The sequence below is a fragment of the Ornithorhynchus anatinus genome, chromosome 15, assembly GCF_004115215.2.
Source record: "Ornithorhynchus anatinus isolate Pmale09 chromosome 15, mOrnAna1.pri.v4, whole genome shotgun sequence".
NCBI lineage: Eukaryota > Metazoa > Chordata > Mammalia > Monotremata > Ornithorhynchidae > Ornithorhynchus > Ornithorhynchus anatinus.
Window position 1 is genome coordinate 25,496,046 of NC_041742.1, and position 144,179 is coordinate 25,640,224.

General features: G+C 47.0%; 3 protein-coding genes across 4 annotated transcripts; 1 reads left to right on the plus strand and 2 right to left on the minus strand.

The window, feature by feature from the left end:
- Positions 1–1,682: 1,682 nt before the first annotated feature.
- On the minus strand, positions 1,683–11,641 carry LOC103171402 (granulocyte-macrophage colony-stimulating factor receptor subunit alpha-like). The gene is made up of 12 exons (XM_039914244.1): positions 11,613–11,641; positions 11,256–11,351; positions 9,497–9,630; positions 9,157–9,286; positions 7,974–8,103; positions 6,967–7,145; positions 6,607–6,740; positions 5,552–5,572; positions 4,503–4,647; positions 3,472–3,568; positions 2,861–2,942; positions 1,683–1,883 (listed from the first exon to the last, which is right to left on the minus strand). The coding sequence occupies exons 2-12, from the start codon at positions 11,320–11,322 to the stop codon at positions 1,806–1,808; spliced, it is 1,197 nt and encodes a 398-aa protein (XP_039770178.1). The 5' UTR covers positions 11,323–11,351; positions 11,613–11,641; the 3' UTR covers positions 1,683–1,805.
- Positions 11,642–18,752: 7,111 nt separating this feature from the next.
- Positions 18,753–31,256, minus strand: LOC103171406 (granulocyte-macrophage colony-stimulating factor receptor subunit alpha-like). 2 transcript variants are annotated; one of them, XM_029080134.2, is made up of 10 exons: positions 31,147–31,256; positions 26,711–26,806; positions 24,777–24,900; positions 24,039–24,199; positions 23,526–23,659; positions 22,448–22,468; positions 21,500–21,650; positions 20,336–20,432; positions 19,954–20,035; positions 18,753–18,906 (listed from the first exon to the last, which is right to left on the minus strand). In XM_029080134.2, the coding sequence occupies exons 1-10, from the start codon at positions 31,154–31,156 to the stop codon at positions 18,829–18,831; spliced, it is 954 nt and encodes a 317-aa protein (XP_028935967.1). In that variant the 5' UTR covers positions 31,157–31,256; the 3' UTR covers positions 18,753–18,828. The 2 variants fall into 2 exon arrangements, with proteins under 2 accessions (XP_028935967.1, XP_028935966.1); XM_029080133.2 differs by having other exon boundaries at positions 23,526–23,671.
- Positions 31,257–41,256: 10,000 nt separating this feature from the next.
- CRLF2 (cytokine receptor like factor 2) lies at positions 41,257–76,846 on the plus strand. Its single transcript, XM_029079650.2, has 9 exons — positions 41,257–41,488; positions 57,301–57,377; positions 64,433–64,538; positions 66,372–66,532; positions 69,037–69,170; positions 69,939–70,101; positions 71,211–71,322; positions 74,112–74,196; positions 75,860–76,846. Exons 1-9 carry the CDS (start codon positions 41,436–41,438, stop codon positions 76,115–76,117), a joined length of 1,149 nt encoding a protein of 382 aa, XP_028935483.1. The 5' UTR covers positions 41,257–41,435; the 3' UTR covers positions 76,118–76,846.
- Positions 76,847–144,179: the final 67,333 nt, after the last annotated feature.

Genomic DNA, 144,179 nt, shown 5'->3' on the forward strand with positions numbered 1-144,179 from the left:
ATTCGCCGTTTAACGTGTGAGGAACCCAGCGCTAAGCACTTGGGAGAGTAGGATAGAGTGGCAGGGCCGGAATTAGAACCCAAGATAGAGAAGCATTGTGGCCTGGTGGCAAGAGAAACGTGCCTGGGAGTCAGAGGTCCTGGGTTCTAATCCACTTGTCTGCTGGGCGACTCAGGGCAAGTCACTTCACTTCTCTGGGCCTCAGTTCCCTCATCTGTAAAATAAGGATTAAAGATTGTGAGCCCGTGCGGAAAGGCAAGTATCCAACCCGTTTTGCCTGTATCCACCGCAGTGGTCGATACGGTGGCTGGCACACAGGCGGCGCCCGACGCGGATCATTTGACAAAAAAACAGGTCGTCTGACTCCTAGGCCCCGGGCGCTATCCACTAAGCCATTCTGCTTCCCCGCTTGTGGGGGCTTGTCGGTCGGGAAGGTTTGTTGGGAAACTGACTCCCAAAGGCCGTGTTTGATTTTCTGTCAGTTTCCACGTGGAGCGTCTAAGGCAGAGTCCGAAGGGCGCGGAGGTGACCTGGTTTCCCCCGCCCCCGTCACCGTCCCCCCTCCGGCCTCGTGTCCATCCCACTCCCACGCCGAGACTCGCTCCATCTGTGACCTCTTATCAGCTGCGGCTAAGTGATGGACAACTGCCCAAGTGCTCTGCACACAGTAAGAGCCTAATAAATACGACTGAATGAATAAATGTGCCTGGCACTGTACTAGGCACTGGGGTAGATCCAAGCTAATCAGGTTGGACACGGTCCCTGTCCCATGTGAGGCTTCCAGTCTTACTCCCCATTTTACAGATGACAGAACTGAGGCCCAGAGAAGTGAAGTGACTTGGCCAAGGTCAAGTGACTTCACACTGTTGTTGATTCTGGAAAGAGCCCGGGGCCTGAGAGTCAGAGTCAGTCGGTCGTCTTTTTGAGCGCTTACTGTGTGTAGAGCACTGTATTAAGCACTTGGGAGAGGCCAATAGAGGAGTAAACAGACACATTCCATACCCACAACGAGTTTACGGTCAGAAGATCTGAGTTCTAATCCCGGCTCCGCCCCATGTCTGCTGTGTGACCTTGGCCAGGTCACTTGGCTTCTCTGGGCCTCCGTTCCTGCACCTGCGACCTGGGGATGGAACCCCTGTCCTCCCTCCTCCTGAGCCCGCGAGCCCCCTGTGGGACAGATGGGCTGGGATCCGCCCCAGCGCTCAGTGCAGTGCTTGGCACATAAGAGGCGCTTAATAAATAGCATCAGAAGGCAAGTTAAAGGCTGCAGAGTGGAGTGGGAGCTCTGAACGCCGCCCCCAGGCCCCGCGCCCAGTCCAAAGCCCCTCCCCCAGCAGTCTGATCATAGGCTATGTCCCCATCCCAGGTTCCACCCCCTTCCCCGCCCCCCAGCCCTCCCCTCACCCAGCCAGTAGAAAACCCCCCACAAGACTGGGAATCAGGCCACCTGGGTTCCAGTCCCGCTGCGTCATCCTCAGCGGGGGCATTTATTGAGCGCCTTAAGCTCTTGGGAGAGTACAATACAACAGAATACCTTGTTTAGGTGTTAGAACAACATTATCGAGGACGACGGTATTTGTTAAGCGCTTACTACGTGCCACGCACTGTTCTAAGCGCCGGGGTGGACGCGAGGTCATCAGGTTGTCCCACGCTCCCGGTCTTCACCCCCATTTTACGCATGAGGGAACTGAGGCACAGAGGAGTGAAGCGACTCGCCCAAGGTCACACAGCAGACGAGGGGAGGAGCCAAGATGAGAACCCGGCGGGGTCGGGTGGGGGGGTCCGAATCCCAGGCTCGCTTCTCGTTAAGTCTTTTCCCCTACAGACCGGATCACTTCGATCTCACACTGTTCCGGAGGCTGTCTGAATTCCTCCCAGATGATCTGCAGGGAAGAAGGCGGGCAGGAAACGGAAGGGAGCACTGTCTTGAGCACTTGGGAGAGAACAATAGAGTCAGTAGACAATCTAGTGGGGGAAACAGGTTCTAAAATGAGTTACAGGGAGGGGGAAGCAACAGCATGTGAAGGCGGTCAGTCAATTGTATTTAATGAGCGCTTAACTGTGTGCAGAACACTCAGCACTTGGGAGAGGCCAATAGAATATGACACATTCCCTGCCCACAGCGAGGTTACTGTCTAGAGGGGGAGTCGGGCATTAATATAAAGAAACAGAATGACAGATAGGGACATAAATGCAGGGAGCGGGGATGGATAAAGGGAGCAAGCCGGGGTGACGCGGAAGGGAGTGGGAGACGAGGAGAGGAGGGCTTAGTCAGGGAAGCCCTCCTGGAGGAGGTGGGCCTTCGATACGGCTTTGAAACGGAGGAGAGTAACCGTCTGAGGGATCTGAGGAGGGAGGACGTTCCAGGCCAGAGGCAGGACGTGGGTAAGGGGTTAGCAGCCGGATAATAGTTGGACAAAACTGTAAGCTCGTCGTGGGCAGGGAATATGTCTGTTTATCGTGTTTTTGTCCTCTCCCAAGCGCTTAGTACAGTGCTCTGCACATAGAAAGCACTCAATAAATACCACTGACTGAAGGAATAGGAATAATAATAATAATAATAATGTTGGTATTTGTTTAGCGCTTACCAGGTGCAGAGCACTGTTCTAAGCACTGGGGTAGATACAGGGTAACCAGGTTGTCCCACGTGAGGGCTCCCAGTTAATCCCCATTTTACAGATGAGGTAAGTGAGGCACAGAGAAGTGAAATGACTTGCCCACAGTCACACAGCGGACAAGTGGCAGAGCCGGGATTCGAACCCATGACCTTTGACTCCCAAGCCCGGGTTCTTTCCACTGAGCCACGCTGGGAAATGTCCCTGGGAGAGCTAGCCAAGTGTTGGTGCCTGCTGACACTTACCTGGTTGCTTTGGAAAGGAAAGTCATTTAAACTGTCCTTAATCCTGGGAATCCGAGCGAAGAACTTTTGTGTCCCAAGGAACCTGGGGTGGGATCGGAGAGAAGAAACAGAAAAAAAAGAAAACCAGGAACAGAAATCTGACACGTTTATTCGTTCGTTCATTCGTTGCCCCCTTCTAGACTGTGAGCCCACTGTGGGCAGGGATTGTCTCTATTTGTTGCTGAACTCTACTTCCGAAGCGCTTGGTACAGTGCTGTGCACACAGTAAGCGCTCAGTAAATACGACTGAATGAAGGAATGAGTGTAGTATCGGGTAAACGGTAAGCCCATAACAAATACTCTGTCCCTCATGGGGCTCAAAGGTCTACTCCCCATTTTCCAGATGAGATCATTGAGGCCCAGAGAAGTGAAGTGACTCACCCAACATCGCACAGCAGACAAGTGGCGGGGCCGGGATTAGAACCCAGATCCCGTAACTCCCAGGCCCGGGCTCTATCCAGTAGGCCACGGTGCTTCCCACTAGACTACGAGCTCCTCGAGTCTACCAACTCCAGTGTATCGAACCCTCCTGGGCGCTTAGCCCGGTGCTCGGCGATTCTCGAATCCGTTACCTTTTCCAGAGGCAGAGGATGCCCAGGGCGAACACGAGGGTCCCGAAGACCACCAGCACCCAGACCAACCACGGGCTCCCGGCCTGCTCTCCGGACCCTGGTGGGCGACAAGTCGCGTGATGACCGTTTTGGGGGGAGGGGGCTGGGGGTGCCCTCCCTGCGGGGGTGGGGGATCAGCCCCTCTGGGGATGACACGCCTTCGTCTCCCCTCACCTCCCGCCATCACCCCCGCCGACGCCACCCTGAAACCCTTGAAGACATTTGGGCTCCAAGCACTGTCCCTGGGAGGTGGCGAGATCACATCAGTCGCTCAGTCAATAGTAATTACGGGCAGAGCACTGTACTTAGCGTGTGGGAGAGTATGATAAAACAATAAACAGACACATTCCCTGCCCACAAAGAGCTGACATCTATGGAGATTAACACAGTGAGCCCCATGTGGGACAGGGACTGTGTCCAACCCTATTTGCTGTATCCGGCCCAGTGCTTAGTACAGTGCTCTGCACGCAGTAAGCGCTCAATACATACGATCGAATGAAAGTGCCTCACAAATACCACAGTTATAATTAGAATCAAAATAATGATGGTATTTTTTAAGCGCTTACTATGTTCCAGGCTCTGTTCTAAGATAGAAGGGGATGGAGAATGAGATGGAGGTAGCAAATAGAGAGGAAAAAATTGGCGGGAGAGAAAGGAGAGGAAACAGAAAAAAAAAAAAGAGGGACAGAGAGGAGACAGAAAGAAAGAGACGAGAGAGAGAAAGAGAGATGTAGACGGTAAGCTCGTTGTAGGCAGGGAGTGTCACTGTTTATTGTTATACTGAACTTTTCCAAGCGCTTAGTACAGTGCTCTGCACACAGTAGGTGCTCAATAAATACGACTGAATGAATAAAAGGAAGAGAAAGAGCGATGGGAAGGAAAGAGAGCGACAAGGGAGAGAGACACAGGAGCCACAGACACGCACAAAGACAGATAGACCCTCCCGACACACAAACGCACACCAATCTGTGTGCTGGGGGCCTGAGACTCACCCAACCTTATGGGTTCGCTCCACGGGCCCCAGAGTACGCCCGGACGGCGGCGGTTTCCCACTCTTATTCTCACGGAGTACTCGGCTCGCTCGTCGTAGCTGGGGAAGTGGTAAAACGTCCCCTGGCTCTCCCCGTCCTGACAGATCTTCAAAAAGGAAACGGATTTAACCCCAGTCGACGCCGGAGGTTGCTGTTCCGGCCGAGCCAGCCGGGGCTCGCTGTGCAACCCCATCGGTTGCGTTCCCCATTCGTCAACTGCCTACCCCGACTGCTGCTACCCGGCATCCACAGATCAATCGGTCAATCACATTTATTGAGCGTTTACTGTGTGCAGAGCACTGCACCGAGGGCTTGGGAGACGACAGTAGAGTATTACAGTCACATTCCCTACCCACGATGGGCTTACGGTCGATTGGAGAAGCATATTCATAGCATTTTCCTGTGCATGACATCTAGTAAGCGCTCAATAAATAAATACCACTGATTGAAAGGAAAAGGGGGCCCCAGCTTCCAGCTCTATTTTCACTTTGAAATTTCGTCCTCAGGAATTTTCCCCAAGGGTCAGTTACTTGTGAGGCTTGGCTTTCTGAGTCTGGAAGGTCCACATGGGACAGTGACTGTGTCCAACCTGATAACCTTGATTCTACCCCAGCGCTTAGAACGATGTTTGACACGTAGTAAGCGCTTAACAAGCAAATACCAAAAAATCCTCCTCCTCCTCCTCTTCATCCTGTTTCTTCTTCTCCTTCTTTCTTCCTTCTTCTACCTTCTTCCTTCTTTCTTCTTCCTTCTTTGTCACTTCCCCAGAGGGCAGCTTGTTTCTAAATTTCTGAGAATCAACTGTGAATTTCTCCCCCGCTAGGCTGGTGAGCGTTTACTGTGTGCAGAGCACTGTACTAAGCTCTTGAGAGAGTACGACAGAGTGGGCAGACACGTTCCCTGCCCATCGTGAGCTTACAGTGTAGTGTGGGATACAGACATTAATAGAAATTAATGCTTTATAATATATAAAGGAAGGGAGGCTGGGAGAAAATGCAGTCAACACTCACCTGAGGGATGGTATCTCCACCCTAAGAAGAACAAAAAGATCAGATAAGTGGTTTTGCTTTTCTCTGCCTAAAAAACATTCTCCTTCGCTTAGTTACTTCATTCATTCAAGCGAGGAACCCTGGGAATTCTGGATCTTCACAGCATGGCCCCAAATCCTTTTATCAGTCTGTTCTTCCGTCCTTTAGGATTGTCCAGGCCTGAAAGAGCAACTTTGCTAGGCCCCGGACCTGTGTCACCTCAGTCCCACATCTAGCAGGACGAGGCAGAGCAGACTGGCTTCAGTGAGGGGAGAAGCAGTGTGGCCCGGTGACTAGCGCCCGGGGCCTGGGAGTCAGAAGGACCTGGGTTCCAATCCTGGCTCCGCCACTCATGTGCTGGGCGACCTGGGACAAGTCTCTCCAATTGTCCGTTCCTCGACTGTTAAATGGGGATTAGGTCTGTGAGCCCCATGTGGGACAGGGACTACGTCCTACTTGATTGTCTTGTTTCTACCCCAGTGCTTAGAACAGTGCCGGGTATGTTAGAAAGCACCAAACACCATGAAAAAGAAGAGGACCTGACTTCTAATCCCGGCTCTGCCACTTGTCTGCTGTTTGAATTTAATAATAATAATGTTGGTATTTGTTAAGCGCTTACTATGTGCAGAGCACCGTTCTAAGTGCTGGGGCAGACACAGGGTAATCAGGTTGTCTGTCCCACCTGAGGCTCACAGTCTTCATCCCCATTTTACAGATGAGGGAACTGAGGCACAGAGAAGTAAAGTGACTTGCCCACAGTCACACAGCTGACAGCTGGCAGAGCCGGGATTCGAACCCATGACCTCTGGCTCCCAAGCCCATGCTCTTTCCACTGAGCCACGCAGTCACTTCATTTCTCTGAGCCTCAGTTCCCTCCTCTGTAAAATGGGGATTAGGACTGTGAGCCCCATTTGGGACAGGGACTGTATCCAACCTGATTAGCTTCTATCTACCCCAGCGCTTAGAACAGTACCTGGCACATAGTAAGCGCTAAACAAATAACATAAAAAGGGATCAGGAAAATTCAGTCAGTTTACCTTTCTCTGAATGTCCAGTTGATACGTCACTTCATGACTTTGAGGGTTTAAGGCCGTAACAGTCTTTTCCCACTGAATTAGACAGTTTGACTTGCTGCAGTTCACCTTGATATTTCGTGGGGGGTTATACTGTTCTGGAGTTAAAACACAATCAGGTTGGATACAGTCCATGTCCCCCACGGGGCTCACGGTCTTCATCCCCATTTGACAGATGAGGTAACTGAGGCACAGAGAAGCAAAGAGACTTGCCTAAGGCCCCGGTTTTTCTTAATCCTCACCCAAGGATATTAAAACTACTTCGAACGGTGCAGCCATTTCGAAACGATGAAACCACGAAGAACTAGAAAACGAACTCCTCACCGATCCGATCGAGCAACGTGGACGTCGTGTCGTAAAACCGGATCTCCGCCTCACTGCTGGACCCATTGACGAAGAAGTAATTGTTTCTTTTAAACATAGACAGGTTACCGTAGTGGCATCCGACATGGATTCCGCAGGCATTGGCTCGATACTGCAGACATTCTCTCTCCTCATCCGTCCTGCAAGATCCAACTTCTGTCAGCGAAAGAACCAGGATGACATTTACCAACTAAGTACGTAGGCTAGCGGAAAGAGCGCGGGCCTGGGGGTCAACGGACCGTTCGATCGGTCGATCGTACTTATTGAGCGCTCACTATGCGCACAGCACCGTACCGAGCGCCTGGGAGAGGACAATATAACAACATAACAGACACCTTTCCTTCCCACGAGGAGTTTACAGTCTAGAGGGGGAGACAGACTTCAATATAAGTGAATAAACTACGGATACGAACCTAAACGCGTGGGGCCGAGGGAAGGGGGAATACAGGGAGCAAGTCAGGGAGTCGCAGAGGGAGTGGGAGAAGAAGAAAGGAGGGCTTAGTCAGGGAAGGCCTCTCGGAGGAGGGGGTCTTCGATAAGGCTTTGAACCGGGGGAGAACGACCGTCTGTTGGAGATGAAGAGGGGGAGCGTTCCAGGCCAGAGGCAGGATGTGGTCGAGAGGCTGACGGTGAGATACAGGAGATTGAGTTACAGTGAGTCAGAGGACCTGGGTTCTAACCCCGGCTCTGCCGCTTCGCTGCCGTGTGAATTTGGGCGAGTCACTTCACTTCTCTGAGCGTCAGTTTCCTCTTCTGTAAAATGGGGATTGAGACTGGGAGCTCCACGTGGGACAGGGATTGCGTCCAACCCAATTTGCTTATATCCACCCCAACGCTTAGTAGAGCGCCTGGCACATAGTAAACGTTTAACAAATACCATAAAAAACCCAAAAAACCCTCCTCTTTCTTGCACCTGTCAACACCAACTCCCACACCCCCCACCCGCTCTTTCCCTGCTCCATACCGACCTCGAGGCCTGGGAATACAGACGATATTGGACGTCCTTTGGGGCTTTCTTGCCCACGGTCCACGAGCAATTCAGGAATTTACTATCGTAGACGACGCAGGTGAAATTTTCTGCTGCCGACCCTTCCCTCCCTGGGGAGAACCCGAAAGGAAACCAGATCCATTTTGTTTTAGGATATTTGTTAAGTGCTTACTATGTGCCGGGCATTTTGCTAAGCACTGGAGTAGACATGAGCTAATCAGGTTGGACACAGTCCCTGGCCCACATGGGACTCACAGTCTTCATCCCCATTTGCAAAGCAGCGTAGCCGAGTGGAAAGAGCATGGGCTTGGGAGTCAGAAGGACCTGGGTTCTAGTCCCGGCTCCACCATTTGTCTGCTGTGTGATCCTGGGCAAGCCACTTCACTTCTCTGTGCCTCATTTACCGCATCTGCGAAATGGGGATTAAAACCGATAGCCCTATGAGGGACAGGAACTGAGTCCAAGCTGAGAACGGTGCCTCACGCATATTAACCAATACTATAATTTGACAGATGAGGAAACTGAGGCAGAGAGAAGTGAAGTGATTTGGCCAAGGTCACACAAGAGATAAGGGGCAGGGCTCAGATTAAAAACCAGGTCCTTCTGATTCCCGGGCCAGGATTTTCTCCACTAGGCAACACTGCTTCTTTAATTTTCCCTCTAACAAAATGTAGCCTTGTGCTTGAGGAGAAAAGCCACACAAATTGTGGCTTAGTGGATAGAGGCCGGGCCTGGGAGTCGGAGGACCTGGGTTCTAATCCCACCTCCGCCACTTGTCTTCTGGGTGGCCGGGGGCAAGGCACTTCACTTCTCTGTGCCTCAGTTACCTCACCTGTAAAACAGGGATCAAGACTGTGAGCCCCATGTGGGACAGGGATTGTGTCCAACCTGATTAGCCTGTATCTACCCCAGCGCTTAGTACAGTTGCTGGCACATAGTAAGCGCTTAACAAATACCATCATTATTATGGTACCCTCCCAAGCAGTTGGTCCAGTGCTCCGCACATGGTAAGCACTCAATAGATACCACTAACGGATTGACCGCTTATTCTGTCGTCCTCTCCCTCTCCGCAACCTGATAAGCGCTCAGTAAATACCACTAGGAAGCATTTAACAAACAGCATTAAAAAAAAAAAAGAAACCTCTTCCCCAATGTCTTACTACCTTTGTTAGTAAAGAAGAGTTGTTTTGTGAATGATCCTTGGGGAGTGGTAACATTAACTGTAAAATTGGCTCCTTTACACAAACGGTGATTTTCAAATACGCAATAGTAGAGGTTGGTGTCCTCCTCTGGCTGAAAAAAACCTAACAATTAACTGTTATATTTCAATACACATACACACATACACACACATAAGACAGGCAGGAGTAAACACTAAATCAACATGCTGAGGAGTTTGACACGTAACAAACGAGGAGATGGGCCTTCAATAAGGCTTTGAGGGAGGCTCACCCTCCTTCTGGTCAAGCCTAGCCACAGGCCAAGCGAATAAATCAGTTTTACCTCGTCTTCGGTGAAAAGGTTGCCCACCTGGCTGATGGCACAGGTAGCATCGGTGATGTTGACGGGGCTCTGCCAGGTGAGCTTTATTTTCCTGGGCTCCAGCGTCAGGTTTTGAATAACCTCTTCCTCTGCGTCTAAATCGGACAAATATTCGCTGGAGTCACAGAGGGTGGAAGCTCTTCTCCCTCCATCGGAAGATCCTCAAGGGCAGGTCATCGATCGGGTCTACTAACTCTATTGTGCTCTCCCAAGCGCTCAGTCCGGTGTTCTTCACATGGCGAATGCTCAATAGCGAGCTCCTTGTGGGCAGGGAACTTGTCAGTTTATTGTTGGATTGTACTCTCCAACTGTGGTGCTTTGCACATAGTAAGTGCTCGATAAATGCGATGGAAAGAATAAATGCTATTGATTAATCGAATGATTGATTCACTACCAACTCTAAAGGCCAGGGGTGTGGAGAGAGCCTGGGCCTGGGAGTTAGAAGGCCCTGCGTCCTAATCCGGGCTCTGCCACTTGTCTGCTCTGTGACCTTGGGCAAGTCACTCCACTTCTCTGAGCCTCAGGTTCCTCGTCTGTAAAATGGGGATTAAAAAACTGAGAGCCCCATGTGGCGCAGAGACTGTGTCCAACCTGGTTAGCTTGTCTACCTCAGCACTTAGAACAGTGCTTGACACATAGTAAGCACTTAACAAATCCCATCATTATTATCGTTACCCTCCCAAGCAGTTGGTCCAATGCTCCGCACACGGTAAGCCCTCAATAAATACCACTAACAGATAGGTCGCTTGTTCTGTCGTCTTCTCCCAAGAGCTCAGCCTAGTGCTCGGCCCACCTTAAGCACTCAATAACCGCCAATGATTGAGCTGGTCCTTCCAGGCTATGGGTGGGTGGGGGTTTCTGGCGTGGCTGGATCCCCATCGCTTTGGAATCGCTTGGAAGAGCCGTTTCTGGGGACGTTGAGCTCCTGGCGTCTCGCACTCTCTCTCTCCACCAGTCAGTCAGTCAATACTATTTATGGAGCGCTGTTCTCCTACTCGACGCCAACCCGCACACTTGGCTCCTCTAATGCTAACGAGGGCTTCTATCTCGTCTATCTCACCACCAACCTCTGGCCCAGAACGCCCTCCCTCCTCATATCTAACAGACGACTCTCCCCTCCTTCAAAGCTTTATTAAAAGCTCATCTCCCCCAAGAGGCCTTCCCTGTCTAAGCCCTCCTTTCCTCTTCTCCCTCTCCCTTCTGCTTGCTCCCTTTATTCACGCCCCTTCCCAGCCCCACACCACTTATGTCCATATCTGTCATTTCTTTATTTTTATTCATGTCTGTCACCTCCTCTAGACTGTAAGCTCGTTGTGGGCAGGGAATGTATCTGTTATATTGTTCTGTTGTACTCTCCCAGGCGCTCAGTACAGTGCGCTAGAGCAGACAAGCAACGGGACCAGGATTCGAACACTGATCCTTCTGAATCCCATCCCCGGGCTCTACCCACTAGGCCACGCTGCTTCCCTACTAACCCGAAGACATCTTTTGGAGGGGTTTTCCAGTGGCCTCATGGGGAGAAGCTGAGCCGGGTAAATGGAAAACCATTCCACCGGGCCTGGGGATTCTTCTACTATCCTCTTCCAAGCGCTTAGTATGGTGTTCTGCACACGGCAAGCGCTCGATAAATATGATTGGATGCACGAATGAATGCTCAGATTCCCGGGCATGAGGGAAGCCAACCGGCGGGGAGAAGGGAGCAGTACAAGGGCGATCTTACCAGGCTGAGCAGAGGTCAGTCCTCCCACGGCCCAGAGCAGCACGGCCCAGCAGAGTCCGCCCGGCATGGAGTCTCTCGGGGAGGACGGCCCGCCACCTGCCAAGGAGGCCAGAAAGAGCAGCAGTTGACAGTGACCACTGAGATCCGACGAGGCTGGGGGAAAGGGAGTTTCCAGCCCGGACACCCCCAGGAGCGACGTCTCGGGAATCCGATCCGGAGCCGGCCCCGCTCGCCAGCTCCGGGGTCCGCACTCACTCTCCCTCCTCGGCTCCCACCTCCTGTCACGGCATCCCCCTACCATCACCCTCTCTTCCTCCCAACCCCCTCCCGCCCTAGCTGGGAGTGCGGTGGCAATACCGGTCCCAAGGGGAATATCGCAGAGGCAGCCGCTCAGCTACCGATACTGGTCCCGAGGGGACTGTCCTAAAATCAGCCGGTCCCTCGGCACTTTAAACCAAGCACGTGGCCCTTTATCACTGTGAAGTTTGAGGAGACTCTTGGTTCACAGAGGGTGAGTCACCCTTCTCCCTCGTCATTCCCCCTCCCTTCTCTCTGCCGCCCTCCCGAACTTCCCCATTTTGGGGTTCTGGGGCTGGGATCCTTGGTCTCTAGAGGCTCAGGAAAGGTCGACCCCGGGGGGGGTGGGAACCAAGAGGGTTGGACAGTCGCATCCGGCCCGAGGATGAGGTCCTCCCTCCACGTCTGCCGATGGAGGAAGGGCAGAATAGCAGCATCTCTTAGCTCTAATAATAATAACTATGGTCCTTGTTAAGCACTTACTACGTGCCAGGCACTGCACTAAGCACTGGGGTGGATACGAACTAATCAGGTGGGATGCAGTCCCGGTCCCTGATGGGGCTCACGGTCTCCACCCCCATTTGACTGAGGCACTGAGAAGCGAAGTTCCTTGCCCAAGGTCACACAGCAATCAAGCGGTGGAGCCGGGATTAGAATTACGACCCTCTGACTTCCCTCTAACTCTCCCCCTCCTCCTGGAGTTATTATTGCCTCCCGAGCACCCCAATCAGGTCACAGTAAGAGCTCAAGGACTGCAATTTATCAATTCACTGATTACTTAGTAGCTGCTGAAATGACGGGAGGGGGGAGATCATAATCAGTCCAGACATTTACTGAGCTTTTACTGTGTGCTGAGTTCTGTATTAAGCTCTCCGGAGAGTCCAATACAACAGAGGCAGCAGACATGTACCCTTCCTACTCGAGCTTCCAGTGAAGCGAGTATAAGGCTATGTACATAATGGCTGTGGGGCTGGGGAGTGTATCAAAGAGAGAAGCAGTGTGGCCTAGTAGATAGAGCAGGGGCCTGGGGCTCAGAAGTCCCAGCTCTGCCACTTGTCTGCTGGGTGACCCTGGACAGGTCACTGAACTTCGCTGGGCCTCAGCTACCTCATCTGTAAAATGGAGATGAAGACCATGAGCTCCGTGTGGGACAGGGGCTGTGTCCAGCCTGATTAGCCCCTAACTAAGGTGCTTGGAATGTAGTAAGCGCTTAACAAATGCCATCAAAAAATAAGGGTTTAATCAGGGAAGGCCTCCTGGACAAATGGTGGACTGGTATCATTGGTACAGTGCCAAGCTCACTGTGGGCAGGGACCACGTCTACCAACTCTGTCCTTTCCCAAGCGCTTAGTACAGCGCTCTGCACACCGTAAGCGCTCAATAAATACTACCGATTGATATGTGAGGGCTTTCGTATTTTAACACGATAAGGCACAATTTCATGCAATAGCCATTACCCCATTTCCTGAGCTTCCGCTTTTTATTAAGCGGTACTGGTCAAGCCCTTACTACGTGCTCAGTGCTGCTGTGGGTAAACAAAATGGAGGAGGAAGAACAGGTCTTTAACCCCATTTCACAGATGAGGAAACTGAAGCACAAAGAAGTTAGAGAAGCACAGTGGCCCAGTGAATACAGCCAGGGCCTGGGAGTCAGAAGGCCCTGGGTTCTAATTCCGCTCTGCCACTTGTCTGCTGTGGGACTTGATTTCTCTGCGCCTCAGTTCCCTCATCTGTAAAATGGGGCTGAAGTCTGGGAGCCCTGTGTGGGTCAGGGACCGTGTCCAACCCAATTACCTTGAATCTACCCCAGTGCTTAAAACAGTGGCCCACAGTAAGCGCTTGACAAATACCACAACTGTCATTGACGACTCGCTCAAGGCGAAGCAGCAGACAAGTGGAGGGGCCAGGATTAGAACCCAGGTCCTCTGACTCCCAGGGCCGAGCTCTTTCCACTGGGCCCTGCTGTTTCTGTGCTTCAGTTGGTATCGTGCACTGTACTACTCATCCACACATTCAATCGTATTTATTGAGCGCTTACTGTGTGCACAGCCCTGTACTAAGCGTTTGGGCTTGACAATAGAACAATAAATGAGACATATTCCCCGCCCACAACGAGCTTACAGGGGGCTTGGAAAGCAAAGGACAAAGAAGTGAAATGCAATTAGAGTGTTCAGAAAAAATAAGAGTTCTTTTGCTTCCTCCCAGGGGTATCTAGGTCCTCTCTACTGCGAGCTCACAATACTGCTGTTTCCAATCAATCAATCGATCGAAATGATTGAGCACTGACTGTGTGCGAAGCTGTACTGAGCGCTGGGAAGACTCCAGGACAAAATAACGGAGCAGGTAGACGCATTCCCTGCCCCAAATGGCCGTGGAAAAGTATGGGGCAGGTGTGCGGTGGGGTGGACTTCCGCCTGACCTAAATTAACTTGCACCTACCCCAGAGCTTAGAACAGTGTTTGACACATAGTAACCGCTTAACAAGTACCGCCAGACAAACACACAGACCTCTATCCTTACCTCCACCAGTGCCGAGGGAGCGATAAGGGAGACGGACAGGGGTTCGTATGAATCAAAATGGGAAGTGGTTGTGGGTTTGCCTTAGTCGCTCAGGCTCAGGAGGAGATAAAGTCATTTCATAAACTCGGATGCTTTTGAGAGACCGATAGGCCCCGCTAAACCCCACCCAAGCGCCTGGTACAGTGCCCTGTAACAGTGAGCGCTCCATAAATACGACTGAATGAAAGCCCAGCTGGGCCCCAAGCGGAATCCACTCTTTCCTCTCCCTCTAAACTGCAAATGTTTAATCGCAGCAATTATCCTATCCCGCCTTGATTACCATAGCGACCTCCTTGCTGACTTCCCAACCTCCTGTCTCTCCCCACTCCAGTCCGTATTTCACTCCGCTGCCCGGGTCATTTAACATTCAGACCATATTTCCCCACTCCTCAGGAACCTCCGGTGGTTGCCCATCCACCTCCTCATCAAATGGAAACTCCTTGCCGTCGGCTTCAAAGCCCTCCATCACCTTTCTCCCTTCTACTTCACCTCGCTATTCTCCTACCACAACCCAGCCCACACACTTCACTCCTCTAATGCCAACTTTCTCACTGTACCTCCATCTCGTCTATCTCTCCACCGATCTCTGGCCCACGTCCCGCCTCTGGTCCGGAACGCCATCCCTCCTCAAATGCGACAGACGATGACTCTCCCCACTTTCAAAGCCTTTTTGAAGGCCCATTTCCTCCAAGAGGCCTTTCCCAACTAAGCCCTCCTTTCCTCTTCTCCCACTCCCTTCTGCATCACCCTGATTTGTTCCCTTTATTCAATCCCCCGGTCCCTGCCCCACACCACTTATGTCCATATCTGTCATTTTATTAATTTATATTATCTGTGTGTCCCCCCCACCCCTTTTACCGTAGGCTCCTTGTGGGCAGAGAATGTGCCTACCAACTCTGTTGTATTGGACTCTTCCAAGTGCTTAGTACAGTGCTCTAAACACAGTAAGTGCTCTATAAATGCCATTGATTGATGGACCGATTGGTGAGGGGGATTGGGGGCAACCGGACCAAAGTTCTTGATTTCCAGGATGTAAAGAAGATGTTGCTGCAAATAGAAAACGTGGCTTGATTTAGGGCTTTGGCAAGATGAAGCCAAGGCGGGCAGAGGCAGAAAGGGAAAATCTCCCAGCTCTCTCTGCTGATGGGGGGCATGTTGACGTGGGAGAAAGAGAGGCGGTTGACACACCTAGTTAAGGCCTTGCTGGAGAAAACCAGCAGTGACTCCTATCCACCACTTCCCTGTGATCCCGTCCTCAACCTTCAGAAAAAATCTTGTATTTGTTCAGCGCTTACTACGTGCCAGGCACAGTACTAAGCACCGGGATAGATGCGAGATAATTCGGTCCCACTTGGAGCTCATAGTGTAAGTAGGAGGGAGAACAGATATTGAATCCCCATTCTGCCGATGGGGAACTGCAAAATGATGTACATATCTTTTTTTTAATAGTATTTGTTACACGCTTCCTATGTGCCAGGCACTATACTAAGCGCTGGGGTGGGTGCAAGATCGGACACAGTCCCTGTCTCACATAGGGCTCACGATCTTTGTCCCCATTTGGCAGAGGTAGGAACTGAGACCCAGAGAAGTGAAGTGATTGGCCCAAGGTCACACAGCAGACAAGTGGAGGAGCTGAGATTAAAACCCAGGTCCTCTAATTTACAAGCCATTTCCAAAAATACACTTGGGATCCTGAACCGTAAGCCTGTTGTGGGCAGGGAACGTGTCTACTAACTCTGTTATTTGATACTCTCCCAAGCGCTGAATACAGTGTTCTGCACACAGTAAGCACTCAATAAAGACCATTGATCAATGGATTGATTGAACTGGAACTGCCAGGGATCCACGTATAAGCCCCAACTCCTCTGGTTTTATGGTAATGTGTGAAGCACTTACTATGTGCCAGGCACTGTACTAAGCGCTGGGGTAGACACAAGTTAGGTTAGATACAATCCCAGTCCCGCATGGAGCTAACACTCTCAATCCCCATTTTGGTGACGAGGTAACTGACGTCCAGAGAAGTGAAGGGACTCGCCCAAGGTCCCACAGCAGACAAGTGGCGGAACCGGGATTAGAACCCAGGTCCTTCTGACTCCCAGGCCCGGACTCTAGCCACTAGGCCATGCTGCTTTACAGATGTGTAAGTTCCTTGTGGGAGGGGAATGTGTCTGTTTATTACTCTATTGTCCTCTCCCAAGCGCTCAGCACAGTGCTCTGCACACAGTATAGGCGCTCGGTAAATACGATCGAACGAATCGATGGGGGAGTCGACGAGGAGGAACGGGGAAGGTAGAACTTTGTGAAGCCCTTTTAGGAGAAGAGCCCTTAACAGAGCGAGATCTGGGGAAACTTTTAAATTCTCAGTTCCGCCTAGCAGCAAGCGATAACGTCGCTCATCTGATAAGGATGGAGCTTGAGAAAGAGAGCGATGAAGCGATCCGCCCGAGGAGGAGAGGGGGTGTGGAAGGGTCACTACAGATCAGCCTGAAACACACTCAGTCAGTGGTATCTGTTGAGCGCTTCCTGTGTGCAGAGCACTGTACTAAGCGCTGGGGGGAGGACAATAGAACAGGCGCATTCCCCGCCGGATTTCTTCGGGCTTCGGCAGCTCCAGCGGCTCAGTGAAAGATTTCTTTATGTCTCTTGCAGAGGAATGGCGAGTTCCACCCAAATCGGAGAAACGGCGTGGCCTAGTGGGAGTCAAAAGGGCCTGGGTTCTAATCCCGTCTCCGCCGCGCGCCTGTTGTATGACCTTGGGCAAGTCCCTTCACGTCTCTGGGCCTCAATTACCTCTTAGCCGTTAGGCAACCCCGCTCTCTCCGATAGCATCACTTCCTGTATTAATGCTCATCCCACCCCCTTGTCTTTTCATGTTGTTTCTCCTTCCTTTGTTCGCCCGTCACCAATTAGACCGTGAACACGTGTCGAATTTCACCCCGTGTACTTTTTCCCTGGACTTAGTCCAGCGCCATGAACATCGTAGGCACTTCATATGAACTTGCTGTCCTGGAATGCCCTCTCTCCTCACCTTCGCCAAACTAATTCTCTTCCCCTTTTCAAAACCCTTAGAGCTCACCTCCTCCAAGAGGCCTTCCCAGACTGAGCTTCCCCTTTTCCCTCTGCTCCCTCTCTAACCCCCCTTCACCTCCCCTCAGCTAAGCCCTCTTTTCCCCCCTTTCCCTCTGCTCCTCCCCCTCTCCCTTCCCCTCCCCTCAGCACTGTGCTCGACTGCTCAATTGTACATATTTTCATTCCCCTATTTATTTTGTTAATGAGATGTACATCACCTTGATTCTATTTATTGCTATTGTTTTAATGAGATGTTCATCCCCTTGATTCTAATTATTGCTATTGTTTTTGTCTGTCTGTCTCCCCCGATTAGACTGTAAGCCCGTCGTCAATGTTCAGGGACTGTCTCTGTTGTCGATTTGTACATTCCAAGCACTTAGTATAGTGCTCTGCACATAGTAAGCACTCAATAAATACTACTGAATGAATAAGACTGTAAGCTCATTGTGGGCAGGGAATGTCTCTGTTTATTGTGATTTTTGTCCTCTCCCAAGCGCTTGATACAGTGCTCTGCACACAGTAAGCGCTCAATAAATAAGATCGAATGAGTAATTGAATGAAATAAATAGCGAAGTAGCATGGCCTAATGGAAAAAGCACGGGCCTGGAATTCAAAGGATGTGGGTTCTAATCCCAGCTCTGCAGCTTATCTGTGTGACCCTGGGCAGGTCACTTCACTTCTGTGAGCGTATGGAGCTCACAGTCTTTATCCTCATTTTAATGATATTTGTTAAGCACCTACTATGTGTCAGGCACCGTAATAAGAACAATTATGGAATTCGCTAAGCGCTTACGGTGTGCCAAGCACTGTTCTAAGCACTGGCGTGCTGTTTGTTAAGCGCTATGTGCCAGACACTGTACTAAGCTCTGGGGTAGATAGATATAAGCTAATCAGGAGGGACTCAGTCCCTGTCCCACATGAGGCTCAAAGAGGAGGTAAATGAAGCATTGAGAAAAATGACAATAATAATACTTGTGGGATAATGCTTATTACTAACACGTAGTAAATAGGCAGTGTATTAGACTAGACTACCAGATTAGACTACAGTCCTCTAGACTGTAAACTCGTTGTGAGCAGGGAATGTGTCTGCTTAGTGTTGTATGATACATTCCCAATCGCTTAGTGTAGTGCTCTGCATACAGTAAGCGCTCAGTAAATGCAATTGAACGAATCGAACAATAATTGATAATAATTATGGACTTTCGTTAAGCGCTTAGTATGTGCCAAGCACTGTCCCTTAGTACTGGGGTGGACGCAAGCAAATCAGGTTGGACACAATCCCTGTCCCACGTGGGGCTCACAGTCTCGATCCTCATTTTACAGACGAGGTGGGTGAGGCGCAGAGAAGTCAAGTGACTTGACCAAGGTCACACAGCTGACAAGTAGCAGAGCCAGGATTAGAACCCAAGACCTCTGACTCACTACGCCTTACTGCTTCTTATGAATACTGAGCGCTGGGCTAGATACAAGTTAGTCAGGTAGGACACAGTCCCTGTCCCACATGGGGCTCACAGTCTTCATCCCCATTTTGCCGATAAGGGAACCGAGGCACGGAGAAGTGAAGCGACTTGCCCAGGGTCACACAGCAGACGTGGGGAGGACTCGGGACGAGAACCCAGGTGGTCTGACTCCCGGGCCCGGGCTCCACGTTAAGCCTTTGGCCCTTGGGACCGGATCAACTCGACCTCGCACTGTTCCGGCGACTGTTTGAATTCCTCCCAGATGATCTGCAGGAAGGAAGATGGGCAGGAAGAGAGAGGTTATGTCAGGGAGGACTGAGTTCCGGGGTCGGGGAAGGGGGGCGGTCAGTCAATCGTCCCTCAGTTGTATTTATTGAGCACTTAGTATGTGCAAAGCCCTGTACTAAGCGCTTGGGGGAGTACGAGAATAATAAACAGATCTTTCCTGGGGGATATTTCTCTTTTCAGAGAAGCAGCATCGCCTAGTGGATGGAGCCCCATACTAGGAGTCAGAAGGACCCGGGTTCCAATCCCTGCTCTGCTCCTAATCTCTCTGTGTAACCTCGTGGCTACACGAGGCTGCTCTGAACCTCAGTTACGGCATCTGTGAAACGGAGATGAAGATCGGGAGCCCCATGTGGGACAGGGACTGTGAGCAGCCTGATTAACTTGTATCTCCCTCAGCGCTTAGTATGGGCCTGGCACACAGTAAGCGCTTAACAAATACCACAATTATTATTATTATAATTCCCTTCCTCGGAGTCTGGCAAAAAAGGGTGTGATGGAGAAGGGGGACAGGTCACCTACCTGGCAAATGCTTTCTGTCAGGGAGCAGAGGTAGGGCAAATCATAATAATTATGATATTCGTTATTGGTTTTACTCTGTGCCGAGAACTGCACTAAGCTCTGGGGAAGGTACAGGATAATCAGGTCCCACACGGGGTTCTCCGTCTAAGCAGGAGGGAGAACAGGTGTTGAATCCTCATTTTGCAGATGAGGGAACTGAGGCCCAGAGAGGAAACTCATCGGCGGCAGACCAGCGGTAGGGGCCGGAATTAGAACCCAGGACCTCTGGCTCCCGGATCCAGAGGCTCTGCACACAGTAAGTGCTCAAACGATACCATTGATTCAATGATTTCTCCCCCTTCACTCTCTAAGCTCTTACGGTTAGGAAATGTGTCTATCAACTCTGTTGAATTGGACTCTTCCAAGCGTTCAGTGCAGTGCTCTGCACAAAGTAAGTGCTCAATAAATCCCATCGATTCACAGTTCGATCTCCGCATCGATCAGGGCCCGGGCCCAGGCAGCACTTACGTGGCTGTTCTGTGGCTGGGCAAAGTCGCTGATCTTGTCCTTTATTTGTGGAACCCGAGGAAACAATCTTTTCAGCACAAGACTAGGGTGGGAGAAGAGAGGAAACAGGGAAAAGTGCTATGAGGTTAGGGAATCACCCCAAACCCTGGATGTGCACCCTTTCTTCCCCCCCTTTCCCTCAGCCCCACAGCACTGATGTCCATATGCGGAATTTATTTCAGCACCTGCATTCCCCCCTCTAGATTGTAAGCTCGTTGTGGGCAGGGGATGGGTCTCCCAACTCTGTTCTGTTGCCTCTGATTTTTACCCCAGTTTGGGTGTGGAATTTTGAAGCAGGGGAGGGAGGGAGGGAGGGAATAGCACGATTCCCAAATCCCATTACCTTTTCCAGAGGCAGATGATGCCCAGGGCGAACACAAGGCTCCCAAAGACCACCAGCACCCAGACCAACCACGGGCTCCCAGGCTGCTCTCCGGAACCTGGTGGGCGAGAAGTCACGTGATGACTGTTTCGGGGAAAGGGGTCCTGGGGGGTGCCCTCCATATGGAGGTGGAGGGCAGTCCCTCTGTCTCCCCTCATCCCCCCACCAACTCTGCCGACGCCACCCTGAAATGCTTAAAGATGTTGGTGCTCCGAGCACCGTCCCAACGAGGCAGAGTGCGCACATCCGAATCCCTTTAAAGCTGGAATTCACGGGGAGAGAGAGCGCTCAGAAGGGTGCTTGACACATAGTAAGTGCTCTACAAATATCATAATGAAAATCTTAATCAGAAAATGAGAACTCAATAACCGTCTGTGAGCCCCATGTGGGACAATCAATAGATCAATCCATTATATTTATTGAGTGCTTACTATGTGCAGAGCACTGGTTCAAACCCTGATCTCCCTCCTGCTTAGACTGTTAGACCCAGGACGACCAGGGACTGGGTCTGTCCTGATTAACTTGTATCTACACCAGTGCTTAGCACAGTGCTTTAAACACAGTAAGGGGCTAATACATATACTAAATAATGTTGACGATGATAACATCAATAATAATGATGACAAAATGTGGGTTCAGTATCTGTTCTCCCTCCTACTTGAGCTTTGTGTCTGTTAGGTTGTGGTGCTCTCCCAAGCGCTTAGTACAGTGCTCTGCAAATGGAAAGAGCTCAATAAATAGGACTGAAGGATGGATGGATTGATCCAGTACATATCGCCTCCCTCAGCCCCACAGCTCTTACCTCCCTATCCGTAATTTATTTATTTACGTGGGGCGGGGACTCAGTCCGAGCTGATTAACCTGTACTACAAATACCATTAAAAAAAAATGGAGCAGGAAGTGGGGAGCGGGAACCAGAGGGAAACAAAGAGAGGAAGCAACGGAGCCCCCGGAAATGCCGCAGACCAAGTTACTGACTCATTTGTGTTACGAATAGATGAGAAAAACGTGAACTGTAGTTGAGGTGGTGGGCAGCGGTGAGGAGAATCCAAGGAAGATCAGAAAGACCCAAGCCCCGGTTCAGATTGATTCGGCCTTTGTGGGCTGAAGAAGGCGGTGACTTACCAAACTCTATGGGATCGCTCCAAATGCCCTTAACTAGGGGACTCCGATCATAGACCGCACGCACTCGCAGAATATACTTGAATCGTCGATCGTAACTGTTGTAGTTGTAGAAGGTCTCCGTTTGATGACCTGACTCAGTTGACGTGACAACCTTGGAAAACGAAAGAAAATCCCTTTGCCACATCTGCACTGGCCTCTGACGATGCTTTCAATCGAATCATAGTATTTGTGGAGCGTCTCTTGTGTGCAGAGCACAGTACTAAATGTTCCCGAGAGCGCGATAGAGTTGGGAGATTCGATCCCTACCCTCCAGGCTTTCAGCCTTTTAATAAGCTCTTGGATTTTTTTTGTTTTGCTTATGATATTTGTTTAGATCCTCACAATGTACCCCGCAATGAAATAAGCCCTGGGGTAGATTCCAACTAATCGGGTGAGACTATTTCCCACACAGGGCTCTCAGTCTTAATCCCCATTTTACAGATGAGGGAACTGAGCCCCAGAGAAGTGAAGTGAACCAAGGCTTGGGAGTCCGAGGACGTGGGTTTTAATCCCGATTACGTCACTTGCCTGCTGGGTCACTTTGGGCGGGTCGGTTCATTTCTTTGGGCCTCAGTTCCCTCTGCTATAAAATAGGGATTCGATTCCTGTAGTTCCTCCTACTTATGTGAGCCCCACGTGGGACCTGATTATCTCCTGTCTCTCCCCACTCCAGTTCACTTTACTCTGCTTAACACATCATTTTTCCACACAATTCTTCAGTCCATGTTTCCCCACTCCTCGGAAACCTCCAGAGGTTGCCCATCCACCTCCACGTCCGACGGAAACTGGGGCTTGGGAGAGTACGGTACAAGAGTAAACAGACACACTGCCTGCCCACAATGAGTTTACAGTGAAGGTTAACTAGGCTTAACCTCTGAGCTGGGGGTAGAAAATGAAGAGCATACTCACTTTCTCTGAGGAATTGCCAACCTAAGAAAGACAGGGAAACCAAGTCATTTTTCCAGAATCTTAAACACATTCTCCTTGGATTGTTAATCAGACCTAATGAATCCCCCTGCCATCGGCTCATCTCTTTGCCCAACTAATTTCCCCAGTGCTGCACCCAGTGTCCTGAGTGAAGGGATCCATGAGGGGTCTGTGCTATGTAGTAGGCTCCCCCTTGGGCGAGCACAGTCAGTTCTCCGACGGGAGGGGGTCGGGGTAGGAAGGTGTCACATTCTGGACTAGAAAGATCCCGGGTCTGGGACTCACGGGGCTTGGGTTCTAATCCTGGCCCTACCACTTGCCTGCAGGCCAGTCAGTCGACTTCTCTGGGCCTCAATTTCCTGATCTGTAAGATGGGGTGACGGTGACAGGGAGGAGACCCAAGTGGTGGTCCCGAGGAGAGAGGGAGAGGATACAGGGAGGTCCCGGCCGAGAAACCTGCCGAGCAGAGGAATCAGTCACGCAATCGACGGTGCTTACCGAGCGCTTACTGTGTGCAGAGCACCGTTCCCAAGCGCTTGGGAGAGTCCAACCCCACAGAGCAGGCAGACACATTCCCTGCCCACAACTAGCTGACAGACTAGAGCAAGAAGGTGGTCCGGGAAGGGAGGGACTGTTTTTTGGTGGGGTTTTTTTGAGGAACCCATTAATAAATACAATTATTAGTACTACTATGGCCAGCCAGCTGGGACCATTAATAAATGTTGGTATTTGTTAAGCGCTTACTATGTGCCGAGCACTGTTCTAAGCGCTGGGTAGACATAGGGGAAGCAAGTTGTCCCACGTGGGGCTCACAGTCTTAATCCCCATTTTACAGATGAGGGAACTGAGGCACAGAGAAGTTAAGTGACTTGCCCACAGTCACACAGCCGACAAGTGGCAGAGCGGGGATTCGAACTCATGAGTCCTGATTCCAGGGCCCGTGCTCTTTCCACTGAGCCATGCTGCTTCTCTAATAAATGCAATTATTAGTACTACTATGGCCAGCCAGCTGGGACGGTGGATACATATTATCGGGAACTCCGGGAAAGAGAGCTCATACCTTTTTCAGGATACTGATTTCAAAGCCGAAGTAATACGCTTGTAGTGCTCTTCTGCTTTCTGGCTCGTGCCAGGATATGAGGCAATTGGATTCAGAGCAGTTCACAGTAATATTCCTCGGTGGATTGAAAATTTCTGAAAAGCGAACTGAAATCTAGTCATAGCAGTAATTATGGTATTTGCAAAGCGCTTACTAGGTGCCAAGCACTGTACTAAGCGGTGAGGTAGATATAAGGTAATCAGGTTGTCCCATGAGGGGCTTACCCTCTCAATCCCCATTTTACAGATGAAGTAACTGAGGCAATAAATACCACGGTGTGACTGACTGACTGACTGACTGACTGACTGAATTCGTGGACGAGAGATCCACAGTTGGAGGTTGCTTGAGGGATAAAGGTGTGGGTGTGAAATGATGCATTCCTAAGCAGTCAGGAGATCGATATAAATGAAAGCGCCAGCATTAGCAAGAGTCAGGCTTTTGGAATGCACGATGAGACTTCAATGGAAAGATTACCATATTCATCCATCATTTCTGTAAACGTTCTATTCATCCATTCTGCCGTTTCGTTCCTCACGCTTGCCATGAGAAAATAAATCTTCTGTTCTTTTGGTACGTTATCAAAGTGACATCCGACGTTCCGTCCTTGAATATCGGTGGTGTACGTCAAACATTCCCTGAAATAGCCAAAGGTCTATAATAAAGGCTCCATCCAAGCCGGAGGGGGACCATGTAGCTTAGTGGCTAGAGACCGGGCCCTGGAGTCAGAAGGTCTCGGGTTCTAATCCCGGCTCCGCCACTTGTCGGCTGTGCGGCCTTGGACAAGTCGCTTCACTTGTCCGTGCCTCAGTTCCCTCGTCTGTAAGATGCGGATTAAGACCGTGAGCCCCATGTGGGACAGGGACTGTGTCCAACCTGATTAGCTTGCATCTATCCCCCAGCGCTTATTAGATTACCTGACAGGCAGTAAGCGCTTTATTTCTTAATCGTATTTGTTAAGTGCTTACTACGTGTCAAACACCGTTCTAAGCTCTGGGCCAGATATAAGTTCGTTAGTTTAGGCACAGTCCCTGTCCCGCATGGGACTCCGGGTCTAAATTGTAGGGAGAATAGAAGTGAGGCACAGTTAAACGACTTGTCCAATGTCACGCAGCAAGCACTGGGCAGAGCTGGAATTAGAATCCAGGTCCTCTGACTCTCAGGCTTAACCAACGTCATTAAATAAAACCAAAAAGAGGTCTAGTTCGCACTCACTGGGAAGGTTCTATGTACAGGTAATGCTGTATGTCTTTGTCCTCAGCGATATCCCAAGTGCAATTCATGAAGGTGACGTTGTAAACCCGACAGGTGATAGGGATTTCACATCCTTCGTTGTTGTCTGGGAAGACACAGAAAGGAAAAAAAAGTAGGTACTGACGAAAACAGTTCTCATAATCTGTTAGCCGGGGACATTTGCACTGACCAAGGCAGAAGCAGTGTGGTCTGATGGAAAGAGCCCAGGCCCGGGAGTCGGAGGACGTGGGTTCCGATCCCGGCTCTGCCACCTGTCTGCCGTGGGATCTTGGGCGAGACCTCGGCTCTCCTCAGCTTTAAAGCCCTTCCGAAATCCCTCTTCCGCTGGTGAGCTTTCCTCCGTTCAGTCACCAGCTCCACTTTCCCTTCTTCCTGTCTGCACTATCCGATGTGTCCCGTCCGTCTCCCTCCCAAGATCGTAAGCTCCTTGTGGAGAGGGATCGCAGCCGTTGTACCATAACGAGAGCTCAGTACGGTGCTTTGCAGACGGTAGGGAAGCGGGGCGGCCTAATGGAAAGAGCTCGAGCTTGGGAGTCGGAGGCCGGGGGTTCTAATCGCGCCTCTGCCACCTGTCTGCTGGGTGACCTTGGGCAAGTCCCTTAATTCTCTGGGCTTCAGTGACCTCATCTATAAAATGAGGATTAAGAGTGTGAGCCCCATGTGTCCAACTTGATGCCCTTGTACCTACCCCAGAGCTTAGAACAGTGCTTGGCACTTAGTAAGCACTTAACAAATACCATTACTATTAACAGTACTCGTCTGCTCAACTGTATATATTTTCATTACCCTATTTATTTTGCTAATGAAATGTACATCGCCTCGATTCTATTTAGTTGCCATTGTTTTTACGAGATGTTCTTCCCCTTGACTCTATTTATTGCCGTCGTTCTCGTCTGTCCGTCTCCCCCGATTAGACCGCAAGCCCGTCAAACGGCAGGGACCGTCTCTATCTGTTGCCGACTTGTTCATTCCAAGCACTTAGTACAGTGCTCTGCGCATAGTAAGCGCTCAATAAATACTATTGAATGAATAATATTAATCCTGCCTCTGTGAGTTGCCTCCTGTGAAGGCTTGGGAAGCTACTTCACCCGTGACTCAGTTTCCTCATCTGTAAAATGGGGATGAAATACCAACTCGGAATCAATCAAGGAATCAGTGGTATTTATGGGGCTCTGAATCAATCAACTGTATGTATTGAGGGCTTACCGTGTAAAGAGCACCGTACGAAGCGCTTGGGAGAGTCCGATACAACAATATAACAGATACATTTCACACCCACAGTAAGCAGCATAGCTTAGGGGATAGAGTCCGAGCTTGAGAATCAGAGGATCTGGGTTCTAATCCCGGTTCCGCCACCTGTCTGCAGTATGACCATGGGAACGTCACCACTTCTCTGAGCCTCAATTTGCTCATCTGTAAAATGGGGATTAAGACTATGAACCCCATCTTCACAGCATTTTGGAGCATATTGGAGTCCTCTAGACTAGTAAGATGGTTGTGGGCAGGGATTGACTCTCTTTATTGCTGAATTATACTTTCCAAGCGCTTAGTAAGGTGCTCTACAAACAGCAAGCGCTCAATAAATATGACTGAATGAATGAATGTGGGCCAGGGTCTAGGTCCAACCGGATTCTGTCGTGTGAACTCTCCCAAGCGCCTAGTACAACGCTCTGCCCATAGTAAGTGCTCAATAAATATGACTGATCGATCAAAATGATTGAGTGATTAGCTTGCACCTACCCCAGCACTAAGTATAGTGTCTGGCACATAGTAAGCGCGTAGCAGATATTACTGTTTCTTCTTCTTCTTATTTTCATTATCATGATTCTTATCATTCCCGGGCATGAGGGAATCCAACCGGCTGGGAGAAGGGGGCAGTAGAAGGGTGATCTTACCAGACTGAGCGGAGGTCAGTCCTCCCACGGCCCAGAGCAGCACGGCCCAGCAGAGTCCGCTCAGCAAGGAATCCCTCGGGGAAGACGGCCCGCCACCTGCCAGGGAGGCCGGAAAGAGCAGCAGTTGGCAGTGACCACTGAGATCCGGCGAGGGTGAGGGAAAGGGGGTTTCCAGTCCGGACACCCCCCGGAGCGACGTCTCGGAAATCCGATCCAGAGCCAGCCTCGCCCTCCGGCTCCAGGGTCCGCACTCGCTCTCCCTCCTCAGCTCCCAGCTCCTGTCACGACGTCCACCTCCGTCCCCCCTTCCCTGAATCTCTCCTGTTCATTCATTCATCATTCAATCGTATTTATTGAGTGCTTACTGCGTGCACTGCCCTGTACTAAGCGCTTGGGAGAGTACGATATAACAACCAAGACACATTCCTGCCCACAACGAGCTCAGTGGGGATTGAGACTGTGAGCTTCATGTGGGACAGGGATCGGTTCCAACCCGATTAGCTTGTATCCACCCCAGTGCTTAGGACAGCAGCAAGGTGCAGTGGATAGAGCCCGGGCCTGGGAGTCAGAAAGACCGGGTTCTAATCCCGGCTCTCCCGCTTATCTGCTGTGTGTCCTTGGGCAAATCACTTCACCCCTCCGGGCCTCAGTTACCTCATCTGTAAAATGGGGATTGGGACTGTGAGCCCTGCAGGGGACATGGCTTTTGTCCAACCCGATCCGCTTCTATCCACCCCACGTTGAGTCTTCAGCTAGTGCTTAACAAACACCACAATTATTACAGTAAGCGCTTAACAAGTACGATGATTAGTTTTATTATTTTATTTTCATTTTTTTGTTGCCAACCCCGGGGGGAGGAGGGATTAACTGCAGTCGCAGCCCGTCACCACCGGGAGGAGCCACTTCCTAGAGTCTTATTCAAATCCCCAGCATCACCAAAACCGCATAACCCCAAACCGGCTAGAAATCAACCCTCGAAGGTTGATGGCCTTTCATATGGTTTAGCACCTTTCTTTTGTTTTTCTGGTGCTTGGTAAGCACTTACTATGTGCCGGGGGACTCTACTAAGCGCTGCAGTACGTACGAGTTAATCGGGTTGGACACAGCCCCTGCCATTCATTCATTCGATCGTAGTCATTACGCTCTTACCGTGTGCAGAGCGCTTGGGAAACACTAAACAGTGACAACCCCTGCCCCCAGTGAGATCACCGTCTAGAGGGCTGCCCCACGTGGGGCTCGCAGTCTCCATCCCCATTTCACAGACGAGGTAACTGAGGCCCGGGGCAGCGAAGTGACTTGGCCGGGGTCAAACACGGCAGGCAAGCGGAGAGAGAGAGAGAGCGCTTGGGAGAGCGCTCACTATACTGAGCACTCGGGAGAGCACCACATAATAGAATTAGCAGACACGTTTCCATCTCTGCCAGACCTCACGGTCTAAAGGGGAAGGGGAACATGCATTTAATTTCACTTTTACTGATGAGGAAAGTGACCTAAGAGGCCGGGAGGGTAGTCAGTCAGTCAGTGGTATTTAGTGAGCACTAACTGTGTGCACTGGCACTGTACTAAGCGCTTGGGAGGGTACGACTCTAGCTGGACTGTAACCTCGTCCTCTAAAGACTGTAAGCTCACCGGGGGCAGAGAATGTGACCGCTTATCGTTATACTGTACTCCCCCAAGCACTTGATACGGTCAGCACTCAGTAGATACGACTGAATGAACAAATGAACAAATAAATACAGTCTACTGGACACGATCCCTGCTCTACAGATGTTTCCAGTCTAGAGGAAGAGTTTTAGAGTTCAGGAAACGAGACAATCTAGTGGGGGAGGGATTCCTTTCGGGACTTTTCAGAGTTGGGAATATTCTTAGCTGACAGAAAGGAAGGGAAATTTTCTCATAACGAGAACAGGGAAGTGCTTTTGTGGTCCGCTGGCTTGGTTCTGTGCAGTTTTTGTAGCATGTGCTAACTTCAGTTAAGCGTTCTTTGGTAATGATCAATCAGCCGCTTGCCCTGTGTTTTTAGCATGTGAACCTGACCGCTTTGATTTCTCAGAAATACCCAAGTAAACAAATCGGCCTGGCCTTTGCTGGGGTAGGCGGGGGATTTTAACCAGTCTGAGTTGGCCCTGGACCCTCAGTCAATTAATCATTTGTTACTATAAATAAATTTAAATAAATCAGTTATGGGTATGTAAAATAAACGCTGTGGGGCTGCGGGGGGCAATTTGTACTTCAAGTCACGGTGACAAAGAAAGGGAGTGGGAGAGGAGGAAAGGACTTAGTGAGGGAAGGCCTCTTGGAGGAGATGGGTCTTCAATAAGGCTTGGAAAGGGGGAGAGGGTTATTATCTGTCAGATTTGAGGAGGGAGGGCGTTCCAGGCCAGAGACAGGACTTGGGCGAGAGGTCCGCGGAGAGAGAGACGAGACGGAGGCACAGTGAGAAGGTTGGTATTAGAGGAGTGAAGTGTGTGGGCTGGGTTGAAGTAGGAGAGAAATGAGGTGAGGTAGGAGGGGCCAAGGTGAAAGAGGGCTTTAAAGCCGATGGAAAGCGGTGCTGATCGCCTCTCAGCTTTCCCTGTCAAACTTTCTGCTGTTTTATTCGGGTCCTCTTTCCTCTTCTCCCCGCCTCTTCCTTGCTAATTTGATCTTACTCTTACTTACTCTCACCCAGTTTCCTTTCCTCTTTCATCAGCTTTCTGTTCCCTACACCGACACACCACAGCGTCTCGGGACAAGAGTCCCTGGGAAAGGAACCGAGAACCCGAGAAGCAGCGTGGCCTAGGGGGTGGAGCCCGGGGCCCGGGAGTCAGAGGACCTGGATTCTCATCCCGGCTCAGCCACGCATCTGGCTGGGTGACGTTGGACGAGTCACTCCACTTCTCTGGGCCTCAGTTTCCTCATCTGGAAAAAGGGGATGAAGACTGTGAGCCTCATGTGGGACATGGACTGTGTCCAACCTGATTAGCTTGGATCTACACCAGTGCCGAGCACCGTATTTAGCACTTAACAAATACCATTCAAAGTATTTGAGTTTCAAACCTCTCCCTCCTTCTTCCCTGCAGGACACTTTGCTCATTCATTCATTCAATCGTATTTGCACTTATTGTGTGCATAGCACTTTACTAAGCGCTTGGGAGAGTACAATTCACAGACCCATTCCCTGCCCACAACGAGCTTACAGTCTAGATGACTCCATACACTCCAATAATGACTCCTGCATTAGATGTAACGGAAACTCTCTTGATCTGCAGCCTAGCCTCCTTCCTCTCCTTAACCTCCGAATCATTCACAGGTGTACTTACTGAGCGCTTACCTTGTGCGCTAAGCACTTGGGAGAGTCTAAATCGACAGAATCGGCAGATATCTTTCCCTCCCATATCGAGCTGAAAGTCTAGAATCCTTTAATAATTAATCAGCTCCTTGTGAGCAGGGAACTTGTCAACCAACTCTGTTCTCTTGCACTCCCCCAGGGGCTTAGTACAGTGCTCTGCACACAGTAAGCGCTTAATAAATATGATTGAATGAATGACCACTTTTGTAGCATTCTTTAGGCTACCTGTAATTTATTTTATTGTCCATCTCCTCACTGTGGATTTTAACCTCCCAGGGGGCAGGGATTCATCCACTGACTCTACTGTATTCTCTCAAGCGCTCAGTAGAGTGCACACAGTAAGCGCTCAAAATATATGACTGATGGATGGATGGACCAGGAAGAGCGTGGCCTAGTGGAAAGAGCCCGGGCCTGGGAGTCAGAGGACCTGGGTTCTAATCTCAGCTCCGGGACTTGCCGCTGTGTGATCTTGGGCTGAGTCACTTCACTTCTCTGGGCCTCAGTTTCCTCATCGGTTACATGGGGATTCAATACTTGTTTTCCCTCCTACTTAGACTGTGAGCCTCATGTGGGACAGGGAATGTGTTCAACCTGATTCACTTGGGCTGAGAGGAGTGCTTGGCACATAGTAAGTGCTTAACGAGTACTATAATTATTTTAATATCTGTCTCTCCCCGTAGATTGAAAACTCCCTTAAAGCAAGCTTTTCTCCTTCACCAGACTCCTTGACCTTCCTCTCCCTCTCCTTCCTTCCCAACCATAAAATCAGGACAATGTCCAGGTAATAATAATAATAATTATGGCATTTGTTAAGCACAGGGATAGATACAAGTTTTTCAGGTAGGACACAGTTCCTGTCCCACTTGGGGCTCACAGATCTCCATCCCCATTTTACAGATGAGGGAACTGAGGCCCAGAGAAGGAAACTGACTTGTCCAAGCTCATACCACACACAAGTGGCCGAGTCAGGAACAGAACCCATGACCTTCTGACTCCCAGGCCCGTGCTCTAACCACTACACCACGCTGTTTCTCTGACTGCCAACCTTTGGAAATGGATGTTTTTCGGGGTTATCTGAGCTCCCGCTCCCAAAATCTCGACTTACCCCAGACCATCCTGCCCTGCCTTCAAGCCGCCTGTCCCCTGGTCACTGGTCAGTCAAAGATCGGCCGCTCAGCCTCTCCTCTGGCCCGGAGCTCTCCTGGACGGAAAACCGGCGGTATTTAAAGGGAAATTATGAGTCACTAGGTTTTTCTGTCTCCTCCCCCCCTCTCCCACTTCTGGCTTTCTTGCCCTCCAGCCATCACTCGACAGTCACCGTGGTCAGAGAGGAGAGTGGTTGAATTTGGGCCGGATGGAGGGGGGAGAAGGGGGACACCGGATGTTGTCATATCCCGTCCAAACTTTCACCGCTCGGGCCATCCCTCCAGGAATCCAAACATCCAGATGTCATATTCCTGAAGAGTGGGACCAATGGATAGGGGCTTCTGGAATCAGGAGGCAGAGAGATGCCCTACTTTAATTAATCGGGGTTGATCCGCTTTAGGGAAAGAGAGTGGGCTAGCGGAGGGAATACGGGTCTGGGAGTCAGAGGACCTGGGTTCTAATTCCGACTCTGCCACGTGCCTGCTGGGTGAACTTGGGTGACTTTTCTGGGTCTCACTTGAAAATGGGGGTTCAATATCGGTCCTCCCTCTTAGTACCCCAGGAGGGACTGTGTCCCACCTGATGATCTTACTTCTACCTTATTGCTTAGATTGGTGCTTGGCATACAGTGAGCACTTGATAGGAACCACCATTATTATCATATTATTCTCTGTGCCCCAATTTCCTCAACTCTAAAATGGGCCTTCAATCCCTGTGTCCAGCCCGATTTGCTTGTATCCTCCCCAGCACTCAGTAGAGTGCCTGGCACAGAGTAAATACTACAATTATTTTATTATTATTATTTATATGCCCTGAGGGGAGCTTTATGCCAGTGAGAACCTTACCTGCCTTTGTATTCCTATTAAGCTCTCTGTGAGCAGGGAATTTGCCTACCAACTCCGTTGTAATTTTTTTTTAAATGGTATTTGTTAAGCGATTACTATGTGCCAGGCACTGTACCGAGCGCTGGGGTAGATACAAGTTGATCAGGTGGGATACAGTCCCTGTCCCTTGTGAGGCTCATAGTCTTATTCCCCATTGCCCCCAGATGAGGAAACTGAAGCACAGAAGTGAAGTGATTAAGTTCGGTCAAGCGATTTGCCCAAGGTCAAACGACAGCCCAGCGGGAAGCAGCGTGGCCTAGTGGATAGAGTGCAGGCCTGGGAGGAGGAAGGATCTGGGTTCTAATCCCGGCTCCACCACTTGTCTGCTGTGAGACCTTGGGTAGGCCACTTCACTTTTCTGGGCTTCAGTTACCTCACCTGTAAAATGGGGATGAAGAACGTGAGCTCCGTGCGGGACAGGGATTGTCCACCCTTGTGCTCAATCCGCTGCTGATGCTTAATAAATGCCACAATTTCTTGTGGCCAACGAATGTGTCCGATAAATAGTCTTCTCCTAAGTGCTTAGTACAGTGTTCTGCAGATAGTAAGAGCTCAGTAAATACCACTGATGGATTGAGGGATCGATTTCTCGCCTGAATTGGGATTTCTGGCCCATCTGTGTGTGAGGAGAGTGAAGGGCGCTGGCCCTCTTGAACAGATGCGCTTATTACAGAGCTCTACACACAGGAATTGCTCAATAAATAACACTGATTGATTGATGGATGGATTAACTCATCCGAATAGGGATTTCTGGCCCTTCTGCTCGTGAGTGGAGTGAAGGGTACGGCAAGCAGATGGGAAGACCTCTGGCTCGGTTCGTGAGCAGGAATAAAAAAAATCCAGAAAGGTTGCGCAAACACTCTGGAAGAGAAGTAAGAGGGTTTTGTGGACACGTTCTCTTGGGGCCCCAACACTAAGGGTGGCGGAAATTGTGAAAGATTTCCCTTCTGTTGTGCTGCATGACACAAGATAAGCCCTTTCTTTCACAATCAGTTGATATCAACCCGACGTCTCAAAAATAGAAATCTACAATCCCTCTAGACAGTTCATTATGGGCAGGGAACGTGTCTGCTAATTCCATTATACTATACTCTCCCAACTGCTTAGTATAGTAAGTGGTCAATAAATACACTTAACTGATTGATTAATGTCTATCTCCCCCCTCTAGACTGTCATCTCCTTATGGGCAGGGACCTTGTCTGCTAATTCTGCTGGACTGTACTCTCCCGATCGCTTAGTATAGTGCTCTGCACATATTAAGTATCAATAAATACCACTGCTTGTTTGATTGATTTTGATAGAAAGGAAATGTTGGGATGGAAGTTTCTGAACAGCCGAGCGGATTTTTGTGGGTAGTACGAGAGAAATAAGGGGATGATGTCTTCCATTTGGTCCTTTTGCGAATGGACTCTTGCCAAAAATATATCCCAATTTTTTTTATGGCATTCGTTAAGTGCTTACTATTTTCCAGGCGCTGTACTAAGTGCTGAGGTGGATACAAGCTAATACAGTTGGACACAGTCCCTGTCTCGCATGGGGCTCAAAATCTTAATCCCCATTTTACAGATGACATAACCGAGGCACAGGAAAGTAAAGCGATTAAGTTCAGTTAAGTGATTTTCCCAAGGACACAAGACATCCAAGCAGTAAACAGCGTGGCCTAGTGAATAGAACCCAGGTCCATCTGATTCCCAGGCCCGCGCTCTATCTACTAGGCGATGCTCCTTCTCAGGAATTGGTTTACTCAGAAAGTCTAGGGGTGGCTGTTCTGCAGCAACATAACCGGATAGTTTTAGTAAAGGGTAGATAAATAAATGAATATTACGGCAGAAGGTTCCGTAGAAGTTGATCTTTCCTTCATTTAAAAACCACGGTAATGATAACTGCGGTGGTTGTTCATCGGGTGCTTACTACGTGCAGATCATTGTCCTAAGAGGACGATACAACGGAATTAGCAGAGACGTTCCCTGCCCATAATGAGCTTGCAAGTGCTTTCTGTGTGCCAAACACTGAAATAAGCACTGGGGAAGATACAAGATAGTCAGGTCTCACATGAAGCTCTCTAAGTAACAGGTATCGATTCCCCATTGTGTGGATGAAGGAACTGATAATTAATTATTACTGTTCCCCTACTCAGACCCATTTAGTCCTACTTAGACTGCGAGCCCTATGTGCGATCAGGTCGTCTTGTGTCTACCCCAGTACAGTGCCTGGCACATATCCACAATTTTTGTTATTATTATTATTATGTGCCTAGCAGTATACTCCCCCTCTCAGGGTCACACCTGGAGAGTTTCCAGGCAGTATTCTAACCATCTTGACTGTGGGAGGGAGAGTCAAGCTGAGGCCTGCCCATTCCTAGCATGGGCAGGGGCTAGTCAAAGCTCACCTGTGCCGGGCAGCAGCGGCACGGGAGAGTCGAGGGTGGAGATTCAAGTTTACTGCGCAGAAAGAGGCAATGGTAAACCACTTCCAGATTTTTCCCAAGGAAATTCTATGGATCCACTATTAGAATCACTGCAGATGGAGGTGGGGCATTCAGGGAGAGATGTGTCTATGGAGTCGCTACGGGGCGGACACGACTCGACGGCATAAGACAAGCAGTATACTAAACACTGGGGTAGATACAAGGTAATCAGCTTGGACACAATCCCTGCCCCACATAGGGCTCCCAGTCTAAGCAGGAGGGAGAAAGGAGATTGAGAAGCAGTGTGGCCTAGTGGAAAGAGCCTGGGCCTGGGAGCCCGAGGACCTGGGCTCTAATCCTTGCTCTGCCACTTACCCACTGTTTGATCTGGGGAAAGTTACTTCACTTCTCAGTGCCTCAGTTCCCTCATCTGCCAAATGGGGCTTAATGTTGGTATTTGTTAAGCGCTTACTATGTGCAGAGCACTGTTCTAAGCGCTGGGGTAGATACAGGTTAATCAGGTTGTCCCACGTGGGGCTCACAGTCTTCATCCCCATTTTACAGATGAGGGAACTGAGGCACCAAGAAGGTAGGTGACTTGCCCAAAGTCACACAGCTGACAGGTGGCGGAGCCGGGATTAGAACCCATGACCTCAACTGTATGTATTTTCGTTACCCTATTTATTTTGTTAATGAATTGTACATCGCCTTGATTCTATTTAGTTGCCATTGTTTTTATGAGATGTTCTTCCCCTTGACGCTGTTTAGTGCCATTGTTCTTGTCTGTCCGTCTCCCCCGATTAGACCGTAAGCCCGTCAAACGGCAGGGACTGTCTCTATCTGTTGCCGACTTGTTCATCCCAAGCGCTTAGTACAGTGCTCTGCACATAGTAAGCGCTCAATAAATACTATTGAATGAATGAATGAATGACCTCTGACTCCTAAGCCTATGCTCTTTTCACTGAGCCACGCTGCTTCTCTAGCTTCTGTGAGCAGGAGATCTGCCAGAAATCATGCAGCTTCTCACGCTGATTTAAAACCCGTCCCCTCTCCTGCTGAGATCAAGTTCCATGTGGGACAGGGATTCTGTCCAACCTGTCATGGGCAGGGAATGTGTCTACAGACTCTACGTTGTTTTATTGTACGTTGCCAAGGGCTCAGTACGGCGCTCTGCGCATGGTGAGCGCTCAATAAATCTGACTGATCGATTCTCTTGTATCTACCCCAGTGCTTACAACAGAGCTGGTCACTTAGTAAGTGCTTAGCAAATACCGCAATTACTATTATTAGATAGCGAATCCCCATTTGGCAGATGAGGCACGGAAAAGTTAGGCGACTTGCCTGAGGTCACACAGCAGATGAGTGGCGACATTTGAAGCCATGTCCTCTGACTCCCAGGCCGGCCGAGGCCGGGGTGGGGGTGCTAAAAGAGCGTATTCGTGGCCACTAACAGGACCTCTGTGGCTACCAGCAGGAAAGGAGTTTCTTGTCTCAAATACAGAATTTCCGGCTAAGAGTTCCTCACAATCTTGTAGCATCTGAGACGAAAATATGGTAAAACAACCGTCCCTCCTCTATTTTCACAAACAAGATTAGCATCCTTCATTACCAACGGTGCCCAGAGAAATGGCCAAACATACAACCATTTCGAAATCAGTCCACTGGGTCGCTGCTATGGGGAAACATCGACTTATCAGGTTTTAAACTGGGCCAACGTTTGTGCAAGTTGAGCTGAATGGAAAGACTTTGATTCTTGCCAGTAGATAACCACACTGGAGCAGCAGTGTGGCCCAGTGGATAGAGCCTGGGCCTTTTAATCCCAGCTCTGCCACTTGCCTGCTCTGGGACCTTTGGTGACTCACTTTGTTTCTCAATGCCTCGGTTTCCTCATCTGAAAAATGGGGATTCAATTTCCGTTCACTCCGTGAGCCCCGTGTGGGACCGGAACTGGGTCTGATCTGATTAGCTTGTATCTTCCTCAGCGCACAGTGCTTGGCACGCAGTAAGCGCTTAACATATACCATAGTCATTCTTACATGTGTGGTGAGAAAACTGCCAACAATGAGCCGGGTTAGGCCGCTCTGCGTTGTTGGGAAGAAATTACTGTCTCACTCTTGGATTGCAAAATAACATACAATGAATTTCAGTTAATCCCGGATTGCCAATTGCTCGCTTTGTGACTTTGGGCAAGTCACTTCACTTCTCTCCTATGTAAAATGGGGATTAAGACCGTGAGCTCTACGTGGGACAAAGACTGTGTCCACCTGATTAGCTTCTATCTACCCCAGAGCATTGGAACAGTGCTTGACACATAGTAAGCGCTTAACAAATACCATTATTAATTATTATAATATTAATAATAATGATCACTGGCCAGGAAAAAGAGGTCTTCAGAAGGAAAATCTATCCTTAAATATGAGAAAGTTCTTCCAAATGGAAAATCTACACAGAGTGACAGATCGGGGCAAAATAACAAATTTAGGAGGTCTGCAGAGAACCTTGCCTGAAACTCCACGATGTATAACAAAATATTTCTCAAGTTTTTGGTAAGAAAGAAGCTGGTTAACAAAGTATTTAACACAAGCCCCAGTGAGGGATGGAAAGGAGACGTCTATGGGGCTCAGTGGATTCTTCCATTTACTGAGGAGAATGTGGAAGACATTTCTACACTTTACTCACTTTTGTTGCAGACAAGTAGAGGCACTTTATTTTTTATTTTTTGGGTTTTTTTAATGGGCATTTATTAGGCACATACTATGTGTCGAGCACTCTTCTAACAGAGCTTGACACATAATAAGTGCTTAAGAAATACCATAAAAAGAGCAATCATTCACTAATATTTAATAAGCACTTAGTAGTCTGGGAGCAGAGCACTGTGGTAAGTGCTCGAAAGAGTACAGGAAATATTTTCTGGCAATCGAAGATGACATGACTAAAGGTTTGTGTGACTGAAAAAGCCAACACGTCACCGCAGTCTTGCCTATATCTTACGTTGGAAAAGTCTGTCCCTCGCTGTGTGGTTGCGTTGAACGTCTGCCTCAACCATTTTCTCTTTCCCATCCTCTTTTCTCATTTCTTACACAGTTTTTGCTTGAAAACATGATCTATTCTCTGCAGTCAAGTGCCTTCTATCTCTGTACTCAACAATAGCCACCCAGCTGAAAACTGGGACGTGCTTTCCCATGAGAATTGCGGTTTTGTGAGAGGCTTTGCTCTTTCCAAGTCCTTGAAATGTTTTGTCTGCCTTTCTGGCTTTTGGTTTTCTGATTCCGGATCTCTCCAGAACACCTCTTTGACTCTCCTGCTGTTTCTCTCCCTTAGCCCACCCAACGTGGCTCTATCCAAGTGACCAAGCAGGGCTCGGATGCTACGAGAATACTTATGGAAGCAGCGTGGCCTAGTAGAAAGAGTCCGGGCCCGGGAATCATAAAGACGTGGGTTCTCATTCTGGCTCCACCAATGGTTTGCAGGGTGCTCTTGGACAAGTCGCTTCACTTCTCTGGTCCTTGGTTTCCTCATCTGTAAATTGGGTATTCAATGCCTGTTATTAGTAATAATAACAGTACTTATTAAGCTTAAGTGTTACACTGATCTAAGTACCGGGGTAGATACAAGTTAATTGGGTTGGACACAGTTTCTGTCCCTCATGGGGCTCACCCGCTTAATCCCCATTTTACAGATGAGGTAACTAAGGCCCAGAAAAGTTATGTGACTTGCCCAAGGTCACACAGTCATGTGGCGGAGCTGAGATTAAAACCCAGGTCCTTCTGACTCCCAGGCCCGGGCTCTATCCACTAAGCCACGTGCCTCCTTAGAGTGAGAGACTGGAATTACGTCTGTTCCTACTATATTCTGATACTACTATATCGTGCTTAGCCCACAGTAAGCAGTGTGGCCTAGTGGAGAGAGCTCGGTTCTGGGAGTCAGAAAGACCTGGGTTCTAATCCCAGCTCCCCCACTTGTCTGCTGTGGGACTCTGGGGCCCGTGTCTGCTGTGAGCTCTTAGGCAAGTCACTTCACTTCTCTGTGCCTCACTTCCCTCATCTGTAAAATGGGATTAACACAGTGAGCCCCCCATGGGACCTAAACTGTGTCCAACCTGATTAGTTAGTATCCATTCCGGTACTTAGAACAGTTCCTGGCAACCAACAAGCAGTTCACCAAAAGCATTAAAAATAAAGTCACTGCACTTCCCTGGATCTCAGTTCCCTCATCTGTAAAATGGAGATAAAGACCTGGAGCCACATGAGGGACAGGGACCGTATCCAACCGGATGAGCTTGGGTCTCCCCTAGCACTTTGAACAGTGCCTGGCAAGTAGTAAGCACTTAACAAATGTCATGTAAAAAACAAACAGCCTTTGCTTGTCTGTGACAAAAGTAATTAAAGTGTAGAAATGTATCCCACATTCTCCTCATCAAATGGAAGAATCCACTATTATAGTGGTTGTAATAGCATTCATTCATTCATTCAATAGTATTTATTGAGCGCTTAATATGGGCAGAGCACTGTACTAAGCACTGGAAACAATAGTGTAGCATTTGGTGAAGTGCACTGTACTCAGCATTGGGGAAGTACAGAATAAAGAAGAGAAATGTTCCCTTTCCACAAGGAACTTGCACTCTTAATCACGGAGACAAAAATAAAAATTCTTCTATCAGTGGACACAATAAATAGAAGACTCACGTACCAGTGAGCCTGAGGGTGGGGACAAACAAGTTCCAGAGCATGCGAGTTGGCGGAAGGGATAAGGCCGCTGAGGCTGCTGAGAAATCAGTCAGGGGAGGCTTTGTCTTCCTCTCTCAGTGCTCCTGTGGAACTGGAGTCAGTATGAAAGAGATGGTGGGTGATTGTCTGAATGCTTCCTTCCTTCCTTCCTTCCTTCCCTTCCTCCCTCCCTCCCTCCACCCACCATTTCCCCTCCTCCCTCTCCCTCCTGCGTCATCTTTGGATCTGTGCCTTGTCCTCAACCCACCCTCATCCCCACAGCTTTCCCTATATAATAATACTAATTATGGAATTTTGTTAAGCGCTTCCTATGCGCCGGGTACTGTACTGAGCACTGGTGCGGGGATACAAGCAAATCGGGTTGGACGCAGTCCTCGTCCCAGGTGGGGTTCACGGTCTTCATCCCCATTTTATAGATGAGATAGCTGAGGCACAGAGAAGTGGAGTGAATTGCCCAAAGTCACACAGCAGACAAGCGGCGGAGCCGACATTAGAACCCAGGTCCTTCTGGCCCCCAGGCCCGGGCTCTATCCGCTAGGTTATGTTTCCCCCTCTGCCTCACCAGCCACGGCACTTATGTACACAGCTGTAATTTATTTATGTTTTTGACGTCTGTCTTCCCACACCAGATTGTAAGCTCACTGTGGGCAGGGAATGTGTCTATTTATTGTTGTATCGTCCTCTCCCAAACGCTTAGTACAGTACATGTACATAGTACACGTAGGACCCACTGTGTCCCACCTGCTAATCTGGTATTAATCCCAGTGCTTATTACAGGGCTTGGCACATGAAGTATTATTATCTGCAAGGTATTTTACCACTCAGAAGAACATAGTCCCAACTCATCACATTCTTCCTCTTTCAGTCATCAATGAAGATATTCAATAAAATTGGTTCTTTTCTGAAGAACCGTAATATTTTCATTCATGGATTTGGTCCTGTCTCTTTGAACCTTCTTCCTCCTCCTCATTCCCTCATCTTACATTCTCTCCGTCCCTCACCACATACCCCCGTCCATGTCTTGGGAAACAATCAGTCTGGTTGGGAGAGGCTGCTTATTTTTCAAGAGGTTAGAGCCCGGGCCTGGGAGATAGAAGGACCTGGGTTCTAATCGCGGTTCTACCACCTGTCTGCTGTGTGAACTTGGGAAAATCACTTCACTTCCTTGAGCCTCAGTGACCTCATCAATCAATCGATCAGTGGTATCTTATTGAGAGCTATGTGCAGAGTGCTGTATTAAGCGCTCGGAGAGTCCACTATAACAGAATTAGCAGATGCAGTCCCTGCCCCTAACTAGCTGACCATCTAGAGGATATTCCACCTCATCTGGAAAATGGGAATGAAGACAGAGCTCCACGTAGGATAGGGACTGTGTCCAACCTGATTAGCTTGTATCTACCTCAGCGCTTAGTACGGTGCCTGGCATCTAGTAAGTACTTAAAAAAAAAAAAGTTGCTGGTTTCTTTTAGTTCATTTGCTCATTTACATTCTTTCTTCTTCCCCCGTCATCTGTGCAGACAAGGTGAGTTGGGAAAGTCTTCTTCAAAAGCTTTTAAATAAACCAGACTTTTGTCTTTTCCTCTTTTTAAATGGTATTGGTTAAGCCCTTACTATGTGTCCAACATTGTTCTAAATGCTGTGGTAGATACAAGTGAATTAGGTCAGACAGAGTCCCTGTCCCATATGGAGCTCACAGTCTAAGTTGCAATTTAGGACACAGAGGCCCAGAGAAGTGAACCTTTTTTCTAGCTTGCCCAAGGTCACACAGCAGACAAGTAGAGGAGGCAGGATTAGAACCCAGGTCCTTTTGACTCTCAGGCCCGGGCTCGCTCCACTAGGCTACAAACAGCTTCGACCGGTTCGGCATAGGTTGTGACTCAATTCCTGGAAATGGGCCGCGGTCTTTTCTTGGGATTTCATTGTTTCACTCTAAGGTCAAAAAAAAAAAAAAAAGCCAAATCAGACTGGAGGACTGTGGATGCGGTGATAACCTTCGTGCTTTCCCTTAGGGGAGATTCCATTTCTGTTTTTGCCAGGGTAGTAGAACGGAGCCCATCTGAAATGTTGGTGTTTTTCAATACCCAGAAAGCCCAAGGGCAGATTTCCTCTTGTTTTCAGAGGTTCCGGGAAAGGTGAGGATTTATCTGCCAGACAATCACTGGAAAAGAGCAGGAAAACGGGATCGGTTTTCTTCAGTAAAGGAGAGGATGCTACACCTCAAGGAGAAGAAATGGGCAAAGAGAAACCCAGTTCTACGGAAGTTCTTACTCCACAGCTGCTGATGTGAGTTTCCTCACGTCTCGAAGGTTGTGAGGTTTGCTTTTACAAGAAAGCCTCCCTAATTTCTTTTGAAAGATTACATTTCCCTACCAGGATTTTGTCAGGGGAACGTGACTGCTGAGAAACTCTCCAAGTGAGACCGGCTTTTAGGTTGACCCACAGTGCACTTCTTGGAGAGGCTTTTGGAGGGGCGGCTCAAGTGAGGAAATCAAACTGGGCCGGGGAGGATGGGGGAGGGAAGGTTGTTTGGATTCTGGCTGGAGGCGAGATGTCTCCTAAAACTGTTGTATCGGGCTCTCCCAAGCGCTTAGTCCACTCTTCGGCACACAGGAAGCGCTCAATAAATGCCATTGATCAATTAATGCCTGTCTCCCCCTCTACACCGTAAGCTCGCTGTGGGCAAGGAACATTTCTACCAATCCTGTTGAATTATACTCTCCCAGGCGCTTAGTACGGTGCTCTGCACGCAGTCAGCGGTCAATAAATGCCACTCATTGGTGGATTGATTCTACGGCGCTGTCACTGGGACATCTATGGAAGTAGGTGGGCCTTCTCCTGTGGGCCACTGACTCGAAGCATTCCGATTGACTCAGGGACAGATCCCTGGCCGTGACTGGTTCAGACGTCTGAGCCTTGGGTGGAACGGGAAGAAGGCATAAACGAGAAGAGGAAGGGGGAGTCGGAGAGACATTGGGGCCAGGGTTTGTTCATTCAATGGCATTTATTAATAGCTTACTGTGTGCAGAGCACTGTACTAAGCGCTTGGGAGGGGACAATAGACAATACCTACCTGTTACCGATTTGTACATTCTGTTATCTGTTTTGTACATTTGTACATTCTGTTATCTGTTTTGTACATTTGTACATTCTGTTATCTGTTACCGATTTGTACGTTCCAAGCGCTTAGTACAGTGCTCTGCACATAGTAAGCGCTCAATAAATACTATTGAACAATACCCAGACACATTCCCTGTCCACGATGAGCTTACAGTCTAGAGTCTCAGAGAGAGCAGTGGGACAGAGAAGCAGCCTGTTAGCTTCCCCAAAGAAACAGTCCTGATAAAATAAAGTTCTGGCACCGGGTCTGGAACACCCTTCCTCCTCAAATCCGACAAATCCCCCTCCTTCGAAGCCCACTGAAGGCCCATCTCCTCCAAGATGCCTTCCCAGACTAAGCCCCACTTTCCCTCAACTCCCACTCATTTCTGTGTCACCCTTACTCCTTTTGCTCTTCCCCATCTCCCAGCCCGACAGCACTTATGTCCATATCTTTAATTTTATTTATTTAGATGGATGTCTGTTTCCCCTCCTCTAGACTGTGAGCTCGTTGCTGGCAGGGAATGTCTCTGTTTATTGTTGTGTTGTACTTTCCCAAAAGCTTAGTACAGTGCTCTGCACCCAGTAATTAAGTGCTTAATAAATACGACTGAATGAATGAGCGAAATGAGTCACAGAAGCTGAGACACTTGGGAGTAGACTGGACAGTTCTGCCACTCCTTAATAACTAAGAATTATTCTTTGTTTTTCCTCCTACTTAGACTGTGAGCCCCATGTGGGATAATAATAATAATTATGGTACTTATTAAGCCCCCTCCCGTCCTCTACCGGCCTCGGCTTACGGGAGGGAGAGCCGAGCAGAGGCATGCCCAGTCGGTTCCTAGCTCGGGAAGTGGCTAGCGGGCGGAAGGCCAACCGCTACGAGTCAAAACTCAGTCGTGCTGGACAGCAGCCGCATGGGAAAGAGTCGAGGGCGGAGACTCAAATTTACTTTGCAGAAGGAAGTCATGGTCAACCCCTTCGGATTTTTCCCAAGAAAATTCTATGGATAAGCTACCGGAACGCTTGCACCTGGAGATGGGGTGTTCTGGGAGAGATGCGTCCACGGAGTCCCTATGGATCAGAAAAGGCTCAACTGCTTAAAACAAGACAAGGCTTTTTAAGTACTTACTATGTGCCAAGCACTGTTCTAAGCACTGGGATGGGGACTGAGTCCGATCTGATTAACTCGTCTCTAACTCGGAGCTTAGAATGTTGTTAAACACAGTGTGCATTCAAGAAATACATTAAAAAAAAGCACTGTTCTAAGCACTGGGGGAGATATAAGATAATCAGGTCCCACATGGGGCTCACAGTCTATGCAGGAGAGAGAACAGGTATTAAATCCCCATTTTGCCAAAGGGAGAGCTGAGGCGCAGAGAAGGTAAGTCACTTTCCCAAAGTCACGTAGCGGGGGGTGGTGGAGCCAGGATTAGAACTCAGGTCCTTCTGACTCCCAGGCCTGGGCTCTTTCCACTAAGACCATGCTGCTTCTCAAATAACTGACCAAGAAATGTTTAGAGTTATAGATATGTTATCAAAATGCGGTCTATAATGGATAAGTAAAGAGAAATGACAGGGCTCAATCAATCAGTAATATTTACTGAGCTCTGACAGTGTGCAGAGCACTGTATTCAACACTTGGAGAAGTATCATAAAACAGAGTTGGTAGACACATTCCCTTGTACCAGTAAAAAAAAGATTTATAAAACGATTTTATAAATTTCATAAATAAAATTGGAATTAAGAACGTGAGATCCAAGTGGGCCAGGGACTGTTTCCAGCCTATCTTGTAATTACCCCAGTGTTTAGAACAGAGCCTGGCACATAGTAAGTGCTAGAAGTATCCTGATTTAGTAGACAGAGGCTGGGAGTCAGAAGGATCTGAATTCTAGTCCTGGCTCTGCCACTTGTCTTCTGTGTGACCTTGGGTAAATCGCTTCAGTTCTCTGTGCCTTTCTCTCATCTACAAAACGGGGATTAAGACCATGAGCCCCACATGGGGCAGGGACTGTGTCCAACCTGATTAGCGAGTATCTACCCTGGCGTTTAGTACGACGTCTGGCGCACAGTCAGGGTTAGACTGTGGGCAAGTCACTTAACCTCTCTGTGCCTCAGTTACCTCATCTGTAAAATAGGATTAATTGTGAGCCTCACGTGGGACGACTGGATTACCCTGTATCTACCCCAGCGCTTAGAACAGTGCTCTGCACATTAGTAAGCGCTTAACAAATACCAACATTATTATTAAACAAATACCACAATTATTATTAACGAGCTTTCAGTCTAGAGGGGGAGTCGGACATTAATATCGATAAATAACATAATGTAAAGGATAAATTTCCAAGGCTCGCTCTCCCTCTTCCCAAGTCCAAGGAGGAGGCAGATGGGAATTTCTTCTGAAGACAAGGGAGTTTCCAAGGCCACATCAGTGGACTGATGCCGTCCCCTGCTGGACACCCAAAAGCACTGTTCTTATTGTAATAATAATATTAATAATAATAATAATAATAATAATTACGGCATTTGTTAAGCTCTTACTGTGTTCCAGGCACTGTTCTAAGCACTGGGAAAGATACAAAGCAGTCAGGTTGGACACAGTCCATGTTCCCAGCGGGGCTCACGATCTTCACCCCTATTTTACAGATGAGGTAACTGAGCCTCAGGGAAGTGAAGCGACTTGCCCAAGGTCACACAGCCCACAAGTGGCGGAGCCGGGATTAGATCCCAGACGATGAATCCTTGGCCTATTATTTATTTTTTGGCTTAGGGGAGAGAGTTTGTGTTGTACTCTCCCGAGTGGTCAGTGCAGTGCTCTCCACATGGTAAACGCTCAATAAAAAACAGGCTTTTTAAGGGAATTTGTTAAGCACTCACTGTATTTGTTAAGCGCTTACTACATGCCAGGCATTGAACTAAGCACTAGGGTAGATACAAGGTACTCAGGTTGGATACAGTTCCCGTCCCACAGGGGGACCAGAGTCTTTATCCCCACTAACAGACGAGGAAACTGAGTCACAGAGGCCACAAGCCAGAAAGGCCACAAGAAGGCCTGCTAATCCATGAAGGTTTATCGTTATTTCTACTACTACGACTTCTAATAGCTTTTGTTAAGCTTTTACCATATGGCAAGTGTCCTAAGTGCTGGAGTAGGGGTCACTTGCCCAGGGTAACACCACTGGCGGAGTCAGGATTAGAACCGGGATCTCCTGGCTCCTAGGTCTGGATTCTTTTCACTTGGCCACACTGCAAGACTATGATATTTACCAGACTATTCCCTACTGTGCCGTCGTTGGCAGACAATAAGGTTTAGAATTATTCACCTCGGACTATTTTCCCTGTTTCTCCTCTGGCAGAGACACGACTGAATAGATAACGATGTGTGAGAAGGCGGATTTGGAAAGTCCTGCTAAAAGCTGTTCCTTCTCCCCTGCAGCTTAGACTTCATTCATTCCATCGTATTTATTGAGCACTTCCTGTGTGCAGAGCACTGTACTAAGCGCTCGGGAGAGTACAATGCAGCAATAGACATTCCCTGCCGACAACAAGCTTACGGTCTAGAGCCGGGGAGGCGGACATTAATAGAAATAAATTATAGCTGTAGACATAGGTGGTGAGGGGTTGAGGGTGGGTGATGGGGGGGGGGGATGAATAAAGGGAGCGAGTCAGGGCAACGGAGAAGGGAGTGGGAGATGAGGAAAGGAGGGATTAGTCAGGGAAGGCCTCTTGGAGGAGATGGGCCTTCAATAACGCTTTGAAAGGGGGAGAATCTGTGGGATTTGAGGAGGAAGGGCGCTCCAGACCTGAGGTAGGACGTGAACGAGGGGTCAGCGACTAAACAGACCCGGTGGAGACATGGGGACTGGACGCTGGTGTTATAAACACTAGTTGTCAGTAAGAATCCTCTTAAAGCAAGCTATCCCGTCAAGACCTGACTCATGCCTCGTTTTTAAAATAATATCTGTTAAGCGCTTACTGTGTGCTAAGCGCTGGGGTAGGTACAAGCTAATCGGTTTGGACACGGTCCCTGTCCCACATGGGCTTTACAGTCTTAATCCCTATGTTATAGATGAGGGAACTGAGGCCTAGAGAAGTGAAGTGACTTGCCCGAGGTCACGCAGCAGACATGTGGCAGAGCCCGCATTAGAACCAGACTGGAGGAAGGGCAGGAGCAAGAGTTTGACTGAGAAAGTCACAGCAGAGTGAGTAGTTTGGTATTAAAGCAACAAAGTATGTAGTCTGGGTTGTAGTGTTTTTTGTTAATGAATTGTACATCGCCTCGATTCTATTTAGTTGCCATTGTTTTTACGAGATGTTCTTCCCCTTGACTCTGTTTATTGCCATTGTTCTTGTCTCCCCCGATTAGACCGTAAGCCCGTCAAACGGCAGGGACTGTCTCTATCTGTTGCCGACTTGTTCATCCCAAGCGCTTAGTACAGTGCTCTGCACATAGTAAGCGCTCAATAAATACTATTGAATGAATGAATGAACCCATGACCTCCTGACTTGCAGGCTCGGGTTCTAATAATAATAATGTTGGTATTTGTTAAGCGCTTACTATGTGCCGAGCACTGTTCTAAGCGCTGGGGGAGATAAAGGGTCATCAGGTTGTCCCACGTGAGGCTCACAGTTAATCCCCATTTTACAGATGAGGTAACTGAGGCACAGAGAAGTTAAGTGACTTGCTCACAGTCACACAGCTGACAAGTGGCAGAGCTGGGACTCAAACTCATGACCTGTGACTCCCAAGCCCAAGCTCTTTCCACTAAGCCACGCCGCTTCTATCCACTACGCCACGCTGCTTCTCGGCATTAATCAATCGATGGCATTTTTGGAGCGCTGACTGTGTGCAAAGCATTGGACTAAGCGCTTGGGTGAGTACAATCCAACAGAGTTGGCAGACATATTCCCGGCGCGCAGCGAGCTGCCAGTCTAGATGCATTTTTCTGAGGTCCCCAGTGAACTATTTTCCCGCCCCTCTGTCTAAATGGGACATAGTCTACACAGTAAGTGCTTAATAAATATTATTGAATGAATGAATAATATACTTAATCTCCCACTCTAGACTGTAAACTCATTGTGGGAAGGGAGTGTGACTATTGATAATTATATTGTGCTCTCCCAAGCGTTTAATACAGTGCTCTGCAGAAAGCAAGCATTTGATAAATATGATTGAATAAATTGAATGAATCTCCCAAGTGCTTAGTTCAATGTTCTGCACACAGTAGGTGTTCAATAAATATGGTCTGACTGATATAGAAGGCATTTTACCCCGAGTTTCCTGAAGAAAGATCATCTTTCAGAGCAGGCCGCACATTTCATTCTGTCACATCTCAGCTCTTTATGGACAAGGACTGTGTCTATTGTTATACTGTCTCTCCCAAGCAATTGATACAGTGCTCTACACACAGTAAGCGCTCAATAAATATGATGGAATGAATAAATGAATGAATCTCCACTTCCCTGTGCCAAAGACAGGGAAGTTCAAAAGGGCATTTGAGGAAATTTCGGAATGCAGCGTCTAAGCTGGCCGAGTCACCTTAACATGTGCTTCTGAGAGGACAAGATCTGTTTCTGCAAATTGGCACCTTGGGTGAATCTTGAGAGAGAAATGTCAACGGTTCGAATTTTTCCAGGGAAAGAATGCAAGCGTCAGGAGGAATGACTCATAAAGGCCACTTACTTTTCAATTCCTGGATTTCAAATTGTAATTTCAAGATCACTTGGGATTTCAAATGTCAGTCAGTAGGTCAATTATATTTATTGAGCCCTCATTGGGGGTAGACTCTGGTACTCAGAAGTAGCACAGTCTAGTGGACAGAGCCCAGGCCTGGGAGTCAGACTCCTACCTCTTCCACTTCTCTGTTACGCTACCTTGGCCAAGTCACTTCACTTTTCTGGGCCTCAATTCCCTCATCTGTAACCTGGGGATGGAGGCTGTGAGCCCCATGTGGGACAAGGATTGGGTCCAATTTGATTTGCTTGCCCCAAACGTGCCCCATGATCTTTTGGAATAGTGACCACATGATTCTTTTTTTTTTTAAAGTCTGAATGTCAAGGGGATTGTGAGTCAGAGACATTTTTAGTCTCTGACAACAGGGTGGCCTCCTGGAAAGAGGGCAGGCCTGGGTGTCACAGGATCTGGGTTCTAAACCCAGCTCTGCCACTTACCGCTGGGTGACCTGGGGCAAGCCACTTCCCTTCTCTGGGCCTCGGTTCCCTCATCTGTAAAATGGGGATGAAGACCTGCTTTCAGCTAATATCATGGCCTCAGCCAGAGTCCATTTACGAAAGTCCAGTTTCAGAGAGCTGATATGGTCAGTCAAATTCATGGCGCGCTTACTGCGTGTAGAGCACTTTACCGAGCACTTAGGAGGGTACGACAGGACAATATAACAGACTCATTCCCTGCCCAAAGCGAGTTTATAGTCTAGAGGGGGAGATGAACATTAATAGAAATAAAAAAATTAACCTGGTAGTTGTCATCTGATTCAAACACAGAAAACCTGTGACCTGTGAGCTTGCCAGGATGTGTTATCATTCATGACATCAGAAACTGTCTTATATAACCCGAAAGAACAGATAAGTTGAGCTGGCTCTTATCTTACCTAGATCTTCTTCACAAGGCCCCCTAAGCCTATTTTCTTGAGCTTCACTTAGATGTAGATAGGGAAAAGCCTTTCAGCACCTTACATTTCAAAGCCCTTCAAAACCTTGACAACAGCTTTTAATGTTTCTCAACCTTCTTTTGTTTGGTTTTTATTATTATGGTAATTGTTCATTCATTCAGTTGGATTTAGTGAGTACTTATTGCGTGCGGAGCACTGTACTAAGATCTTGGAAAGTACATTTCAGCAACAAACAGCGACATTCCCTGCCCACAGTAGATCACAAGAGGGGGCGGAGGGGCCAGAGAGGGAAGGAGGAGACAGACATCAAAACAAATAAATAAAATTACAGCTCTGTACATAAATGCTCTGGGGCTTTTACCCTTTAAACACTTATTATGTGCCAGACACTGTTCTGAGCGCTGGGGTAGATTTGGATCCTTCTGATTCCTAGGTCTGTGCTATTTCCACTAGGCCACTCGGCTTCTTTTGTTTCTAGATAAACCTATTTTCCATCTATAGAATTATTTATGTTGCCCCCTGGCCACATTCATTTCTCCTAAAATGCAGAAACCCAAGAGGGTCCAATATCCCAGTGAATCCGTGTCCTGGGGTACTGGAATCACAGAATGACTTTCCGGTCTTGCATGACTCTCACACTTTAGGGTACCAAACCATCATATTGTCTACTGTGTGCCGAGCACTGTACTAAGTACTTGGGAGAGGATAATAAAACAGAGTTGGTAGACTCGTTCCCCGACCACAGTGAGCTTACAGTGTAGACGGCTCAAAATCTTTCAGAAAAGTGGAGGTGAGAGTCGGTGTCTGCTGATAGGAATTACAGTGAGTGGGAGGAATTGCAGTGGGCTTCCAAGGAAGAAAGAGACAGAGAGGGAGAGGGAGAAGAAGAGAGAGAGAGAGGAGGAGAGGGAGAAAGGAAGGGAGCGAAAGAGGGAGAGACAGAGACACAGAGATATGGAGAGAGTAGGATGGTGTGAAAGTGGAAATGGAGGCCGAGAAGGAATACTAACAATTATGTCGGTATTTGTTAAGCGCTTTCTATGTGCATAGCACTGTTCTAAGCGCTGGGGTAGATACAGGGTAATCAGGTTGTCCCATGTGAAACTCACAGTTGATCCCCAATTTACAGATGAGGGAACTGAGGCACAGAGAAGTGAAGTGACTTGCCCACAGTCACACAGCTGACAAGTGGCAGAGCCGGGATTGGAACTCATGACCTCTGACTCCCAAGCCCGAGCTCTTTCCACTGAGCCACGACTTCTCCCTTTCCCAGGAAGTTGAGGGCAATGGGAGAAGGTCACCCCTTCTCCCCTCCGCCTCTCCCCTCCCCCCCAACAACCCCCTCCCCTACTTTCCCATCCTTCCCTGCAGTATCCTCAGAGGAGATCTCCTCCCTCCTCGCAAGTGCCACCCCCTCCACCTGCACCTCGGACCCCATTCCCTCTCACCTTCTTAAAACCATCGCCTCTGCCCTCCTCCCTTCCTTAACTTCTATTTTTAACCACTCAATCTCCAAGGGCTCCTTCCCCTCTGCCTTCAAACATGCCCACGTCTCCCCCATCCTAAAAAAACCCACTCTTGACCCCACTTCCCCCTCCAGTTATCGTCCTATCTCCCTACTACCCTTCCTTTCCAAAATCCTAGAACGAGTCGTCTACAATCGATGCCTAGAATTCCTTAACTCCCATTCTCTCCTAGACCCCCTCCAATCTGGCTTCCGTCCCCTCCACTCTACCGAGACTGCTCTCTCTAAGGTCACCCGTGACCTCCTTCTTGCCAGATCCAATGGCTCCTACTCCATTCTGATCCTCCTTGACCTCTCTGCTGCCTTTGACACTGTCGACCATCCCCTCCTCCTTCGTACCTTATCTCACCTTGGCTTCACGGACTCTGTCCTCTCCTGGTTCTCCTCTTACCTCTCTGGCCGATCATTCTCGGTCTCCTACGCTGGAGCCTCCTCCCCCTCCCATCCTTTAACTGTCGGAGTTCCTCAAGGGTCAGTTCTTGGCCCTCTTCTGTTCTCCATTTACACTCACTCCCTCGGTGAACTCATCCACTCTCACGGCTTTGACTACCATCTCTACGCAGATGACACGCAGATCTACATCTCCGCCCCTGTCCTCTCCCCCTCCCTTCGGGCTCGCATCTCCTCCCGCCTCCGGGACGTCTCCACCTGGATGTCGGCCCGCCACCTAAAACTCAACATGAGCAAGACTGAGCTCCTCATCTTCCCTCCCAAACCCGGTCCTCTCCCAGACTTCTCTATCACCGTGGATGGCACGACCATCCTTCCCGTCCCACAGGCCCGCAATCTCGGTGTCATCCTTGACTCGTCCCTCTCGTTCACCCCACACATCCTATCCGTTACCGAGATCTGCCGGTTTCACCTCTACAATATCGCCAAGATCCGCCCTTTCCTCTCCACCCAAACGGCTACCTTACTATTACGGGCTCTCGTTATATCCCGGCTAGACTACCGTGTCAGCCTTCTCTCCGACCTCCCTTCCTCCTCTCTCGCCCCGCTCCGGTCTATTCTTCACTCCGCTGCCCGGCTCATCTTCCTGCAGAAACGATCTGGGCATGTCACTCCCCTTCTTAAACAACTCCAGTGGTTGCCTATCGACCTCCGCTCCAAACAAAAACTCCTCACTCTAGGCTTCAAGGCTCTCCATCACCTTGCCCCTTCCTACCTCTCCTCCCTTCTCTCTCTCTACCGCCCACCCCGCACGCTCCGCTCCTCCGCCGCCCACCTCCTCACCGTCCCTCGGTCTCGCCTATCCCGCCGTCGACCCCTGGGTCACGTCCTCCCGCGGTCCCGGAACGCCCTCCCTCCTCACCTCCGCCAAACTGATTCGCTTTCCCTCTTCAAAACCTTACTTAAAAATCACCTCCTCCAAGAGGCCTTCCCAGACTGAGCTCCTCTTCCCCCTCTACTCCCTCTGCCATCCCCCCTTCACCTCTCCGCAGCTAAAGCCTCATTTTCCCCTTTTCCCTCTGCTCCTCCACCTCTCCCTTCCCATCCCCACGGCACCGTACTCGTCCGCTCGACCGTATATATTTTCGTTACCCTATTTATTTTGTTAATGAATTGTACATCGCCTTGATTCTATTTAGTCGCCATCGGTTTTTACGAGATGTTCTTCCTCTCGACGCTGTTTAGTGCCATCGTTCTCATCTGTCCGTCTCCCCCGATTAGACCGTAAGCCCGTCAAACGGCAGGGACCGTCTCTATCTGTTGCCGACTTGTTCATCCCAAGCGCTTAGTACAGTGCTCTGCACATAGTAAGCGCTCAATAAATACTATTGAATGAATGAATGAATGAATGAAAGAAGGTGTAAAATACAGATTTAGCACCTGTTCTCCCTTCCCCTCAGACTGCGAACCCCTTATGGGCAGAGACTCTTCCCTTGCAGGCAGGATTTACAAATAATCAGACAATCCACCACCAAACAACCTAAAGGTCCCCAGCGCTTGTGAGAGGACAATACAACCCACTGAAATGCCACATTCCCTGCCCACAGAGAGCTCCCAGTCAAAAGGGGGACTTAGAGTCTACAAAGAGTTAATGACAGGTTGTTCCTTGTGTCAGCTGTTTTATTTCTTTTTATTAGCAATTCAGCAAACCTTTATCTTATCGTCCCCTTTCTGCTAATCTCCCTCGCAACCCCACACATCCTTAGAACAAAAGGATTCAGCTCAAGAGGAAGAGGAGGCTTCAAAGTCTACTTTCTGCCTAGGTGATAGGCATTCTGGGAAATCTCAGACAGGTTCAGGCCCTCGAGAGGATTTATCTCAGAGAGTGACACCCACAAAATAACAGGCAAAGTTCAACCCCTCAAACCTACCGGGTTGATGAGCTGATTCCTTCCATCCATCTATCGCATTGATCGATGGCTTACTGTGCTCTCCGTGGGCCATCCTACTCTCCCACGGGTTCAGTACAGTGCTCTGCACACAGTAAGCGCTCAGTAAATACCACCGATTGACTCCCATGACAGTCTCCTCTTTAGACTGTAAGCTCGCTGTGGGCAAACTCACCCGAACCCTATGGAATGTGTCCAACCTGACTAGTTGAGGGTCTAGTTCGGTACTTTGACACATAGTAAACGCTTAACGTATACCATAAAAGAGCAGTGCTAATGATTATAATACTAATGCCAATAATACCGTTTATTAAGTCTTTAATGTCTGCTGAGTCCTGGGATAATTTCGATCAGATCACAGAGAATCTGGATCTCATAGGAGACAGAGTAGCTATTTCACCCCCATTTTTCAGATGAGGAAACTGAGGCATGGGGAAGCTGAGTGACTCGTTCAGGGTCACACAGCCAACCGGTAATAATAATAATAATGTTGGTATTTGTTAAGCGCTTACTATGTGCCGAGCACTGTTCTAAGCGCTGGGGTAGACACAGGGGAATCAGGTTGTCCCACGTGGGGCTCACAGTCTTAATCCCCATTTTACAGATGAGGTAACTGAGGCACAGAGAAGTTAAGTGACTTGCCCACAGTCACACAGCTGACAAGTGGCAGAGCCGGGATTCGAACCCATGATCTCTGACTCCAAAGCCCGTGCTCTTTCCACTCAGCCACGCTGCTTTTCTCTAGAAGAGCTAGGATTGATAATAATAATAATAACTGTAATAATGGTCCTTGCTAAGCTCTTACTAGGTGCCGAGCCCTGTTCTAAGCACTGGGGTAGATACCAGCTAATTAGGTTGGACCCAGTCCCTGTCCCACATGGAGCTCACACTCTTAATCCCCATTTTACAAATGAGGTGAACGAGGCCCAGCGAAGTGAAGTTACTTACCCCAGGTCACCCAGCAGGCGGAGCCGAGATTAGAACCCAGGTCCTTCTGACTCCCAGCCCTGGGTTCTAGCCACTAGGCCATGTTAGAATCGGAAAACTCATGCTCTTCGTTCCATTCTCTGTCCCTCTTTCCTTCCATCCTAAATTGAGTCTTCGTTCGACTAAGAGATTCTCGCTTTGGTGTTTTTTAAAATTTATAAGTGAACCTCTGCCAGAAATCCTATTCCCAGAAAGGGAGATTATTTTTAATTTCTGTTTTTTGGGATGTGAAAAGAAACTATTTACTGAATACTGGCCTTTCAATCTGGCTTTGCCCTTTTCAGAAGACAGGGAAGTCATCAGAGCTTACTGTGTGACCCTGCGCAAATCACTTCATTTCTCTATGTGGAGGCCACGTGCGAATATTTTTTATTTGAATTATTTGGGGAATATCTGTTATGCTAATATCATCGGAGAAGCAGCGTGGCCTAGTGGAAAGAGCAGGGGTCTAAGAGTCAGAGGCCCTGGGTTCTAATCCTGACTCTGCCCACTTGTCTGCCGTGTGACCTTGAGCAAGCTGATTCACTTCTTTGTGCCTCAGTTACCTCATCTGCAAAACGGGGATTCAATATCTGTTCTCCCTCCTACCTAAGCTGTGAGACCCATTTGGTAATGGGACTGTGGCCGAATTGATCATCTTGTGCTAACCCCAGCACTCAGAACAGTGTTTGACTCATAGTAAGAACTTAACGAATACCATGAAACAAAATAGACAACAGTACTAAACCATGTAATATTCACATCTGAGCAAAAATGTATTAAAACTCCCTAACAAGGTTCTTCCAGAAAAGCAACATTATCTATTCATTCATTCAATAGTATTTATTGAGCGCTTACTATGTGCAGAGCACTGTACTAAGCGCTTGGAATGTACAAATCGGCAATAGAGACTGTCCCTGCCCTTTGACGGACTTACAGTCTAATCGGGGGAGACGGGCAGACAAGAACAGTGGCAATAAATAGAGTCAGGGGGAAGAACATCTCATAAAACAATGGCAAATAAATAGAATCAGGGTGATGTACATCTCATTAAACAAAATAAACAAAATAAATAGGGTGATGAAGATATATACAGTCGAGCAGACGAGTACGGTGCTGAGGGGGTGGGACGGGAGAGGGGGAGGAGCAGAGGGAAAGGGGGGAGAAGAGGGTTTAGCTGCGGAGAGGTGAAGGGGGGGTAGAGGGAGCGGAGGGAAAAAGGGGGGAGCTCAGTCTGGGAAGGCCTCTTGGAGGAGGGGAGCTTTAAGTAGGGATTTGAAGAGGGGAAGAGAATTAGATTGAAGGAGGTGAGGAGGGAGGGCATTCCGGGACCGCGGGAGGACGTGGTGGCCCGGGGGTCGACGGCGGGATAGGTGAGAACGGGGGACGGTGAGGAGGTGGGCGGCAGAGGAGCGGAGCGTGCGGGGTGGGCGGTGGAAAGAGAGAAGGGAGAAGAGGTATGAAGGGGCGAGGTGATGGAGAGCCTTGAAGCCTACAGTGAGGAGTTTTTGTTTTGAGCGGAGGTCGATAGGCAACCATTGGAGGTGTTTAAGAAGGGGAGTGACATGCCCAGAACGTTTTTGCAGGAAGACGAGCCGGGCAGCGGAGTGAAGAATAGACCGGAGCGGGGCGAGAGAGGAGGAAGGGAGATCAGCGAGAAGGCCGACACAGTAGTCTAGCCGGGATATAACGAGAGCCCGTAGCAGTAAGGTAGCCGTCTGGGGGGAGAGGAAAGGGCGGATCTTGGCGATATTGTAAAGGTGAGACCTCGGTAACGGATCGGATGTGTGGGGTGAACGAGAGAGACTAGTCAAAGATGACACCGAGGTAGGTGTCATCCATTCTAAACCTACATTCCAAATGTAGGTTCTTATTTGCCAGCTCTCTGTGGTTAGGGAACGTTGTCTACCAGCTCTGTGGTACTGTACTTTCCCCAGCTCTTAGTACAATGCTCTGCACACAGTACTCACTCAATAAATACCACTGATTGACTGAATTATTGATTATGATGTCTATTCAGATAGAGTTCTTCTGATTTCAAGATTTCCAAGCGGCAGCATGGCTCAGTGGAAACAACCCAGGGCTGGGATTCAGAGGACTTGGGCTCTAATCTCGGCTCTAATGTTGGTATTTGTTAAGCGCTTACTATGTGCCGAGCACTGTTCTAAGCGCTGGGGCAGACATAGGGGAATCAGGTTGTCCCATATGGGGCTCACAGTCTTAATCCGCATTTTACAGATGAGGGAATTGAGGCACAGAGAAGTTAAGTGACTTGCCCACAGTCACACAGCCGACAAGTGGCAGAGCTGGGATTCGAACTCATGAGCCCTGACTCCAAAGCCCGTGCTCTTTCCACTGAGCCACGCTGCTGCCACTTGTCAGCTGTGTGACCTCGGGCAAGTTGCTTCACTTCTCTGGGCCTCAGGTCCCCTGTTCTCGCTCCTATTTAGATTATGAATTTCCCTTTTCCCTCTGCTCCTCCACCTCTCCCTTCCCATCCCCACAGCACTGTACTCGTCCGCTCAACTGTATATATTTTCGTTACCCTATTTATTTTGTTAATGAATTGTACATCGCCTTGATTCTATTTAGTTGCCATTGTTTTTACGAGATGTTCTTCCCCTCGACTCTGTTTATTGCCATTGTTCTTGTCTGTCCGTCTCCCCCGATTAGACTGTAAGCCCGTCAAACGGCAGGGACTGTCTCTGTTGCCGACTTGTTCATCCCAAGCGCTTAGTACAGTGCTCTGCACATAGTAAGCGCTCAATAAATACTATTGAATGAATGAATGAATAATGAGGCTCATGCGGGGCAGGAGCTGTGTCCACCCTAATTAACTTGCACCTACCCCATGTTTAGAACAGTGTTTGACACATAGTGAGCGCTTAACAAATACCATAAAAAAGGAATGTGTCCAAACTGATTAACTTGTTCCTAACCCACACTGAGAATAGTGCTTGACACATAGTAAGCACTGCACAAATACCATAAAAAAGATGGGTCAAGATACAAGAGAAGCAAGTTAGACGCAGTCTCTCTCCCACAAGCGGCTCACGGTCTACTAGAAGGGAGAAAAGCTTGGAATTGCCATATTACAGAGGAGAAAAGTGAGGCACAGAGAAGTTAAGAGACTCGTCCAAGGACACACAGCAGGCAAGCGGCAGGGACGACATTCGAACCCAGGACCTCGGACTTCCCAGGCCCGAGGTCTCTCCACTAGACTTCAAGGTACCTCTTGACTTTCGGCCCAGGATTCTTTTCTCGAGGCTCTTCTGCTTTTTAGCAAATTCTGACTAAGTGCTCAAGTTCTAGAATCCAGATCTTGCCACTACTGGTTTGGTTTTTCAGACACTTTCAGCTTTCATATGCAAATATGTTCCTGGCTCTAAAATATGCAGAGATTTCCTTTTTTTTTAAATGAAAATTACTTTTAATTTCTTGATGTCATTTCCTTGGTTTCCTTTCTGGCCTCTTTATAATCTGGTGAGTATTAGTCATTAAGGTTTACACTCATGTTCATTCACACCCCTCTGGTTCCAGAATGAAGAGGCTTATCCTGACTCTATTCACACTCCTACTGCTCAGAGACTTGGTGATTTCAGGAGGAGCCGATTCAAGTAAGTTGAAATCCTGGGGATCAGGGCTGACGCCTGATTTTCTCGGCTCTTGAGCTGGGAAAGAAATTTCCAGACCTTGTTCTCGAAATAACAATGATATTAACTGTGGTATTTGTTAGGCGCTTACTATGTGCTAACCTCTATAGTAGGTAAAATGTAAGCAGGATGTGACACTGTCCCTGTCTCACATGGGGTTCACAGTCTATCAGGGTGGGAGAACATGTACTTTATCCCCATTTTACAGACGAGGGAACTGAGGCACTGAAATTCAGTTTTTATTTTGGAACTTGTTAAGTGATTACTATGGGCCGGGCGCTGAACTAAGCACTGGGGTACATACAAGATACAACGTTAGTGAACTCAGAGATCCCATTTTGAATACTACTACTGCTATTCCAAGCGCTTAGTATAGTGCTCTGCACCCCATAAGCGCTCAATAAATACCGCTGATCGACGGATTGATTGGTATTCCTGAGAAGCAGCATAGCCGAGTGGAAAGAACACGTGTCTGGGAGTCGGAGGATCTTGATTCTCATCCCAGCTCCGCCGCTTGTTCATTCATTCATTCATTCAATTCAATAGTATTTATTGAGCGCTTACTATGTGCAGAGCGCTGTACTAAGCGCTTGGAATGAACAAGTCGGCAACAGATAGAGATGGTCCCTGCCGTTTGACGGGCTTACGGTCTAATCGGGGGAGACGGACAGACAAGAACATGTGACTCAACTTCTCCGAGCCTCACTTTCCTCATCTGTAAAATGGGGATTAAATACCTCCTATTTAGTCTGTGAGCCACCGGTGGGACATGGACTGTGTCCCACCTGATAATCTTGTAACTATCTCAGCGCTTAGTATAGTGATTGGCGCATAGTAAGCGCTCAACATATTAGTATAATTATCATTTGGAAAGCTTGACGTGCCTTAATCTCTTTAAGGGCAGGGATCCTGTCTCCCGACTCTGTTGTATGGTTCTCTCCCAAGCGCTTAGTACAGTGCTCCGCCCAAGTAAGCGCTCAATAAATACCACTGATTGAATGATGACAGAATCAAGCTGCTACGCCTTCCACTAGTGTCTCTCCATAAAGACGTACCTCCGCCAACAATGACACCCAGGGAAGGATATTTGGAAGACTGAAGATGACAGGAAGCAAAGAAGCAGCATGGCTCAGTGAAAAGAGCACGGGCTTGGGAGTCAGAGGTCATGAGTTCGAATTCCGGCTCTGCCAGTTGTCAGCTGTGTGACTGTGGGCAAGTCACTTAACTTCTCTGTGCCTCAGTTACCTCATCTGTAAAATGGGGATTAACCGTGAGCCTCACGTGGGACAACCTGATTCCCCTGTATCTACCCCAGTGATTAGAACAGTGCTCGGCACATAGTAAGCGCTTAACAAATACCAACATTATTAAAGAAAATCGGGGTGCTTGTTTGGGGTGGGAAGCGTCGGGAAGGATGTGGTGCTAAGAAGGTGAAAGCGGGAAGGATGTGGTGCTAAGAAGCTCAAAGGAAATCGGCGGCAGGCACCAGTGGCTAACTAGCGAAGCAGCGTGGCTCAGTGGAAAGAGCACGGGCTTTGGAGTCAGAGTTCATGGGTTCGAATCCCGGCTCGGCCACTTGTCAGCTGTGTGACTTTGGGCAAGTTACTTAACTTCTCTGTGCCTCAGTTCCCTCATCTGTAAAATGGGGATGAAGACTGTGAGCCCCACGTGGGACAACCTGATTCCCCTGTGTCTACCCCAGCGCTTAGAACAGTGCTCTGCGCATAGTAAGCGCTTAACAAATACCAACATTATTATTATTAACGTGGCTCAGTGAAAAGAGCCCGGGCTTAGGAGTCAGAGGTCATGGGTTCGAATCCCGCCTCTGCCACTTGCCAGCTCTGTGACAAGTCACTTAAGTTCTCTGTGCCTCACTGACCTCATCTGTAAAATGGGGATTAACTGTGAGCCTCACGTGGGACAAGCCGATTACCCTGTATCTACCCCAGTGCTTAGAACAGTGCTATGCACATAGCAAGCGCTTAACAAATACCAACATTATTATTAATACACCACGCCTGTCTGTCAGTCACAGAATGGGTTGTAAAAACATTCATTCACTCGTTCAGTTGTATTTACTGAGCGCTTACTGTGTGGAAAGCACTTTACTAAGTGCTTGGGAGAGTCCATCTAACAATAAACAGGCACATTTCCTACCCACAAGGAGCTCACAGTCTAGAGACAAGCTTACAGCCTAGAGCTAATCGTAAAAAGAGTGTATTTATTAAGTGTTTACTATGTGCCAAGCACTGTACTCAGGCTGGGATAGATACGAGATAATTAGGTCCCACACTGGGCTTGCTAAGTGGGAAAGAGGACAGGTACTGAATCTCGGTTTTTCAAATATGGCACTGAGAAATTAAACGACTTGTCCAAGGTCACACAGCAGGTATGTGGCAGAGCCGGGATTAGAACCCAGGTCCTCTCCCTTCCCGGTCTACGCTCTTTCCACTAGGACACAATGCTTCCACCGGCCGCCCCACACACCAACCAACATCTCACAGTCGTAAACTCTTTACGGGCAGGGCAAGTGGTCATTATGGGCAGTGAAAGTGCTAATTCTGTTGGATGGTACTCTCCCAAGCGCTTAGTACGGTGCTCTGCACAGAGTAAGCGCTCAATAAATACCTTTGATTGACTGATTGGTGAAGTCATCACTGAACCATAAAGCATAGCACTTTCTCTCTATCTGTACCTGAATCTAAATTCGGCTTCCCCACCTCCTCATTGGACTTCAATCTCAGCTCTCTAAATAAATCTCTTTCACTTAGCAGTTCCACTCGCTGGTAACAAAAGTATTGGTTCAGCCCTAGATTTGTGCTAAGGACTTGGCTAAGTCCTGGGGTAGATACGAGACCATCAAATCAATGAATCAATCATATTTACGATAATAACGCTACGTGCCAAGCACCGTTCTAAATGCTGGGGTAGTTCCAAGTCATTCGGGTCGGACGCAGTCCCTGTCCCACATGGGGCTCACACTCTTAGTCCCCATTTTACAGATGAGGTCACTGAGTGCCAGAGAAGTGAAGTGACTTGCCCAAGTTCACAAAGCAGACGTGGGGCGGGCCTGGGATTCGAACTCAGGTCCTTCTGACTTCCAAGCCCGCATTTATTGAATGCTTATTGTGTGAACAGCACCGTATTAAGCGGTTGGGAGAGTACAATGCAACAGAGTTGGTAGACGTGTTCCCTGTCCACAAGGAATTCACAATCAGTCAATCAATCAGTGGTATTTACTGAATGCTTAGTGTGTGCAGAGTACTGTATTAAGCGCTCGGGGGAGTAAAATAAAATAGAATTGGTAGACATGATCCCTGGCAAAAAGGAGTTTACAGTTTAGAAAGGGATAATCAGATCCCAAATCAGGATTCTATCCCTACCTCACCAGAGCTTACAAAGAGAAGGCATTTTATCTCCATTTTACAGATGAGGAAATTGAGGCACTGAGAAATTAAGTGACTTGCCCAAGATCGCACAGCAGGCATGTGTGATGAAGCCAGGATTGGAAACTGAGTCTCCTCGGTTATTTTTTTTTTTTAATTTTAATTGCTAAATGCTTACTGTGTGCCAGGCACTGTACTAAGCCCTGGGTGGATACAAGGTGGTCAGATTGGACACAGTCCTTGTCCCACATGGGGCTCATAGTTTTCATCCCCACTGTACAGATGAAGTAACTGAGGCTCAGGGAAGTTAAGTGACGTGCCCAAGGTCACAGCAGATGCGTGGCTGAAAACTTGCTGTGGGCAGGGAATGTGCCTGTGTCATGTCGTACTCTCCCAAGTGCTTAGTTCGGAGCTCTACAAACAGCAAGCACTCAATCAACACGATCGATTGATTGAGTGGAAGAACCGGAATCAGAACCCAGGTCCTTTTGACTCCCAGGCCCATGCTCTATCCACTAGGCTGCTGCTACTGCTCGGTTTGGAGGAGGTAAGGGAGAAAACTCAGAGTTATGTGAATTATTATTAATTCCATCAGGATTTGGTGAAGAGGGAGTCAAATTTTGAGTCCATCTGAATCACGCTCATTTCTCCACACTGGTGAATTCATACTGACAAATGCATAGCAGAGGGGTTATGAATAATCTTGGTGACTGAAAAAAGCCGAATTGGCAGCAAAATGTGTGGTTCCTTATCAATTTAATCACAACTAGAGAAATAAAATATTGGGCGAGGTTTGGGGTTTTTTTTTGTTTTCTTTTTTTTGGCTAAAGTAAATCTGTTCCTAAGAATTGCACTCCTATCTTTGCTGAAGAGGATGTTCCATTACAGTAAACATTACGAAATTCCACCCTGAAGGGAAGTGTGGTGTGGGTTTTCTTTGTACACGCCTCTCCGTTTTGAACCCTAACCTCCTACCGTGTTTCAATTCCCCACTCCAGTTCAAACGTCGGTCTGCTGCCTGGATCATTTTTCTAAGAAAAAGAGTTGAGTCCATGTCTCCCCTCTCCTCGAGAAACTCCAGGGATTGCCCTTCCTCCTCCACATCAAAGAGAAACTCATCATCATCGGCTTTAAAGCGCTCAGTCTACTCGCCCCCTCCTACCTCACCTTGCCTCTCTCCTAAAACGGCCCCAGCCTCACACTCTGCTCCTTGAGCTCCAACTTAATCGCTGTGTCCCGATCTCTTCCATCTCGCCGCCGACCCCTTTCCCACATCCTCCCCCTATCCTGGAACTCCCTGAGCCTCATTAATTCTGTGACAGATAAACCCACTTTGCCTTTTTTTAAAAATGGTATTTATTAAGCCCTCACTATGCGCTCGGCACTGTACTAAGCACTGGAGTAGAGACAGGCAAATCAGGCTGGACACAGACTCTGTCCCCCATGGGGTTCACGGTCTTCACCCCCATTTTACAGATGAGGTGACTGAAGCCCAGGGAAGTGAAGTGATCGCCCAAGAGCACACAGCAGGCAAGCGGCGGAGCCGGGATTAGAACCCAGGTCTTTCTGACGCCCAGGCCTGGGTTCTATCCACTAAGCGATACTGGTCAGCAGCTAGCGAGAAGTACTTCTTCAGAATGGCCATTTGATTACTGAATCCGTCTCCATTATTGAATCCGTCTCGATTACTATATCAGCTTCCTTGCTGACTTCGCAGCCTCCTGGCTCTCCCCACTCCAGTCCATACTTGATGCTGCTGCCTGGATGGTTTTTCTGCAAAAACGCTGAGGCCATATCATGCCTCAAGAACCTCCAGTGGTTGCCCATCCACCTCCGCATCTAACAAAAATTCCTCATCATTGGCTTTAAAATCCTCAATCCTCTTGCCCCCTACCTCACCTCGCTGCTCCAACCCAGCCCACACACTTTGCTCTTCTGATGCCAACCTTCTCAATGTCCCTCCGTCTCGTCGATCTCGCTGCCGACCTCTCGCCCACATCCTGCCTCTCACCTGGAATGCCTTCCCTCTTCTATTATGACAGACGATCACTCTCCCCCCCGTTTAAAGTCTTATTGTAGGCACAACTCCTCCAAGCGGCCTTCTCTAAGCCCTCCTTTCCTCTTCTCACACTCCCTTCTGCCTCTCCCTTTCTTGTTCCCTTTATTCATTCCTCTTCTCAGCCCAGGAGCACTAATGTCCATAGCTGTCATTTACTTATTTCTATTCATGTCTGTCTCCTCTTCCAGACTGTAAGCTTGTTGTGGGCAGGAAACGTGTCCGTTTATTGTTGTAATGTACTCTCCCAAGTCTTAGTACAGTGCTCTGCACACAGAAAGCGCTCAGTAAATATTACCGAATGAATGACTGAAACATTTGGAAGAGGACGGAATGGTTAAAGCCAAGCTAAGTGCTTCCAAAACTGTGAGAAAATTTAGTGGGTAACCCAAGGGTAATCTGAATAGCTCCTTCCACATTGTTTGTGGGTAAAATTGTGGCATTTTTGATGGTGGTGATGACAGTGATGGGGATGATAATAATTACAATAATAATATCAGTCGCTATTTATCGAGTGCTTACTATATACAGAGCTCTGTACTAAGCGCTTGGGAGTGTACAATACAAGAGAATTACCAGATTATTTCCCTAAAAAAGATGACAGGTTAAATAATAATATTTTTAATGGCATTTGTTAAGCATTTAATATCCCGGCACTGTATTAAGCACTGAGAAGTAGCGTGGCTTAGTGGAAAGAGCTTAGGCTTGAGAGTCAGAGGTCGTCGGTTCTACTCCTAGCTCCTCCACTTGTCAGCTGTGTGACTTTGGGCAAGTTACTTGGCTTCTCTGTGTCCCAGTTACCTCATCTGTAAAATGGGGATGAAGACTGTGAGCCCCACATGGGGCAACCTGCTTACCTTGTATCTACCCCAGTGCTTAGAACAGTGCTTGGCACATAGTAAGCGCTTAACAAATACCATCATTATTATTTATTATTACTGGGGTAGAGACAAGCTAATCAGGTTGGACACCATTCCTGTCCCACATGCAGCTCACAGTCTTAATCCCCATTTTGCAGCTGAGGTAAGTGAGGCCCAGAGAAATGCAAAGACTTGCCCAAGTTCACAGAGCAGACAAGTGGCAGAGCCGGGTTTAGAACCCAGGCCCTCTGACTCCCAGGCCTGAGCTGTGGAGTCACACTTCACACCGGTCTTTTTGTCCCCAGACCCATTAAATACCATCGACTGATTTTGTTCTTTGCTATAATTTGAGTGGTTCGTGGAATTACAAAATCCAAAAGTGAGCCGGGAGGGTCGTTGTGTTTTAGGCCACGGGTTCCACATGGAAATGTAACTAAGATCCTACCTCTATTATACAACAGTATTTATTAAGTGCTTACTGCATGCACAGCACTGTACTATGCCCTGGGAGAAAATATCCAGGGGGTAATTTGACATGGGTCCTGTCTTTCGTGGACCTCAGGATCTAAATAAGAGAATCTCTAATTCTCCTCTGCTTCACTGAAAAGAGGAGCTACCAGACTAAAACCCCAAGCATTCCGCTTTCTCCATTTTGAAAATGCCAAACCAAGACTGGACACCTTTCACTTCGTTTTTTTGGTCTGTTCTTCTATTTAGGGAAAATCATCATCACCCAGATCATCAATTTCAACTTCGAAAAGACCCGGATTAATTGGACCGTGACAGATAACTCGGCTAGAGAGAACTTAACCTTCCAATACACGTAAGTACTGGATTATGGAAGCTGATCGCTCATTCTCACAGCTGTTTGAGGGGTGGCCTGAAACCTCGCCTCCAACCCCAAACTATCTGAAATTCCCCCAAAACACATGCTTGATTTTCACTTTGGAAATTACTATTACTGCTAGTATTACTTCTGCTTCAATTTTTACTATTAGTATTAAAATAATCATAATGGTATTTAAGCACTTACTATGTGCCAAGCACTGAGGTAGAGATTAAATCATCATGTCCGACACAGTTCCTGTTGCACATGGGGCTCACAATCAATGCAACCAACAGTGGTGTTTACTGAGCACTTTAGGGGTGCAGAGCACTGTACTAAAAACTGGGAGCGTACAATACAACTGAGGTGAGAGACACATTCCCTGCCCATAAGGAGGCTGAAGTCTAGATAGGGAGAGTGACCTCAGACTTTCCTGGATGCTTCTCCCTTTTCATCCACTTTCTTCCCATCTTTTAAGACTGTGAGCCCCGTGTGGGACAGGGATTGTGTCTACCTTGATGATCTTGAATCTACCCTAGTGCTTAGAACAGTGCTTGGCACAGGTAAGAGCTTAACAGGTATCACTATTATCACTATCACTGTGATGATTATCGTTATTCTCTCTTGCCCTTTTTCACATTCAGCCTCAAGACTGGCAAAGGGCCCTCGACGCTTCTGGCCACTTAGCTTGTGGCTAGAGCCCGGGACTGGGAGTCAGAATGACCTGGGTCCTCATCCCAGCTCCCCCACACTTCTGCCATGTGACATTGGTCAAGTCGCTTCATTTCTCTGGGCCTCAGTTCCCTCTGCTGTAAAACGGGGGTTAAGAATGTGAGCCACATGGGGGACAGGGATTGTGTCCGACCGGATTAGCTCGTATCTACCCCGGCGCTTAAACATCTTGGCACATAGTAGGTGCTTAACAAGTACTATAATTATTACTATTAGGAATCTCAACATAGGAGGGGGAAACAGGTATTTAATCCCCATTTTACAGATGAGGAAACTGAGCCTGAGACAATTTACATCTGTCTTGTCTGGAAACACACAGTTCTGAGGGTGAGCTATTTTAAGAGTGGAAAAGGCCCTGCTGTTTCTAAATCTGCTTCTTGAAAAAGTGCTTATCTCACTCCACACCCCAATCAGGCTTCCCCAATCTCCTGACCTACTGATCCATGAGTCACCTTCGACGCCCTCACATTGCTTGCCTACTTCTTCACCGATTTCTGTGTTAGCAATTGCGGTATTTGTTAAGCGCTTACTATGTGCCAGGCACTGTACCGAGCGCCGGGGTAGAGACAAGCAAATCGGGTGGGACGCAGTCGTGGTGACTGTAAAGTGCTGCGTGCCAGGCACTGTACTAAGCACTGGGATAAGTACAAGCTAATCGGGTTGATCACAGTCCCTGCGCTAAATGTTGAGGGCTGTGTGCCAGGCACCGAATCGCAGTCATTTGAGCTATCGATGGGTCTGGGGAAGACAGGTTTGAATCACGACTCCACAGCTCACTGTTCACATATACTAATGTCCATATCTGTCATTAATTGATTTCTCTCAACGTCTGTCTTCCCCTCTAGACTACAAGCTCGTTGTGGGCAGGGAATGTGACCTTGCAGAGTCACTTAACTTCTTTGTGTCTCAGTTCCCTCATCTGGAAAATGGGGATTAAGACTGTGTGCCCTCCGTGGGACTGGGACTATGTCCAACCCAATCACTTTGTACCTACCCCAGTGCTTAATATGGCGTCTGGCACAAAGTACATGCTTAAAAAACACCACAACTATTATTATTGACATGATTCCTCCACTAACCTCTCTTGTTTCTCCACAGGTTGGATGGAGGAAGCACATGGCATTTATGCCCCGACTATTTGTTTGAGCTTGGCTATAAGGTCGGATGTCTCTTTCAAGCCGAGGACGAAACCCTAGAATATTCCATCCACAGTGGAGACGAGTTACTTTATGAGCAAACTCTGATGACCAGCTCATACAGTATGTAACGACACAGGAGGGACAAGATGGTTTTTTATGGTATTTAAGCGCTTACTAAGTGCCAGGCACCGTTCTAAGGGTAGATATAAAGAAATCAGGTTGGATACAGTGCTCTTAATCCCCATTTTACAGATGAGGTAACCGAGGAACAGAGAATAATAATAACTGTGGTATTCGTTACGCGCTTACTATGTGCCAGGCACTGTACTAAGTGCCGGGATAAATACAAGGTAGTTGGGTTGAACAGAGTATTCCCTATCCCACGTGGGGGTCACGGTCTTGATCCCCATTTTCCAGGTGAGGTAACCGAGGCACAGAGAAACAAAGCGACTTTACAAGGTACTCTCCCATGGTCTTAGTACAGCGCCCTGCCAACAAGGAGCGCTCGATGAATGGGATTGATTGAATTCAGGAGGTGAGAAAGACAACGGCATTCGGAGTTTATCGCTAGAGACAGACGACATATTTTCCGTCCTCTGAAAAAACAATCCTGAAAAACTAGACTCAAGGGCCAGACTGTCTTGATGATACTGAATATGTAAATCAGGAGTGGTAATTGAAACCCCTCTCCCTGCACATCAGAAAACCACCTTTAATTCTGAGACTGACTGGAGAGATTAGCCTACGGTAAGAGGGGGGACAACTTCGATACCGGAAAAGAGAAAAAAATCTAGACAACGGAGAGAGAAGGGTTCTCTCCTCGACACGGGAGAGAAACGGCGTGAAATTGAGAAGGTTTGGAAGCTGCCTCTCAGAGAGTGGGTGTATGAAGCTGTCGGCAAGGGAACTATTTCTGACCTTTACTTGAACTTCCAGTAGCTGGTGTGCAGGGTAAGGTTGTGTTGTGTCCATTTATTCCTCATCCTGAGCTATAACATCTTTCCCAAGTGCTCAACAAGTACCTTTCTTTAAAAAAATTATGGTATTCGCTAAGTACTTACTACGTGCCAGACTCTCTATTAAGCGCTGGATTAGATCCATCAAAACAGGTTGGACACAGACCCTGTCCGACATGGGGCTCACACCTCTCGATCCCCATTTTACAGAGGAGGGAAATGAGGCACCGAGAGGTGAAGTGACTGGTCTAAGGTCACATAGCAGACAAGTGGCGGAGTTGGGATTAGAACCTCCTGTCTCCCAGGCCGGGGTTCTATGCACTGGGCCATGCCGATTCTCTGTTGATCGAGTGTTTTGGGAGAGCAGGGAATGTGTCTGCTTATTGTTCTATGATCCTCTCCCAAGCGCTTAGTAAAGTGTTTTGCACACAGTAAATGCTCAATAAATACGATTGAATGAATAACTGAATGAGAAGCGAGGATTGGCAGGGGGTTGGAGGGAGAGCTGATTGAGTGTCTTGAAGCTGATGGTGAGGAGTTTCTCCTTGATGATGATGGGATTTGTTAAACTTTTACTATATGTCAAGCACTGTTCTAAGTGCTGGGGTAGATACAAGCTGATCAGGTTGGATACAGTCCCTTTCCCATAAGGGGCTCACAGTCTTAACTCCCACTTTACAGATGAGAGAACTGGGCCAAAGAGAAGTGAAGTGACTTGCCCAAGGTCACACAGGCAGGCGGAAGACCCGCGATTTGAACCCAGCTCTTTCCACTGGGCCACACTGTCTATCCACTAGGCCACGCTGCTTATGGTGGTGATGATTGAGTAACCCTTGGAAGTATTTGAGGAGCAGAGAGATGTGCGTTCAAATCTGATCCAAAGAGCAAGGTATCGTAGAGAAAAACATCCCTCTTCTCCAGCCTAGAATCTGAGGCTGGGAGATTCGGGGGCATGCCCTGAGGTGAGTAAATGATAATAATAATAATGATATCTAGCACTGTAGTAAGCGCTGGGACAGATACAAGATAATTAGGTCCTACATTGGCCTCACAAGTAGGAGGGAGAACAGGTATTCAGACTGTGAGCCCCACGTAGGACAGGGACTATGTCCAATCTGATAAACTCCTAACTACCCCAGTGCTTAGAACAGTGCTAAGCACCTGGGAAGCACTTAAGAAATACCAGAAAAAAACAAATAGGTACAGGTGAGGGAACTGAGGTGCAAAGAAGTGACTCGCCCAAGGTCACTCTGCAGACAAGGGTAAGCTCGACCACTACATTGTAAACTCGTCCTCTAGCCTGTGAGCTAAGACTGTAAGCTCATTTTGGGCAGGGACTGTGTCTGTCGATTGTAGTTTTTTACCTTGAAAGCGTTTAGTACAGGACTCTGTACACAGTAAGCGCTCAAAAAATACGATTGAATGAATCGACTGAAGTTGTGGGCAGGGAATGTGTCTGCTTTATTGTTGTGTTGTACTCTTTCAGGCACTTAGAACAGCACTCTGCACAGGGTAAGCTCTCAATAAATGCGACATTGATTGACTGAAGTGACGGAGGCGGGATTAGAACCCAGGTCCAATCGGAAGGACAGAGGGCCGGACGGAAGGCAGCACGGGCTGACCGGGTGTTCCCAGGGACTCTTAGGTGGTTGTGCGTTGTCTCCTCAGTAAAGCCCGACTCTCCCAAGAACCTGACTTTCACGTGGAAGGAAAGTACCGTTCGAATAAAATGCCCCAACCTGAACCTCGGCGACCTCTCGTATGAGATTCAATACCGAAGCGTATTCGATGACGGATGGCAGGTGAGGAATCTACATCACCGGGGTCCGTCTACCGCCCAAACAGTAGCAATAATTGTAATTGAGCAAAGGCCTGGGAGCCAGAGGACCCGGGTTCTAATCCTCGCTCTGCCACTTTTCTGCTGTGGGATTTGGGGCCAGAGGCTTCACTTCTCTGGGCCTCAGTTCCCTCATCTATAAAATGGAGATTAAGATTGTGAGCCCCATGTGGGACAGGGACTGCGTCCAACCTGAATAGCTCGAATCTTCCGCAGTGCAGTGCCTGGCACATAATAAGCACTTCACAAATACCACTCTCTCTTTGTGCCTCAGTTCCCTGATTACCCAGAGCTCAGAACAGTGCCTGGCACATAGTAAGAGCTTAATCATCATGTTGGTATTTGTTAAGCGCTTCCTATGTGCAGAGCACTGTTCTAAGTGCTGGGGAAGATACAGGGTAATCAGGTTGTCTCACGTGAGGCTCACAGTTAATCCCATTTTACAGATGAGGGAACTGAGGCACAGAGAAGTTAAGTGACTTGCCCACACTCACACAGCTGACAAGTGGCAGAGCCGGGAATCGAACCCATGACCTCTGACTCCGAAGCCCAGGCTCTTTCCACTGAGCCACGCTGCTTCCCCGACCAGTACCACAATTATTATTATTATTATCTACCCCAGCATTTCGAACAGTGCTAAAACATAGTAATCTCCTAGCAAATACCAATACAAATAGGGTTTTTTTTTAAGATGATTTCAGAAAGCAGTGTTAACCACAGAATCTTTTTCCAGTCCCAAGAGGAGGAAGACTGTGATATTGAAGCGCAAGGACTGGATCTGGAAAAATGCTACACCTTCCGAGCCAGAGTGAGAGCCCAGGAGTTCGGCTATGGACCGGACACCTATCCTAGCGACTGGACCCCTGAGAGCCTGTGGCGGAACGGAAAGTCAGTAGGTAAAGACAGTAGGTGCTTGTGTGAGTTGATTGGCAGGCTGGTGTCAGGGGGAGGGGAGGTGTGGAGAAGGGGCATCTGCTGTGTGACCTTGAGCAAGTCATTTCACTTCTCTGGGCCTCAGTTCCCTCATCTGTAAAATGGGGAATGAGACTGTGAGCCCCACATGGGTAAGGGACTGTGTCCAACCTGATTTACTTGTATCACCCCAGTGCTTAGTATAGTGCTCGGCGCCCAGTAAGCGCTTCAACATGTACCACAGTTATCATTATTATTATTATAAGCCGCCCCTCCAGACACACTTTTGACATCCTTCCACAGGCGAGAGGAACAGTGTGGCCTAGTGGAAATAACTCTCCCCCGCTTCAAAACCTTATCGAAGGCCCATCTCCTCGGAGGTATTCCCTGATTAAGCCCTCCTTTCCTCCTCTCTCTCTCCCTTCTGCGTTGCCCTGACTTACTCCCTTTACTCAGCCCTCCCTCAGCCCCACAGTACTCATGTCCAGATCTGTCATTTATTTATATATTCATATATTTATTTGTATATCTCTAACCCTTTATTTGCTCTTTTATTTATATATGTCCATCTCCCCGCCCAGACTGGTAAGCTCGTTTTCAGACGGTAAGCTTGCTGTGGGCAGCAAATGTGTCTGTTGATTGCTTTATTATCCTCTCCCAAGCACTTAGTACAGTGCCTGGAACATAGCAAGAGCTTAACAAATACCATAATGATTATTATTTGTATGACACTGGACAAGTCATTTCTCAGAGCCTCAGTTTCCTCATCTGTAAAAGGGGGATTAAATACCTGTTCTCCCTCCCTCTTAGACTGTGAGCCCCATGTGGAACAGGGAGTGTATCCACCTCAATTATCTTGGCATATAGTAAGCACCTAACAAATCCCCCTCTAGAATGTAAGTTCACCATGGGCAGGGAATAAGTCGGCTAACTTGTTTTACCGCAAGCTCACTGTGGACAGGAGATATGTCGGTTTATTGTACTGTATCTCCCAAGCGTTTAGTACAGCGCTCTCTACACGGTAAGCGCTCAAGAAATCCAATCGACTGACAAATCCCGTTATTATTGCTATTATTGTCCTGTTTCCTTGTAGATTCCTGCTCAGTCAGTCCTCCGGCAAGAAAGATCCTCTATTTGATGTCCGGGCTGGTCACGCTTGTGGTAACCTTCCTCCTCCTGCTTCTGGCTTTGTGGAAGTCACCCAGGCAAGCGTTTTCTCTCTCACTCCAAGAGAATTGGACCAGGGAAACCTAAGAGTCGTGTGGCCTGGTGGAAAGGGTTGGAGGACCTGAGTTCTAATCCCAGTTCCGCCACTCACTCGCTGCGTGACTGTGGACAAGTCACTTAATTACTCTGTGCCTCAGTTTCCTCCTCAGTAAAATAGGGATTGAACACCTGTTCTCCCTTCCCTTTAGCATGGGGGCCTCTCCCTGTCTGAACTATTCTTTACACATAGTGCTATGCTCCTAGGAAGCGCTTAACAAATCCCATGATTATTATTATTAACCCAAAATGGCTATAAATATTAATCTTACGTTCCCTGTCCACAAGGAACGTCATGTAACTCCCTTATCAGCATATCACAAACAGACACACACACAAAACCATCACCTGAGCTGAGCAGCATGGTTTAGTGGACAGAACCGGGGCCTGGGATACAGAAGGTCATGGGTTCTAATCCCAACTCCGCCACAGGTCTGCTGTGTGACCAATCAAATCACTACACTTTTCTGGGCCTCAGTGACCTCATCTGTCAAATGGGGATTGAGACCGTGAACCCCACGTGGGACAGGGACTGTGTCCAACCCGAGTTGCTTCTATCTGCCCTAGTGCAAGCACTTAACAGAAGTCCTTGACCTCCTCTAGACTGTAATCTCCTCCCTCCAGCACTTCCCCTTTGTAGCCCTTTTTATGCTATTTGTGGAGTGTTTACTATGTGCTTGACACTGTGCTAAGCGCCGGGGTGGATACAAGCAAATCATGTTGGACAGAGTCCCCGTCCCACGTGGGGCTCACAGTCTCAATCTCCAATTTACAGATGAGATAACTGAGGCACAGAGGAAGAGAAGTGACTTACCCAAGGTCAAACAACAGACAAATGGCAGAGCCGGGATTAAAACTGGGGTAGATAGGCGTCTGTAAGCTTGTGGTGGGCAGGGAACGTGTCTATCAATTATTTTGTACTGTACTTTCCTTAGTGCTTCGAACAGCGCTCTGCACACGGTCAGCGCTCAGTAACTACCACTGAGGGACTGACGAATCAGGTCGGACACAGTCCCTGGTCCCACGGTGGGGCTCTCAGTCTCAGCGGGAGGAAGAACACATACTGAATCCTCATTCTCCAGCTGAGGAAACTGAGGCCCAGAGAAGCAAGGTGACTCGCCCGAGGTTACACAACAGGCACGTGGCGGAGACCGGATTTAGAAGCCACGTCCTCTGACGCCCGGGCACGGGCTCTTTCCACTAGGCCACGCGGCTTCTCTACTCTACCTACCCCTCTGCTCTCTCATGTTCTTCGCCACGTTCGCTATCTGACAAGATCAAACCCAAGGTCTGCAGTGCCCCTTGGTGAGGGAGGAAACAAAGTCATCTGATAAGGCCAGAAAAGCCAGTGGCAGTCGTGCCATTTAGAGAGGCCGGATGTTCTCTTTGATGATCAAACTCGGTGCCCCCTGAAGGAAACTCCAGACCAAATGTCTTGAAATGGGAAAATACTTTTCTCTCACCTAACAGGGAATCCCCAGTCTACCAACCTGAAAGGCCTAGAGGGAAAGGTCAGGGGCCTGGGAGTCAGAAGTTCTGGGTTCTAATCACAGTTCTTTTTTTACGTTATCTGTTAAGTGCTTATTCTGTGCCAGGCACTGAACTAAGTGCCGGGGAAGAGACAACATAATCCGGTTGGGCACAGTCCATGCCCCACGTGGAGCTCACAGTCTTCATCTCTATTTTACAGATGAGGTAACTGAGGCACAGAGAAATGATATGACTCTTTTATGGTGTTTGTTAAGCACTAACTATGTGCCAGGCACTGCTCTAAGTGCCAGGGTAGACACAAGGTAATCAGATTGGACACAGTTCATATCCCACATGGGACTCCCAGTCTTAATCCCCATTTTACAGATGAGGCAACCGAGACCCAGAGAAGTGAAGTGTCTTGCCCAAGGTCCCAGAGCAGACAAGTGGTGGAGCCAGGACTAGAACCCAGGTCCTTCTGACTTCCAGGCCCGAGCTCTACCCAGTAGGCCATGTTACTTATTGAGGCCCAGAGAAGTTAAGTGACTTGCCCAGACAAGCGGCCCAGTCAGGATTAGATTTTCTGCTTGCAGATAAATAATAATAATAATAATAATGTTGGTATTTGTTAAGTGCTTACTATGTGCAGAGCACTGTTCTAAGCGCTGGGGTAGATACAGGGTAATCAGGCTGTCCCACGTGAGGCTCACAGTTAATCCCCATTTTCCAGATGAGGTAACTGAGGCACAGAGAAGTTAAGTGACTTGCCCACAGTCACACAGCTGACAAGTGGCAGATGGGGATTCGAACCCACAACCTCTGACTCCCAAGCCCGGGTTCTTTCCACTGAGCCAAAAGCAAAGAGGATTTGGGTTCTAATCCCGGTTTCGCCACTTGCCTGCCGGGTGATCTCGGGCAAGTCGCTTTACTTCTCTGGGTCTCAATTTCCTCCTCTGCAAAATGGGAATTCAATACTTGTTCCTACTTAGACTGTGAGCCCTATGTGGGTCAGAGACTGTGTCCAACCAGATTAATGGGTAACTACCCCAGCGTTTAGTACAGTTCTTGACATAGAGTAAGCACTTACCAAATACCATTAAAAAAAAACCCGAAAACATTTTTAAAGGCGAGGAAACCAGTGCAGACAAAGCTTTGCATTTTTGCTTCCTGCTAATTCTATACAATTTGCTCAGGGATATGGGAGCTGAATAGCCTCCTGGAAAATTTCACTGTGGGTTTAATTTTTCTCCCTCTATTGCAGAGTAAAGGAACTAATCGTTCCTATCATTCCGGATCCAAAGTATATATTCCCCGGCCTGTTTGATGATCACAGAGGCAACTTTCAGGTAATGGATTAGATAACTTTAGATAATGGATTAGATAACAAATACCTCAGTAATCAAGATTCAATGAGCTCTTCCACCCTGACCTCAACCGGGACAATAAGCATGGCTTAGTGGATAAAGCCCAGGCCTGGAGTCAGAAGGTCCTGGGTTCTAATCCAGCTCTGCTTCTTGTCTGACGTGCCACCTCGGGCAAGTCTCTCCAGTTCTCTGTGCCTCAGTTATCTCATCCGTAGAATGGGGAGAAAGACTGTGAGCCCCTTGTGGACAGGGACTGTGTCCAACCTGATTATCTTGGCATCTACCCTAGTGGCTTAGAACAGTATCTGGTACAAAATCCAAACAAACCAAATTTAAAAAACCCTCCAGGGGTTGCCCTGCCATCTCCACATTCAACAGAACTCTCTCTGTTGGACTTTCAGGTGCCGGATTAGCTCTCCTCACCTCCCTACCCTCATTCTTTTCCCTTTAAAAATCCATCCAACTCACTTCACCCTCTGAATACTCTCCTACTTACTGTGCCTCAATCTCATCTCTCTCCTCATCTTCCTCTTGCTCAAGACCACCCTCCTGCCTGGAATTTCTTCCCCCTTCACATCCGACCCATCAGTCACGTAATCGGTAGTCTCTATTGAGCGCTCTCTGGGAGCAGAGCACTGAACTAAGCGGCTGGGAGAGTAAAATTTAACAGAGTTGGTAGGCCAGTTCCCTAAGAACAAGAGCTTCCAGTCTCTCCATCTTTGAAGCCCTCTTAAAATCACATCTCCTCCAGGAAGCCATTTTTTAATGGTATCGGATAATAATAATGATGACGATAATAATGACAACTGAGGTGACCGTTAAGTACTTACTATGTGCCAGACACTGTACTAGCACTGGGGAAGTTACAAGTTAAATCTGGTTGGACACGGTCCCTGTCCCCCATAGGGCTCACAGTCTCAATCCACATTTTACTGCTGAGGAAACTGAGGCCCAGAGATTTAAGTGACTTGCCCGAGGTCATGCGGCAGGACCGAGATTAGAACCCACTTCTTCTGACTCCTAGGCCTGTGCTCTTTCCAGTAGGCCATGCTGGCACAAAGAAGTTAAGTGACTTTTCCTGTCACAGTGCCTGGCACGTAATAATAATAATTATAATAATAATTGTGGTATTTCTTAAGCGCTTACTAGGAGCCAGGCACTATATTAAGCCCTGGGGTAGAGACGAGCCAATCATATTGGACACAGTCTATGTTCCACATGGATCTCACAATCTTAATCCCCATTTTACAGATGAGGAAACTGAAGCAAGGTAAGCGCCTAAAAGCCACAACGATTATTATTAGTAATAGTAGTAGTAAAAGAGAAGCAGCGTGGCTCAGTGGAAAGAGCACGGGCTTTGGAGTCAGGGTTCATGAGTTCGAATCCCAGCTCTGCCACTTGTCGGCTGTGTGACTGTGGGCAAGTCACTTAACTTCTCTGTGCCTCAGTTCCCTCATCTGTAAAATGGGGATTAAGACTGTGAGCCCCACGTGGGACAACCTGATTCCCCTGTGTCTACCCCAGCGCTTAGAACACTGCTCGGCACATAGTAAGCGCTTAACAAATACCAACATTATTATTATTATTAGTAGTAAGCACTCAATAAATACCATGGATAGACTGGTTGATTGATTCGTTTGGACAGGAGTGGATCAAAGAAACCGAGGATCTGATGAATCCCATCGACGCTGAATGCGTGGAGGAGCCGTGTGTCATCGAAGAGGAACTCACTGTACGGCCCCGCCGGAAGGAGAACATGGTTCGTGACGCTTCCAGATTTCAGGAGCTGCCGCCCAGCAGCGAACCGGCTAAAGACTCCCACCTCTCGCCTCCAGCCACCGATACTGTTACTTTTGGAAATCCCAAGTTCGTTATCAATGAAAACATGTATGTCGTGCTCTGACCCTCCGGCCCACATCAGGCCGATTTGGATCAGCCTGAGGCCCAGATCAGAGGAGATGGAAAGAGGTCCAGCCGTGGCTAAACCGGGTGAGGAATTAGCAAAGATGGAGTCGGGGAGATCTGAGATATTCCAGACGTGCTAGCAGGGAGATTTCCGAAAGCCACGAGGCCCATTCCCTCGTCCAGAGACAGAGGTCCCCCTCTCTGTCACCTCGGGTTGAAATTCCTGCTCGAGTCCATCAGACTGTTTCTCAGTCCCTCAGCAGGGCCTGGTACAAAAACCCCAGCATTCTTCCCCGCTGTACTTTATCGAACGTTCCGCAAAGCCAGGATTCCTCCCTCATGAACCTATCTCTTGGCATATTTGGCCAAGATCCCTCCACAGGGAACTCTGCCAATCATCGTGTGTGGTCCGCATTCCTCCCCTGAGATCTTCACCTCCTGTCGTGTCCTCATTGTGGGCAGGAGATGAGTCCATTTATTGTACTGTATTGTCCCAAATGCTTAATACAGTGCTCTGCACACAAGAGGTGCTCAATAAATACAATCGAATGAATGAGTGAATGAATGACTCCTCCTCGATGAACTTTATCTCTTCATATATGGCCAGGATTCCTCCCTGGGGGAACCCTATTGATCATCATGTGCGGTATAGGGGATGGTATTTGTTAGGCGCTTACTATGTGCAGAGCACTGTTCTAAGCGCTGGGGTAGATACAGGGTAATCAGGTTGTCCCATGTGAGGCTCACAGTTAATCCCCATTTTACAGATGAGGTAACTGCGGCACAGAGAAGTTAAGTGACTTGCCCACAGTCACACAGCTGACAAGTGGCAGATCCGGGAGTCGAACCCATGACCTCTGACTCCGAAGCCCAGGCTCTTTCCACTGAGCCACGCTGCTTCCCCAGAACTAAGAGTCAGGAGGCCCGGATTCTTGTCTCAGGTTGACCACTGGCTGGGTGACATTGGACAAGTCACCTCTCTTCTCTGGGACCTCAGTTCTCTCCTCTGTAAAATGGGAATTCGATTCCTCTTCTCCTTCCCCCTTTAGACTGCGAGCCCCATGTGGGACAGAGACTGTGTTGGTTATGATTTTCTTGTAACTACCTCAGTGCTTGTCATACAGAAAATGTTTACCAGATATTATTAATAGCAGCGGCCGCAATACCACTGACAGTAATCATAATAAAACAGCCATCTCTGAATCAGAACAATAAGCCAACGGATTGATTTGTACACCGTGCGCTTTATAGCCTGTCTATTTTTCCTTGTTTCCATTACTTCAGTTTGTGGTAATTTCTGGAACTGTTTAAAATAAAGTTTCAGGAAGGAAACATCACATTACCAGCAAATGAAGAAGCTGGCATTAATCAAGCATGCAACCCACCAGTAGTATTTATTTGTGTGCACAGCCCTGAATTTAGGCTGAGGAGAATACAATAGAGTTTGTGACCATGGTCCTTATCCTGAAGGAATTTACCATCATTCCTTCATTCAATCTCTACGATTGCGTGCTTACATAAAAGGAGGTAAATCCTATTGATTGCAAAGCACCCTACTAAGCCCTGTGAACAATACAGTGGAATTGAGAGACATATTCTCTGTCCACAAGGAGCTTACAGCCTAGTGAAGAAAACAGACAATAAAATAAATATTAGTATATTCACCACTATTATTATTATGGTTTTTGTGAAGGACTTATGTGTTCTAAGCACTGGGTATATACAAGTTAATCAAGTTGACCCAGTCCCTGACCCATATGGGGTTCACAGTACAAGTAGGCAGGAGAACAGTATTATCTTATTATTATTATGGTTACTACAACCTCAACAACAGGGACTCAAATGAGTGACTCAGAAACAATGTGGAAATGCTTCTAAGAAGCTGAAATAACCCCAAGCCAAAGCACTTCCCTTAGATATACACTCTGTCCTCTTAGCTAGAAATTGTTCTGAATTACGTCATTTTTTTTAAAATGGTATGTCTTAAGTGCATATTATGTGTCAGGCACTGTTCTAAGCACTGGGGTGGATACAAGCTAAACAGGATGGACACAGTCCATGTCCCACATGGCCTTGCAGTCTTCATCCCCATTTTACAGATGAAGGAACTGAGGCCCAGGGACCAATAACAATAATGGGATTTGTTAAGCACTTACTATGTGCCAAGCACTGTACTAAACTGGAGGGTGATACACGGTAATCAGGTTGTCCCTGTGGGGCTCACAGTCATAATCCCCATTTTACAGTTGAGGTAACTGAGGCACAGAGAAGTGACTTGTCCACCGTCACACAGCACACAAGCGGCAGAGGAGGAATTAGAACCCAGGTCCTCTGACTCAAAGGCTATGCTGCTTCTCTCTCATCTTTTGCTTACAAAAAAAAAAACCCCAAAAATCCCACCATCCGATTTCTCGAGAGTCTACCTGTCCCCGCAAAAGATGCACAGAATCTCAAGCAAGCGTGAAAGTTCGGGCAGATGTTTTCGATTATGGCCATTAGTCATAAGTACTATCTCCTTAATCTGGGTAGAAGCACACTTTTCAGAGAGGCCCCACACTTTCCATACTCGGGGTAATAGAAATAACTGTTACAAACCCAGCTGGTGTAGCAATCAACTCTGGAAGGGAAGCCTGGGTCTCTTAGATGCTACCCTGGGGCTGAAGCTGAATTTAACTCAGCCGTTATTACTCCAAGCTGAAGAAGGAGCAGGGTATATTGTACATGTACAAAGGCTCTATTTTACTCTTGCGCCAATGTTTCCAATCCATCAATCAATGGTATTTATTGAGCACTTAATTGGTGCAGAGCACTGTACTAAGTGTGTGGGAGACTACAGTACAATGGAATGAACAAACACGCTCATAACGAGCCCACAGTCTAGTTTCCGCTCACCCAAGTTGAAGGAAAAGGGAATAAAACACATTGGTGGGAGATTATCATAGTGTGTTTTTTTTATAGAATCCACGCAGTTCAGTTTCTTCCAAAGTTATTCTAGGTCATTTCATTGTTGATGAGACGATCAATGATTACTGATTGATTATCTTTCATAATAATAATAATGATGGTATTTGTTAAGAGCTTATTATGTGCCAACCACTCTTCTAAGCGCTGGGGAAGATACCAGGAGATCAGGTTGGACACAGTACCTGTCCCAAATGGGGCTCGCAGTACTGATCCCTCTTTTTTACAGATGAGGTAACTGATGCTCAGAGAAGTTAAATGACTAGGTCAAGGTCAAATGGCAGACAAGCTGCGGAGCTGGGATTAGAATCCCTGCATGTAGTACAGGGCTTGGCACAGTGAGTGCTTAACAAATGTTACTCTTCTTCCTCTTTCTCTTAATATTAATAATAAAGACTACAATTATTATTAGCAGTAGTAATAATAATGCTTCGATATACTTTGATTTAAATGAGGTTTTTTTCAAAATGCTTGAACAATACTACTATTATAATGATTATACTATTATCATTATTCATTCATTCAATCGTATTTATTGAGTGCTTACAGTGTGCAGAGCACTGTACTAATTCAGCAACAGATAGAAACCATCCCTACCCAACAAGGGGTTATTATTATTCCTAACCAACTAGAGAGATTGTAGAAATCCAAATCCTTTGGGAACAAGTGGTGATATTCTATTTTCAAACTAACGCATGAATGTCGGACAGGAACTACATCTCACATAAAACTCAACACGCCACAGATTTCATACCCAAATATTTCTTCGCTTATTACTCTGATAAAATTCTTCAGGTTCTTATGACACTTAAGATAATCAGAAGAGATTATTAACTAACTTTTCCAGCTTGCTGGTGCCATTTGTACGACTAAAGTTTAGAGCAGGTATGAATAATAATGATAAAAAAACCAAACAGGAAGTTAAAGCTGACTTTTAGGCCTCTCCCAAGGAGCAAAAAGCTTCAGTGTGACATTAATATCTTTTTTTATGATTAGTCATTTTCTGGACTAACATAGCGCTCTCTCCAACCTACTTTGGAGGAGCGGGGCCTTATTTGGCTCCGAGGGTCTGACTGCAGCTTTTGAAGAAAGGATTCCAGAAAACTGTGGGCGTCAATAGAGGCATTCAGCCTTCCAGTGTGGCATTCCACTATTTATTGCTGGCAATTAGAATTTAGCTTCTATTTACTCACAGTTGGTAAAATGAAGTCCTTCAAACCTAAAGTCAATTCTGAGGTATTCATGGGGTTCAGCCACCTCAGGAAACAGGCCCAGGTGGTAGTGATGAGGGAGGGAGTGCGGGGGGAGAAGCAGGGAGGAGACAGAGACAGAGAGACAAAAACAGAGGCAGAGACACAGAAAATCAGAGAAAGAGAAAGAACGGGGTGTGGGAGAGAAGCTGGGCGAGAGACAGAGACAGAGAGGCATGGAAAGAAAGTCAAAGATGGAGAAAGAGAGGGGCGTGGGAGAGAAGCTGGGAGGAGAGAGACAGAGAGATAGAAAGACAGAGAGATGGAGAGAGAGAAAGACAGAGTCATACACAGAGAGGCAGGGAAAGAGGAAAAAGTCAGAGAGAGAGAGAGGCAGAGTGAGAAAGTGAGAGAGACAGAGAAAGAGGGGGGTGGCAGAAAAGCTGGGTGGGGGAAGAGAGATAGTGAGGTGAGACAGACAGAAAGAGAGAGAGGGAGAGAGAGATTCGCAGAGATAGAGAGGCAGAGAGAGAAAACCTCTTCCACATCCTCCCTCTGGCCTGGAATTCCCTCTGTTTCATAGACGCTGTTCTCTTCGCTTTCAAATTTTTCTTCACAACCCAGAAATCTTCCCCCAACTTAGCCCTCAGTTCCCCTCCTCCCATTCCCTTTTGCATCACTTAAACTCTTGGACCTGCCCCCTATAAGCACTCATTCATTCAATCGCATTTATTGAGTGCTTACTGTGTGCAGAGCACTGTACTAAGCTCTTGGGAGGGTAAAACAATAAACAGATGCAGTGCCTGCTTACCACAAGCTGCCCATCCTCAGCCCCACAGCACACTTATGCAGAGAAGCAGCTTGGCCAAACGGATAGTGCCCGGGCCCGGTTTCCAATCCTTACTCCTTCACTTGCCTGCTGTTGGATCTTGCGCAAGTCAATTGACTTTTCTGGGCCTCAGTTCCCTCATCTCTAAAATGGAGATTAAGATGCCGAGCCCCATGTGGGATAGGGACGTGTCCAACTTCATTATCCTATAACTAGTCCAGCGCTAAGAACAGTGCTTGACAAATACCATCATTATTACGTACACATCCACAATTTATTTTAACACCCACCTCCATCTCTTTAAGTTCTTTATGGGCAGGGAATGTGTCTTCCAAGGTAACTGAGGCCCAGAGAAGTGAAATAACTTGCCCAAGGTCACACAGAAGCCATGTGGCAGAGCACTGACTGCTCGATAAATATGCTTGATTGATAAAACCCATATTTTGTTTTTTTGGGTTTGTCTTTTTTTGAGAACTTCAGAATGGATAGTCTTTTCATGGGCTTAATTCTGAACTACTTCTATAGGTGTATAGCTGTCTTGCATATTCAAAGACAACTTTTCAGATGGATCACTTCTTCCAAATACGTGGATCTGGCTTAGAAGGACCCATTTCACTGAGGCACAGAGAAGCAAAGCGATTTCTTTGAAGTCGCTTAGCGGTAAGTAGCAGAGCCAGGATTAGAATCTAGATCTTTTTGACTCCCAGGCCTGGGCTCTATCCAGGCTCTAGGCCATACTGCTTCCCAGGGCTTTTTGAAGTCAAGTCTTATTGGGTCCACTGAACAAAATAATGAATCATTCACGCAAACCATGCGGTTCCTACCTGTGTTTCTGGGAATTTCTTCCGGGCGATTTACGGAGAATTTGATAGCCTTAGACAAACAACAATAACAACAATAAAAAAAAACAAGAACAAAAGATAAGCTTTGCGGTTTTTCCACTCTTCTTTCCAGAGAAAAAGGGAAATAACTTCCAAGAAAAGAAGGCCAACAGAACTGCTGGCCTGCTCCGGAACTGTGGAATTGCCTCAGAGAAAGTGAGATTCAGCAATTCTTTCCCTCTGCTCGTTCATTCACTGTCATATTTATTTATCGCTTCTCATGCGCAGAACACTGTACTAAGCGCTTGAGAGAGTCCAGTAGAACAATGAGCAGACACATTTCCTGCCCACGACGAACTTACAGTCTAGAGGGGGAGACAGACATTAATAAGAATAAACGAACTGCAGATAGATCTTGTCGGCTCCAGCTTCCAAATGAACATTTCACTGAGTCCTATGGCTGCGTGACCTTGAGCAAGTCACTTAACTATCTACCCCAGTGGTTGGTACAGTACCTGTTATGTAGCAAGCGCTTAACGGATACAATTAAAAACAGTGCTGAGGTGCTGGGAGTTGGGAGAATATGAAGAGCCTCGGGTTATAGATCCTAGTGCCTAGGTGAGGAGAGGGAAGATAGGAGAAATAAAGGGCTTCGCTGGGAAAGGCCTCGTGGAGGAGATGTGATTTTAATAAGGCTCTGAAGGTGGGGAGAGTGATCGTCTGTCAGATTTGAGGAGGGAGGGCGTTCCAGGCCAGAGCACTGTCAAAATAAATACCTCGAGTGGACATATACATACACGAGGGCTAAGGAGAGTGTAAAGAAATGAATACGTTCCTCAGGCGACAGGCATCAAATGTCTAAATGGAAGAAAACCGTCCTTTCCCTTCAGCGAGTTCCATGGCTTCATTTTGGCCTTTATTTCTGAGTCCGGTTCCCAGGGGACCTCACAGGGGAGAGTGATCTCCGAGGGGGGTCATGCTCTGGGGCCTCTGCTCCTTCAGAGACCTGCCTCGTGAAGAGGGTTTTCCACGGCGCCGGAATCCATTTTCCCCTATAACACCCCCAGCCGCGGAGACGGGAGTCGAGGCTTTCCCCGGTGCATCGCGGGAGACCGACCTGGGCGTTTCATTAATGAAATGGGTGTTGTTTTTGGAAACGGGCCGCAGACGAGGCAGACGATGGGTGTGTGTTCTGAGGGAGGAGAAACGGCCTTTCATGTCCTCCTGTTTCGCCTAATTCATTGTACCCTGACATTTCCGTATCGGCAACAACATTCCTGTTATAGTTCACAGAGGCCCTCCAGTGAGTATATTAAAATGCCCTCCCTCTCAGAAGTTAAACTCTTGGCAGTAGCATCAGAACTTCGGCCAACAGGCGTAAGGAGCGTTAAGACTTTTTTATTGGCCACCACCTAATGGTGGTTTACATGTCACTCTTTTGTGTAATAGCCGGCCAGCGTTTGAAACCGCTTAAAACCCGGCCCATAAAAGAGTATAAAAAGTACTCAAGGAAGACTATTGACAGAGTCCCCAGCCAAGGAAAGAGGCATTTCCAAAACTGAAAGAAAATTCGCTCGTGTAGGTCTCAATGATTAGGCCCCACACAGACCCTCACGAAAGGTTAGTGGTGTCAGATGCATTTGGGGACTGAAATCACACCCAGAAAAACAAATCGTTTCTTAATGGAAAATTTTCCAGACGTCAGTCTCTGGTTATTTTGGAAAAATACGTCGTAAAAATGTCCAAGTTATTTTGTTTAGCGTCACCGTTTACTGCGTGTGCACGTAATTTTTTTTTTCAAATAAAAAATCCCATAAGATGAACATTTGGAAGGTAGATATTGGTCACCTATCCGCCTGCCAAAAACCCGTGGATTTAAGAGGTGTTGAGTTTAATGGTTTGGGAGGAGGCAAGACTCAAGTCAAAATCGCTTTTTATAAAGTCCCTGAAGGTGAAATGAAGTGTTTTTGCTTTTAATATACATATTGACATTCTAAGATCCCAAATCATTTTACATGTAGACTTACAAATGATAATTAAATTTTATAACAACACGTTAGCAAACTATTTCCTTCTTGACTCCATGCCACGGCCGGATTTCGCGGCTGTGTGTTTCTCTTCCCCAGTTGATGTTATCCATCGTTCCTTTTTCTCTAATGGTATTTGTTAAGTGCTTACTATGTGTCAGGCACTGTACTAAGCATTGGAGTAGGTACACAGTCCTTGTCCCACACAGGGCTCACAGCCTTCATGCCCATTTTACGGATGAGATACCTGAGCCTCAGGGAAGTGATATGACTCGCACCAGGTCACACAGCCGGTATTAGAACCTGGCTCCTTTTGACTCCAAGGCCCGGACTTTAGCCACTAGGCCATGATGCTTCTCATTTTTTGAAGTGGAACTTGGGTCTGGCCCCCTTCATCCATTGGAAATTCCACAAGCTTGCAAGTCCCTAAAATTATAAGCTCCTTGTGGGCAGAGATCACGTCTTCCAACTCCACTGTACTCTCTCAACTACAGTTCTTGGCTCATGGAAAGTGCTTAATAAAATCCATTTATTGATTGACTGATTTTTCCATTCTCTGTGGCCATTCTTCATCTGTACTCTCAGGATTCTGATTATCTCTTTCTCCCTCCTTCTCTTTCGCTAGGTGTCGTTAAAATAAAACAAACACAAGATCTGTTCCTGAAATGTTTACGCTTTGGAAGAAAAGAGAACTATGAAATGCCAGCACCGAAACGAGATGATATCTTTTAATTAATAAGAGCCTCACCATGGAGGTCATTATGGCTTCAACTTTCTGAAAAGGTTCCAAATTTCTCCGGTCTCCCTCAGTCATGAAATCAAAACAGCTCTAACACAGAGGCCTTTTTCGTTCTCGGCTAGATTCTTTTACCCAGAAACCTAGGTGGGCAAAGTTTATTCACTCCACCGAGGCCAAGAGCCGGTGGCTTATTTCTTGAGTCGAGAATGATAGCTTCACTATTACTGGTTCAATGTGTGGCTAGTGAAGCAGTGTGGCTTAGTGGATAAAGCCCGGACCTGGGCGTAAGAAAGACCTGCAGAGCACTGAACTTAGTGCTTGGGAGAGTAAGATACAACAGAGTTGGTACAACTTATAAATTCATCAGGTTGTAACCAAGTGGAGGACAGAATCTAAGTGTTAGGGAAACTTTATAGACTATAAGCTCATTGTGGGCAAGAAATGTCTCTATTGTCCTCTCAAAGTGCTTAGTACAGTGCTCTGTACATAGTAAGTGCTCAATATATAAGATTAAATACAATTGAATAAATAAATGAACCAACAAGGATTTTGTCCCCCTTTTACATTTACATTTTCACATTTTACATTTTAGTCCCTAAGGACGTAACCATAATTTATTCATTTATATTAATATTTGTCTCCCCCCTAGGCTGTAAACTCTCTGTGGATAGGGAATGTGTCTACCAGTTCTCTTCTAATGTACTTTCCCAAGCTCTTAGTACAGTGCTCTGCACACAGTAAGCACTCAAAAATTACCGGTTGATGGATTTAACAGATAAGGAAACTGAGGCCCAGAAAGGTGACCGTCCCAAGGTCACAAAGTAGGCTGGGCAGGGATTAGAACCCAGGTCTCCCAACTCAATCACATTTATGGAGCACATACTGTGTGCAGAGCATTGTGCTGAGGGCTTAGGAGAGTATAATAGACACATTCCCTGAGCACAATGAGATTACAGCCCCGTGCTCTATCCACTAGGATACATGGCATCACTGCTAAATACTCACACTCTAGAGAAGAAAGCGAATGGGGCTGAATTAGTTGAGGTGACTGAATGCTTGTTCTACTTCTCCGCATCCCACTGGAGTCAGTTACACACATGTCCAACAAATCGATTTCCAAGAAATTGGTCTCAGTTTGGAAAATCAGTGGGAGGCTCATCAACCAATGATATTTTTTGAGCATTGATTCATCAATCACCTTCATCAATGGTAAGTACTGAGTGCTCATTGAGAGCAGTGTACTAAGTGCTTGGGAGAGTACAATAGAAACAGAGTTGATAACCACATTCCCTGCCCACTACGAGCTTACAGTCTAGAGGAGAGGCAGACATTCATGTAAATAATCTATAAAACCTAATTTTTGTGTGCAGAACACTGTACTAAGCACTTAGGAGATGATAATACAGTTGGTGGACACAAATCCCTGCTCTCAAGGAGCTTGTGGAAAGGAACAGGCTTAATTTATGAGTTCACCCACTGAGTAAACTATGTTTGTCTTTAATTAGCATTTGTTCGACACGTAAGTGTCAAGCACTGTTCTGAGCGCTGTGGGAGATACAAGTTGATCAGATTGGGCACAGACTCTGTCCTATGGAGGGGTTCACAGTCTAAACTGGAGGGAGGAGGATTTAATCCCCTGTTTACAGATGAGGTACCTGAGGCAGAGAAGTGCCCACGGTCACATAGCAAGCAATGGCATAGCACATAGCAAGCATAGCAAGCAAAGCAAGCAAGCAGATCTACATCTCCGCCCCTGTCCTCTCCCCCTCCCTTCAGGCTCGCATCTCCTCCTGCCTCCGGGACGTCTCCACCTGGATGTCGGCCCACCACCTAAAACTCAACATGAGCAAGACTGAGCTCCTCATCTTCCCTCCCAAGCCCGGTCCGCTCCCAGACTTCTCCGTCACCGTGGATGGCACGACCATCCTTCCCGTCCCGCAGGCCCGCAATCTCGGTGTCATCCTTGACTCGTCCCTCTCGTTCACCCCACACATCCTATCCGTTACCAAGACCTGCCGGTTTCACCTCTACAATATCGCCAAGATCCGCCCTTTCCTCTCCACCCAAACGGCTACCTTACTATTACGGGCTCTCGTTATATCCCGGCTAGACTACTGTGTCAGTCTTCTCTCTGACCTCCCTTCCTCCTCTCTCGCCCCGCTCCGGTCTATTCTTCACTCCGCTGCCCGGCTCATCTTCCCGCAGAGACGATCTGGGCATGTCACTCCCCTTCTTAAACAACTCCAGTGGTTGCCTATCGACCTCCGCTCCAAACAAAAACTCCTCACTCTAGGCTTCGAGGCTCTCCATCACCTTGCCCCTTCCTACCTCTCCTCCCTTCTCTCTTTCTACCGCCCACCCCGCACGCTCCGCTCCTCTGCCGCCCACCTCCTCGCCGTCCCTCGGTATCGCCTATCCCGCCGTCGACCCCTGGGTCACGTCCTCCCGCGGTCCTGGAACGCCCTCCCTCCTCACCTCCGCCAAACTGATTCTCTTTCCCTCTTCAAAACCTTACTTAAAAATCACCTCCTCCAAGAGGCCTTCCCAGACTGAGCTCCTCTTCCCCCTCTACTCCCTCTGCCATCCCCCTTTACCTCTCCGCAGCTAAAGCCTCATTTTCCCCTTTTCCCTCTGCTCCTCCACCTCTCCCTTCCCATCCCCACAGCACTGTACCCGTCCGCTCAACTGTATATATTTTCGTTACCCTATTTATTTTGTTAATGAATTGTACATCGCCTTGATTCTATTTAGTTGCCATTGTTTTTACGAGATGTTCTTCCCCTTGACGCTGTTTAGTGCCATCGTTCTCGTCTGTCCGTCTCCCCCGATTAGACCGTAAGCCCGTCAAACGGCAGGGACTGTCTCTATCTGTTGCCGACTTGTTCATCCCAAGCGCTTAGTACAGTGCTCTGCACATAGTAAGCGCTCAATAAATACTATTGAATGAATGGGCAGAGCCAGGATTAGAACCCAGGTCCTCTGACTTCCAGGCCCCTGCTCTTTCCATTAGGCCATGCTGCTTCTTTCACCAGAAACTCATCAGAAAAGGAAGATGGAGGTTTTCAACCTTTTCTTGCCCCTAGAGACTCTTCTCTTGCCCCAATATCCACTGGACTGAGAGTCTAAGAACTGTCTCCCACACCCAGCCCCGGATGTCAGTGGAAACAAAGAACGGGCGGTAACGGAAGCCATTCTGAAGGAAACCAGCAGCCATTATGAAACACAGCCTCCTTATCTTCGAAGAAAAAATGCTCATCTGAGTTTTGGAACAGATAAAAATGAGATCAAAATAACCCAAACCCTGAATAGGTGTCAGTGAACGTGATGAGAAGCGGTGTTTGTCTGGCGGGTGGAGTCCGGGCCTGGGAGTCAGAAAGACCTGGGTTCTAATCCCTGCTCTGCCACCTGTCTGCTGGGTGACCTCGGGCAAGTCATTTCACTTCTCTGGGCCTCGGTTCTCTCACATGGAAAAATGGGGATTAAGATGGTGAGCTCCACGTGGGACAGGGACTGGTTCCAACTTGATTAGGTTGTATTTTAGCCCAGCTCTTAATAGAGTGCCTGGCACAGAGTAAGCGCTTGACAAACGTCTCAAAAAAGGGTGAAATATGTGACATACCCACCTCGAACAAGGCCAAATTCACCCTCCAAGCCCCTCCCACTGCCAGTTCTTTGGTCGGCACCTGTAGCAGCAGGCTTAGCAGGGTGTCCAACCTGATATCCTTGTACCTATCCCAGTGCTACAGTACACTGCATGCCCTAGAGCAAGCACTCAACATACACTATTGTTATTATTATTTTTATTAAAGATCAGCTGTACCTTTGAGAGGAGGAACCTTGAACCCAACAGCATTATAGTTTCTAAAAGCAGGTCAACATCTCTCACTTTCATTCTGAAGAGTCTGCAGTTTTTGCCCCACCATTATCCCCGATATTCTTGGCAAGATCATTTCGACAGCTGGAACTAACTGCGCCTCAGAGGAGTGAAGTGATTTACCCGGGGGTTATTTAAGGAGTCAGGGTCAATGGGCTATTTCATTTAGTCTCCTGCAGTTATTTTCCCATTTCCTCACCTTAACCCCCACAAACTTAGCACTTGAGCAGGGTCATTTTCCCTTAGCAAAACCTCTCGATTCCCCCCAGGGCAGGTCTCGGGCCTGAAAATAAGAATGCCGGGATTTCCCTGGGGGAGTTCAGAACTTGTTTTCCTTAGATTTCCGGCTTCCAGGAATCCCACAACATATGTAAGACATTTCCTTTCTCCCCTTGTTCATTTCGCTTCACCTAATTTCTCTGATCCCATTTTCATAACACACTTAAAAGTCTTACTTTTCCTTGGAATACTTCTTTATTGGGGAAAGAATCTCGAATACTTCCTTATTGGGGAAAGAATCTCTGACGACAGACCCAATTTGCTTGTATTCACCCCAGCGCTTAGTACAGTGGCTGACACATAGTAAGCACTTAACAAATATCACTATTATTTTTATTAGTGTGACCTAGTGGAAAGAGCACGGCCCTGGGAGTCAGAAGGATCTGGATTTTAATTCCGACTCGGCCACTTGTCCGCTGTGTGATCTTGGGCAAGTCACTTCACTTCTCTGGGCTACGACTATGTCACCTGTCAAATGGGAATGAAGACCGAGAGCCATGTGGGAGAGGGACTGTGTCCAATCTGATTATCTTATATCCATTCTGGTGCTTAGTGCAATTCCCGGCACATAATGAACACTTAAATACCACACACAAAAAAAATCCCAACTATCTATAAAAAATTCATTCATTCATTCAATCGTATTTATTGAGCACTTGCTGTGTGCAAAGCACTGTACTAAGCACTAACCCCTGCCTACAACCAGCTCACAGTCTAGAGAAGGGTTCACACAATCTAGAGAATGACATTCATGAAGCCACTATTCAGTACTTTAAAGCAACAGTGAAAGATATACGACAATAAACGGTGAAATTCCATGCCCACAATAGAGACAGACATCAATTCAACTGAATAAAGTTATGGATATGTACATAAGCGCTGGGGGGCGGGAGAGGGAAGAGCAAAGGGAGCAAGTCAGGGCGATGCATGAGGGAGTGGGAGATGAAGAAGGGTGGGGCTTAGTCTGGGAGGGCCTCTTGGAGGAGATCGCCTTCAGTGAGGCTTTGAAGGGGTGGGGGAGAGTCACTGTCTGTCAGATTAGAAGAGGGAGGGCGTTCCAGGCCAGAGGCAGGACGTGGGCTAGGGATCGGCGGCGAGACAGGCGAGATGGAGGCACGGTGAGAAGGTTTAGCGCTAGAGGAATGAAATGTACAGGCTGGATTGTTGAAGGAGAAGAAGAGAGTGAGGTAGGAGGGGGGCAAGGTTTTGGAGTGCTTTAAAGCCAATGGTGAGGAGTTTTTGTTTAATATGGAGGTGGACGGGCAACCACTGGAGTTTTCTGAGGAGGGGGGTGATGTCCTGAATGTTTTTATGGAAAAATGACCCGGGAGGTAGAGTGAAGTATGGACTGAAAACAAAAACACACATATATACACACACTCTGTAACCTTGTCTCTAAACTGTCAGCTTATGACAGTTTATGGGGAGGGAACGTGTCTGCTAATTCTCTTGTATTCTTCTCTTCCAAGCGCTTAGTACAGTATTCGGCACTTAGCAAGCGCTCAATAAATACCACTGACTGATTGATCTGGGATTAAAACTCATGCTCTTTCCCCTAGTTCACACTGCCAGATGTGCCTCCAAAATGATTTCCTTTGCTCGGGTACTTGCCCTATTGAAGAACTACACTTCCCAAGGAAATCTGAGATCTCTATCAAAAATGGAAAAAAAAAAATCCACAAGGAGACGATGCCTAGGAATTTTACCTTTTTGAAAAGAAAACCTTTTGGCTTTGGGAATAAACAGCTTCCATAGGATCACAATCCACCCCCTTCTTGACAGAGAGGATCTATGAAACTCTTTCTGCATTGTATAGATCAGGACCCAGGTTCCCTAGCAACATCTCTCTTTCCCTCTCTCTCTTTGCCTTCCCAAAATCACTATTTTCAATTCTCATTCCTTTAGAGAAACCCTAATCAGCTGCATCAGCTGTTCCAGGTGGGACCCTGGCCTTGGGGGGAAGAAAGGTGAAATATGCTGTCTCACAGCATATGAAAGAAAAAATACAACGTGCAAATTTTCCACAGACGGATAAAATACCGTTCTCACTTTGAAAGAAAAACAGCCTGTCTTAGAACGGGGTCTGCAAGAAACTGAACAGTTTACTCAGCATGAAATTTCAAACATGTGACCCCGTGTTATTCTTAGTAATTAAATTAATCTAAATTACAAAAAAACTTACATGTAATTGGACTTTGCCTTCCCTAGGGTTGGTGAAATGATACATTTCAATATGAAGTGCAGCAAGAAAGGAAACATCTGATTTGAGAAAGTCTGTAACGGGGAAAATATTTTTTTCAACTCGTCCATGAAGCCTGAGGATATAAACTTTATTCAGTCATTCATTCAGGTTGTACTTACTGAGCACTTTCCATGTGCAGACCACTGTACTAACACTTGGGAAAGTACAATTTAGAATAACAGACACATTCTCTGCCCACAGTGAGCTTACAGTCTAGAGGGGACAGATGTTAATAGAAATAAATAAATGATAGATATGGACATAAGTGCTATGGGGCTGGGAGGTAGGGGGATGAATAAAGGGAGCAAGTCAGGGGTGTCGCGGAAGGGAGTGGAAGAAGAGGAAAGGAAGGTTTAGAGAGGGAGGGCCCTCCTGGCAGGAACATGTGCCTTCAATAAGACTGAATCGCCAGAGAATAAATCTTAACCAAGTTGCTCTTTCAGACTCTAAATCACCAATGATCCTGATTCAGGGATGGAGAAATGACTTTTCTCTTAGCCTTTTTTAAGTGCTAAAACTATGCATCGCCAAAACAGGCCATTATCAAGTGACAGAAGTACTTCATCTTGCTTGCTCGGATCATTCATTCAGAAAAAAAAAATGTTCAGGTCCACATCTTCCCCACTCCTCAAGATCCTTCGGAAGTTTGCCCATCCCACCTCCACCAGCAAAAACAGGAACACTCCTCACCGTCGGCATTCAAAGCCCTCGGTCACCTGGCCCCTCCCATCTCACCGCGCTGCTCTCCTACTACAACCCGGCCCCGAACACTTCGTTCCTCTAACGCCAACCTTCGCACCGTACCTCGATCTCATCCATCTCGCCTCTGAACTCCTTGCTTTTGCCCTCCCTTCTGCCTCGGACGCCTTTGCCCTTCACACCCTCCAGACCCGCAGTTTTTCCATCTTCAGAGCCCTCCTAAAATCACATTTCCTCCAGAGAGCCTTCCCTGATAGCCTCTCCTCTCCCTACCCTATTTCTGTGGGTCTTGGTTTACACATATGTGGATCGCTATTAAGCTGTACAGATTCAAGTTGCTTTCTTAAACCTCTCCACGTAAGACCAGTTAATCAGTAATATCTAGTGAGTACAATTTGAGTGTAAAACTGTAGCTACTAAGCACCTGGGAGAGTACAACAAAGTTTACGAAGCCCTCAACATAGCAGTAATGACGATAATGACACTCTTCCTAAGCGCTGGGGTAGTTACAAAATAATCAGGTTGGGCACAATCCCTGTTCCACATGGGGCTCATAATCTAGGTAGGAGTGAGAACAGGTATCAAATCCCCATTTGACAGTTGAGGAAACGGAGGTACAGAGAAGTTAGGTGACTTGCCCAAGATCTCACAGCAGGTAAGCGGCGGAACTGGCTTTAGGACTCAGAGCCTGACTTCCAGATCCCTGCTCTTTCCACTATGTCACACTGCTTCATAGAAATAATAACAGAAGTGGTGTTTTTGAAGATCTTCTGGATCTGCTCATACAGCATCTCCCCCAGCGCTTCATACAGTGCTTATCAAATTGTGATAATACTAACAATAATAATTAAGTGCTTACTATGCGCCAAGCACTGTACCTAGCTCTGGGGTAGATACAAGCTCATCAGGACGCATACGGGACTCACATTCTAAGTAGGAGGAAGAACGCAGACGGAAATCCCATTTCGCAGATGAGGAAACTGAAGTGACTTGGCCAAGGTCTCACAGCAGGGAACTGACAGAGCTGGGATTAGAACTCAGGTCCTCTGACTCCCAGGCCTATACTCTTTCCACTAAGCCACAGTGCTTCTCCTGTCAGTCGACCTACTGAATATCTAGACCCAATATTCCAACCTTCAATACTGACAGATCTCTTAGGCCACAAGCTTCACGTGGGACAGGGAACCTGAGCAATCTCATTATCTTGCATCTACCTCAATCAATCAATCAAAGGGATTTATTTATTGAGAGCTGACCAAGTGAAGAGGACTGAACTAAGTGCTTGGGAGAGGACAATCCAACAGAGTTGGTAGACAAGTTCCCTGCCCACAACAAGCTTACAGTCTAGAGGAGGAGCGAACCGCCTATTCCAGCACTTAGTACAGTGCTAGCCCTTCATGATTATTAACAATTATTATTACTGATTATAGTGATAATTGTTAGATGTATGTTACTACACTGTTAATATTAATGATAATAATAGCGGTATTTGTTCAGTACTTAATATGAGCTTAAATAACAATAGCAGTAATTATTATTATTATTATGTGCCGGAGTTTTTTCCGATTTATAGCGACTCCATGGATCTACTTTGTCCAGAACGTCCTGTCCTCTGCCATAATCAGCAACCTTTCTAACGGTTCTTCTGGTATCGTTGTTACGGTCTCTATCCACCTGGCCGTTGGTCTTCCATGTTTTCCTTGGGACTTTTCCTAGCATTAGTTGTTTTCTCCAGAGAATTAGTCCCTCCTGATGGTGTGTCCAAAAATATGCCACTCTAATTGGAGGCATTTGGCCTTCCAAAGACTAATAGCGATCATAGCAACAACAATAATAATAACACTGATAAAAGACTGCCGGAAATATAAAGTCAATCACCTGACCCCACTGAAAATACTTAAAACCATGTACAATTCTGCATCATGATCATCATCACGATCATGATCATCATTCTTTTAAAACAGCTAAGGCTGCAGATCTGTGTAATAAATGTCTGGGAACACTGACCAGGACGCTAAGAAACTGTCCACACCCTAAAAGAACTTTCAACCACTTGCAGGGGACGGGGTATTGTAGGTCATGGGCATTTGGTAGGAACGGAAGGGACAGCATAGTAACATCGGCATCAGAAGACGTCTACAAGACATGAGCGAATAAATGAACTGCTCAGTGGGCTAAATTAACGGGCAGAAACAGGAGGAACGTCACAAAACTCTTCCATCGATTCAAGAATAAACTAATAAAAGTAAAATACCACTAGATGGCAGGAGATTCCTGCCGTCTCCCTCCAAGATAAATTTATCCTGCCATCCACGTTGGGCACTGAATAGGACTCATTTATTCATCCCCATCGTATTTATGAGCGCTTACTGTGCGGCAGAGCACTAATTACATAGCGCTTGGAACTACAGTTCGGGAACAAATAGAGACAATGCCCTACCCAACAACGGGCTCTCAGTGTCAAGCAATCGTCTCGAATAATCAGTGGGCTTTTTCGAGTGCTTACTGTGTGCAGAACGCTGCACTGAGCACTTGGATTCAAGCTCTTTCTGTAGTTGACAACGGCTGTTCCCTCAAACGCATCATTAGAGAAACAAAGATAATAGATGGGAGATGGAATTTCAAATCTCACTGACAAAAAAAAGGCATTCGATAATTAGGGGACGGGGACCATGGTCAATCAATCAAACCAATGGTACTTCTTGAAGCACTCTGTGCAGTGATTGGCAAGAGGTACAATGCAGTTAAGCAAGCACTCAAACTTCTTCTCTTCCCTCCTTTTCTTCTACTTCTTTTTCTCCTTCTTTTCTTCCTCCCTTTTCTTCTCCTCTTCTTTTTTCTCCTCCCTCTCCTCCCCCTCCTCCTCTTCTACCTTCTTTTTCTCCTCCTTAATTTAATTTAATCTAATTTAATCAAAGCCATGGACTTAAAGCCTTGCAGCTTGACTCAGTGGAAAGAGCACGGGCTTTGGAGTCAGAGGTCATGGGTTCGAATCCCGGCTCTGCCACTTGTCAGCTGTGTGACTGTGGGCAAGACACTTCACTTCTCTGGGCCTCAGTTACCTCATCTGTAAAATGGGGATGAAGACTGTGAGCCCCACGTGGGACAACCTGATTCCCCTGTGTCTACCCCAGCGCTTAGAACAGTGCTCTGCATATAGTAAGCGCTTAAACAAATACCAACATTATTATTATTATTACCACTTAGAGATTTTCAACTTGGTTTAGAGTTTTAAAGAGAAAATCCAAGCCAGAACTTAATAATAATCAGTAGGGACAGGGACTGTGTCCAACTCTATTTGCCTGTATTCACACCAGCGCTGAGTATAATGCCTGGCACACAGTAAGTGCTTAACAAATATCGCAATTATTATTATTTGTCCCCACATGGGGCTCACAGTCTAAGTAAAAGGGAGGACAGGTATTAAACTCCATTTTTGCAGTTGAGGGAACTGAGGCACAGGGAATAATAATACTAAATAATTGTTATATTTCTTAAATCCTTACTAGATGCCAGGCACTGTACTAAGCATTAGGGTGGAAATAAGTAAATCGGGTTTGGAGATACTCCCTGCCCCACATGGGGCTCACAGTCTTAATCCCTATTTTACAGATGAGGGACTGAGGGCACAGAGAAGTCAACTGACTTGCCCAAGGTCACACAGCAACCAGGTGGCAGAGTTGGGATTAGAAACCCAAGTCCTTTGAATTTCCAGGCCCCAGGCTCTATCCGCTAGACCACACTGCTCCTCCATCGCCTCGATCTGCAAATGCTACTTCCAAATTATAACCGTGGCTGCCTTGGGTTGCACAGAAGGAGTTCTGTTAGTCGAGGGAAAAGGCTGGAGCTCAAAAAAAAAAAAAGAAAAGAGCCTTAATAACCGCTCTAAAATGTTTATAATTAATGATTTGGCTGCAAAGGTGAGAAGCCAAGGAACAACATTTGCTAAATAGTGGATTGTGAAAACGGAAAACATTCATCTGTGGCAAACTGGGCTGTTTGGCAGGGGTTTTTTTTTGTTTTTTTTTTAAGTTGGAGACTGTCGGTGAAAGGGAAGCTTTCTTTTTGGAGGTTGAGGTTCTGGCTTCTAAAATAAGGTGGAATCAATCTGAGCTCCTTCTCATGTCCCGGGCTGAAAGACGGGGCTGGGTTCCAGGCAGGGATCAGGATTAGCCAGGATTAGAACCCAGGTCCTTCTGACTCCTGGGCCTATGTTCTCTCCACTAGAACATGCTGTTTCTTGATGGGAAACAACCACAACAGAAAAACAATGTGGCAAATGCTGATTCTGATGCAGTGCTGAGCTTGCTGGTGGCATCAAGTGGGAATTTTGAGGAATTGAGTACTGTGAGCACAGGGCAAAGCTGTTTCCGTTGAACAATCTGACTGGATCCTGATCCAGAGACTGCCCTATCACATTTTCACGGCAGAAAGCGTATCGATAAATGAATCGATCAATCCAATCTAGGTACTGCCATGCCAACTGAGCAGTACACTACTGAGAGCTTCAACGAGACCTTTAGAACCACCTACAAGGGAGATGGACACTAAATTAAATTACAGATAGGAGGAAGAAGGAGAATTGGATAAGTAATGTGGATTACTGCTTAAGTGATAGTAAATGTAATAATCAAATAAATAATAGTAAATATGGAACTTGTTAAGCACTTGCTAAGTGCCAAGCACCGTTCTAAGCACTGGTATAGATTTCAGTTCATTCATTCATTCACTCAATAGAATTTATTGAGTGCTTACTATGTGCAATTGGAATGTACAATTCGGCCACAGATAGAGACAATCCCTGCCCATTGACGGGTTTACAGTCTAATGGGGGAGACAGACAAAAACAATAGCAATAAATAGAATGAAGGGGACGTACACCTCATTAACAAAATAAATAGGGTAATAAAAATATATACAAATGAGCAAATGAGCACAATGCTGAGGGGAGGGGAAGGGAGAGGGGAAAGGGCAGAGGGAAGGGGGCAAAGGGGGCTTAGCTGAGGGGAGGTGAAGGGGGGGCAGAGAGGCAGCAGAGGGAGCAGAGGGAAAAGGGGAAGCTCAGTCTGGGAAGGCTTCTTGGAGGAGGTGAGCTCTCAGTAGGGCTTTGAAGAGGGGAAGAGAGTCAGGTTGGCAGAGGTGAGGAGGGAGGCGTTCCGGAACAGCGGGAGGATGCGGGCCGGGGGTCGACGGCGGGATGGGCGAGAACGGTGGACGATGAGGAGGCGAGCGACAGAGGAGCGGAGCGTGCGGGGTGGGCAGTAGAAAGAGAGAAGGGAGGAGAGGTAGGAGGGGGCAAGGTGATGTAGAGTGTTGAAGCCTAGAGTGAGAAGTTTCTGTTTCATTGCGGAGGTTGATAGGCAAGTTAATCAGGCGGGAGACAGTCCCTGTCCATATGGAGCTCACAGTTAAGTAGGAGGGAGATTGGTCATTGTCTTCCACGTTGGTTAGAGTTCCCCATGAATTTGCTGGTAGGAAAGAGGCTAGGAAACTAAGCAGGCTTCCTCTCTCTGGTTCACTTCTCCATTCCCTGAAGCAAATCCTGCTCTAAAGATCCTTTTCACTTCTGTCCCTGGAAGTGATTTCTTTGAAATCTTCAGAGCCACAATTAAAAGACGGATTAAACCCTTGGCCCTTGATTATCCTTATCAGCAGGAAACCCTCCAATTGGACTGCAGTGGTGAGATCCTTTTTGAAGCAGCTCGGGTATTGTCCCGAAAAGAAACCCAGCCCCGAGAACTGACAATAAAAGAGAGTACCTCACAGAGACTTGGAAAGCGGCATTTAGACATTTAAAAGTCCTGCAGTGGAAGATGTAGGGAGCCTTGTAACTCCGTGCAAAGTGCTGAAGGAGCAGAGTTTCAAACGTACGATCAGAGAACAGGTTTTTGGGTGGATGGGGGTTCTGTTCCAAAGCTCCGTGAGGAGAATATTAATCTGGGATAAGAAGGTCCCAGGCTCCCTCTCTCCCTCCCCACCCTCCACACCCCACAATTCAGGGTGGGATTACCAAGAACAGGACACCGGATTTAATTTCCTGCCAGGTGCCTGAACTCATCAAGCAGCATGGCCTAGCAGATATAGCCTGGGCCTGGAAGTCAGAAGGACCTGGGTTCTAATCCCAGCTCCACCACTTGCCTGCTGTGTAACCTTGGGCAAGTCACTTCTCTATGCCTCGGTTCCTTCATCTGTAAAGTAGGGATTAAGGCCACAAGCTCCACGTGGGACAGGGATTGAGGACCGATTACTTGATCATTTTGGTCCCTCAGTTTCCTATCTGTAAAAAGGGGATTAAATACCTGTTTTCTAGATGGTAAACTAGTTGTGCAGAGGGAATATGCCTACCAACTCCATTGAATTGTACTCTCCCAACCGCTCAATACAGTGCTCTGCACACAGTAAACCTTCAATAAATACCACTGATAGATCAGTTTTCCTCCACGCTTAGACTGTGAGTTTCAGGTGGGACAGAGAAAAGATCCAATCTGATCATCTTGCATCTACACCACTGAAGGTTCATCGAAAGCACTTAACAAACACCACTATTATCAGTTGATTCTAGAAAGAGTTGAAAGGAACCTTCTTTCTTAACAGGGTTTAGTTTTCTGGGTTCTGAGTTTCTGGGGGTCAAAGTGCCTTGAGGACTCTCCAAGGGAAATTCTGAGCTACAAAGTGAAGTGCTATAGTCTTGGGAACTAGAGAAAGCCTATGGATGATTCATAAGGGAAGAATCCCCTGACAAGCACTCAAATAAGTGGGTTTTAAAAAATGTTTCGAATTTTCCCTGTGAGAACATAAGGGTTTTTCCTGAAGCCATTCTGATTTACAAATTTTGGACTTGGGAAAAAAGAAATCAGTAGAAAGCAATACCTCCAGCTAATTCAGGCTCCCAAACAACCTCCCTTGCGAGCAGAAACGTGTAATTGTGAATCCGGGGAAACAGAATAGATCTGTACTCTTTCATGTTCTCTTTGAAAAGGCTCAGTGTCCACAAATACAAGAAACAGATAGACTCAGTGGAAAGAAGATTATTCTGATTTTTTTCATGATATTTGTTAAGCACTTACAAAGTGCCAGGCACTGTACTAAGCCCTGGGGTAGATACAAGCTAATCAGGTTAGACACAATCCCTGTCCCACATGGGGTTCACAGTCTTACATGATTTTACAGATGAGATAATTGAGGCACAGAAAAGTTGAGTGACTTGCCCAAGGCCACAGAGCAGGCAAGTAGCAGAGCCAGGATTAGAACCCAGGTTCTTCTGACTCCCAGATCCAGGCTCTATCCACTATGCCAGGCTGCTTTTAGTGCCTCAGGTATCAACTTTCCATCAGATCCACTTTAAGAACTCAAATGAGTTTGGTTAATCACACCATAACTGTGCAAGGTAGCCAAAGCTGATTTTGTTTAATGCTTTGAGCTTTTAATTTTCCTGGTTGGGAGACTTTCTCCTACACCCATATACCTTGAGAGGGTTAAGAATAGAGTTTGGAGACATGTTACCTGCCCACAACCAGTTTACAGTCTAGAGGACAAGACAGAAGCTAATATGAATAAATCATGTCTCAGTCATATAATCATCAGATAAGTCAATTAATGGTATTAAATGAGTGCTTACTGTGTACAGAGCACTTGGTAGACACATCTCCTGCCCAAAAAGCGCTTTTGATCTAGATATTTCCTCAACACTCCCTCTGGATGTGCTTCATGGAGAAGCAACGTGGCTTAGTGGACAAAGTAGGGGCCTGGGAGTCAGAAGGATCTCTTCTTTCCCCTCCTTTTCCCTCCTTCTCTGTCTTCTCCTGCCCCCCCCCCCCCCGCCTTATTATTATTATTCATCTGGAGCAGGTCAAGATCTGAGCTTCCTGTTATTTTCCTTTTCTATGAGAAAGCATTCACTTCATATACTCCTGAGACTCAACTGCTTTAAACACTTATGTTTTCAGAGCAGAACCAGCCACCTGTTTTCCTAACTTAACATTTAAGTCCGCTTCCTCCAAGCCACCAAGCATATTCAAGGAAATGAGCCTATAGAGCATATTCCAGGCTCCTTCAAACTTCAAGGGGGGACTTTTCAGGAGGGTTTCAAAACCTTCTTTAAATTGAGCACAAGAAAGCTAAAGGACAAACCCAAATTTACATAGATAAACATAACCTCTTCCCTGTCTCTTCAGAAAAAATGTAAAAGTCAGCAGAAGGGATTTCTGGGAAGGGAAACAGGAAACTCTTGAGCTGTTGATGGATGTCCGTTCTCAGTCCCACCTCGTTCCCTAGCAAAGGCCTAGATCTCCTTGTACTTTGGTGGGGGTTTTCAAATCCTGGCTGTCAGACAACTCCGCTGTGTCACAACCACGCTGTCATTCATTCATTCAATCATACTGACTGAGCGTTTACTGTGTGCAGAGCACTGTACTGAACACTTGGGAGAGTACGATCCAACAGTAAACAGACACATTCCCTGCCCAAAACAAGCTTAGTCCACTAAGTGAAAGAGTGGAAACCACTGTCAAAAGGAGCTTATGCCCTCCAGGCTGATGCTGCTTCTAGTTCCTCCTTTCTACCCTCTCCTTTCCCCGACTGGCTGTAAGAGTTCATTTATCCCAATCGCTTAGTACAGTACTCTGCACCTAGTAAGCAATCAATAAACACAATGGGTTGATGATCCCTGGCCATGAGCAGGAAGTTTCCAACAGGTTAAAAGCAGTGGGGCCGACTGGAAAGAGCATCAGCCTCGGACTCAAAGGTATGGGTTCTGATCCCAGCTTGGCCAACCGCACTATTGATGCTTGCTGTGTGACCTTGGGCAAGTCACCTAACTTCTCTGTGCCTCAGTTACCTTATCTTTAACAGGGGGATTAAGACTGTGAGAGGTGAGGGGTATAGTGTAAGTTCCTTTCATTTTTTTATGGTATTTGTTAGGCACTTAGTATATGTCGAACGCTGTTCTAAGCCCTGGGGTAGGGACCACGCTAATTAGTTCAGACATAGTCCCTGTCCTGCATGGGGCTCACAATCTTAAGTAAGAGGGAGAAAAGGTATTGAATCCCCAGTTTACAGTTGAGGAAACTGAGGCTCAGGGAAGTTGATGATGATGGTGGCATTTAAATGCTTACTACGTGTCCAACACTGTTCTAAGCACTGGGACGGAAACAAGTTAATCAGGTTGGACCCAATCCCTGTCCCACGTGGGGCTCAGTCTTAATTCCCCTTTTACAGATAAGGTAACTGAGGCACAGAGAAGTTAGGTGACTTGCCCAACGGTCACACAGCAAGCAATGGTAGTGCAGTTGGCCAAGCCGGGATCAGAACCCCGACCTTTGAGTCCGAGACTGATGTTCTTTCCAATCGACTATGCTGCGTTTAATCTGTTGGAAACTTCCCGCTCATGGCCAGGGATCATCAATCCATTGTGTTTATTGATTGCTTACTAGGTGCGGAGCACTGTACTAAGCGCTTGGGATAAATCAACTCTTTCAGCCAGTCGGGGAAAGGAGAGGGTAGGAAGGAGGAATTAGAAGCAGCATCAGCCTGGAGGGCATAAGCTCCTTTTGGACAGGGATCATATCTTCCATCTCTGCTGTATCGCATTTTCCCAAGTGCTTTGTAAAATGCTGTGCACATAGCAGATGCTCAATACATATCATTCATTGAGTGATTGATTAATGTGATTCATTGACTAATCCCATCATGGTTTCAGTCCAGATCAAGCCCAGGACAACTGTTCTTATAATAATAACAGTAATAATTGCTAAGCTCAGTCTAAATGGAAGGGAGGGCAGAAATTGCATCCTCATTTTACAGTTGAGGGAACTGAGATACAGAGAAGTGAAATGACTTGTCCAAGGTCACTCAGCAGACAAGTGGCGGAGCCAGGATTAGAAAGAGCACGGGTCCTCTGGCTCCCAGACCCACTAGGCCACACTGTTTCTCCAGTGTCTCCGCCGTTGGAGAAGGAAGTCTAATGGTGCCCACTGCAAACAGGATTTAGAGCTTAAGTTCAGTAGAAGCCTGTGGTGACATTACTCATCCATGTCTATTTTTCTTCAAGCAAGTAGGTTCTTTGGGTCCAGAGACTGACTGACTACCTAGGGAAGAATCAGCCCTTAATAAATGTTCTTTACCTGGTGTGTGGGAGAGACAAACAGACCTTTTTCCCCAACACCCTTTGTCACGGAATCATTCCCTCCCTTCGCCATTCATTTAACCCACCGGAAGTTCACTAGCGTCTCTTTCGCGGGGTTCAGGAACAGAAACTATGGATTTTGGATTCTCGTGACGAGCTCGTCAAGCGAAGATGATGATTAAGGCCAGATTTATAAAGAGCAATTACTAATTACTGGCGGGGAGGTTCAAAGAGATCGAAATCAAAGTAGAAACAGAAACCGCGCATTTGCCGGAGCTCAAATCCGCGGCCTTTAGAGGAACTTGAAAAAAGTTGGTTTGCGTTTTCCGTTCGTTATTTCTCATTTGTTAAGGATCATTGATTGGATTGGGGAGTTTGTTTCGATTGATTAGGGGATTGCTTCTTTCACCTCCCGGAACGCCGCGTTTGTGGTTTGCGAGAGGGAAAGCTGTGCTGTGACGTTCTTCTCTCCGGAAGGGTCGGGCAGGATGTAATAATGTCAAGGATTATTCTTTCTTAAAACTGAAGAATTGAGACTGGCAAACCATCTGGAGCACTAAGTGGGGCAGGGCTGGGTATATCAGGTACAAAAGAATTAGCAGACACGTTCCCTACCCATAATGAGCTTACAGTCTATATGTAGTTATATACTCTGTTGTATTGGACTCTCCCAAGCGCTTAGTACAGTGCCCGGCACATAGTAAGCAGTTGGTCAATACTATCGACGACATCCACTGAGAGCAAATTCTCCATGCTCTAATTTGAATTCTAATTCTCTAATTCGAAGCCCGCCAATCTCAGCGGCAAGCAATCCTATTCCATCTGGCGTTTAGCAATTGAACAGCGAGTTGATCCCCTCTCTCTGTTTCAAAATAAGACTTTCTAGAATAAAAAGACTTATGGAATAAGACTCTGTGGATGCTGAAACATTCTTTCAAAACGGGCTTAGCTGAATGAAGGAGAAATCCCACAGATGGATAAAATTCCCCATAAAATACACATGGATTTATAGGGGGTTGGGGGAGCACGTCTGGTAAACAGAGATGTTTTATAAATTCCAAATGCCTTCAATTTGCCCAGGCCTGTAGAGAGTCTTGGATAAAACTCGCAGGTAATAATAATAATAATAATAATGGCATGTTAAGCGCTTACTAAGTGTCAGGCACTGCACTAAGCTTTGGGATGGATACAATCATATCGGCTTGGACACAGTCCCTGTCCCACATGGGGCTCACAGTCTCAATCCCCATTTTACAGATGAGGAAACTGAGGCTCAGAGAAGTTAAGGGACTTGTCCAAGGTCACTCAGCAGACAAGTGGCCAAGTCAGAATTAGAACCCAAGACTTTCTCAATCCCAGGCCCGTGCTCTATCCACTAGGCTTGGATATGTACTGAGCTGCCACTGTGCTCCGCACACTGAATTCAGTGCTTGGGAGAGTATGATAAAACAGAATTGGTGGGTATGTGCCTTGTCCACAACAGTCTAGAGGGGAGACATGTTAATCCATCAAAGGTATTTATCCAGCACTTAATGCGTGCAGAGCACTGTACTAAGCACTTGGGAGAGCTCAACACAGAGTCGGTAGACACGCTCCCTACCCGCAATGAGCTTATAGTGTAGAGGGGGAGGCAGACGTCGAAACAAATGCAGAGAGGGCAAATGACATTCTTCTAACCACTTACTCTCCATCTCTCTTCAGATCCCAAACAGGATAAAATGGGAACCACCCTTATTTTCTGAGGGGGCTTTCCCCGAGAGGTTGGGGTTAAGAGCTAACAAGCTACCCCAAGATGTTTGAAATTAAACAAAACAGCCGAAGTAATGCTAAGCACCAGACAGAATTAACCTGAACGTACTCTCTGCTCTCTTTTTTCACAAGCCATCTTGTGTTTTCCTTTCCGCTCCCTAAGGAGGATTGGGACGTCTTTTTAAATTTTCAATTATAATTCCCTTCTTATACAGCCCCGGCTTCGCTATAAATAGCAATCCGAGTGGACGTTATCATCCCCAATAAAGATTGTATACATTACAATCCAGTCCCCTGATATTGTATTTCAATTATCGCCCAAACTCAATTATCTGGATTGCTCCATCATTAGAATAGCCCCAGAGGGTAAATTTTCTATATATGTTGCATGTATTTACAGTTCTTCAAAAATGGCCAACTTCCTGCATTTTTAAATAAAGCATTCTTCAACACCTGATCATCTAGATAAATCGCATCTCTGACGTAGACTTTCATCCTGTTTGGATTTTTTTTCCCTCTAATTAGATAATCCTCTTTTATTAGAAGGCTCTCCCTCGTGGGATGGGCCAGAATTCATTTAATCATTTCTCCCCTTCCAGCGTCTGTGTGCGTGATAACAGTAGGAGAGACTGGGCTTCAAGGATGTGTATTATAAACTCGTCTGGCTGCAACATTCAGCTCAAATGCGAGAGATCTGGGAGGCGTATCCTCTAAGAATAATGATAATAATAATGGTATTTCTTAAGTGTTTACTATGTGCTAAGCACTGTTCTAAGCGCTGGGGTAGATTCGAGACTGTCAGATTGGACACAGTCCCCGTCCCATATGGGGCTCACAATCTTAATCCTCATTCCCCATTTCCCAGGCCTTAGTTCAGTGCCTGTGCCTAGCACACAGTAAGCTCTTAACAAATACTATTATTATTGTTATTTTCCAGATGAGGTGCCTGAGGCCCAGAGAAGTGAAGCACCTGGACCAAGGTCACAGAGCAGACATGTGGCGGAACTGGGATTAGAACCCATGTCCTCTGACTCCCAAGCCCGGGTTCTTTCCACTAGGCCATGCCGTGTGTGAAGCTGTTCGATAGTGAGAATGAAGTCAAAATCTACTCCATTTAAGAGAATAAAAGAGCCACAAAAAAAAAAGGTTCTGATCTGGCAATTAAGAGACGGTTACAGATTACTTGAAGACAGGCATCATGCCTGTCTCTACTGTACTCCCCCAAGCACTTCTGTGTAATGTATTTATTTATATAATTATATATTATATATATAATATAATTATATAATATTATATATATAATTATATAATTTATTTATTTAAATGAGAAGCAGCGTGGCTCAGTGGAAAGAGCCCGGGCTTGGGAGTCCGAGGTCATGGATTCTAATCCCGGCTCTACCACTTGTCAGCTGTGTGACTGTGGGCAATTCACTTCACTTCTCTGGGCCTCAGTGACCTCATCTGTAAAATGGGGATTAAGACTGTGAGCCTCACGTGGGACAACCCGATTATCCTGTATCTACCCCAGCGCTTACAACAGTGCTCTGCACATAGTAAGCACTTAACAAATACCAACAAATACCAACATTATTTTATTAACATCTGTCTCCCCCTCCAGACAGCAAGCTTGTTGTGGACAGGGAATGTGTCTGTTTATTGTTGCGCTCTCCCAAGTGCCTAGTCCAGTGCTCTGCACACAGTATGCACTCAGTAAATACGACCGTGTCAGTACAGTGCTCTGCACACAGTAGGTGTTTAATCAATCAATGATATTTATTGAATGCCTAATGGATACAGAGCAGTGTACTAGGCGCTTGGGAAAGTACCCTACAGTAGGGTTGGTAGATATGATCCCTGCTCTCAAGAAGCCCAGCCTACAGAGACATAAATGGGCTCGATTCATTGAAAAAGGACGAAATCATGTTGAGGTGGAGACACGACAGTGATAAGTCACTGTGGGAAATTTTCTATCCTTCTCTTGACAGGTTAGACATCGTTTTATCCCTTTGATTTATCTTGCTCTCTCCATAATGAGATGGGTAAATATCTGTTGCGCTCAGGACAGCCAAAAGACGCGGAAGTAGGAAACGTGAATGTTACCCCATAAAACAATCCAAAATAAACAATACCTGATGCCAAACAGCTTGAGCTTCTAATATCTCTCTAAATATTCCATACCCGTGGTCGGGAATATGATTATTCATCCAGCGATAGTTGTTTGAAAGCAAGGAGAGGGGTAATCGTGGTATGATATTACCATGAATCTTCCTGTTAAATTGGTCGACAATGGGATTAGAATGCGTTTCCCTGAATGCCTCTTGAAACTTAATTCCCATGATTAATTGGGAAAATGACTTGTCATCTTTTTGATAAAGCCTCCCGTCGAAGTAGTATCCCGGTTTCTAGTTCTCTTGCACCTTAGTTGGAAATAAAATCTAGACTATAAATTGGTTCATTTTAAAACGAAGATTTAAGTACAAGCGAGGGTCCTGTTACAAGCTTCTAAGTAATGTCAAATAGAAATATGGTCTTTTCACATCTGCTATACCCTGTGCTTTGGACTGGTTTTGGAGATTGAATTTTTGTAGGAAGTTTCAGAATGCTTTTTTTTCTTTAAGCACTGTTGGTTATTCCACTATACTCCCACCTCCTGCTTTTTTGTTTCTCCTGGAAAAACCACTTCCCATCTTGGAAGTGTGTAAAATCCACTGAAGCTGAATCTGAGTACTCTTAGTAGCTGTCTGGGGTAAGAGGAGCATGGCAATGACTGCCTCATTTTCTTTCTTTTGTTTTAAATGGCATTTATTAAGCATTTACTATGTGCCAGATACCGTACTAAACACTGGGGTAGATATAAACTAGCCAGGTCGGATACAGTCCCTGCCTCACAGGGGGTTTACAGTCTTAATCCCCATTTTGCAGATGAGGGAAGTGAAGCGCAGAGAAGTTAGGCGACCTGCCAGAGGTCACACCGCAGACGAGTGGTGGAGCTAGGATTGAGCGCTTTACTACGTGCAGAGCACCATACTGAGCACTTGGGAGAGGAGAATACAACAGAGTTGGTAGACACGTTCTCTGCACGGCAAGTGTCCCCTCAAACGTATTCGTCCAGACAAGTGGTGGCCAGGAAGAAGCAGAACTTTCTGGTCAAAACCAGGGCACAATCTATCAAGGAGGATTTTTTCAGAAAGTCACTTGCAAACGTTCAAATGTCGGTTTGCGGAGAAGTTGCGATGGCCTTCCAGGGGTTGTAGCGCATGAAAGTCTGGTCAGATTAGTGTAGTATATTATTCAAATGAGACGCAAAAATGTTCATGGATTAGGGTTCCTTCCCTGTATCATATTAGCACCTCATCATCTCGGCCTTTCCTCAAACAGATGGTAACAAGATACGAGAAAAGACCTGTTGTGCGTTGGGGGTTTTTTTTGTCACATATTCGAAGCTTATGCTGTGTAATATCCCAACAGAGATTTGGAGTTTAAAAAAATGACTCATTTATCATCGTCACAAAAGCCCCGGCCAGTCAGGAAAAAAGGGTTTACAGTAGGATGAAAACTGAAGCAGTGTGGCTTAGTGGATGCAGCCCAGGCTTGGGAGTTAGAAGGTCATGGGTTCCAATCGCAGCTCCGCCACTTGTCTGCTGTGTGACCTTGGGCAATTCACTTAAGTTCTCTGTGCCTCAATTCCCTCATCTGTAAAATGGGGCTGAGACTGTGAGCTCCATGTGGGACAGGGACTGTGTCCAACCCAATTTGCTTCTATCTAACCCAGCGCTTAGTACAGTGCCTGGCACATAGTAAGCACTTAACAAATACCATCATTATTAATAAAAGCATCGGAGTTAACAAGATGAAACATTCCTGAACTTTTGGTTTTCAAATGTGCTCATTTGAGGCCCGGCTGAGTAAAACATTGGCCGTTTTAATTTTTAAATGGTTCTTTTTTGTTACGGTATTTGTTATGCAGTCAATACAACTGATTGATGAAGAGGAGGAGGAGGAGGAGGACAAGAAAGAGGAGGGATAGTAATAGTAATATTTATTGAGCATCCAATTGGTTTGGTGCACTGTACTGGGCACTTAGTATAGCACAAAGAAGGGAGATGATCTCTGGCAGCTTCCATTTCTATGAATATTTACTGGATTAGAACACACTGAGGGCATTCAGGACTGTTGGTCAAATAGCGTGTGTGCCGACGAGCCTGCACTTGGAGTCTTCTAGACTGTAAGCTCGTTGTGGGCAGGGAAAGTATCTTTATTATTGCACTGTCCTCTCCCAAGCGCTTAGTCCAGTGCTCCGCACACAGTAAACACTCAATAAATATGACTGACTGACTAACAGAGCTTCCATTGGGTGAATATTAGTACTGTGATTTCTCAGTCCAAGGATTCACCAGAAAGTGACCCTTGCTTTTCCACAGAACCCGGTGAATTGGATTCCGGATGATCACATCACTTCTTTGGACGAAAAACCAGACTCGGGGGAGATACGTCAGGATAGAACAATGTACTTTGCTTTCAATCTGGACTCTCTGAAAGCGGAGAACTCAGATTCAGTTAAACGGAATTAACTGATTAAAGCCTGATCAGAGGTAATTGAGACTATTTTTACGATTCGGGAAAACAATAAAGAAAACCCATCCAACTGATTCCGACTTGGGAGAGTACACTAACTCCATATGATAATGATCTCTGGTAGTTCTTTATTGGTCAGTTCTTACATGGTGGCTTCTTGTTCATCTGCACTGTCCTGATTAGCATTGCGATAAAATGAGCGACATAGGAGATTTGTGGTTTATGTTAGAGAGGCAAAGACAAACAGCGTGGTCGAGTGGTTAGAACCCGGGCCTAGGAGTCAGTTCGACCTGGGTTCTAATTCTGGCTCCACCTCTTGTCTGCTCTGTGACTTTGGACAAGTCATTTCATCTTTCTGGGCCTCAGTTTCCTCACCTATAAAATGGGATTATAACGCCTGTTCTCTCCACCCCCCTCAGACTGTGTCCCCCGTGTGGGGCAAGGACTGATATCATCTAAGTATACTGGACTTACCAGTGCTTGGCGTATAAAAAACGCTTTAACAACTATCCCAGGCATTATTCGGTCATTCATTCAATCGCATTTATTGAGCTCTTACTGTTGGAGCAGCCTGGAGGCGAGAATCAGAGGTGGGTCAGGCCAAGGAAAGCACAAGAAGGTTCTAATCCTTAATCTAATTAAGGTTCTAATCTTAGGAATCCTAAGGTTCCTCCAGTCAGTCAGTCATTCAATCGTATTTAATGAGCATTTACTGTGTTTGGAGCACTGTATTAAACGCTTATAATAGAATAATATAGAATAACATAGACACATTCCCTGCCCATAATGAACTTAGAGTCTAGAGGGGGAGACAGACATTAATAGAAATGAATAAATGAAGGATATGGAGAGAAATGCAATGGGGCTGGGAGGGAGGATGAGTAAAGGGAGGAAGTCAGGGTGACGCATAAGGGAGTGGAAGAAAATAGAAAATGGTCTGCTGTGGGTGGAAGAGTCGCTTCACTTCTCTGGGCCTCAGTTCCCTCATCCGGAAAATGGGGATGAAGATGGTGAGCCCCATGTGAGAATGGGACTGTGTCCAACCCGATGAGATTGTATCTACCCCAGCGCTTAGTACAGTGCCTGGCACTCCGCAGATACCTTAAAAAAAGGAAAACCTCTTGAGGCTCCAACGTTAGCGATTACGGGATGTGAAGATGACTGAGATAGTCACGGATCAGATGAGCTGTTAGTTCTCCCAGCAGAGGGCATTCAGCTTACGCTGATGCAGTTTAGATGTGTTAAGCAGGCCGCACATCCCAGCTCACATTCCTGCAATTTTGAAAGTGCTACCAGAATTTCAACCCAGCCCGCACACTTGGCTCCTCTTAACGCCAATCTTCGCACTGTACCGCGATCTCGTCTCTCTCGCCTGTCGTCCGCATCCCGCCTCTGGCCTGGAATGCCCTCCCTCTTCACAGCCAAAAGACGGATCCTCACCCACCACTTCAAAGCCTTATTGAAAGCGCATCTCTTCCAAGAGGCCTCCCTTGACTAAACCCTCCTTTCCTCTTCTCCCACTCCATTCTGCATGGCCCTGACTTGCTCCCTTTATTCATCCTCCCCCTTCCCAGTCCCAGAGCCTATATATATATATGTCTGTCTCCCCCTCTACACTGTAATCTAGATTGAAACTTGAAAAAAAAACTGTCACAGAGTCCATTAGGGCCACGGTAATTTGTTTGCAGTGTTCAAATAAAGCAAAATTGTGTTCACCACTAGGGGTGAAGATAGCCAATTAACAATGCTTAATCCACTGTGTCATGTTCCTAAATACCATTCTACTAATAACAGAACAACATCCGTAGATTAGCCTTCAATCAACAATCAATTTAATTAACACCGGGTTGTGAAGGAAAAAAACTGCTTCCTATGTCCTGCAGAGAGCATAATACGCAGAAACTTTGTAGTAAGTTAACCTGATAGTCATTTGGGTTAGTCAAAGACAAAGTACAGCGAGTCCTTTTAATTATAGCTGTGCCATTCTACTCTGGATAAAATGGTGTCAGCACTTTGCCACTACAAAAGCCTATTTTTAGGAGTTTATAACAGTCGTTAAAACTTGCTTTAGGCTTAAATGTGGCACACGAAGTCAGTCTTCAAGCTCTTTTTTTTTTTAACCAATATATTACAAAGTTGGTCCCTTCTTATTTTACCGAACTGACTGTGGTAAATGAGATTTGGGTTAAGAAGGGTTAACATTCAGGTTCCTCTAGAAAGGATTCCAGCTGGTCTTTCAGCAACTGGAAGCGCACTGAAGAAGCAATGTGGTCTATCGGACTGAGCACGGTCTTGCGAGAAGCACCATCTGTGTTCTAATCCTGGCTCGGCAAATTGCCTGCTGTGCGACCTTGGGTGACTCGCTTTACTTCTCTGTGCCTCAATTCCCTCATCTGCAAAGATGGGGATTCCATCTCTCTTCTTCCTCCTAATTAGACAGTGAGACCCATAAGGGACCTGATTATCCTTTATCTACCCCAGTGCTTAGCACAGAGTAACAAACAACCACAATTATTATTATTATTACAGGGACTGTGTCTATCCCAGTGCTTAGTACAGTGTCTGGCACATGGTGAGCACTTAACGAATACCATTTAAAAAAACAAAAAACACCTCAGTCCAAATGACCCCACAGCTAAGATCCTGGAGGCTCTTAGCACATAGGAAATAAATACCACAATCATTATTATTACAGGGACTGTGTCTATCCCAGTGCTTAGTACAGTGTCTGGCACATGGTAAGCGCTTAACGAGTATCATTAAAAAAATATATAAAAACACCTCAGTCCAAATGACCTCTTAGGTAAGATTCTGGCAGCTGGCTCTCATTATCAGTTGGTCTGATGTTCACTCAGGGACTTTCGGGTTCAATAAGAAGCAATGTGGCCTAATAGAGCTTGGGATTCAGAAGGACCTGGGTTCTAATTCTGCTACTTGTCTGCTGTGTGACCTTGGGTCAGTCACTTAGCTTCTCTGTGCCTCAGTTACTACATCTGGAAAATTCATCCATTCATTCAAGTGTATTTATTGAGCACTTGTTTTGTACAAAACACAGTACTAAGCGCTTGGGGGAGTATAAGCTTATATCTACCCCACCTATTATATCTACCATCACCTATTATGGCATCTGGCACAAAGTAAGCCCTTAACAAGTACTATTAAAATACAAATAAATGACAACGGCTGATTTGGAAGGGTGGAAGAAAGCAGAGGTGCTGATAGGGGAGAGACTTGTAAACTCATTGTGGGTAGGGTTCGTGACTGTTAATTGTGTTGTATTGGACACTCCCCAGCACTTAGTACAGCACTCTGCACACAGTAAGCACCCTAAAAATACGATTGATTGATTGTGAAAGAGGAACCCATGCTTTCAGGCATTTCAAAAGAAGTGACAGGGTGCTTTCTCCCCAGCCAGTAATAATAATAATAATGGTCGTATTTGTTAAGCATTACTTTGTGCCAGGCACTTCACTAAGTGCTGGGGTGGATACAAGTAAATCAGGTTGGACATAGTCCCTATCCCCCTTGGAGCTCATAGTCTCGATTCCCAATTTACAGATGAGGTAACTGAGGCCCAGAGCAGTGAAGTGACTGGTCCAAGACAAACGGCACAGACAAATGGCAGAGTTAGGGTTCGAACCCATGACCTTCTGAATCAATCAGCCACTTGATTCTATTTATCGTGATAACACTGTCTTGTTTTTGTTACGTTCTGTTTTGCTCTGCCGTCCGTTTCCCCCGATTAGACTGTGAGCCCGTCATTGGGCAGGGAGTGTCTCTATCTGTTGCCAAATTGCTCATTCCAAGCGCTAAATACAGTGCTCTGCACAGAGTAAGCGCTCAATAAATATTACTGAATGAATGACGGTGAGGGGTTTGGTTTGCTCTGGAACCTACCAAGAGGACACTTGCTACCTGGACCGTGATTAGTGAGTCACACACGACCTGCTCACATCATTCTACGTCTCCACGAAAGGGATCGTAAGAGCCGACTGAGCTGTTCCTCATCGGAACTTATTTTAATATCCCGACGATGCTTTTTACCCTTCCTGACTTTTCTATTTCAGCTCCTAAGGGAAATCCTGCCCATTAAAAAAAAAAGCCTTCACCGTTACCCAGCTGCAGAATTATGCGGGCAGACTGAATACATTTCTGCCTAAAATATTGACAAAAATGCAGTTCTGAAAAACCCTTTAAAAGATATAGCTCCTGCTTGCTGCTAAGCAGCTCCCAAGGAGCCATTTTGGATTACATCCTCACGTAAAAATGAGCAAGCGTGTATGAAACTAGAAACCTTTTCGATTACGTGTGTGTTTTACCGTCTGGAATCCAATTGCTGCTTGTAAACACTCCACTTGTAATCTAATTCTCCCCAGGCAACGGGAAAGGGCTGATATGTTTATCTCCTTTGATGAGAGAAGTGGGCGGGCGGAACAGCGCTTAGTACAGTGCCTGGCATTTAGAAAACGTTTAACAAATACTATTAAGAAGAGAGAGGGTGGGAACTGAACGATTCAGCGGTGTCCATCTGAGAAACAGCCTCAGAGACCCCGAAGTGAAAGCGTTTTTTGTCTGCTATATTCCCGTGTCTCCTTCCCCTTCTCAGACCCCCGACCCATTATTTCTGTTTGGCCTAGTGGGGGGGTAAATAGGACCAGAAAAAAAGAATCCGGATTTTAGTCTCGGTTCTGCCTCCTCCTTGCTGAGTACTCAAGGCAAACGTCTCAGTTTTCTCATCTGTAAAACGAGGATTGGCTACCCATTGATAATGATGAGAGTGGTATCTACTATGAGCCAACCACTCTGCTAATGGCTAGGGTAGTTACTGTGCAATGCAACCAGACTGGACACAGACCCTATCCCACAGGGGGTTTATGGTCTAAGGAGGAGATAAAACAGGTATTTAATTCCATTTTGTAGTTCGGGAAACAAACTAGTGAAGCCACCTACCCCCAGAGCTTAGAACAGTGCTTGGCACATAGTAAGCGCTTAACAAATATTATTTAAAACAAAAATAACTGCCGTGTTGGTTAATCACTTACTGTATGTCGAGCCAAGGGGTAGATACAAGATGATCAGGTCAGACACGGTCCCTGTCCCAGGTGAGGGTCACAGTCTCGGTGGGAAGGACAACAGGTGTTTTATTCCCATTTTACAGCTGAGGAAGCTGAGGCGCAGAGAAGTTAAGGAGCCTGCCCAAGGTAACACAGCAGGCAAGTAGCAGAGCCAGGATTAAAAACCAGGTCCTTTGACTCTCAGACCCACGGTATATACCTCCTTGTGGGAAGGGAACATGTCTACCAACACTGTTACATTGTACTCTCCACACCCTAAGATCAATCAATCCATTAGTGATATTTATTGAGCACTTACTACATGCAGAACACTTTACTAAGCGTTTGGGAGAGTACAATGCAGCAGAACTGGAAGACGCATCGTAGTGTAAGAAGAGTTTGATAAATACGATGGATTTCCACTAGGCCATGCTGCTTCCCAAGGCCCCAGTTTCCTGGATGGAATCATGACTCTATCCTGATGTGGACAGGCGAGAAAACATTCCCCCATCCTAGCCGGGAGAATTTCGGATTACAGCGAAGTTTTATAAGCAATCCCGGCTCCGCCACCTGTCTGCTGTGTGACCTTGGGCAAGTCGCTTCACTTCTCCCTCACCTCATCTGCCAAGTGGGGATTAAAACTGGGAGCCCCAAGTGGGACAGAGACCGTGTCCAACCTGAGTAACTCGTACCTATCCCAGCGCTCAGCGCAGTGCCGGGCACGTAGTAAGTGTTTAACAAATACCATCTTCAGAAAGACGACAGAACCGGATTTCGCTTCCCAGAATTACAGGCGATCGCCGCGTAGTCCTTAAGGTGCGGCTAGTACCAGTCGTATCCACGGTCTCCATAACCCGCCTTGATAAAAATTCAGAGTCGCGCATTTCTTAACGAGGAAAACCATGCCCCCCACCCTCCACCCCCGTTCCCCAGTAGAGAAGCCTATTGGTTCCAGTTTCTTTATTGCCCGTCTTTAATCCCGAGCTTGGCTCGTTGTGTCTCAAATTGAAATATCCCGAACAGATGTAAAAACACATGTGATCTACTGCTCACAAGCTGTGCAAAGCTTTGTTTCATCTGCTGATGATGTGCGCCTAAAGGAGATCTTTTTAAAATTTCATCACTATTCAAAAGGATAATTAATACGTACCCTCAGGCTTTGATTATGCTAGGCCCAGTGTGTACTGCTGGTATAAAAATAATGAGTCTCTCATCAGCCTGAATGAATCCTCGCAGCAAACATTCAGGTTCCATAAGAAATTTAAGATTCAGCGGCGGTGCCATGAAGGTGGCTTAATCTAATTTTAATTTGTAACCCGATACAATAGATAAGATCATTTGTTTGTAACCAACACAGGCATTTTGTTTACACGAAATCCCAGACTTCAGCAGATGGTCTTTTTAAAGGCTTAATTGAAGTTTTCTAATCTAGCCATTTTTTCCCTCCATTATGGAAGAAGAAAACATTCACACACACACACACATACACACACGGAAGTGCAAGGAAAGAGAAAACAGGGCTGACGTGCAGAGGGTAGAGAAAAGACCGTCCCACGCCGTTGACACAGTTCGATTAAAAGAAGGGCAGTCGATCAGAATTCGGCAACCCGGGCTCAGGAATTACGTCTAGCAGGACACGTGGAGAGGCTCAATCCATTCAAACCATCCTCCTTCCCAGGAGACTGCACGTCATCTCTCCAAAAGCACCCTAGTTCCACCATCTTGACCTAGAAATTCGACCCCCTGGATCCGGCCCTGACCACTCAGTCAATCGTATTTATTGAGCGCTTACTGTACAATAAATATATGTTTACTGTATATTGTACTGAGAGTACAATATAACTATAAACCATATAATCCTTGCCCAAAATGAGCTGAATCGGTCTCCCTTCTCCTCACTGGATCCAGTCTACCCCCTCAACGTTTTTATATATGGTATTTGTTAAGCGCTCAGTTTGTGCCAGGCACTGTACTAAGCACTTGGAAGAGGACAACAATAAATAGACACATTTCCCGCCCATGATGAGCTGAATCGGTCTGCCTTCTCCTCACCAGATCCAGCCTATCTCTCCATTTTTTTTTAAAAAAAACAGCATTTATTAGGAGAGTACTATATGCCAGGCACTGTACAAAGTGCTGGGGTAAGTAATAATAATAATAATAATTGTGGTATTTGTTAAGCGCTTATCTGCCAGGCGAGTACTAAGCACTGGGGTAGGTGGTAATAAAAATAATAATAATGTTGGTATTCGTTAAGTGCTTGCTATGTGCCAGGCACTGTACTAAGCACTTGGAAAAGGACAACAATAAACAGACACATTTCCCGCCCATGATGAGCTGAATCGGTCTGCCTTCTCCTCACCAGATCCAGCCTATCTTCCCATTAAAAAAAAAAAATAGCATTTGTTAGGAGCGTACTATGTGCCAGGCACTGTACTAAGTGCTGGGGTAAGTAATAATAATAATAATTGTGGTATTTGTTAAGCGATTATCTGACAGGCAAGTACTAAGCACTGGGGTAGGTGGTAATAATAATAATGGTGGTATTTGTTAAGCGCTTACTAGGTGCCAAGCACTGTATTAAACGGTAGGGTAGATTCAAGCTAATTGGGTTGGACTCGGTCCCTGTCCTACGTGGAGCTCAAAGTCTCCATCCCCATTTTCCAGAGGAGGCAACTAGGGCCCAGAGAAGTGAATAGACTTGCCCAAGGTCCCCCAGCAGACGAGTGGCCTAGCCAGAACTAGAACCCAAGTCCTCTCTTCCTCCAGGCCCAGGCTCTAACCACTAGGCACTCCGCTCCTCTTGCTACCTCTGTCAGTTTACAGGAAAATACAGCTTTTCGACTTGATTACCTATGCCTCCTCCTCCGGTACCCTGATGTATTTTCCGCAGACAAAATCCGAGATTTTGTCATCCGAAGCCTCGGGATTGGACAGAAGGCGCAAATCAGACATCGTCGTCAGCTGGACAGCTGTTAATCACTGGGCAGGGCCTCAGAACGGGCATTTTGCTCGGATTTGGAAAGGGAGATCTTTGTTCCAGGATGAAATAAATTCTCCAGCAAACGTGGACAGGGGCGATCCGGGTCACCGTCCCCAGAGGACTGAAATCCGAGGTTCCTCAAAACAAAGCGGATGCTTCGCCCAGCCTATGATGTGTTTGCCGCTTACGCAAATGGGGGGCGGAGAGAAAAATCCTTAATTATTTTGCAAGTTTCCACCGGGAAGGCGTGGGAGGTTCTGGGTGTAGATGTCACCAAAATAATTGGTATGAAAGCGCCCCATGTTTCTGTCACAAGAGAGAGGCTTTCACTATGAAAGAGAAAGGAAGAAGACAAACAACAGCGATCTTTTCCCCTCCGTGAAAGCCCTGTGCTTTTACATTTGGTTCAGGTTTCCAAGCGGGAAATAAAAGGCAGAGCCTGAGAAAGTTTGGAAAGTTGAGGATGATGGGAAACTCCTTCATGTTTAACAGCGAGGCAAAGACCTTAGAATACTTAAGGGACCTTCTCTCTCTGGGTCAGAATACAAATTAGGGGATTTCTAATGGTAATGATTATGGTATCTGTTAAGCACTTACTATGTTCTAAGCACTGTGCTGGGGGAGATACGCATCAATCAAGTCAGATGCAATCCCTGTCCTACATAGGGCTGATGGTCTACGGGGGGAAAGAGAACAGAGATTTTATCCCCATTTTATGGATGAAAAAACTGGGGAGCAGCATGGCCTAGCGGATAGAGCACGGGCCTGGGAGTCAGAAGGACCTGGGTTCTAATCCCAGCTCCGCCACTTCTCTGCTGTGTGACCTTAGGCAAGTCCCTTCACTTCTCTGGGCCTCAATGACCTCATCTGTAAAAAATGGGGATTAAGATCGTGAGTCCCATGTGGGACAGAGACTTTTTGCAACCTTGTATCCACCCCAGCACTTAGAATAGTGATTGGCACATAGTAGGTGCTTAACAGATGCCACAGTTATCATTATTGACCGTGAAATAGATCGAGAGTGAGTCTCGTGGTCTGGGATGAACCTCTTATTCTAAAGGAGGCTGTCATGCTATTTGCTGAATCACCCCAAGAAGGACACGCTCCTCTTCCTCATGACATCGTGCTGTCACTGCACGCACAAGCAGAGCCAAGTAATGGGCCCTTGTACAAAACCAGCCAAGCCCCTGAATTGCAAGCATTTTCCAAGTATTTTCCCGGAGCAGATACAAGCACATCAGTTTGGACGCAGTTAATCCCCACTTTACAGATTAGGTAACTGAGGTACGGAGGATTGAAGTAACTTGCCCAAGGTCACATAGCGGACACGTGGCAGAGTTGGGATTAGAACCCAGGTCCTTCTGACTCCCGGGCCTGTGTTCGATCTGCTCTGCCGTGCTGCTTCTCATCTCTCTGACCACTATTTCTCAGCCTCCTCCCTCATCTCTCTGCCTCCAACCTCTCCCCTTTCCAATCTCTACCTTTCTGCTCAAACTGTCCTTCACTGGATACGTCATGAGGACTACTGGGAGCGTGGCTCAGTGGAAAGAACCCGGGCTTGGGAGTCAGAGGTCACGGGTTCGAATCCCAACTCTGGCCCTTGTCCGCTGTGTGACTGTGGGCAGGTCACTTCACTTCTCTGTACCTCAGTTCCCTCATCTGTAAAATGGGGGTGAAGACTGTGAGCCTCATGTGGGACAACCTCATTCCCCTGTATCTACCCCAGCGCTTAGAACAGTGCTCTGCACGTAGTAAGTGCTTAACAAATACCAACAAATACCAACATTATTATTACTTTTAATCAATCATTCAGGGGTATCCACTGAGCACTTATTGTGTCAGAACACTGCGCTAAGCGCTTGGGAGAATGCGATACAACAGAATCAGCCGACACGAGCTTGCAGGCTAGAGGACAGTTAGGCACGATATTAAACGCTGCGGTTGATACAAGCTAATCGGGTCGATCAGAGCCCCTGTCCCACAGGGGGCTCACGGTCTTCATCCCCATTTTACAGATGAGGGAACTGGGGCCCAGAGAAGTAAAGTGACTTGCCCAAGGTCACACAGCAGACCAGCGGAAGAGACGGACTTAGATACGAGGTCCTTCAGACTCCCAGGCCCGGGCTCTAGCCACTAGACCCCGCTGCTTCTCTGTCCGATCATTTCTCCCGGTGAAAAACAACAGATCCATATCAGCACGAGGATATTGGGAAATCATCCCCTACCCCGGCCGAAACCCTGTTCGCACCTGGGATTAGAACTGTCGTTCCTTTCTGTTCAAATTAACGGCTCAGGTGAGATTCCCCTGACCCTACCCTCTCTCTTTCTAACCCGACCTTCCCTCCAACTCCGTTGGCGTATTACAATCCGGTTACCAAAATGAACGGGGCATTCGAAGACAAACGGAAACGTTATTCCGAGGAGAGGTCCTATCTGACCGAGGAAAAGAAATTCAAATTGACCCGAGCATCCTGAGGAACAAACAACTCAGGCTTTGGTTCCGGGCCTCGCGACCGGATTCTCAATTTGTCGTCCGTCTCGTTGGCTCCTTCTTGACGAAGAAAGCCTTCCCTCCCGCCGGCCTCCTTCTCCAAATACGGCGAGCTATCAGACCGCAATCCCAGATTAATGAGTGCCGATCGCCGCTCCAGCCTCTTTCGGCCTTAGCAAACAATTATCATTCGGCGCCTGTAAAAATTGATTCTCGGGTTGACGAGAAAGGTCCTCCCTCAGCCACAGAAGACCCTGCCATGGGAAGCAATTACAGCAAGATGCCAGCTGACAGACTCATTCCGCGAAAAGTGAGGCTGCCTTGCTCCTCGGGCATTCTCTAGGCAAATTGTCTCCTCGCACTCATCTCAAACCTCTTACGAACTGTTGGCTTCTATCAGGAAAAATGGATCGTTCCCTTTGTCTCTGTGGCGTGGGAGAGAATACAACCGGACACCCTGTCTGCACCATAAGGAGATTCGGTTTCAAATTTCTCACCCTGAAATGCTGCGGTGTGATAAAGAAAAAGTGGAGCGTTGAGCGGCGAGGATCTCTCCGTGCCTCTGGAACAGTAATAGGGAAGGGAAGGGGTTGATGGGGTGTGTGTATGTGTGTGGTTGACCCAGGTTCCGTTAGGGAAAAAGTCTGTCTCTACCGATCATAATTTTAATTCTTCCCACTCATTTCCTAATAGTGTGGACCATCGCTTTCGCTTCATTCCGCTGACTTCTTTCCCAAAACGCCCCTCGGATTACAAAATGGGAATGGGGGAAAGTTACTAGGGTTTGCGTCGCTGGCCTCGGCGCCGTTCTATGTGAGCTCTGGGTTGAGATCTTTCCACCATTACAGGACGACCGCCTTAAGCAGCTCTCCCAAGGAAGCGGCCCGAAGAGCCGACTGAAACGACAGCAATAGCAACAGTTGGGGTGTTCGTTAAGCGCTTACTACGTGTCAGGCGCTGTACTAAGCGCTGGAGTAGCTAATCGGGTTGGACACAGTCCCTGTCCCGCATGGGACTCGGAGTCTTCATCCCCATTTTACAGATGCGGGAACTGAGGCCCAGAGAAGCAAAAGGATTTCGTCAGCAAGAGTTCCCTGTAGGTGACTCTCGGATTTGAAGCTGGCTCTCCTGAAGGTGAGATTTTATCGGCGTAAGCAGCGTTTCCGATAAATCCAGTGAGTGACTCAAGTTCTCTTCTCTTTCTTGGTAGGTGTTGCCTCTTCTGTCTCGTTGCATTTAGGGCCTACGGTGCTTGGCACCTTTTCTAATGATAATTGCAACATTTGTTTGAGTGTTTATTAGGTGCCAAGCAGTGTGCTAAGCACTGGGGAAGAAACAACAGAGTGTCCATTACACGCAGTCCTTGGGGACACGGGGCTCACAGTCTAAGGCAGAGGGAGAACAAGTATTTCAACCCCACCTGACAGATGAGGAAAACGAGGCCCAGGGATGTGAAGTGACTTGCCCAAAGTCCCACAGCAGACAAGTGGCGGAGTCGGGATTAGAACCCAGATCTCATAACTTCCAGGCCTGTAATCTATCCACTAGGCCGCACCGCTTCGCCCTCTGCTGTCATCCCCTTCCCAAAACCTGAGCACTGACCGTCACCTCCTCTAGACTGTAAGCTCGTTGTGGGCAGGGAACGTCTCTGTTTATTGTTGCATTGTGCTCTCCCAAGCGCTAAGTACAGTGCTCTGCCTACGGCAAGCGCTCAGTAAATACTAATGTATGAATGAATCTCTGACGTGCTTTAAAAGCATTCAATCACCTTGCCTACCTCAGATCTGTGATCCATTATTCTTTGTAAAAGTCTCTCCACCTGAACTGCACGCTTCATGTGAGCAGTTCAAGCAACTCTGTTGGACTGTACCCTCCGTGAGCTTAGTACAGTGTTCTGCATACAGCAGGCGCTCAATAAATACCATTAATCGATCATCATCATATTTCTCAAGCACTAGCAACCAGTCCAGAACAAATCACAACCCCAAAATGGCTGTTTTTATTTATTCCCCCGCCTCTCAACCGGATTGTGTCTCCCCCCTTCTTCCGTTTAGTACTCTCTTTGAAATGATCAGAGAACCCACAAAAGTTCACCCCAAATTCACCCACGAACGCCTCGCTCCCCCACGCTGTCAATTCAGGAGAACTGGGAGGGTGAAGTGTGCTTCTGAATAAACATTCTCCCAGTCCCATCTGAGCTAGGCAGCTCCGATGCCAGCTTCAAACCGTTGTGATTAATGGCATCTATAGGCCTAATTTATTACTGTAATTATTGTGATAATTTAGAGGAGATAAATTGAAATCTATTAGAATGTAATGTAAAAAGCCATAATTAGTCTGCTTTAGAGAAGGGGGGTAAACAGGGCATACAAACTGAAAATCCATTAAGCCAATTAGAATGTTAGCCAAAGAGGAAATAGGCAGCTAACTGAAAGGCACCCATGGCTTTCTCCTAACTGTAACCCTAAGCAGGCAGGCTCATCTGTCAACTTGCTTCATTAATTTAATAAACACATCAAGGCAAAAAAAAATGGGTGAATTCCTTAATCATCGTAATGAATGCACGCGTTCAGGCTGATGCGGACGGCTTTGTAAACGAGCCATTTCCGCGCAAACGGTAAAACGACAATAAAGCGCGTGTGTGAGAAACTCCACATGGGGGTGGAGGAGAGGGGAGATGCCCAGCTGACTGATAAATAGGGGCCCCGGTTTAGCTCAACTACTGCCAGAAATGCTAAAAACTGGCCCAGTGCAATTTTTTCAGAATATATATATATATATATATTTCAAAAAGGAGGAAGCAACCACTCACACCTATTTACTGTCAAATTAATTCAGCCGACTCCCGAGATGCCAAGTGTATCAGGAGAGTGAGGGTGTCGCTTGCTTTGAGATCCGTCAGGAGAAGTGAAAAAGCTGTTCCGTTTGATGGCCGTGATAATGGGAACAAGCTAAGCAATTGCAACAGATACATCATAGGTTTCCTCATAATTACCTGACCTGTTACACCTGTGTCACTCCTCCACCAAACACACTGTTTTTATGTCAGAAGCTGGCTTTGATCATCCCGTATTCTGCAGATGTCAGCATTACTGTATTTTAATTGACTCTGGGGGAGTATGAAAAAGCACTTTCTATTCTGGTTGCTTAGGCCTGATGAGGCTGACAATCTCGCATTTAGGCACATCAGGCCTCTCGTGGTAACGACGTCGGGAACCGAGGGTCTTCCCTCAGTCTTCTCGGTAGGGGTAACAAAACCACGAGAGGAATTCAGCGGAATGCCCCTTCCCCTCTCTTCCATCCTCCATCTTCTTCCCCTCTAACAACCTCACCTCTTCAGTTGTAAAAGAGAAACCAACAGTTGTAAACTTTCCCAACCTTTATGCTCCTCTTGTCCAATCTCTGTTGCCCGCCTTCATCCTAAACCGTCTCTCAAGACCTGGGTTCTAATCCCTGCTCCACCACTTGTCTCCTGAGTGACCCTGGGTAAGTCGCTTCGCTTCTTTATGCCTCAGTTCCCTCAACTGTAAAATAGAGATTCAACACCGGTTCTCCCTCCTAATTAGACTGTGAGCTCCGAGTGGGGATAGGGATTGGGTCTGGCCTGACTTGCTTATATCCACCCCAGCGCTTAGAAGGTTGCTTGTCACATAGTAAGCGCTTAACAAATACCATTAAAATAGAATAACAAAAGCTGGGTGGCCCAGTGTGTTTTAACAGACAAAACATTGTATAACCTGCCTTTGATCAACCCATCAGTGGTATCTACTCGGCGCTTACTCTGTGTCACACACTACTGAACACGTGGGAGAGGGCAAGAGAGTTACTAGGTCTTGATCCCAGTGTGGAACAAGGGCCATTAAAAAAACTCAAACAGATAAATTAACCTCCAACTCTCCAAAGTATGCAAGAAGCCCATTCTGGAGCAAAATAAACAAAACATATCAAGGAGATTGTACCCTAGGGAAAGAACAGCGCCCATAAAACGACTGAAGTAATATTTCCAAAGGCTTTATTATTATGTGGGAAAGGCAGAGTTAGACCAAAGAGTAAATCCCTGCATATTGAATGAAATAAATGGAACCAGATGATTAAGGAAAAAAAAGAACAGAGGAAAAAAAACAAAGGAGGGATGTAATAATATAAAAACTGTGGTACTGGGGAAACAGCATGGTTTAGTGGATAGAGCCCAGGCCTAGGAGTCATAAGGTCACGGATTCTAATCTCACCTCTGCTGCTTGTCTTCTCTGTGACCCTGGGCAAGTCACTTCATTTTTCCATACTTCAGTTACCTCATCTGTAAAATGGGGATTAAGACTGTGAGCCCAGTATAGGACTGTGAGCCCAGTATGGGACAAGGACCTGCTTAGCTTGGATCTTCCCCAGCGCTTATTACTCTGCCTGGCATATAGTAAGGACTTAACACATACCATTTTAAAAAAAAGCATTTGGAGCTGGATTCCTGTTCTGGCTTATCCCAAAATTCTGACGATAATAAGAATGATACTACTACTTGTTACGCACTTACTATGTGCCAAATACTGTTCTAAGCGCTGGGGTAGACACAAGTTAATCGGGTTGGACACAGTCCCTGTCCCACGTGGGGCTCGTACTCTTAATCCCTATTTTACAGATGAGGTAACTGAGGCCCAGAGAAGTGAACTGACTGGCCCAAGATCACACAGCAAACATGCGGCAAAGCCAGGACTGGAACCCAGTTCCTTCTAATTCCCAGGCCCGGGCTCTATCCTCTAAGACACGCTGATTCTTACGAGACGTGAGACCGGCAAACACCTTAAAGTTGTAGCTGTCTAGCTACAATTCCCTAAAATCCCCCAAATTTTCACACCTGCAGTCATAATTGAAATCTGGCCAGTCAATCAGTGGTATTTACTGAACGCTTACTGAGTGCGGAGCACCGTACTAAGTCTTTGGAAGAGTACGATACAACAGAGTTAGACGACACATTCCCTGCCCACAGTGAGCTTGGTCTAGAAGAGCCAGCTCCAAAATCCAGATCTGTCCATCAGCCACTTTGACGTTTTATAGGTTCAATTCTTGTGGCAAATCTGAGCAGTGGTTTGTCCCTGAGACAAACCAAGAGTTTCCACAGCCCGAGTGACTACAACAAGTGTTTTAAAGGTAATGATGATAATTACGGTATTGTTACGTGCTTACTATACGCGGGGCACTGTACTAAGCGATGGGGAAGATATAAGCTAGTCAGGTTGGACGCAGTCCCTGTCCCACGTGGGGCTCACCATCTTCGTCCCCATTTTACAGATGAGGTCACTGGGGCCCAGAGAATTTAAACAGCTTATTGAAGGTCACGGAACAGGTAGAGCACTGACCTCTCGCCCACATCCTACCTGTCCTGGAACGTCCTCCCTCCTCAAATCCGACAGACGTTTGCTCTCTCCCCCTTTAAAGTCTTATTGAAGGCCCGTCTCCTCCAAGAGGCCTTCCCTGACTAAGCCTTCTTTTCCTTTTCTCCCTCTCCCTTCTGCATCTCCCTGACTTGCTCCCTTCATTCATCCCCGATCCCAGCCCCACACCACTTACGACCATATCCACAAGTTACTTATATTAACGTCCGTCTCCCCCCTTCTAGACTATAAACTTGTTACGGGCAGGGAATGTCTCCATTTACTGTTCTATTGTACTCTCCCAAGTGGTTAATACAGTGCTATGCACTCGGTAAACGCTCAATAAATACGATTGAATGAATGAATGAATGAACCCAGATCCTCTGGGTCCGAGGCCTGTGTTCTTTCCACTAGCCTACGCTGCTTCTGAGTTATTCAGAACAGCTCAGGGCTGCGTGATTAAATCCAAATAGGGTCTGCACTTATTAACTAAATCTCCTTTTCCTGGATGCTCTGGAACACATACTTAAGAACCAAGAATCTCAAACGCAACACTATCCTTGGGAGTAATTGTCCAAACGTATGTAGTTATTACTTGTAATTCTGTACATACCACTTAAAATTAACCGTGTGATGAGACATCATTTCTACTCCTCAGAGACGGAAATGAACGGAATTAAAATTCTGCTTTCTCCTCCCAAATAAAAGGCCTACAGTGAAATTACCCCTCATCTGTCAGCTACGCTAAGAGAGTCATAATATTCATCAATAATAGACATTCATCCAAAACAATCGTAAGCTCATTATGGGCAGGGAGCGTACCTGCTGATTTTATTGATTTGTACTCTCCCGAGCGCTTGGTACGATGCTCTGCACATGCTAAGTGCTCAATGAACACCACTGATTAAAGTTATGTTTGTTGTTCTTGTTAACGGTGTATGTTAACTTATGTATGAACTACTTACTCTGTGCAGGGCACTGTACTAAGTGCTTGGGAGAATACAATCCAATAATTTAACAGATATATTCCTTGCCCTCCATGAGCTAACAATCTAGGGGAAGAGACATATATTAACAGAAACAAATAAATGACAGATATGGTAGAGAAGCAGCGTGGCTCAGTGGAAAGAGCCCGGGCTTTGGAGTCAGAGGTCATGGGTTCGAATCCCAGCTCTGCCACTTGTCAGCTGTGTGACTGTGGGCGAGTCACTTCACTTCTCTGTGTCTCAGTTCCCTCATCTGTAAAATGGGGATTAGAACTGTGAGCCCCACGTGGGACAAGCTGATTCCCCTGTGTCTACCCCAGCGCTTAGAACAGTGCTCTGCACATAGTAAGCGCTTACCAAATACCAACATTATTATTCTTAAGTGCTGTGGGGCTGAGGGAGGGGGTGAATAAAAGGAGTAAGTCAGGGTGATGCAGAAGGGAGTGGGAGGGGGGAAATGACGGCTTAGTCAGGGAAGGCTTCTTGGAGGAGATGTGCTTTCAGTAAAACTTTGAAGGCTAGAGGGGGTGGCCTAACTAGCATTCATTCAATCGTATTTTTTGAGCTCTTAATGTGTGCAAATCACTAAACTAAGCGCGCAGGAGAGTACAGTAACACAACAGACACATTTCCCCGCCCACAACGAGCTACCAGTCTAGATCTTACAATCGCAGCATCACAGCAGACGCTAGGCCAATGGAACTGAGGGATTGTTACAAGAGAAGAGTTGGGAAGATAAATTCTCCTTGTCTCTGCTTTGTCGGTGCTCACGAGATGTTATGGATTTTGTTTGAATTTTCAGAGTGCCTCCTCACTGGATTCGACTCTCGGTGAGAGCACGGAATAGGGCGAGGAGAGGTGAAAGGTTGAGAGCAGGCTGCTAATAAGGAACAGATTGTTCACCGTGACCTAAACACCTTTCTGAATGAACAACGGGATCTACAAAGGTACTCTGTAGCACGTTTCATAACGACTTCATTTTTTTCAGTGCAATCGCAGGGCCCTTAAATCTGCTCGGAGCATGGATTACCAGAAAACAGGAATGTTTTAGTCTCTTTTCTCCCCACCGGTCTCGAAAGGGAAATGCAGGCTTGTCACTGTCTCTTCCATCAAGAACAAATCAATTAATCGATCAGTGGTATTTACTGAGCACGTACTGTGCTCGGAGCACTGTACTAAAAACTTGGGGAGAGAACAATATAGCAGGGTCGATAGTCACATTCCCCGTTCTAAGTGGTGGGGTAAATACAAGGTTCTCAGAGAGAGCTTCCTAAGCGCTTAGTGCAGTGTTTCGCACACAGTAAGCACTCAATAAATACACCTGAATGAATAGAGAGCTTACCACGTGCAGAGCACTTTAAGCTCCTCCTTTAGACTGCAAACCTGTCCTCTACTGCAATCTCCTTGTGGGCAGGGAATGTGTCTAGCAACTCTTGTTATATTGTCCTCTCCCAGTCAGAGAACAAATATGACCGCGCTCCGATTGCTAAAAACCATTAGAAATTCTTCAGTCACTACTCTAGAAACAAGTTAGGCTCAGAGCTGAATTAGGCTTAATTGAAATACCTCAATATTTAATCCCCAAAGACGCCGATGTTCCATTAATTCAACATTAAACTGGATTTACAGTGCTGTTCAAATGATTCATAGCCTTGGACATTTTCTACTTACTCGGAAACCTATAATATTATGTGTTCCATAAGAGTCGTTGTGCAGATTCAGGGGTAAAAAATTACTTTAATCTATTTATGCAATGACCCCAACCAGTAATGACTCTGTGGCGTTAGGCATTTTTTAAGCTCCCCCTACAGATAAATCTGAAACGGGGGGGAAGATTACATACCAGAGGAAGGTAATGAATCGCCAGCCAAGGCTTGTTTGCTGTCCTGTGAAACGGACACAGTCAAGAACGCGGGTGTGTTGATCCTCTGTCCCAGCTCGGCCCACCCGGATCTGATATTTTCTCCATCCTTCCCAAGGTCAAAACGTTCTTGACTCTCTGGGTCAGCCCTGTCATTCATTCAGTCGTATTTATTGAGCGCTTACTGTGTGCAGGACACTGTACTAAGCGCTTGGAAGGTACAATTCGGCAACAAAGAGAGACAATCCCTGCCCACAACAGGCTCCCAGCCTAGAAGCCTCATTATTGGAATGGTAGAGAAGCAGCATTGCCTAGTGGCTAGAGCCTGGGAGCCAGAAGGTCATGGGTTCTAATCCTAGCTCTGCCACTTGTCTAGTGAGCGGGCTTGGGCAAGTCACTTCACTTCTCCGGGCCTTAGTTACCTCATCTGGAAAATGGGGATAAAGACTGCGAGCCCTACGCGGGACAGGGACTATGTCCAACCTGATTTGCCTGTATCCATCCCAGCGCTTAGTACAGTGACTGGGACATAGTAAGTGCTTAATAAATACTATAATATTAATAATAATAATAAAGGGCATCTGGCTGCACCATTTTAATATTTGCTATTATGAATGGCCACTGTTCGCACTCCATGCTGAATTGCCCCCATTCAGTCTCCAGCTGTTCAGAGAAGCAGCGTGGCTTCGTGGCAAGAGCCCCGGCTTGGGAGTCAGAGGACCTAGGTTCTAATCCCGGCCCCGCCACTTCTCAGCTGTGTGACCCTGGGCAAACCCCTTCTCCGTGCCTCAGTTCCCTCCTCTGTAAAATGGGGATTTAGAGTGTGAGCCCTACGTGGGACAATCTGATTACCTTGTATCTACTCCAGCACTTAGAACAGGGCTTAGCACATAAGACTGTGAGCCTGTTGTTGGGTAGGGATTGTCTCTATCTGTTGCCAAATTGTACTTTCCAAGCGCTTAGTACAGTGCTCTGCACATGGTAAGCACTCAGTAAATACATTGAATGATTGAAACATTCCATGATAATAATAATATTGTTAACCTCCTGCCTGTCATCCAAACGCAACAGTTATGTCCTCACCCACACCTTCGGCGAGGCACCCACTAATTCCCATCGCTTTAGGAATAGATTCCCTCCCAACCCCACATTAAAGCCTGGATTTTATCCCGCTCCCTTTCACGAGGAGGTTTTAAAAAAGTCAAATTGTCACATTATTGTCACCCTTGGCCGGGGGATGGGCTCGTTCGGGAATCCCCGAGGCGAGAGAGAGAGAAAAACCGGGGATGGAAAGCCTGAGCTTTGGACAAAATTAAATCCGCTACTTTTTTTGGAGGTGGCAGATTGGGGGTTCCTTTGGGGAGGGAGAGGTTTCTTCTTGGCGGCTCTTAGAGGTTCCCCGTGGGGAAGGCTGGACTGAGAGAGGGGTCACCCATCCAGGACCCCAAACCCAACCAACGGGGGAAGGAGGGACACTCACCCACCCCCAGCTCCTCCCTCGGGGCAGGCACAGTGGCATCTCCCGGCCTCGAGCCTCCACCCAAAAGGTCAAAGGATCAATGCCCCCGTGCTCCTAGGCCTGGCCAGCCTCCGGCCTCAGTTTCTCCAATCCCCGCCCTCCCTGGCACCTTCGGTATCTCCGATCTGGGCTGTCAATCTACCAGTTTTGGGATGAGGGTGAGGGATCCCACCCGCCCTTCCCCGTCCCTCCCTGCTGCCGTGGGCGGTCACGAGGTAGCATTTGACCTTGAGGTGGTGGGCACCCCGGGGTCACCGTGGTACAGTCGCTTTCTCCGGTTCCCTGTGCAACCTTCCCGTTGCTCATAATAGTATTCATATTTCTCATCAGCCCCCCATCTCCGCTTTATTTGGGGGAAAGGAATGGAATTCCATTTATAAGCCCTCTATTTCATCTGCCTCTCTTCCATGGTTCAATCAGGAGCTGGGCGTCTGTTCCACGCACCTCCCCGCAAATTGGTGGGTAGAACCTATGCATATATTCATCTCATCATGGACTCAAGTTCTGGGTTTCTCTGTTCCGTATTGGCAGCAATTATTCCTCCTAACGAATTCATGGGAATGCTGTTAAGGAAGCGTAACAGAAAAATAACTAAAATTATACAAAATGTGGCAGGAAGAGAAAAAAAATAAATCACGCTAGCTCAGCTTTGGAAAAAAAACACACACACGTACACAAAAACTAAATGTTTCCTTGTGCTTGCTATCTACAAGCATGGCTTCCCGTTGTCCTGTTCCTTAGGCCAGTCGCAACTAGCCAGAATGTCCCTCTCTGTGTCTCAGTCTCAACTCTCCTGCCTCTGACCCCTCACTCCCACTATTCGCCCCCGTCGAGAACTTCTGAAACCCACCAGATACCTCACCCCATATCCAACGCCCTACTAAAAATCTCCTCTGGGAAGCCTTCCCTCATTAATTCACCACAACCCAGGAAAGGGAACCTTATTCTTAGCACTGAAAGTTTTCCTTCCTCTCCTATCTTAGTAAATTTGTATATTTACTTGGTTATTTTAGTTATCCATTCAGCAAATTCATCTTAAGATAGTCGTTTAGCTGAGGAAGCAGCGTCGACTAGTGGATAGAGCACGGGCCTGGAAGTCAGAGGACCTGGGTTCTAATCCCCGCTCTGCCGCTTGCTTCCTGGGTGACCTTGAGCAAGTCATTTTACTTCTCTGTGCTTCATCTTCCTCCTCTGTAAAAGGGGATTTAGTACCTGTTCTCCTTCCTACTTAGACCATGAGACACAATCTGTAACTTTTAATTAAGTGCTTAGAGCACTGCACTTACCAAATACCATAATGGGCCTTGCCAGTGTAAGGGTGAGGGAAACAGGTATTTAATTCCTGTTTTATAGATGAGGGAATTGAGAGTAGAAGTAGAGAAGCAGTGTGGCCTAGAGAAGCACTAATGGATAGGAGTGGGAGTCAGAAGGACCTAGGCTCTAATACCGGCTCCATCACCTCTGCTGTGTGACCCTAGACAAGTCACTTTACTTGCAAGACTGAGCTCCTCATCTTCCCTCCCAAACCCGGTCCTCTCCCAGACTTCCCTATCACCGTGGATGGCACGACCGTCCTTCCCGTCTCTCGGGCCCGCGATCTCGGTGTCGTCCTCGACTCGTCTCTCTCGTTCGCCCCACGCGTCCTATCCGTCACCGAGACCTGCCGGTTTCACCTTTACGATATCGCCAAGATCCGCCCTTTCCTCTCCACCCGGACGGCTACCTTACTGCTACGGGCTCCTGTTATATCCCGGCTAGACTACCGTGTCGGCCTTCTCTCTGACCTCCCTTCCTCCTCTCTCGCCCCGCTCCGGTCTATTCTTCACTCCGCTGCCCGGCTCATCTTCCCGCAGAAACGATCTGGGCATGTCACTCCCCTTCTTAAACACCTCCAGTGGTGGCCTATCGACCTCCGCTCCAAACAAAAACTCCTCACTCTAGGCTTCGAGGCTCTACGTCACCTCGCCCCTTCCTACCTCTCCTCCCTTCTCTCTTTCCACCGCCCACCCCGCACGCTCCGCTCCTCCGCCGCCCACCTCCTCGCCGTCCCTCGGTCTCGCCCGTCCCGCCGTCGACCCCCGGGCCGCGTCCTCCCGCTGTCCCGGGACGCCCTCCCTCCTCACTTCCGCCAAACTGATTCTCTTCCCCTCTTCAAAACCCTACTTAAAACTCACCTCCTTCAAGAGGCCTTCCCAGACTGAGCTCCCCTTCTCCCTCTACTCCCTCTACCACCCCCCCTTCACCTCTCCGCAGCTTAACCCTCTTTTCCCCCTGTTTCCCTCTGCTCCTCCCCCTCTCCCTTCCCATCCCCCCAGCACTGTACTCGTCCGCTCAACTGTATATATTTTCATTACCCTATTTCTATTTAGTCGCCATTGTTTTTACGAGATGTTCTTCCCCTCGACTCTATTTATCGCCACTGTTCTCGTCTGTCCGTCTCCCCCGATTAGACCGTAAGCCCGTCAAACGGCAGGGAGCGTCTCTATCTGTTGCCGACTTGTTCATTCCGAGCGCTTAGTACGGTGCTCTGCACATAGTAAGCGCTCAATAAATACTACTGAATGAATGAATGAATTCTCTGTGCCTCTGTTACCACAACTGTATAATGGGGAGTAAGACTGTGGGCCCCATGTGGAACAGGGACTGTGTCCAACCCAATTTGCTTGTATCCACCCCAAGCACTCACTCGCAACACCTGGCATATAGTAAGCACTTAACCAGTACTATTATTTTTTCCAGTAGGCCATGGGATCTTAATTCAATTAACACATGGGATTTACTGGGGTGTTAGTACTGTGCCGAGCACATAGTAAGCACTTAAATACCATAAAAAAACTTGTTGTGGGTGGGAAACATTACCGACCCCGTTATAACGTACTCCCCCAAGCACTTTAGTACAGTGCTCTGCACAGTAAGTGCTTAATAATAATAATTATGATATTTGTTAAGCGTTTACTATGTGCCAAGCACTGTTCGAAGCACTGGGGTAGATACAAGGTAAGCAGGTTGTCCCACATGGGCTCAGAGTCTTAAATACAACTGGTTGATTGATTTATGGTAAAGTGCCACTGTCTGGGGAGAAGCTGGCATAAGAATGGTTCAGGACTAGGATATTATAACCCAAAAGTACATAGGTCAGGAAAAACCAACTGATTTTTTGCTCATTGTTTAGCCAACCGGGGGCCAAATCAAGACATATAATCTCCACTGGAGAACCCAGGGAGACTGGTTTCCATGAATCCACCCGGGGTTGAGAGGCAAATCGGGGCATAAAAAACCAGGTCCCATATCCCACGCCTCAGCTCGGATTGCCAAATCTCTCCGATAAGAGATGGCACAGTAAACACCGCCGCAGAGCAACTATTTACAGAGATGGACAGACTCAGTCCGTCCAGAAGTGTGCACTTTGAAGAGCAGGACCGTTCATTTTCTCTCCTCTCAGAGGGAAAGAGTGATAAGGGGGCATTTTCCGAGCCCGGAATCAAATCCTCATCAATCGAGATGAGTCAACCGTATTTTACCCTGCCACGGCGAGCTGGCATACGTTGATCGAATGCCAGGGTTCTCTCCCCAGTACATCTCACCCCAGCCGATTATTTCCTCTTAGTCACTGAAGTTTTCGATCGATGCCTGAGCGGGTACTTTTTTATTTATTTTTTTCCCTCTTTCCAACATAACAGCCGGACCTCTGGATGGAATCACCCCGACCGACTGTGGAGAAGTGACACCCCTAGAGCAAGACATCCTTCAACGGCGAGACGGCAGAATTCCCTAGACTGCAAATGCGTCACCGGCCCGATAAACTTGCCCGGCAGACATCTGTAATCATTCATTCATTCAACTGTATTTACTGAGTGCTTACTGTGTGCAAAGCACTCTCCTAAAACGTTGAGGTAGGGATAAACTGACCCGGTTGCACACGGTCCATGTCCCACGTGGGGCTACAGTCTTAATCCTCATTTTACAGAGGAGAGAACTGAGGCCCAGAGAAGGGAAGTGACTTGCCCAGGTCACACAGTAGACGAGTGGAGGAGATGGAATTAGAACCCGGGTCCTTCTGAAAGGGCTGTGCTCTTTCCACTAGGCCACCCTGCTTCTCAGTAAACCACATTAGTGGCACTTTGGACCGTGTTCAACCTGATTAACTTGTGTCTACCTCAGCATTTAGTACAGTGCCTGGCATATATTAAGTGCTTAACATCCTTTTCTCTCTGCTCCCTCTCTGCCCCCCCTTTCCCACCCCTCAGCTAAGCCCCCTTTCCCCCCTTTCCCTCTGCTCCTCCCCCTCTCCCTTCCCCTCCCCTCAGAACTGTGCTCATTTGTATAGATTTTTATTACCCTATTTATTTTGTTAATGAGGTGTCCATCCCCTTGATTCTATTTATCGTAATTAAGTTGTCTTGTTTTTGTCCGTCCGTCTCCCCCGATTAGACTGTAAGCCCGTCGATGGACAGGGATTGTCTCTATCTGTTGCCGAATTGTACATTCGAAGCGCTTAGTACAGTGCTCTGCACATAGTAAGCGCTCAATAAATACTATTGAATGAATATACCATTAAAAAAAGATAATAATAATAATGTTGGTATTTGTTAAGCGCTTACAATGTGCAGAGCACTGTTCTAAGCGCCGGGGTAGATACAGGGTAATCAGGTTGTCCCACGTGAGGCTCACAGTCTTGATCCCCATTTTCCAGATGAGGTAACTGAGGCACAGAGAGGTTAAGTGACTTGCCCAAGGTCACACAGCTGACAAGTGGCAGAGCTGGGATTAGAATCCATGACCTGTGACTCCCAAGCCCGTGCTCTTCCCACTGAGCCACGCTGGTCTGTTTTGTATCCGAAACTTCTGTTGTGTTTTTTTCCTTTTTTAATTTAATGATCTTTGTTAAGCATTTACTGTGAAGAGAGAAGCTGCAAGCCAGGCAGAGTAGGTGAGGGATCAGAGGGGGGAGAGTCAAGAGCAAGGTAAAGCTAGAAGGCTGTAAATTCCACGTGGGCGGGGAACGAGTCTAACCACTCTGTTGTATTATACTCTCCCAAGCGCTTAGCACACTGCTCTGCACACAGTACGTGCTCAAAAAATACCTTCGATCAATTCAAAAGATTGTCTTACGTAAAATCGGTTGTGACTACTTACTCTATTGTACTCTCCCGAGTTTAGAAAAGTGCTCCGTACAGAATAAGTGCTCCATAAATACAAGTGATCGATCCTCCATTTAAAGAGGATTTGACCGATGCAAAAATGCCTTGACGATGCAGAACCGCTAAGGGGGATTATAGGCAGGATGACGACTGGATAGAAGCAAAAAATATTGGGAGAAAGCCTCCCGGAGGAGGTGAATGTGTGGAAAGGGTCTAGCTAACTCCTTCCTGCCTATTTGGAGTTTTCCTATTTTCCTTTACTTAAATTGGGATTTTCCTCTAGACCTTTTTCCCGCACAAAGATGAAAATCCCAACTACTCAGTGCCTAATTGGCCTAAAATAAAATCAGCATTCCAGCCTCCAATTACCATACTAAATTTCACTCGGTTACTGCACTGTGATTTTCATATGAAACCACACACTCGAAAAGCTCTACGAAAGGATAAATAAAATGTGTTTTAAGTTAGCTTGTATATTGAGATGGGGAACACCCCCCTGCCCCTCCAGGCCTCATTTACACAAAATTATAACAAAATTTAGGACAAAAAGACGTTTATGCCAGATCCCTTTTAAAGTTTAAATCGGCAACTCCACAAATGACTGTCGGTATGAAAACAAACAAAAAACGCTCTAGGAGGTCGGTTAGCCGTGCTTGGGAAATGCGATTACAGCCCATTTCTGCGGCTCGTTATGGGCAGGGAACGTGTCTGCTATTTCTGTTGTACTGACCCCAGCGCTTAGTACAGTGCTCTGCACATCGTAATCGCTGGATAAATACCCCTGGATTGATGGATATTTCAGGGAGCAAGGGAAAGTCAAGAACACCAAAGTGAAGAGCAGAAAAGACAGAATGCCCTGACGGTGTCGGCCTATTCTCGTGGCGGGAAGCAGCGTGGCTTAGGGGTAAGACCCCTGGCCTGGGAGCCGGAAGGAACCGGGTTCTAATCCCGGCTCTGCCACGTGTCTTCTGTGAGACCTGGGGCAAGTCACCTCACTTACTCCGTGCCTCGGTTGTCTCATCTGCAAGATGGAGATCAAGACTGTGATCTCCCTGTGGGATGTGTCTTCAGTCTAAAAACACTGCTGAGGCAATGGGCAGAGTGATCTCAGCTGGAAAGAAGGTTTGGGGGCATTCATTACAGAGCAATTCAATCCCAAATAAAGGCAGGATTTTGTAGGACAGGAATGCCTGATTTCCACCCAAATAGTTAAACTTTTCAACCAGGGTGAGTTTTTCCATGGAGGGGCAAGGAGATGGGGGAGAATGAATTACCTTTAGTTCTTGATTCAGGAACACTGTATAGTAGCAGTGATGTTCTTTAAGGATGTATTATGTTCAGAACACTGTACTAAGCATTGGGAGAGCCTACACAGGTGGGAAATAAAGTCCCGGTCCCTTTGGGGTAGGGGGAGGAAGGGCCCAGCAAAAATCAAGAGATTTCAAATCCCGGGAGATTCGGGGGGATCAAAATGATTGATGACCATTTATTGATGAATTAATCAGGCAAGTGGAACGGAAAGGTCAGAATGCAATGGAAATAAAGAAGCTTGGCATATGACTAAGGTACTAGTTAATGGGGTTACTCCGCCACTTGTCTGCTGTGTGACCTTGGGCAAGTCACTCAACTTCTCAATGCCTCAGGTCCCTCGTCTGTAAAGAATGGGGATGAGTGTGAGCACCATGTGGGACATGGACTGTGTCCAACCTGAAGATCTTGTCTCTCCCACAGTGCTTAGAACTGTGCCTGGCACAAAGTAAGCATTACCAAATACCATAAAAAAAGAAAGAGAATCGACGGAAATAGCTGCTCTTTTAATAGGGCCAAGACATTCATATTTCCCCTAAGAAAATCACCCTTTCAGCTTTTCTGATATATACAGATTTCAAAATATCAGCCACGTTCTAAGAAAGAAGCCCTAGCAAAAGATAAAAGCTTTCCACCCCCCCCCCCCATAAAATAAAGGGTATCCATAGAAAAGAGGAAGTTAACAGAGCAATGAGGGATTCCATAGGGGTAAAATGAAATCACAATTTTAAAACCGGCATGAATTCCATTGGATGGCCATCTGAACCCGGGACCTGGATTTCGGAGATCATACGCTCTGCTGGAACTGATCGCAAGCTTGAAATGATTATAAACGTATGTTTGGGACACTTGAAAAGTTCAGCGAGTCGGGGAACGTACCAAGAGTAAGCGAAAGGCTCGCTCCTATAAAGTACGTTTCAGACACCAACCGTGTGCATTAGCTGATGCTTCAGAAGTAAAAAGGATTTTCAAAGACCTGCTTAGTGGGGAGTTGGTAGTCTGATATGGAAAAGATGCCGTCCGCTCAAAGAGCGGCAAAAGAAAATGATTCGTCCGCGGAAGAACGCATAGCAGATTTAACGCTTGCACGCTCATATGAAAAAAGAGATTTATGGGTGAGATAGTAAAACCCAAGATTCCGTATCAAATGTTCTGCTCCGGACAAAAATTTGACCATTTTAAGGGTACCAAATTATGTCCCATTGAGTAGAAATGGATGGGCTGGAGTCAGAAGTTACAGAGGATTTCAAGTGATTGTTTTTTTCCAAGGTTTCTGACATGGCACATGCAAGTAACCCTCCAATCTCCACGGCGCCTTTATATTCCACAACAGGGCTTTGGGCCCACTGTTCTCCGCCTCTCCGAACAAATGTGCAATTTGTTCAAGGCCACGGAGGAAGTCATGGGCAGAATTAAGATTGGAATTCAGATACGGTTGACTTTAGTAGTCACCTCCACCGCCCCCGACTTGCTTCCGTCTGGATGGAGTGTTGCCAAACCAGGATTCCGGAAGGGACTGGATTGACACTGTAATGGTGACACCCCTGTCAGAAAATCAATAATAGATAAATAAGCCACTCTAAAGCTGACATTTAATTTCAGAGGGGCCTTCACCAGTGAAAAGTCCCCCGGTGAGAATCAGTGATGTACAATTAACGGGGTATAAAGTACAGTGAACGGCGAACGTCTAGGCTGTAATTTTATTTTATTTTTTTGAGGACAATATACCTAGTGCTAGCTAATTGCTGCACTCTAGACTTTTCTTTCATTCTTTCATTCATTCCATTGTATTTATTGCGCGCTTACTGGGTGCAGAGCACTGTACTAAACACTTGAGGAGAGTACAATGCAGCAGTAAATGGACACATTCTCTGCCCACCATGAACTTAGAGTTTAGAAGGGGTGACGGACCTTAATATAAACACATAAATTACAGATATGTACATAAATTACATATCTGTACATAAGTGTCGATACGTACATAAGTGCTGACAACCAGGCCTGTCTGTCCTAGAGCGCCCAGTGTTATTGGTTCATTCATTCAATTGTATTTATTGAGCGCTTACTATGTGCAGAGCCCCGTATTAAGTGCTTGGGAGAGTCCAATACAACAATAAACAGGCACAGTCCCTGCTCACCATGTCACTGGAGACTTACTTCCTCTTGTCTTTAGAATGGTTTCTGAGAACTCTACGAGTGTAAATCAAGCAGGTGCTCAAGTATCGGACTGTTAATCATTTTCCTCACGTGATCCGCCCAGCAGTTGTTTGGATATCCTGTTGTCATCCCCTTCTGCACCCCAGCCGATGCCCAGCTGAGGGGAGAGAGACCTACCCTCTTCTCCCCTCCCGATCATCGGTGGCCAGCCGACAAGACTTCAAAATTTTCTTACAGGCTACTTTTTGGCAGAAAAACACGGGCCATGTCTGACGATTGCTAGAAACTCCCAGTTTCCCATGTTTTCATTTTAAACTGGTGATACGCAAGCATCCAATGACCATCCTTCTCTAATGCACTTAGTCAGAAGGACCGTGGGCAATAGAAATGTAGCCCTGCATTTAAATCAGGATGAAGAAAAGCCATTTCTTTCTATGTATTAGTTTCCTTACCTGTAAAACAGGGAAGAGATGCCTCCTCTATCTCGATAGCGAGTCCTGTGAAATGGGGATTAAGACTGTGAGCCCAATGTGCAACGCAGACCATGTCTGACCTGACTTGCTTGAATCTCCCACAGCGCTCAGTACAGTGCCTGGCACATAGTAAGCACCTGAATACCACAATTATTGTTATTATTGTTAAGTAAATATCATCTGGGAATTCTCGTCTTTGTCCGAGAGAAGGGATTTTAGAAGGCTGAGATGGCAGGGAATTTCTCTGGTTTTTTTATGGTATTTGTTAAGCATTTACTATGTGCCAGGCATTATTCTAAGCGCTGGGGTAGAGACAAGCTAATCAGGTGGAAACAGTCCCACAGTCTTAATCCCCATTTTAAACCTGAGGGAACTGAGACACAGAGAAGTGAACTGTCTTACCCAAGGTCACACAGCAGACAAGTGGCGGAGCCGCGATTAGAACCCAGGTCCTTCTGATTACCGATCCCTGGCTCTATCCGCTAGGCCACGCTGCTTGGGTTGAAAATGCACAAGCTGCACAGCTGAAAATGCACCCAGGTCTTTGGGCAAAATGAGTACAGTGCAGTCAGTACCATCCAATTATTCCACTTGACTCAACAAAATGGGAAATCTCCTCCTGAGAAAAAAACGTGAAACCTCCAGGGGCCCTGAGAAGTTTTAGGTCAGTTTTTGTCCTCTTCAGATAGCACGTTAGTATATTCACCCGACAGTCTTACAGAAGAATATCTTTTTTACAGAGGCCAACGGGAGAGACATTCAGAGATAATTTCGCTCTTTGTTGAAAAGGCAAGAACATATGGCGAGGTGAAGCTGATTTTCACGCAACACGGGGACCTTCGTTACCTTTGTCAGCGTTGATTTCCCCCCGCCACCCCCGCCGGGAAATATAACGCATGACGATTCTATCGCGTTTTCACCACCTGTAGAGGTTAAGGGCTGGTTTTCATTCGGGCGCCGGGGGTCGTAAACCCCACCGGGTTTCGGATTTCATTCACGTGGGCGGAAGCAATCGTCCTGTTTTTCTCTGGGAAGGAGAGGGCCGAAGGGAGGCGCTTGCCGATTTTAATGACTTCACGAGCCCCGAAGGAGAAGCAGAAGGGGGTCAAACCCTTTGAAAGGATCCAAAATGGTCGGTTTAGGGGGAGAAGGGGTGTGGAGGTGAGGTGAGGGGTGTGAGAGGGAGGGATCAGACCTACGGGAAAGTGAGATGCCAACAACGCCCAAGTCGTTGAAGGTTGAGCTGTTAAAATGGTCAAATTAAAGAAGGCCTAATGGTGTTCCAGTGACCTCCCAGGGGTGGAGGTTCACATGTTTAACTTGGCCGCCAAAAAAGCTAAATCCATTGGCAGCTCCCTCTGGAGATCTCCCCCTCCCCCTATTCACCTCCCACATCTCTTTCCCCCCCCAAATCATTTTCCTAAGAATAATAATTGTAGTATTTGTTAAGCACATACTATATGCCAGGCATTATTCTAAGCTATGGGGAAGAGTCAAGCTAATCGGGTTGGACAGAGTCCCGGTCCCAAAGGGCTCACAGTCTTGATCCCCATTTTTCAGCTGAGGGAACTGAAGCACAGAAAATAACCGTGGTATTTGTTAAATGTGCTAGGCAGTCTTCTAAGAGCTGGGGTAGATACAAGATCATCGGGTTGGACACAGTCCCTGTCCCACATAGGGCTCACAGTCTTAATCCCCATTTTACAGATGAGATAAGAGAGGTACAGAGAAGAGAAGTGACTTGACGAAGGCCACACAGCAGACAAGTGACGGAGCCAGGATTCGAACACAGGTCCTTCTGTATCCTGGGCCAAGGCTCTGTCCACTAGGTCAAACCTGGGCCGATGACGAGATGCAAAGGGAAAGACGCACTCACACACATTCAGATAAATCAATGTCATTAATTGAGCGCTTACTATATGCAGAGCACTGTACTAAGCGCTTAGGCGAAGACAACGCGACAGAATTAGGAGACACAGTCCCTGCCCATAAAAGGGACCCAAAGAACAAGAAAAACTGTCACATAAGGGCCAATATCGAAGGAGAGGAGAAACTGGTGATGGATCACTTTAGAAAAACATTTAGAAAGAGAAATTCGGGTGGGGACGCTGCAGTCAGATATTTAATCAGAAATGCATCTTGAAAAGTGCCAATTCAGTGTAGGAAGGCAAATAGAGGTCATCCTCTTGCTGAAGCATAAGCCCCGTTCTGAGAACTAAATCTCGATGGAGTTTGAGACGTGGAGCACTTCGCTCTCGGGATTCCAAATTCAAAATGCAGAGGGACGGAAGGAGAGGAAATGAAGACTCCGGCCACGATACAAGGCGGAGGAACTGTGGGTAAATCCGGGCTCAAGAAAGAAGGCGCTAAAATGTAGCGCACCTGCCATCTTCTGATTGAGAAGAGAGAATAGAGAGGCGAGAACAGAAGGATTGTGTTGTTTTATTACAGAGAGGGTTTAATATGACAGTCTCTCACATGATTTATTACCCTGTGGGGCCCAACAAGAAATGCTTCTTCAAATTAAGAAATGATCAAGCACATTGCTTTATCATAAAATTGGATCGCACTGAAAGAAGAGAAGGTTAGCCCTCCCCTCCCAGTGGCCTTTAAAACACAGATATGGTAAATCATTACCACCTACTTCATGACATCTAAGTTTTCCCCCCCCAGACTGTGAGCTCGTTGTGGGCAGGGAATGTGTCTGTTTGTTGTTCTATTGTACTCTCCCAAGCCCTTAGTACAGTGCTTTGCACACAGACAGCGCTCAATAAATACAACGGAATGAATGAATTTATTCATTTTCCAAACCCCATTGGAATCTCCCTGATCATAAGAGTTAGGATTCCCTTTTCCAAGCCCCTAGGGCAGTGCTCTGAACATCTCACCCACATCCTCCCTCTGACCTGCAACGCCCTCCCTCTTCATAACCGGCAGATAATTACTCTCCCAGTCATACTGAAGGCACATTTCTTCCGAGAGGTCCTTCATTCACCACTCCCCGCTCCAGCCCCATAACACTTATGAAAATATCTGTAATTTACTTATCTTAATGCCTGCCTCTAGATCGCAAGCTCGCTGTGGGCAGGGAATGTGTCTTTCTATTGTTCTATTGTACTCTCTCAAGTGCTTCATATAGTGCTCTGTAGGCAGAAGGCGCTTAATGAGTACAATTGACTAATTGATCTGAATCCGCTAAGTGCTAAATATTTTAAAAAACTCATTGATGGGTCGATTGACTTAAGAACCTGGGATAGACAAAGCTCTGCAATGCAAAGGGTATCTAAAATCCTATTTTTTTTCCACATTCTTTACCACCGGAAGCCACTCAGAATGAGTGACACTGCATGGCCTAGTGGACAGAGCCCAGGCCTGGGAGTCGGACGGGCCCGGGTTCTAATCCCGGCTCAGCCGCTTGTCGCTGGATGACCTTGGGCAAGTCGCTTCACTTCTCTGGGCCTCAGTTACCTCATCTGGAAAATGGAAATGAAGATTGCGAGCCCCCAGGTGGGACAGGGACTGTGTCCAACCTGATTATTTGTACCTACCCCAGCAGTCAGTACAGTACCTGGCTCGTAGTAAGCGCTTAACGAATACCATAAAGAATAAACGCAGATCAGTCATCTTTCATCTGTTAGCATTTACTAGTCATGGTACTACACTAGGGCCCTGGGAGACTATTCAAAAATCAAAAGATAGCAAACTTGCCTTCAAAGAGATAAAAGAGTTGAAGGGGAAGATGAGAAGAATGAACAATCAGAAAATGTGATAAATGTATAGATGCGATTTTTTAGCACATATATAGCATGCATACCACACATAATGTACAATATAGTATATATTCTATAGTATAATAGATGTAAATAAAGTTAACTATCAACTGTGTGACATATATATATATAGTTAGTATTATTCATTTCCAACTATATATCATATAGCTTGTACTGCATATATGATATTGTCCACAATGCGCTTACAGCCTAGAGGGGGAAACAGACATTAAGAGAAATAAATGACAGACATGGACATTAGTGCTGTGGGGCTGGCAGGGGGGAGAAAGGGAGCAGGTCAGGGCGAGGAGGAAGGCAGTGGGAGAAGAGGACAGGAGGGTTTAGTCAGGGAAGCCCTCTTGGAGGTGGTGAACGGCTGTGGCTATCACCACAGCTACTGGAAAATTCTTGGGCCAACACACCTCGACTTGGATCCCACAGCATGAGAAGCAGCACAGCGATGTGCGTGGAGCCCGGGCTTGGGAGTCATAAGGTGGTGGGTTCTAATCCCAGCTCTGCCTCTTGTCTGCTGGGTGACCTGGGGCGAGTCACTTCACTTCTCCGGACCTCGGTTCCCTCATCCGAAAAATAGGGGTTGAGACTGTGAGCCTCACATGTGACAGGGACTGTGTCCAGCTCGATTTGCTTGTATCCACCCCAGAGCTTAGTACAGTGCCTGGCACACAGTAAGCACTCGACAAATACCACAATAATTATTGTTGTCCTTAAGGGTGCCTCTTGAGGATTCAAAAGCGGAGGTCCTGTCACCAAGAGCTGCGGGGAAGGGACTGAAATTGATACATAATAATTACGGTACATGTTAAGCACTTACTATGTGCCAGGCAAGTACCGTTCTAAGCACTGGAGCAGATACAAGACATCAGATATGGACACAGTCCCTGTCCCACGGGGAGCTCACACTCTTACTCTCCATTTTACGGATGAGGGAAGTGAGGCCCGGAGAAGTGAAGTGACTTGCCCAAAGTAACACTGCGGACAAGTGGCGGAGCGGGGATCAGAGCCCAGGCCTTTCTGACTCCCAGGCCCAGGATCTATCCACGATTTAGCCATCAGGCTGCTCTTGGGTCTGACGGCAGGTCTGGAACCCTCACATATGTTTTGCAAGACTGATTCCTGGACCCACAGAAGGGATTAGAAACAAACACTGATTTATTTCGGGGACGGTGATAAATCTGGAGGCCGCCTTCTTTGATATCGCATCTAGCATCAACAGTAACTAGTGAAATATGTCCTGAAAGCCCATGTCGTCCTTAACCGAAAAATTCATCTCGAAAGTCTGGTTGCCAAATGTCTGACGGTCAGCCTCCTTGCTCAGCCCTAGCGAGTCTGGGGGAGAGAATTCTTTCCTTAGCTTTTGGAGATTCCTGCTCAACATCTCAGCCCTGATTCCTAGAAGCCCGGTTGCTCCTCTCTGCAAATGGAATCACTGCAGAAATACCCATAGAGACATGCTGTATTTTTGATCCTTCTAGAAAATTCTTTCTTGACCAAAGCTCTTGCTAAAAGCTCACCTGCAGAAGCAGCATGGCCAGTGGAAAGCACCTGGGGCCGCGAGTTGGAGGACCTGGGTTCTAACTCTAGTTCTGCCACTTGTCTCCCGTGTGACCTTGGGAAAATCACTTCACTTCTCTGTGCCTCAGCTCCCTCATCTGCAAAATGGGGATCCAATGCCTACTTTCCCTCCTACTTAGACTGCGGGTCCAGAGTTATTCATTCAGTTGTATTTATTGAGCACTTACTGCAGTGCTCTGCACACAGTAAGCGCTTGAAGAGTACAACACAATATAATAGACACAGTCCCTGACCACAGCGAGCTGAAAAAAATGCCATTATTATCACATCCTGCTTTGATTTACCCTGAACTTTTCTGATGAAAATCGCGATTATCGGCTTATCTTTCATTTAAAGAGGAAGGAAAGAAGACGCACCGAAAGAGAGGGAAAGAGAGATTGAGCTTCATCTGACAGTGCTTTCAAACCAGTGATGAAATGTCTTTTTCATATCTGAAAAGAACATGATTATTAACACTGGATCTGACAGACACGATTTCTGAATATTTTGGCGGCATTAATTTAAGTCGGTGTAATGTTTGAAAACATTTCAGCCCTTCAAACAGCTGATGCAACTTAGATTCAATTAGAACAAATTGCAACACACCTGTCAAATCTTTTCACCAAGTCATTAGTCAGGGGTTTTGAATATTAAACCCTCCAAACAGAGCACGGCAGGCTGACTGTTCTAATTGTCGGGAGCCGCTAAAGGCTTGCTAATGAACTGGGGGAGTCGGTTGGGCCCGTAGCTTTCTTCGAGGCTGTGATTTTTGAAAACTTTCACGAGATCAAAGCCGCGCAACGTGGACCATTTGCTGGATTGTCAGCCGTGGCCAGGGATGCCCATCTTGAATCTCAGCTTTTAAGTTGAAACTTCAGGGGAGAGGGAGGACGTGTCAACAGTCCCTGAACTCTTTTCATGTGTCAGTAAAGCGGGCCTGAGAAACAGTGCCTGTGGAGGTTTCCCAGGGAGAGGCGGGATCTTCATACTCTCCTGTGGAAGTGTTCTCCAATAGTAGAACCATTCTATATATACGTACACATATATACATATATATATACACATATAGGTAATTTCATGTATTTATTTATATTGATGTCTGTCTCCCCCTCTAGACTGTGAGCTCGTTGTGAGTGGAAATGGGTCTGTTGGTTGTTTTACTGTACTCTCCAAACGCTTATTATGGAGTTTTGCACGTAGTAAGCACTCAACAAATATGATTGAATGAATCAATTCAATAAGACCTGCCACTTGTCTGCCGTGTGACTTTG

Coding starts and splice junctions, on each gene's coding strand:
- CRLF2 (XM_029079650.2), top strand. CDS start 41,436: ATGGGCAAAGAGAAACCCAGTTCTACGGAAGTTCTTACTCCACAGCTG. Junction 66,533..69,036: donor TCTGATGACCAGCTCATACA/GTATGTAACGAC, acceptor TTGTCTCCTCAG/TAAAGCCCGACTCTCCCAAG. Junction 74,197..75,859: donor ATCACAGAGGCAACTTTCAG/GTAATGGATTAG, acceptor TCGTTTGGACAG/GAGTGGATCAAAGAAACCGA.
- LOC103171402 (XM_039914244.1), bottom strand. CDS start 11,322: ATGCCGGGCGGACTCTGCTGGGCCGTGCTGCTCTGGGCCGTGGGAGGA. Junction 8,104..9,156: donor ACTCTTCTTTACTAACAAAG/GTAGTAAGACAT, acceptor GGTTCTCCCCAG/GGAGGGAAGGGTCGGCAGCA. Junction 5,573..6,606: donor AACTGGACATTCAGAGAAAG/GTAAACTGACTG, acceptor TGTTCTTCTTAG/GGTGGAGATACCATCCCTCA.
- LOC103171406 (XM_029080133.2), bottom strand. Junction 24,901..26,710: donor ACTGACCTCCGCTCAGTCTG/GTAAGATCACCC, acceptor GTGTCTTCCCAG/ACAACAACGAAGGATGTGAA. Junction 24,200..24,776: donor CTGTACATAGAACCTTCCCA/GTGAGTGCGAAC, acceptor TGGCTATTTCAG/GGAATGTTTGACGTACACCA.